Raw genomic sequence first — 144,179 nt, 5'->3', positions numbered from 1 at the left:
CTTTCTCCTCTGCCTGATGAATCCACTCAAACACATTCTGACAAAGACAGGGAAGCTTCTAAAGAGGACAAAACGGTTGATTATGAGACAGCCACCTACGTGCATAGTGGCACTGTCCTCCGCATTGCTCACTTTCGCATGCAGAAGTTCAGCACCCAAGGAGTAGCACAGCACAGAAAGCTGGATGGACAAATGACTACAGAGAGCATGGAGCTGAGGCAGGTGGCAGTGACTGGGTATACTTGGATAGAATCTCATTTGCTTTATTTCTACTCTCATTCAATCTTGTTCTTCCCCCGTGTATTCAAAACCAACGGTGAAAAATTTCATGACAAAGTATCATGCCTTCGTGAGGGCTTATTTAACTCTCGCCTCTCCTCAGGACCAAACTACCACAGGTTTTGCTAACTACTCTTTTTTAGATAATCATCTCTCTGAGGAGGTTCTGGCTCTCCCTGTGAAAGAAAATGTCTCATTTGCATTTCAATGAGAGGCATTCAGCTTCACACCCCTGCCTCCCCAGACCGCTTCCTGTTGCAAGCCCTCCGGCTTTCACTTTCCTCTAGAAGCAGTCCCATTGCATTGCATTGAGCCCTCAGGCACCTTCTTACTCAGAGGACGGGGCAGGGACTTCTAGAAGTACACTTGGAAAAAAAATAGTTTCTGCTCTTAAATATAGTGAGTGGAAGTTGCGCCCATGGCTGCTCGTGGCTCTGAGAAATGGTCAAGTGTCACAGGGGGGAAGGACCAAGTGACAAAACACTGTTATCTCTGATCACTTCCATAGTTGGGATGTGCCCAAGCATGCTTCACAGCAGGTTAAAGACGTTTCAAGAGGTCTAATAGCAGCTGAATGGTAGTGGATTCAGACACCTGATTTGTACATGCTGTGTCTTGTGCCTGCTGAGCACATGCATCCAGGACCTATACCAGTGCTGTGGGAGGACTTGTTCCCATCTCATTCTCCTGTAGGCGGGACGCAGGGGACTCAGGACAGCACGGGTTCAGTGGCACTAGTATACAAGCCACCAACATTACACAACTTTGCTGCTGCCAGTGCTAAGTAGTACACTCGTCATCCTACAACATCCTGCCCGCTGTAGTGTCCTCAGCAAGTGAGATTCCATTGGAGGCCATCTCCAAGCCCCACCCACCATGGATGGGGAAAAGGGCTTTGTAACTGTTGGGCTTGTGGGATGAGGTTTGGAGAAACTGGGACGAGTCATGCTCACTTGTGCACCAGCAGATGCAAAGCATGAGATATGAAAGCTGCAGAAAGTGTTCAGGAAAATGCATGCTTCCGAAACAAAACATCTAGTGCCAAGTTTTCCACAGAATACATCTGGAAAAATAAAGGATTCAGTCTGATATCTAAGGAACCAATGTAAGGGGCAAGACTTCTGATGCTCATGGAGGGATTCATAAGGTGCTGAGAACCAGCAGGTAGCCAGCAAACAAAATAATACTTTAGTAGAAGTTCTGCTACTAATTTTAGTTCTACTCGCAAGTGGCTAAATACAGTTATTTACTGTCCTAAAACTATGGCTGACCTTCTCAATGTGAGTAGGTGGTCCCTGCCCATGTCACACCCTGGGGTTCAGTGTTAACTGCCAGGGGCTTCTCCAGCTTTGTGCATATATGAGAAAACAAAGCATGAAAGTAGAATGAAATTGAAAAAGCAAGAGACAGAATTAATTCTACCACTCATTAACATCATATCACATGTTTCACTTGTGTAGTGGTGAAGACCTAGAAATATATCTTTTAAGTGATTTCTCAAATCATCTGTAGGGGTGGACTACTGCACAGTGAAATGGCAATAGTGTACAAGGAAGCACTGCCAGTTGAGAGCCCTAGTTAAATATCTTACTTAAGATGTTTGTCAAGATCCTGGTGGCAGGCAGTGTGCTTCAAGAAAATGCAAGTTGTTCCAGGAAGACGGGAAATCATGAGTTTCACTTCTAATGCCTCTGTCATCTATAGATTCTCTGAGGTCTAGCACATGGTGGGCTAACCAGGCTTTTAGACACTGGGAACGTTATGTAGTCTCTCCCCAATACCTGTCTCATGACACTTCTGGGAACCTCAGCAGTCTTGTTGTTTTAAAACTGAAGAAACCTGAGTTTTTTATAATACGTCTGGCTGTCATGTGTAGGCATTGCTGGGTAAACCCAGTAATTTATATTTGCCTCTCAATGGTTTTATCTTTACTCCCTGTGATTTTAATGTTACTGTGCCAATTCCAGGTAGGTGGTTGAACTTAACAAGTGTAAAAAAATAATTGGGAAGATCAAAATCATAGGAACCCAACCCACTTAGCATCCATGGGAATGTCAGACTCACCTTCCATTACGGGAGCCTGTGGTAAATGCCAGCCCAGAACAACACTGGTTGCACTGTGACTGGAGGGATATGTGATAACCTATTCCTATTTTCTTTGGCACTGGCACAGGCTGCCCAGAAAAGCTGTGGATGCCCCGTCCCTGGAGGTGTTCAGGGCTGGGTAGGATGGAGACCTAGGCAGCCCGATCTGGCAAGCGGCAACCCTGCATATGGCAGGGGGTTGGAACTGGATGATCTTGAAAGTCCCTTCCAACCCAAACCATTTTGCAGTTCTACGACTTCCAGGCAGTTGTGGTATGTGGTGAATGGCAGTGTTGTGAGTTCAGGTACAGGTACTGCTGAGGAAACTGTGGATCTAGGCATGAGGCAGATTGGCTGTGGTCTGTGGGATGAGGCCACATTTGATGTCTGGATGGTGCTGATACCCTCCCCAAAATTCCTTCTCCACAGCATCTGAGCAAGAGCTGACAGGGCCTGTGAACAGTGAAGCAGGAAACTGATGCTCTGTTGGAATATGGAATAAAGGGGGACTAAAAGAGGGAAACTTAAAGCTAGTTTATAGAAACAAGTAAAGGATAGTTAAATTTTACAAGTAAAAGAAACAAGGGGCATAGGAGAGCAAAGAGGATGCAGCTAAGGAGTGAGACCTCACGGACGACCAGAAGAGGAGTTGCATTCCCCCTGATAAGAACAAGAGGGGGTCTGCATGCTAAAGACAAGAGGGGGTCTGTATGCTAAAGAGCTATTGAATATGTATCAGAATTCCTAGAACTATTGACTATGTATTAAATGTACCTATATCTGTGTCACGATTTTACAAGTCGGTGTGCAAGTTTGGTGGAGCTATCCCCCTGGCACCCAGCGCTGCGCAACGCTGGAATAAACATACCTGCTTTTATAACCCATCTCTGGATTATAGAGTTTGATTCCGCAATACCTGGAGTTGCCAAACGTGAGCTCAGCAGGGCCCTGTGCCTGGCTCCACAAACAAACCATCAGGGCTGCCATGGGGGACTGTCATCACCCACAACCACACAGAACAGTTTGTGAGATAGGACCAGGAAACCTCACAGCATGAATTGGTCACGCTGTCAAACATGGGATACCCACCTTTCACAAAAGGGAAAGAGTATGGGCAGGAATTAAAAAAGAGAGAGTGAGTGGAAAGAATGACTAGTTCTGTTAGTAGGTAAAACATTTTCCATGCCCATAGGTAGGGCAGGCTTTGCACCACTCAGCTCAGCCCAGCTGGATTTCAGGATGCTGTGCTGAAGGGCTGCAGGGCATACAGCACAGAATGCACAGCTCTGCCTTGAAGACAAGTCTTGTTTCCCTGGCTGCCCTGCTAGATTACAGATGCTAATAGCAGCTTCTCCTCTTACAGAGGTCCCCTCCCAGGAGGGAATTAGTTTCCACAGCCTGAGAAACAAAGCCAAACGGCTCAGGCTCAATGCTTTCATTGTCTGGCTTAGACTCAGAATAAGAGCATCCCAGGGCTGAGGAGAGGTGCGGTAGAAATCCCATAGCAAAGATTTACCTCCAGCAGTTTCCACTCTGGCTTTATGCATGTGTGAGCTCTGGTTGTTGCAGATCATGAGGCAGATGAATCTTGGGGTGCTCATTTCCCTACAGGTTTTTGTGATCTGATGCTCTGCTGAATCTAAGTCCATCAGAGGCTTCCATGAGATGCCTGGGGAGTTCTTGTCTCACTTTCCAATATTGAGGATCTGCGCTAAAAAAAGGCAGCACTGTTATCCGGTAGCAAAAGTAGGCTATTCTAAGAGGCAAAAGCAGGGCTTGCATTTTGCAAACTTGTACAAGAAATGGAACATTTCTATGATGAGATGCTCACAGTCGACAGGCAAAATGGAAACACACATTTATGTGTTTGTAATGGACACTTGTAACTCTAACAGAGGTGTATGCAGTTTAGAAGATGGTTAGGGAAAAAGCCCACTTGATTTCACTACGAAATGTTTTTATCCCTTTCATGTCAATACATTGAACTGTAATTGCACATGTAATTAACTGAATGAAAGTTTAGTCTTACAGATAATTGGGATGTACTGTTAAATAGGAAAAAAAAGCCTTGTTCAGGCCAACACACTTCTTTATTTTTTAATCAGTGAAGAATTAGTTTAGCACCTCAATGTGCTTCACATTCATGCATTATAAAGGCTGTAAGCACAGCTAGCATGAAAATGGAACTGTAGGAGATCATGAATGGTTCTTAGCCTTTACTGAAAACCCCAATTTACTTTGTTATTTCAGGAAAAACCTGCGTGTTAAAGCATGGTATAAAGTGGTAGCATCTGTTTTCAGTCTTTTGGAAGTCTTCTTAAACCTGCACTTTTCAAAAGAAAAGATCCTCTCATTTTTTCTTCTTTAGCTTTAAGAATATCTTGCATTTCTATGGTCTTCATTTAAGTCTTTACTCTGTCATCCTTTCTTACATCATACAGTCCCTTACCACAGGACCTTGCTAAATCCTGTGTTTCCTTTTCACTCAGATTTGGGTTATACTTCTGAAACATCTCCATAATGGGCAGGCAGTGCAGAATTAGGTTTCTATCAAAGGAACAGATTAGCATACAATTTCCATTTTCCAAATGGGAAGAGTATTTATACAAAACGCTGTGAGCGATGTGCTGTGATGTAATTGTTTAAGAACCTGAGTGGGAAGTAAATAGTAAAGACAGCTCTTTCATACAGCACTAATATTTCTAGACCTCCTCCTACTTGTTTCATAGAAAGCATTGCAATTGTTATGCTATTTTTATTCCTATTGCCGTAACTTTCTAATTGTGCTTTCATAAATTAGTAGTTTATTTGTATAGTGGCTGTCAATTTGTTCTTAAAAAATATATTTTTAGCAAATCTTCTTGAAAATTCTGTTTGTGACCTTTGATAGAAGATTAAACTTACTTTGGTTATAGGGTACAAAGAATCCTTACTTAAAGTGCAGGCAATGAAATGAAGATTGTTACTGTTCTGGTAGCTTTAATAGCCCATGTTTTTTGGGTGGATCTAAGAGAAGCTCTTTGTCAGCCTGGGGCCCACTCATTGCAAGTTCAGTTGGTGGGAGGGTGGGATAGCCCTGCTCAGAAATGCCTTCAGCCCCCAGCCCTGTGCTGGAATCTCACTCTGCTTCCAGGGGTCAGTGTCTCCAGGCAGGAATCTGCCTTATCACTCGCCTTAGCAACCCATCTTCTATCGATCATCAATTAGCAGGAGTGTGACACTCTCTGGGCCAGCATCCTTAACTCTTTCCTTTGCTGTGATAGAGGGAAGCAGAGAGGATGGCAAAGAAGAAAAGAAATGAAATCACATGGCTGCCTGTTTCTCAGCCACCACGTGTGAACATGTTTACTTAAACAGGAAGGAGAAGCAACAGAAAATAAGGAGATAGGTAAGAACTGTGTAGGAGGAGAACTCCAGGTGTCCTTTACTCTGCTGGACAACATTTCCCATTAAAGTGTGTAAGACATTTTATGTTTTGTTTGTAATTTAGGATGGGTTTTGTGTGCTATTCATAAACTGGAATTTAAATAATTCTGTGTGCACATGTGGCACAATGTGGATTTTAAAGAACATAAAGAGAATTCTATCTCACATAAGCTGTCCGATGCTATACAAAGGCAATTCAACAGTTGGTTGTGACCTTTGTTAATGCCAGTTAACCCCAGCTCTTTTGTACAACACTGGTGGTGAAGCTGCCTTCCCTGCTTTTTCAAGCAAAAAGGGTATTAGCAGAGCGATAGGGAGCACAACAGAGAATGAAGCCTTTAGAAAAACACACTGTGTTTTTCTATCAGTGCACCGAACAGGAATCTAGCATCTGCTTGTATGTCCTCCTGCAAGAGTTAGAAGGAAGAGAAACAGGCTGTTTATTAAATTCTCATGCATCTGCTGGTGGTAGATTGTTTTGTCCTTCAGAAGAAGATAATTAAGCACTGCTAACCCAGGGCCTACTTAGTATATGTGACCACCCATGAAGTGTGAGAGATATTTTCTCCACCAAGATACACAAACACACCCTTCACATAACTTCAAAGTGGCTTTGTAGATAGTAGAGGCCTTGAAAAGGCATAAACTTGCTAATGATTTCCTCCTCAAATAAATATCCATGCCAGTCACATGGCATTGTTTATTCAATGGTTGAATATTAGCTCAACTTAAGATGGAAAGAAGTAACTGTCTGGACCATCAATCCTCAATCCAAACTCTTGTTCCCTTTAAATCTTCTATGTTTCTTCAGGCTGCCAAAGAAAATCATGACAACTTTTCTACCATGGCAGCTCTTTGGTTAGCCTCAAGAAAAGAAACCATGGGAAGGCTGCTGCTTCCTAAGTGGAAAAAGCCCTGAGTGCATGTTGGCAGAAAGAGATCTGGTACACTGAGAGTGTTCTTCCAACAGAAAAAAGAGTACATTAAATTTGATAGTATATGCTATGAGACTTCAAATACTATGGTTCATAATGTGGCATGGAATGAAGAGCAGATATCTAGTGTTCAGTTGGGCTTATTTTCCACCAATATAAAGGGCTATGCCTTTTCCTTCCTCTTCCCTTGCACCTAATATCCTAGTAAAGAAAAGAGGAGCCAAACAGCTTAGCATAAAATGCATAAAGGATAGATGAGAGAGCTGAATAATCCAGAAAAGATTTTTTTTTTCCTTTTATTTATTATTTGTTGCAATTACCAACTCTTTGAACCTAAGGGCTTCCCAGTCACATGGACGCTTTGCATTCATTAAAACAGTGCTTTCTGCTGCCACTAGCATTTTCATTCTCCTTGGGTGGCTGCCTTTATACTTTCTTCTGCATATATTTCAGCAGCCAATGAAGAATCAGTGATAGCCTCAAAAATAATATTAACAACAACAACAACAAAGATTTAAAAAAAACTAACACTTGAGAGGTCCTCCTTTGGCTTCCTTAAGTGCTTTCTGTTCTTTCTTAAATTGCATAGGTAGTATTTTATTAAGATCTGAGTCAGAAACAAAAAGAGCTGGAGCTCACTAACAGCACACAGCTGTCTGCTTACTTCAAAGCGGCTTGGGCAGGCCTTTGGCCTCCTCCTGGGGGAAGGGGAGGAGAGGGGCACTCTGTCTTCCTGTCCCTTGAGCCCGTTGCTTTCATGTACTGCAGATTTACTGCTGCTGGCTGCCTTATTTCAGTTGTGCATACTAACGGCTCTTGTTTTTGCCTTTTACTTTGCAGTACTGTGAAGCTGCCACACGGCCTGGGCCCTCCTACTGAACTGAACTGGTGTTCTTGTTTCAGGCTGCCACCAAGCTGAAGTGACTGAGCAGTGCTCCCTGAAGACCGTAATTTCCCTGCCTGAAATATGTACCAAATGAGTCATTCATTTAACACTTCCCCTCTTGCAGATTTTACTTTCGTATTGATGCCAGTCTCAGAAGTGTGATCAGATCCTGTCCTGGCTTCTGTTCTGTTAAATCACGTTGAAACTTCAGTGTCATTCTCTGTGACCTTTGGTCTACGATTTCTCCACTTTATATTCTCTCTTTGCTACTTTTAATTTTCAGCATTTTCACCGAGTACTGTCTTAATGATACTTGTAATTTAAAGTTTTTCAAAACAATTGTGGTGTTGGGAGGGAGTGTTGCTTCCATTTTTGCAAGTGCCATGATCTTTCCATGAGAGAGACTCGTCCTTGTGTTTCCTTCTCCACAATGAGTTGCTTTTGATGGTAAAAGTCACAAGGATATCACTCTGTGGTGCTTGTCAAAGTTTACTCAGATTTGTTTTTTTGCCAGGCTGCTGTGAGTTTCCTTATCCCCACTTTGCAAGCAGGCTCAGCATTGCCAACTGTGTGCCTGCTGCTGCTGGGATGCCTTCCTTCATCTCCTACCACAAGCTGGGGAGCAGGGCAGGTGCAAGCTTGGGCTTTCTGACTCAGTAAAATCTGTTCAGGATGTGAGCAGCTTCCCTCCTGCAGGAGTTGTAGATGTACTCAGCAAAGCATTTTTCCCTCTATAAACTACTTTAGCTCTTGCCATGAACTATGAAGTCAGCTCCATGAAAGACCTACTCGAAGAGTTGTTGTCAAGACATCAGCTCAGCATTACTCATACTAGTAAAATACAGTGAGGCACATAGCAAGAATTTAGAAGACTGAAAAGAGGAACGCTTTTATTTTGACCAGTTTAGACAGGTTGCATCAACATCTAATACATGCCCTACATTGCTATTGCACTATGTCCATACAGAGGCCCATAATTCCGCCATTACTACTCATAAGGGGTGAGCAGATGTTGTAGTATAAATCTGTCGTCTGTTAGCCAAATTGGGCAGATATAAGGAAGACTGAAGCATACTCTGGTAAGCACCACTTTACAGGTGTGACTACAATAACCAATTGAGTATTTCTAACAAAAACAAATTAACCAGAGATGTGCATGAAGTCCACACACTGAGCTGGAGGACACAGGCTTGTGAGGATGTTGGTCCCAGCTTGCCTATCTATACTATAATTTGTTCCTTGGATGAGATTTTTCTCTTCATTTCCTGTATTCTTAATTGGACATCTCAAGTTTGTTATGAAAGGCATGATTCTGATGCTCTTAATGGTGTTTGTGATGGAAAATACTTTCTTAGCCTTCCAGTTATGTTGGTATTCCAAGGTTATTTGAACTCTGACAGCGGATGTCCAGGTAATCACCAAAGTAAAGTCTCCAATACTGTCTAGTATTTTCTTCACAGCGCAGCCTATGTTAATAGGACAAGCTTTTGGTGAACTGACTTCAGGAGTAAAGATCTATTTTGTAAACTGACTACGCTCCATTCAATGAAAATAAAAACATGCTGAACTCTATAGAGAAATGATTATTCACTCCAATAACTAACAGAGGACTAATTGTGTTGGGAGTGAAATCAAAGGCAATGTGTATGCTGCTATTTCCTTACACAAGTTATAGTCCAAGTACACCAAGATATAATTGTGCCAACTCTTGTAATTTTACCACAAGTTTCAGGATATAAATAACAATACATTTTTCTTACAGTTCATGGTCCTTAGGATTGTCTGCCTGTAAGAGAAATTCCTCTCTCCCATTTACTCCCTGTGCCCTCAGCCTGGCACAGGCATATTGCACTGTGCACCTTGTAGTTTTAATATTTTCTTGATTACCAAACTGGAAACCAGGTCTTTCTCAAGTGCAGGCACAATATAACAAAAGAGAAATGCTATGAAAGTATATTCTTAGTCCTCAATGGGCTTTTGCGTATGTGGGAGGGGATTTTCATGTGGGAGGGTATTTTCAGCAATAACTCTTGGGACTTGCTGCAGTGACTTCTGTTTTCATCCAGTGCTCTCAGCCAAGAAGTAGATTTTGGTCTTCCAAAAGCCAGTACAAGAGTTAAAATCTCTCAGTAAGTTGTGGAATATGAAGACACAGAGCATTTTTTCCAGTGAGTATTTTAGATACAGTACTACCTTGTTTGTTGGTCCAGGCACAGGACTCACTTCTTCCTTCATATATCCAGAAAGTGACCAAATCAGCAGCCTAAGAAACCATCTGTGTCAATCTCCCCTCTCTCGCTCTCTTTTAAATACCAGATTTTTTAGTCACTCCCCATTACAGAAGTGCTCAGGCTTTCCAAATTGCAAAGTTTTCATGGTAATTAGCCAATTTATGAAGCAGAATTATGGTTTTTTTGTCTTCTTATTTGGCACGCTTTCACCCACTACAGCAGAAATGGCCTACTAAATAGTGAATGGCTTTGCATAATTACACCAAAAAAGTGTTTTGTGAAATGTGAAAAGTTTACTTCCCTCACCCACCATTATGTTGATGCATATATAAATATTTCCTTTTACATTACTAAACATTCATACATGTATAACAATTAAAGAGCACAGAGAACTGTGTATGCTCAAGGAATGTGGCACGTCAATTAATTGTTGCATTTCAGTCTAACACAGAATTTCAGCCCATGTGAATTTTGTAATCATTTTATCATACAAAGAAAGGCTAATTGTGACCTACAGCCCTGAACTGTGCCATCAGTCCCACACTGAGCAGGGCTGCACTAATCAGCTGGCACTCATGGAAAGGCCAATAGTGGCAAGCTTGCTTGCTTGGAGACACTGGATGTGGATTTGGGAGGTCTTTGAGCCTGCTCTAAGGTTTCATTTGTGAGAGTGAAATAAAAAAGGAGATACTCAGAGCTGGGATAGACTGAAAAGCTCTTTTTGGTGAGTTGTTACACAATGTGTGGTAATTTTTAACAGCATGCAGATGTTCTTAGTGGACTCCTCAATGTGGAGTCCTCAATTATTTCATCAATTATTCTCATTCAAATCATTCTCCTCAATTATTCTCATTCAAAACTTAAGCAAGCTTAATTTTGTATCTGCTTCCAAAAAAAAATCCCAAACTCAGAACAGGAGTTAGAAAGCAGTTTTTCTTCCCCCTGTGTTTTTTACCTTAGGTTAGAAGTCTTTCATAGACTTTGCTGTTTTCTGTGGCATTTCTGTTGCTTCCCCCACATTGGAAAATATCATCCAGCTGCCTGTAGGTGAGCAGCTGCTTTTGGTAGCTCAGCATGTAACGTTAGTTGCTCATTTGGGCTCCTGATGCTACTTGTGGCCCATTATTTCTGATAAGGCCTGAGTGCTCAAATGTGGCATATGCCACTCCAGGGGGAAATGTCCTTTATAAATCTGTCTGCTCTATAAGCAATGATTGGTGTTTCATCAGGAAGAAATTGCTGCTTACAGAGCCCAGCTGTTGTGTGGATCCATGCTCATGGCCCCGAGTTACACTTTCAGTTGATTACCTTGGAGTGCTTTGCAAACAGAGATTACTCATGCCTCACAAACCTCTGTATTACCTGTTGCCAGATAAGCAGTGACACAAATAGGGGGAAAATCCCAATCTGCTGCCGCTCTTAACTGTAGATGCACAACCCCAAGTAAGGAAAGCCTGGATTTACCTGCTGAGCTAAATTTTTTGGATTGGAGATGCTCAACATACCCACAGCATCCTGATCTCTTTTGGCAGGAGCTAAGGATCTTGCCTTGTTCTACGCAAAGCCAATGAAAAAAAGAGGCCAGAGCTGCTGATTCCGGATGAGTTACTTAGAACCAAGAACAAGAAAATGCCCTCTGGAGACTTCAGGTGATCAGTAAACTTAGCGAAGGGGAAGAACTGCAGTAATTCAACCCTGTATTTTAAAAGAGCAAATATTAAACAATCATTTTGCCTAAAAACTGAAAAAACAACACCTGCTAAGCTAAAATATGCCACCAACATGAAAGTCAGGCTACTATCTTGAAGTTATAAAATGACAGAGAAGGAAGGGGGGAATCCACATAGTATGAAGCCATTGCCAATCAACACAAGGGAGTTAAGATCATTGTAGGATCTTTTTTTCCCCCCTTTCTTTTAGAGTTATTTAAATATACACCAGCTCTCATGTTGAAGAGGCAGTTTATAGGCCCTGACCCCCCTCTCACTTCAGAGGAAACAAACCTAACAAACACCCAGATAAATGTTATCACAGTCAAATCGAGGAAGACAACAGTAAACCAACAACCTTAACAAACGTGCACTTTGATTTCAGAGTGCTTTGACTTCAAACACCAGGAGCTGATAACACAACCATGAAGATTAAAAACGAAATGCCCTATGGGGTTGTTATACCTCAGCTTTGAGCATTTTCCACTGCTCATATATCAATTTTTTTCCCCACAACTTTACTAAAAATAATCCCTAACCATATGTTCCTTAAAAACAAAAGCTGAGTTCTACTGTTCCTCCTTCCTACCCTCCTCTTTTATATCTTCCAGTCTGACTCAGATGTCTGCAGCCATGCAAGGCTGCTGCTTGAATTTGGGTGCCATCTCTTTAACAAGGAAACATTTCCACAAAGTGTATTGTTACAAAACAAGGCAAGGGTATAGAAGTCTGACTCATGTGCTACACCTTATTGGTTTGTGCTATAGTTAGAAAGGAAGACAGAGAGTTCTGAAGTGTTTGGCTCTTAAAATAGCATGAGGAGTAGGCTTGGACACGGTTTAATAGCACAGCTCTGCTGAGAGCTTTTAGTGTGTGCGTGGCAACGATAGCCTAAATACAACCTCTAAATGTTCATTTTCTGATCAGATTTATTCTCCATCTGTGTATAATCCCTTCGCTGTTTAAAAGGTTTGTTTTCTTTCTTCTAAAAGAAGCATTTCCACATGAAGAACATGCAGATGAAGATGCAGTAGAAGAGAAGCTCAGAGAAAGGGATGCCCCCCCCCCCCGTGCTGTGAGTGGCTGGCCTCTGGGATGCTGCTTCTTGGAACTGGGCACTCAAATAAGGTCCGGGTGACAAAGGGAGCTGATAAGTACTTACTATAGTAGACTGATAATATCTAACTTACCCTATGTGGGATAAAGGTTGTGAGAAATACATACTATTACTCATAAGAATGAGTCATTTTCTGACTGCCTCAGATTAGTAAGAAACTTGACTGACATTTCTCTTCAAATTAGGTTATTTTATTTTATTTTATTATTTATTTTTATCTTGGCAACAATTGCTATCACAGCAAACCTTCATGAAAATTAGCTTTCAGTCTGCAATCTGTGTATGAGAATCAGGATGTGCACTTACGTACATGCAAGTGTCAACAACGAAGCAAGCAAAGGAAGGCTGTTTTGTTGGCTTATTCACGTAAAAAGAGGCAATTCTTCCAATGACTTTTTACTGGCCTCCATACTGAAAAAGTCTAGAAGTTGCAGGTGCCCTAAGACAATCTAATCTTCCTTAGTGTTCTCAGTAAACTAGCATTAAAAAAAAAAACAACACAAAAACAGTAAGACAATTCATTTATAGGAAATGCCCCCTAGGAATTGGGTTGGTGACCCTGCCTACAGCAGGGGGTTGAAACTAGATGATCTTTGAGGTCATGTTAGGTTAATGTTGACATCAAGAGTATTCTGTGGAGCACTAGTTTCTATACCAAGCCTGCAGTGAGTATTACTTTCTAATTTTAAATTATCTGAGGAAAAAAAATGCTGTAGTTTTCAGGTACAAGTTCTTCAGCAATTTTGGGGCTAAGTGCATTTTAAGAATTATCTCTTTGCAGTTTGCATGCTTTATATAGTTAGAAACGTTACTTGAATACATGTGGCCAACCTTGTCATTTGAACATGCTGAGAGAAAAGATGGGAAGTAATTCCTAAAAGCAAATATCAATTTACAGCGATTAATAATAAAATATTTACTTCCACTGCTTGCTAGTCATGGCAGATGAGTGATAGTGGGTGTTAAAAGGAACATTTCTTCTCTTTGGCTTATTCCCTTTGCCCAATGAGTACTAATACTAATTTTCCCTGCATTATCCAGACAGAGTTGAGTGTGAATACCAGTATTTTAAGACAGAACAGCAGTTCCCCAAAGTTTTCTGTGAAATACAAACTAAAAGTGTAACTTGTATTGGAAGGGTCTCTAGAGTTCCTCTTGGCCAACCTCCTGCCAAGCACAGAGTGACTGGAAGTTAGAGTGAGTTTCCTGTCACATTTGCTCACATGGTGGCTTGACCAACCTCATGGTGGAGAACTTCTTTCTAAATCTAATTAACATTTATATTTCTACATGTTTTGGCTGTTGTCTCCTGTGCTTTTACTGTGTAACACTGAGAGTTGAAACTTGCCTCTTCACCCATGGAGTGAGGAGGAAGAAAACACTAGTCCCTGGAAGCTGAACAAACCCAGCTAACTCAGCTTCTTTTCCCAAGGCCAAAAGTGGTTTAGATGTTGTCTCAGAAACTTCCAATGCACTGACTTAATTAAAAAACCTCACAATTCCCTCCTTGGGCTACGCTTTTATACATACTGCTTATATACCCTTATCTTCATTTATTACAAAACCTCACCCAAGAGTTTCTAATCTTGAACATGTGTGTCTCCCAGCTCAAAATGCTTCCACTGGCATTTCTTGGAAGCTCAGAAGAGTGTTTGTGTGCAGGGAGACCTCCAGAGATGTTGGACTTACAGCCATTGTCAGAAGGAAGGTGGGTAATTGTTCTCAGCAATTTGTGAAGACGTTTCATTTTAGCATCTGTCACATTCGGTGGTATCTGGGGCTTTGCTTTGCACAATAAATCAGTGATTCATCTAGGACCTTCTGGACACTTGCCTGCTGATTTTTGGCAAGTTCTGCAGCACTGATTAGCAATTCAGCAAACTTTGAAGCTATGAAGGTTCTGGAGGATTAAACAGATATAGCGTATTAATTCCTGAATAAGATGTTCAGTTTTGCCTGCCTGTTTTTATGGGCTAACAAAACAAAACAAAACAAACCACAAACAAAACCAAACCAAACAACAACAACAACAAAACCCCACCCTGCTAATAAACTCTAATATAAACTAGTCTGAAATGTAATGAATTTATACTTTTAAATAGCTTTCCTCAGATAAAATTTTAGAATTAGCTTAACAACTTAAACACTGAACTGCTAAAGCAGCCTGTGAAACGCCAGTCTGAAAGCAGGCACTGATAATGCATGCTTTTATGTAAAATGAATAAATGATTTCCAGAATTTGGACTGGAATGGTGCACGAAGATTGACACTGCTCAGCTGTATTGTTTCATCATATTTGCAACAGGAATATGGAAATATCTAATGTGTCTTGTGAACATTTTCCCTCTGAAATACATTCATCTCTCCCCTTTTCCAGCCGCTACAAACTGACACCAGTGAGTTAAAACGATGCTTTTTTTTTTTTTATTTTTTTATTATTATTTTTTTTTTTTTGTGAGACCTTCTTTCAGCTGTTTCCCGTGCATGAGTAGGTGTCAGTGACATCTACTGACCAAGTTAAAAATCACAGCCTTGACAAATGCCGACTGCATTTACTTGTGCGTTTGAATGCTAATGCATCAGATGATAGAAAAATTAGAAACACTGTCTGTCACTGATTTGGTGACTCCAAATCCAAACCCATAGTGTGGTACTATTACAATTTAAAGGGTGGTGATGCACTGGAATGCACAGAGAGGTTGTGGATGCCCCATCCCTGGAGGCATTCAAGGCCAGGCTGGATGTGGCTCTGGGCAGCCTGGTCTGGTGGTTGGTGATCCTGCACATAGCAGGGGGGTTGGAACTGGATGATCATTGTCGCCCTTTTCAACCCAGGCCATTCTATGATTCTACAATTCTATGATTTATTTCAAGAAAGTCAAGCAGAAATCCCACTGCAAGCATCATCACTGCCTGTTTGACAGCCTTCATCCTAGTATATCACTACTTTAATTTTCCAGCCTTTCAGGCTAGAGGTCCCTGGGGTAAGTAATGGGTTTCATTGCAGGTGCCTGCCCACAGGACCAAGGACTGCATGAAAACTTGCCATGTGCTTGTGGAGATGTACCTGACCAGGCAGGACCTGGGAGGAAACTCAGTCTGAAGGCCATACTGGCAAACCTTAAAATCATATAATCATAGAAAATCCTGAGTTGGAAGGGACTCACAGGGATCATCAGCTCCAACTCCTGGCTGCATGCAGCCCAAAATTCAAACCTTATGTCTGAGAGCAGCTAAGCAATCCTCATACTGTGGCAACTTGGTGCCATGCCCACCACCCTGTGGTGCAGACCCTGTCCCTGACCCCCACTCACCCCTCCCCTGGCACAGCTCCATGCCGTTCCCTCGGGCCTTGTCGCTGTCACACAGAGCAGAGCTCAGCGCTGCCCTTCTGCTCCCTGTGAGGAGCTGCAGCTGCCATCAGGCCTCCCCTCAGCTCCTCTGCTCTCAGCACATCACACCAGGAGGCCTCAGACTCTCCTTATGTATCTTGCTCTTGCTCGCATGAGCAAAACTTGCATGAGCAGATACCAGCAGTTTAGGCAGCTGACGCAGTTTTAGACAGAAACACACACTTCTCTCAATCTTGTGTGTTAGTTAAATACATAGGTTGTGAAGGAGATGGGATTTGCCAGGTTACCTGGTTAATGACTTGTTAATATCCATAATAACCCATTGTTCATCAAAGCCCATTAACCCTTCTCTTACTTTAGAGTTTAACAAACATTTCAGCAGAAAAGTTAGGAAATCCTGCAGCAAACTGGTGCACCTATAACTTCTCTCTGTGTACTTCAGCTAAGGATTCTCACCTGTTTCAAAGCGCAGATGCGTATATACGTGCTTTTAAATCCCAACTTCTGCCCCTCTGTGGTTGTTCCCATGTACATCTAATACCTTGTTTAATTATCTGGTGACTGAGCAGCCTTTTCTATTTTTGAAGCCTGCTGACCCATCTAACTGAACTCTACGAAAAGAAAACGTACCAACCCACCTCTGTTGTGTCACTGTTGATTCTGAATGGCATGGATACTCTGATACATCACTTTGCCAAGTTGGCTAAGCCTTTCTCAATTCACAACACCCATTTTTTATTTATTGCTTCTGTTTCCTTCAAAGTAAGTGGGTCCTGGAATCTAAACCAACATAAACAAACGAACAAACAGTAGCTACTACAACAACCACAGCAAACAAAATAAACAAAAACAAACCCCCAAGCCAACCAACTAATCAACCAACTAACCCCCCAAAAATCTTAGTTCTTTTTAAAACAAGTCATTTGAGATGTTTTGCTAAATGCATTCAAAGCACCTCCCACACCTCAAAGGTTGCAATCAGTAAAGTCCCATCCCAAGGTGCACAGTGCAGAAGGGATTGCTGTACTACAGAGATTTGTGTTTGCCCTGTAGCTTGTGCTGGCCCTTGAGGCAGAAGTCCTGGGCAAGCATGGCAAAAGTCAGCCACACACATAAAAAAAAAGCTCTTAGGATTTGAACTTGGAATTATTTAAGAGAAGCATTTTGCAGTGTAGAATAAAAAAACTTTTATAGACCTATTTTGAAATCAGAAATTATTGTGAAAAAAGAAATAATTAGAACTACTCTGTTATATTACCTCAGCAGAAGACCAACTCTTATCGCACTCTCTGACTCCCTTTAATATTTAATATAATATGACTAGACTGCAGACATCTAGAAATATATTGTTTCTACCATTATGAGGCAACATTTTGAAAACTATTTCTAGACGCAATCTTTATGTGATACCATTTGGACTGCATGTTACAAATAAATGAACAGTGACTGGAAGCTGAGTTTGGGGTCTTCTTGTGAAAGAGAGGGAAAGGATTGCAGGGCAGATGCTCACATTTTGAACATGGTTTTCAGAATGGCAAGACAAAAGCACCACTTTTATGAATGTCTCCGGTCAGGGATGAGAAATCCTCTTGTTCCAGTGAAGCCCTAATCAATGGTCTTGTGCTTCCTTAGATGACAAAGAATGATATTGAAGTGTTTGTCATTTAATTTGCACACTAAATTGAAAATTTACATTGCCTGTGTCATTCGAATAGTGGGAAAATTAGTGTTTCTTACCCTACAAAGAGTAATTCCAACCACAACGTCCTCATGTTGCACAGAAATTCTTGCCTTCACATTTAAGGGATTTTAGCTCTGTCTGTGCTCACAAGGATTGATTTGCTTGCTTCCTTGAAGGGCAGCTATCTGGGAGTCTGTGAAAGATCAGGGTCTGATTTAGGTTTTAATCACTAGAAATAGCTACTGTTTAATGAGGTGCATGCTGACCTCTGGTGGCAAAGAAACAACAACCCCCTCAAAACCACAGTAGTTTTAATTGCTACAAAATGGCCAATTCAATTCCGGAATGATTCTGAATAACTTTTAATGATGTGAGTCACATCCTTATGCGGTACAGTGTGACTTAGCTACAGCCCATCCATTCTACAGATCTATCAAATCATACAACTTTCTTGCTAATGTCACACTGCTTGTCAGATGTTCTCATGGCCGCAGGGTTTTCCTGCTTCCAGACAGTATTGTACCCTCATCATTTCCTAGATGCAAAGTGCTAGGAAGATGTTTTCAGTACACTGGCACTTCCTAAATCCAGTCTCCAATGACACCGTTATTCCTCTAATGGTTTCTCCAAGGAGATTGCGCCTATTGGCTTCAGTGATTCTGGTAAAATATGCCAGAACCTAAGAAGAGTAGCAGTTTCTATGCCACTGACAGCTGATCGTCAGATTCTGACCACTGATACACACACACACGCACACACACATATATATTTAATGAGATTTATTATTTGTTACACCTTTTTCTCAAAATTTCCATTAATCCTCAGTGATGCTTTGCAGGTTTTACCTGCTGTATTCATTGCCCTGTGTTAGAAGCAATACAAACCTCTCTACTAAGTAAAGCACAGACTTGCCATCTGTCTGGAGGGGATTTGAAGAGTGTGCTGGAAACAAAAAGATCATGTAAAAAAAAACACATAGCCTTGTTATGAAGGAACTGGAGAAGTGAAAAATAATGGCTGTCAGGTAAAATCCCCAGTGACTGAAAAAAGGGAAACGTTAGTCCCATTTTTAAGAAAGAAAGAAAAGAAGACCCAGGGAACTACAGGCTGGTGAGCCTCACCTCTGTGTCTGGGAGGGTTATGGAGCAGGTCCTCCTGATTACCACATTAAAGCACATACTAGACAAAAATGTGATTTGAGATAGCCAGCATAGCTTCACCAAGAGCAGATCTTAGCTGAACAATCTTGTGGCATTCTATGATGGAGTGACAGCAAAGGAGGACATGGAAAGGGCGATGGATGTCATCTACCCAGACATCTTCAAAGCCTTTGACATGGTCCCTCAATACAACATTCTCTCTGCACTGAAGAGGTATGAATTTGAATGATGGACTGTCAGGTGGATTAAGAATCGATTGGCTGGTCTCAGCCAAAGGGCTGTGATCAATGAGATCAATGGTTCTGTGTCTGGGTAGAGGCCGGTCACAAGCATTGTCCCATAGGGATTGGTCTTGAGACTGATGCTCTTCAACATCTTCATAAATGATACGGATAATGGCATTGAGAGCTCCAGCTGTGACCTCCTCAGGGCTGAGCAGAGGGCGGGATAACCGCCCTTCACCCACGGGTGGCACCTGGCCTCACGCAGCCCAGGACAGCGTTCGGCAAGGCAGCCCGGGTGGGTTCCTTGCAGGTTCAGCCTGGTGTCCAGCAGGACTGGTGGTTCTGCTCCAGCTGGCTGACCCCAGCTGTCGTGCGCTCTGGAGAGATTTGCCATTGCCCTCTCTGAAGCCCGTGGGGTTCGTGTCTGGAATGCAACAGTGGCAGCAGTTGCACGGCAGTAGGAAAAAGGGGAGAGAGCGTCAAGGATGGGGAAGCGTCAACAGCTGTGCTGTTATCAATACCAAGACATATTTTTGCAGTCTTTCTTTCTAGTTTATTTGAATGTTGGAAGTGGACCCTGATGGCAAGGGTCCACTGGGGCCGGTGTGTGTCCCAGCTGCTGCCCGGCCCCAGTCTCATCAGCTCTGCAGTTGTTCTAATCCTGCTGGTGGGGTGGAGTCTTCCTTGGTGATGGCAGATCCTAGTAGTTACTGGCCTTCCTGTGGGAGGCTCACTGGGTCCCCCCCAGATGGGCTGATGCCACAGGGCCCTGCCGTAGGCTCTCCTGGCTCCTCCTGAGGCGCTGCCTGCTCTGTGGTGACAGTTGCAGGGTTGCCGTGTGGGCGGCTGGGATGCCCACGAACCTCTTGTGTTGCCCTGCCCAGCATTTCGTCCCTGTTGGAGCTGGCAGGGCTGCTGGAGGGTGCTGAGCCAGGGACAGGTGGCTCCTCTGGTGTGGCAGCTCTGGGCTCTGCTGCTGTGGCCTCCTGTGCCCCAGGAGCAGGGGGGATGTTGAGGCCCAGGAAGTGCAGAACATCCCTGCTGCACCTCTGCACAGTGAAGGCGATGAACTGCCTTACAAAGTTCCTGGTGTGGCCACGCAGGTTGGTGTCCAGCCTCTGTATGAGGATCTCCTGGTCCAAGCCTACGAGGAGCAGGGCCCAGATGACACTGTCAACCAGGATATTTGCCTGTGGCCCCTCGGTGCCCAGGATGCGGTGCAGGTTCTGGCGCAGCCAGGACCGCAGGGGCCGCAGCAGGGCCGGGTGCTCCCTGAAGAGGGAAGCCCAGGTGGCAGGGGAGAGGCCACGTGCAGAATGCCTGGACACTGCAGGCCATGGCCGGGCTGCCTGGGGGCCTGCGGGGCTCCTCGTGGCAACGGATGCCACTGCAGCTGGAGCTGGTCTGAGGACCAGCTCCTCGTAGTCACTGTCCGCTTGCACGGAGTGAATGATGGTCTTCACATCCCGTTTGCACAGCGGACACTGGGGCCTGGTGCTTGTCCACCGCTGGATGCAGCGGAAGCAGAACTGGTGGCAGCAAGGCATGGCGTATGCTGCGCTGTCCCAGTTCTCCAGGCACACGGGGCAGCGGGTCTCAAACTCTGCCTCCATCCTTCCACCAGTTGCGGTGGGCCAGTGGGAGCGGGAGATGGTAACGTGCTCCCCAGCACTAACGCTGCAGCAGCAGCAGGTGTCACGCTGGAAGAGGACAAGAGGACAAGAGACATTAGTCAGACTCCGGCCTGGGAAGGGTCCCTCAAGTTGTGCCCCCCCGCTGCCAGTCTCTGTGCCGCCTACCTGTGCTGCTGCACACGCTTTTTTCTCTAGGATGTCCCGTCTGCCTGCTCCCGGCAGGCTCGGGGAAAGAACAAATGGCTCTGAGAAGGCCGCTGGGAGCTGTGCTAACAGCACCCAGAGCACTTTCCAGCACCAAAGCTCGCCCTGTCCACACTCCAGTCCTCGCACACACGCTCGGTCGGAGGCCAGGCACGAACTGCTGGGCTGAGCTGCTGCGCCCGCGTCAAAGCCGGCGTGGCCTATGGGGTCACAATCCGTTGTTGCCTGGTGATGTCTCCAACCATGGCTTGGCCAAGCTGCTGGGCGTCACCTTCGCTTGACCTTCGCTTGGGTACATCACTGCCCGTCTCACAGCGATGCCGCAGTCCACTGCTGGCTCATCACAGTGAGCCGTCCTCACCCGCACCATGTGCTCCAGCACAAGTGCCACAAGTTTCTGGGCTTTTCCCGGTGCCGCTGCCCACTCCCTTCCCCACATCTCATGTGCTTGGCATGGGTGTTTCCTACCAGTCACTGGGGCCTTGGACCCATCTTCCCATGGGCCCCATCGGGCTGCTCTGGCCGTGGCTCGCAGCCCCAGGCGTGTACTGCAAGAAGGTTTATTCAATAAAAGTTCATGTTTGTCTCTGATAGATGGACGTGATGATCTTAGTGGTCTTTTCCAACCTTAAGGATTCTATCATTCTATCATTCTGAGGCTGCAGGACAAAGTTCTACTGGCTCTCCCCACACTCCAGCACTGCTGGCCAGCCCTCTGGGACATCCATGTTCCTCCCAAGGGATATCAAAACCCAATGCTCTCTCTGGGGGATTTTCTGCCCTTTACAGAGCAATCAAACCATAGGTAGGGCTGCTTTCAGCTGCAAGCCTTGGCCTTCCATTCTTACAAGGCCTTGCAATAGTTTGGCCCCCCGGTGGCTTGTTTTTATCAAGAGCTATTTGATATTGGGAATCCAGGAGGTTCCTGGAGTCTGTCAAGGACTATTTCCTAGTCCAGGTTCTAGGCAGCCCAATCCGAGGCAAAACCTTTCTGGGCCTGGTGATCATCAATGAAGAGGACAGTATTATAGAGGTTAAGACTGGAGGCAGCTCCATCTTCACTGATCACGGCCTGGTGGACTTTGTGTTCTGGAGGAATGCAGGCCTGGCAAAAAGCAGAATCAGGACCCTGAACTTCAGGAGAGCAAAATTCCAGCTGCTCAAGGAACTGCTGAATGGGATCCCCTGGGAAACTGTCCTTAAGTACACAGGAACAGAACAGAGATGGCAGCTCTGTAAGGACACCCTTCTGTGAGCGCAAGAGCTCTCCATCCCCCAGCAGAAGAAATCAAGCAGAGACTGGAGACCGGCATGGCTGAGCAAGGAGCTGCAGCTTAAACTGACAGAAAAGAGGGAAATGTACAGGAAGTGGAAGCAGGGTTGTGTAGCCTGGGAATAATACAGGGACGTTGTCCGCATGTGTGGAGATGAGGAAAGCCAAGGCACAGGTGGAGCTGAGCTTGGCAAGGGATGTGAAAATGACTAGAAGGAGTTCTACAGGTACATAGGCAGGATTAGACAGACGAAGGAGGGTGTTCCCCCTCTGATAAATGAGCATGGAGAGCTGGCTTCCTCAGACACAGAAAAAGCTGAGGTGCTCAATAAGTGCTTTGCTTCAGTCTTCACTGGTGGTCAGGCTCCCTGTGTCTGCCAGGACCCTGAACCTCTGGGTGTTGACAGACTTGAAAGGTGGGCCTGGGTGAATCTAATGAAGTTCAACACGGCAAAGTGCAAGGTTTTGCACTTGGGCCGGAAGAACCCCAGGCACCTGTACAGGCTGGGAGGAGCGGTCCTTGAGAGTAGCATGGCAGAGAAGGACCTGGAGGTCCTGGTGGACGAGAAATTTAGCATGAGCCAGCAGTGCGCTCTGGCAGCTTGAAAAGCAAATGGGATCCTGGGCTCCAATAAGAGAGGGGTGGCCAGTAGGGATAGGGAGGTGATTGTCCCTCTCTACTCTGCTCTTGTGAGGCCCCATCTGGAGTACTGTGTCCAGGTGTGGAGCCCTCAGTACAAAAAAGACATGGAGCTGTTGGAGAGGGTCCAGAGGAGGGCCACGAAGATGATCAGGGGGCTGGAGCACCTCCCCTATGAGGACAGGCTGAGGGAGCTGGGCTTGTTCAGCCTGGAGAAAAGAAGGCTGTGGGGTGACCTCATTGCAGCCTTTCAGTACCTGAAGGGAACTTACTCCCAGGAGGGGAGTAATTCTTTGAAAGGGCCGATAATAGTAAGACAACGAGAAATGGTTTGAAGTTGAAAGAGGGTAGATTTAGGTTGGATGTTAGGGGGAAGTTCTTCACTAGGAGAGTGGTAACGTCCTGGAACAGGCTGCCCAGGGACGCTGTGGATGCCCCGTCCCTGGAGGTGTTCAAGGCCAGGTTGGATGGGCCCTGGGCAACCTGATCTAGTAAACATGCAGGGGTTGAAACTACCCCATCATTGTGGTCCTTTTCAACTCAGGCCGTTTTATGATTCTATGATGATGATTATTTTATCGAGTGCTTGTTGCAACTCTCTCACAACCACCACTAGGTGGTAGTAACAATGCAATTTCTTGACGAGGATTTTTATTTATTTATTTATTTAAAGTTAAGTTTGACTTGAAAGCTTGTATGATGATGAAGAAAAATCTGGCAGACATCAGATGTCAGATAGAAACCACAGGCTCGCAGTCCAGTGATGGGAAAGAATGGGGGCTCCCCTTGAGACAGAGCAACAGACAGCATGACTACAAATACTGGGGATAAAGTAGATTGTGCTCAATGTAAAGCAGCTGAGTGCAAGTGGAAGGGGTTGTTTTCCTTACTCTCTCTAAAATGCTTGCTGTATTTAAATACTGAAATATTTGGATTCATGGTTGAACTTCCAGTTCTGCACCAGTACTCACTGGGCTGTTTTGTTCTAAGATCTGTGGCACAGCAACTTTGTCTGGTGTATAATTTATTGGGAAAACAAGCAATATTATTCTTGATGAAGGGATATTTATAAATATTATGAGGGGTAAGGTAAGGCTATCTCTTACTATTTGCTTGTGTATTTCTTTGTACCTTGTGGCTATTAGACTGCTGCTAGTCACTGGTTTAATTCCAATGGAATGAAATATAAGGTAATCCCAGAATCACACAGTGGCTTGGGTTGGAAGGGACTTTTCCATGGCCCCTTCCAATCCAGTCTTGAATGCTTCCAGGGATGGGGCATTCACAGCTTTTCTGAGCAGACTGTGCCACTGTTTTACCATCCTCCAAGTCAAGATTTCCTCCTAACATCGAATCTAAATCTCCCCTCTTATATTTTAAAATAATTCTTTCCAGTCATATCACTATCAAACTGCCTGAAAAGCTGTTTCCTCTTCTGCTTCAAGTATTTAGAAGATTGGCATGAGATCTCCCTGCAGCCTTCCCTTCTTCAGACTGAACAAGGCCAGCTCTTTCAGCCTTTTCTCATAGGAGAGGTGCTCCAGCCCTCTGAGCATCTTCATGGCCCTTCTCTGGACCCTCTTCAGCAGCTCTACATCTTTCTTGTGTTGACACCCAGTCCTGAACACAGTACTGGAATGTTCAAATGTGTTTTGACCAATCCCATGTTCTCGCATTCCATAATAGTTCAAGTTGTTCAAATGGAAATTTCATAAAGTCAAGAAGATGATTCTGCGTTCATCAGACTTATGTCCAAATATTGCACTATACACGTATTTTCTTCACCATTGCAGCCAAGTCCTTGCACAGGCAGCATGCCTGCAATCTCAGTGCAACTGAAGTTATCACAAAAAACCCCCATAATACTGCAATGTAAAATTCCATTCTTTCTGTGTCTGGTATCACATAAAATATCTGACAAAAGAAATAACCTTATACATCAAATTCAATTTTGAAAAGGAGGTGAAGTTTAAAAAAAAAAAAAAAAAGGTGCTTGAGGAAAACTTCAAAAACATTGAGGTACAGTATTTCATGCTCTAGGCATTTCACTTTTTGTTTTACAATCATAGGACATATTGCATTAACATTCAGATGTCTCAGTTACATGAATCTCCTGTTACTGTGTGTGCAATGATTACATAGTGTTGTGATTTGTTTGGCCCAGGTGTCTTACAGCCTCAGCTTATCACCACCTGGTGGGAATACAAGAAAGACTATTCAGAGCAGCAGCTGTGGAGCAAGAGAAACAGCACCACCTGGACAAAGATAATGGTAGGGAAATAGCAGTCTTCCTAAGTGTCCCCTTCCTCCATTAATTTTTTTTAGTCAGTCTGGTTCCACTGAAACCAAACATCAAAAACACAGGCATAAGACTCAAGGTTGAATCTGAGACCTGACAAATTGAAGCAGAGATGAGCCAAAGCAGCAATGAGTCAAGCCCCGACTTCATGTGCTTGATAGTACAGCCTGAGTAGAAGCGCTGTTGGAGACATGACTGAGAACAGCTGTGTGAGCTGGTCACTGCAATGCACTGAAACACCAGGATATTGCATCTAATCCTTCCATTAGTAAAAAATCCACTCATAGGAGGTCAAGAAGCTGTAAAAGACGCAAAGACTCTCCTTTCAGATGCATACTTCATGGTCTATTTTTACAGAAATGTCTGAAGCAGGCCTTGTAGTTCAAGCTGTCTTGAGATTAATGGTTCAGGGAGATCTAGCCAGCCTTCATAGCCATGGAAAAGTCATGAGGCTTCTCAGTTAGCACAACAAATTGATAAGGTGCTGTGCAAAGTGCTCTTTCATCTTCTGGCAGCCTGTGCCCCAGCCCTGTGTCAAATGCATTTGGAGGATGCCACAGGAATTCAGCCAAGTGTAAATATCTGCCACAAAAGTTCTCCCAATAACGTCAAAGCACAGTTACTCAAAGGAAGTGAGCCCTTCTCGTAAATACAGCTGAAAAAAAAACCCTTTTTATTAGCTAATGGCAGCATTGAACATTGCTTTCCTAGAACATTTACACCACAGCTAGTAGAAAATAAGCCAGAGGACACTGAAACATTATCACTTGTCAGTGTGTTTGCCAAGTTAATTAGGGTTTTGTTCCACAATAGCAGTTCCACGACCAGTCTAACTCTCTCTGACAGAATTGTTGCAGGTTCAGTAACTGTTGAGGGACAACCCCGCATCAAGATTATAGGAGACAGGAGTTTATGGGGATCCAGCACCTGGATATGTTTGGACATCTGCTAGGGGCCCAGTGCCTACCAGGGGCCCAATGAAGCTGGGCTGTGCAGCAGGACTAGTCCTGGCTTACTTGTGCCTATCCTGCTCTACTGCACCTTTTGTGGAGCTGATCAGGCTTTGCCAGTCAATAAACCAGCCAGAAAAGTACCCCCTTCTAGTGTTATGTTAGATGGTCAACTCCAACTCATCATGCTGCTGAACAAACTCCTGCAGAAGGGGGTTCCTTCAGCTGAAACCACTAAGTGTAACTGCCTCCAGCTAGCCAAAAACCCATGGTTTTAATCACCTCATCTCTATATATCTTACTCAAAACCCTCAGATCCAGGCTTTAGCTCCTGGAGCATGTAGTGATGTTAGTAGGCAAGCAGCAAGGGTTTGAAAAAGCCAGACTTGCAAGGGAATCTGAGTGTGATATCAAGTTTTCAAAGAAAGTATGTGAGAGTTTGAATTTGTTGTTAACCAACTCAGATAGCCACCACTCAAGTCATCAATGGAAAGGTATATACGTAACTTGAAAAATCCTCACCCTTTTTTTCCTAGCATTTCAGGAATAAGTTGCAGCATCCTTCCTGGGGACTTCTGCTCCCAATACTCCCTGGTACTTTTGTGCTGGAAATTACTGGGAGAAGAAAACCAAAGAAAACAGAGAGCATCATGATGTCCCCATATTGTTCATGTCACAGAATTATAGAATGGCTTGGTTTGGAAGGGACCTTTAAGAATATCTAGTTCCAACCCCCCTGCCATGCATAGAGTTCCACCCACTAGATCAGGCACCAGCTCAGGCCGCCCAGGGCTCCATACAACCTGTCTTTGAATGACTCCAGTGATGGGGCATCTGCGACCTCTCTGAGCATCATATTCAGTGCCTCACTGCCCTCTGGGTGAAAAATTTCCCCTTAATATCCAACCTAAAAATCCTGTTTTAGTTTAAAACTCTTCCCCTGTGTCGTATCACTATCTACCAATATGAAAAGTCAGAGTCTTTTAGTTTATAAGCTCCCTGCAAGTGCTGGAAGAACAGAATGAGATCTCACTGTGTTCTTCCTAGAGAACTAGGTTGAACAAACCCAGCTCCTTTAGCCTTTCTTCATAGGAGAGGTTCGCCAGCCCTCTGATCACTTTCATGCCCCTTCTCTGGACCCACTCCAGCAGCTCTACATCTTGTGTTGCAACCCCCAGAGCTAGACACAGTACTCAAGATGAGATTCCACAAGGTTAGAATAGAGAGGGACAATCACTACCTTTGTCTTGCTAGCCACCTCTGTTTTGATGCAATCCAGGATGCAGTTGGCTTTCTAGATTGCATGTACACACTGCTGGATCATGTACAGCTTTTTTTTTATCACTAGGGCCCCCTCAGCCTTCTCCACAGGGCTACTCTCAAATTATTATTCTCCCATTCTGTACACATATCTGAGATTGCCCCAACCCAACAGCAGTGCTTGCACTTGGCCATATTGAACCTCATTATGGGCTAGATTTTTAAGCTTAATCCCTTTGGATTGCATTTCTTCCTTCTGTTGTTTCAACTGCACCACTCAGCTTGGTGTCTTCTGCAAACTTGCTAATGGTGCGCTCAATCCCACTGTCTATGTCGCTGACAAAGAAGTTAAAGACCATCTGCTCCATGGTGCACCTTGAGGGTAGTGCACAATTCTGATTTTGTCCCTTCAGAAAAGATAGTAGAAAAGATTCAGGAACATAACATTATGAATAAAGCTGAATACTAAATTAAGTAGGAGTCCATGAGAGAGAGCTTGTGACAGACATTTATAAGACATATGCTGCCTGGGGAAGAAGTATAAGAAAATGCTTCCCGCTGTCTGTAATGCAAGCTAATGGATATCAATTCGAACTGTCAGAGAAGGTTCACAACATAGAAAATAACCGATCCATCACCAAAATATATTTATGCTGTCATCCCTTGATTCAGCAGCTGCTGGATGCTAGTGAAGATCACATTTTCAAAAAGTGATTTGACAGCTTCAGGGAACAAAAATTCACAATGAATGTTGGTTGTGAGACCACAGCTCTGCCTCAGATTGCCCTTGGACAGCAAAATGTAAATACTGGGGATAGTACGGTTACTGCTCTTGGAACACTCCGTATATACTCTTTAATAAGGGTTAATAAATATGCAGAGATCCATTTGTGAGCTCAAAGAAGCCATTTATGGAAAGTCCTCATAGGAAGCACCTGTCATAGTAGGCTATTGAAAGCAACTACCACATTTAGTTGTAATTAAGCCTCAAGAGCCAATACCAAGTTAGAAGAACATTTGTTCTTTCCAACTATGCCTGCCCTCACGTTCTTGTACAATGTCTTTATGTTTTGTTATTCAAAGCTCATGGCTGATTGAGCTACATCAAAACTTCAAAGAATAAACGGAAAAGTAGACTGAGGATATACTGCAAACTCCTACCAAATGCTGAGGACTGTGGGGGCAAAGGCTGAATGCCATCTGGCACTATAGTAAAGGAGAAACATGACCCATAGATGTGTAAGTAAATGTGCAGTAGGTAGCAGCAAGGAGAAACAGTTTTGTTGGTTTGTGGCAGCTATGAACCTAATGTGGGGACAAGTCAGAGATTTGTAGTGTTTGCCTTTTAAAAAGAATGTTATAAAGCTCAGGTAATTGAACAACTATCACAAAAGCTGAGGCAGAACTCAGGAAAATGGGAAGCCCGAGGAAAACTTATACTGTTCCGTTTGTTGAGGTACGACTTTACAACACATACAAGTTATTTCCTTGAGTGAAATAGCCAAGCATTACATTAAAGTGTTTCCTAATCTAACAGAAGAAGTTAGAACGGCGCCTAATGTTAAAGAAACATACACACTCAAGTGAAAAATAAAACCAGGGTGCCTGAATATGATTATTTACATAAGCAAACTACCCCAACAGCCACAGTATTCATACTTTCAGTTTGGAGATCCAGGCGGAGGGATTAGGCTCAAATGTTCCTCCACCTTGGTACTGCAAGAGGCTCCGCACTCCTTCCTGCTAGGAATGGGTAAGCAGTCTATAGAATGTGGTCTGATGCATTCAGCTCTTCCCAAGAATGTTGCTTCAAGAACCTATATGATAGAGTGCCTTTACAAATAAATGCACGCTTATGCCCAGTGTCAAATGGGAATTCTACATGCTTGGACACCAAATTTAGACAACTGAAAACAGAAAATCCCAATGAAAAGGGGTGTCATTAGTTCAGCAGAAGGCATGGATAGCAGACTAACATTATGTATGGGTTGCCAGTTGAACTAGCTCAGCACATGGTGTCTGTGACAAGGCCAGCTGTTGTGCCCTTGCATAGCTTAGGCTTTTCTTCTTCATAAGGACATCTGCATTTACAAGGCCAAAGAACAGACAAGGCTATGCAGTCTTAATCCTTTTTATGGGATCTGAATGGGAGACAGTTAAAATATGCCACAAAAAACTCTATCTGCCCGTGAAATGCCACTGGTTTTGATCAAGTGTTCTTTCCCCTACGGCTCCTTTTTTTTTTTTTTTTTTTTTCCCCAGGGATAACAGGGCAAACAAGAGCTGGACCCTCTGAACTGGGTAGGACTCGTCCATCACGTATTTGGCAGATCCCATTTTTGAAGAGACTCCTCTAACTTGGTGTCTCCTAGAATACAAAATTTGTATGTGTATACAAATTAATGTTGGCACATGAATTGTTTCTGGAATATTACCTTGTGACTAAACTGTTTTCTAAATTATTGAAATAGTCCTTCCCTTCCCTTCCCTTCCCTTCCCTTCCCTTCCCTTCCCTTCCTTCCTCTCAGTCTCTCTCTCTATTTTTTAACCTGGACATATTTAACAAGCATATCAGCTTTTGAAACTGCGCTTAGAAACGTTATCTTTTTTTGCTGTTTGGAAAAAACTGTCCTTCCATCCTGAATAGATGTAAAGCTGTGTTTTCTTTTATGTTCTCCCTGTCTCCACTGCTCTTTAAACAAACTGTGGCCAAATGATTGTGCTAGTGCAGTGTTTCATAACAAAGCAGAGCCTTTCACATGGTGTTGGCTGTTTCTAGGGCAATGCATGTGCGAAATCAGTCCTCTTGCTTTATTTCAGTTGGAATCAGATTAAGCTCCTATTACCAAGGGACTTTGTACCTCCAATACCAGGAATGTGAGTAGTCATAAAAAATACCCTGGACTTGGGCTGATAAAGCTCAGGACAGATACTAAAGAGTTGCTTAATTCTCAGCCTGATCCTTTCCTCTTTTCACCCATTTTTAAAGATTCTCTATTTTCCATCTAAAACAAAATATCTGGAGGGTCTGATATGGAAAGACAAGTGATCCAAACAACAAAATACAGACACATTGCATTTGAACTGTCCTTGTTAGGGTGAAGTTCTGCATTATTTCCATGAGGATCATAAAAAGAAACAGAAAGTTTATTTAATTTCATATTTTGATGACATATTGAACTAAGCCAAATTTATAGCTTGATCACTTCAGCCAGTGACTCTGTTGTGCAAAGAATTAGTGTTCTTCATAGACACTGTACACAGCAAAGCCCATAAAAGACTTGAAGCTTTAATGAGCAACTTGAAAGAGAAAGGGAGCAAGAAACTGAGTTTGTAGAGTACAAGTCTAAATAACTTTAAATCCAGAGAGGCTGTAATACTGTATTGTTTCTGTACCTGGATTTAGGAGCCTCAGTCTATCTATCTGTAGGACATGAACTCTGGAGTGCAGACCCAGTATTATAACTGGTTTGTTTATGCTGAATGCATTTCCTGAAAAAAGGACATGGGCTGGGGCCTCTGTTTTTCTTTTTCTCCTTTTTCTTTTTCCCCTTTTTTGATTTCTTCCCTTTTCTTTCTTTTTTTTTTCTTTCTTTTTCTTTTTTTTCTTTTTTTCTTTTTCCATTTTCCTTTCCTTTTTTTCTTTTTTTCCCTTTCCCTTTCCCTTTCCCTTTCCCTTTCCCTTTCCCTTTCCCTTTCCCTTTCCCTTTCTCTTCCGTTTTCTCTTTCTCTTTCTCCTTTCTCTTTCTCTTTCTCTTTCTCTTTCTCTTCTCTTTCTCGTTTCTCTTTCTCTTCCTCTTTCTCATTTCTCTTCTTTCTCTTTCTCTTTTTCCTCCCTTTCTCTTGTCTTTCTTTCTCTTAATCTCTTTCTCTTCTCTCTTTCCATGCCAGTTTTCTCTTTCTCTCTTCTTCTTTCCTCTTCTTGTCCTTTTTCCTTCTTTTTCCTTCTTTCCCTTTTCTTCTTTCACCTTCTGTTTTCTTTTCCCCTTTCTCCCTCTCGTTCCTTTCTTTCTTTTTCTTTTTCTTTATTTTCCCCTTTTCCTTTTCCCCTTTTCCTCTTACTTTTCCTCTCCCTTTTCCTTTTCCTTTTCCTTTTCCTTTTCCTTTTCCTTTTCCTTTTCCTTCTCCTTTTCCTTTTTTTCTTCTGTCTCTTTTTTTTGTCTTATTTTCTTTCTTTCAGCTCAGTTGTTAGAAATTTTTAACTAGATCATGCACACATTGTGTGTGCTTTGAAAACTCTTCCCACATACATTTACCTCACTGTTTTCTTGACTGTATGAAGTCATGAGGAGAAAAGCAAGCTCAGCATCTCCCAGACTACAATTTTTGTTTCCCCCAATTATTGTTATTTATTTATTTACTTTATTATATATATTGTTGATGCTTCAGCCTACTCCTTGCTATGTTTTAGAACTCTCAAGGATACAGCTGTTGCAATGCATGTTAGCTTAATAAAAACCAAACAAACAAAGAAACACAAACACGTGTGGGAAAGGAACCAACTGTATTCACTGTGAACACAGTGGTGTGCAGAATGGACATATTTTTCCTCTTGTTCCTCTTGCAATTCAATGTTTTTTTTACACATGAACCGGAGAGTAACATTTGATCTCAGTTTGACTTCTGAAATAGGTCACTGTCTGGTTGGGGAGCAGAGATACGCAGAGATGATGTGTCTGTTTGGAGATCAGCATCTTGTGGCTAAGGGGGAGCAGATAGGAAGCCATAAATCAAAATAAATGTCTTTGTTCCTACTGTGTCTGAAATAGACTCTCATGGTATCCAGGGACAGCAGAGGATTTTGAATGAAAGGTTGTATTGTGATGGTGTTTTTCCCATTGTGGATAACTCAGAATGTTCCATGGGAAGATAAGAAATGGCTCTAACATAGACTAATCAGAATGAATCAGCCTCTCATTCCACAGAATATCCTCTGTGAGAACGAGAGGGGTTCAGGTCAAAACAAGGATTGTTTGTTATAGAAATAGAGCCGGTTGTTTCAAGGGGAGCAGGAGTAAATAGCGCAGATATAGACAGGCTCAGGTCTCTTTTGACAAATAAAAATCTAAAGAACATTTTAGTCTCTTTTTCTCTGTGCTTTAGAAACTAGAGTACTTTGAGGGATGAAACAGTGAGTGATGACTGCAGAGAAGAAGCAAAGTCTTGAACTTCTGTCTCTATTAATGGGATGATAGCTGGACTAGAAAAATTGAGAACTGACAAGTTCAGCAACAGTGTTTATAGAAGTAAACCAGGGATACAAAAGCAAACAAACAACAAAAAACATCTAACAACAGTGAAACCATATGAGTAGTTGTCAGTATTTTCCTTCCCTGAGGAGAAATACTTGCATTTAAACAAACGGAACATACACAAGTCTGTGGGACTGATGGGCTGTTCCCATGAGAGCTGAGGGAGCTAGCCAACGTCATTATGAGGCCCCTCTTGATTATCTATGAAATGTCATGGCAATCATGAGGAATTCCTGAGAACTGGAAGAAAGCAAACATTTCCATTATCTTCAGGAAAGGCAAGAGGAGTAACTACAGGGCTATCAGCCTCACCTTTATCCCTGGACAGATGATGAAGCAATTAATCTTGGAAAACAGTTCCAAACATAGTAGGATCAAGGAGGTGATTAGGAAAAATTTATGAAGGGGAAGTAATGACTGGCCAACCTGATCACTTTTTATGATGAAATGTCCATCCTGATAGTTGAGTGAAGATGAATAGATAACGCTTATCTTGACAGTAGCAAAGAATTTGATACTGTATCCCATAACATTCTCCTAAATAAGCTGAGGAGGCACAACTTAGGTAAGTAAGAGCATATTTTGTATGAAGAAGTTGGGACTGTTCAGCCTGGAACAAGGAAGGCTTAGGGGTTTATTTCTCCGCATGTAGAAATACATGATGAAGGGAGTAAGGAAGATGGAACCAGGCCTTTCTCAGTGACATCCACTGGCAGGATAAGACATAATAAGCACAAACTGAAATACAATAAGTTGCACTTAAATATGAGGATAAACTTTTAAACCAAAATGTTAACTAAACCCTGAGAAAGAGTAGAACTTGCATCCTTGAAAATATACAAAAACTAGCTGGACATGTAACCTGCTGTAGCTGGCCTTGCTTTAAACAAGGAGTTTGGTTTGGACCATAAGGTGTTTTCTGTGATTCTGTAATCATATACTGTAGGATTTTGAGAGGGCCAAGATATACTTCAAGTGTTCTGTACTATAAAAGTGCTGATCATTTGATTTCTTTCTTAAGTTCTTATTGCAAATAATAAATGATCATAGATTCTGTTTCACTTTCATTTGAAAAAGCTCCATGAATATTCAAAGGATCAGAGATCTGATCAAACGTGTTATCCAACAAAGACCATATTGCAAATACTAATGCACTCCAGATGAAGTTTTTCCCCTCAGTGTTGAAGAGCAGTGGGAACTGCTTGCATTCTTATAAGCTGGAGTTAAAATGTTAATGACTCTAAAATTATATGTATAAAAAAACCATAAATTGAAAAGTCTAAACAGCAGAAATGTAAGGAAAATGATTGCAAGATAGGACTGTGAGATTTTTTTCCTCTCAGAGATATATATCAGTCTCAGAGGAAAATACTCTTAAATAATTAACCTTGCTGGACACCAAGCTTGAGTTGCTGTAATCAGATTAATATTTTATATCTTTCCCATCATAGGAGACAATGCTAAAAAAACACTGAACATCAGTGTAATTTGTTTTTAGTGTGATGATTGTATATGTTTGTAAAGTGTCCAGCTGCCCTGTTTCTGGCTGCTCACAGTACTCTCCTCCCCCATCACCTCAACAGCTGTTACTGTCCATTGGGAAAAGCAACATGGTCCAAATCTGGTTACTATATGTTGTGGTGAGGATCTGCGCCCATGGGTCTCAGAAGGGGAGATTGTTAGGTTGTGTCCACAGCTCTCTGGACAGCAGGTGGAGGAGGTACTGCCTTTTTTGGGCCTGGCAGAAAGCTGCATAGCTCCAGATTGTGGTGAATAGGGTGGGTATATCTGCAAGACCAGGTACTTCTGGGAATACACAAAGTGAGATAAACTGACAGCAAAGATGTGGCCATACTTCTGTAGTTGTATGAATGCTTATCTGCAGTCAGGAAAAACTGGATACCTCCTGCAGCATTAAGATGGTTTAGAAAATGTTAGACTTCAGTTACCTGATGGAAATCAGTCAGTCCCTCATCTCTGGTGCTCTCAGCCATATGAAAGCGACAACATTTTTGTTGTAAAACTGTGGTAGGGAGGATGTCTCATCATCCCAAGAATCCTGTGGCCTCACTTCTCACCCTGTCTGTTACTGGGTCTTCTTTCAGGCTTAGACAGAAAAAAAAGAGTTTTTTTTCTAGTTTTTGTCACATCAGGCTTGGTGCATCTGGACACAGAATGGCTGTTTTACTAGCTAGAGAAGCTGGTTGTCCATACTGACTGTCTCTCTGGCTCTGCCTGGTTCTACCTGAAGGCAGCTAGCCAGCATTATCTGGCAGAGGGAGGACTGAGTACTAAGGATCTGACGGATGACAGAAAGGTTCCTTGCCACATGAATATGCGAGGATATGCTGGTCTGATTGTTCCATGTTGTGTGGAGGAAGAAGCAGCTGGGAAACAGAGGGAGGCTGTGAGCCAGACCAAAGGTGTACAGTGACTTCGCAGCTGTGCAAACATCAGCTTCTGTTCATCAACTTTCATGAGCATAGACTGAGGTCATAGATACACAAAACCTTTGATTCTGGGCTTCACACAAAATCTTTGATTTTGGGCTTCAGTCCCAGCAGGACTTAATAGTTTGCATTTATTTAAGGTGAAATTCAGAGATGGTATAAGGAGGCAATCCTTTGGTTTAGACAGGTCAGCTTCTACAATCTGAAGTAGCAGGTCCTGCTACATAGAAATTGAATCAGATCTTGTGACGTTTTTGTGCAGCTTTTTTCAGGCTTTCAGTCTTAAAAGTAGGCTATGAATTTTGTGGTAAGAAGCTCCTTGATTTAAACTATGCAGTGAAAGCTGAGTCCATATGGACACCATTTTTCTCTGTACTTGTGTATGGAAGTTGGTATGGATTGTTTTTCAAAGTATTGCTCTTCCTGGCACTGTCCTGTCATTACTTGTGTGGATCCCAATGCAACGGCAAATGTGTGTGTGTGTTCACCTACATGATAGACATGGCCACCACAGAGGCTCTCTGATAATTCACTGAAATTCAGCAATCTGAAATCTTCACCAGAGCTCCTAGGGAGAGACACATGTAGCCAAGGCCAGGATCTGTTCCACCTAAATAAATAAATAAAGGTTACATATCCCGGAAGATCCATTTTCCAGGGTCCTTAACCTTGTCTTTGCTGGTGACCTCCTTATTTATTTATTTACTTACTTTCAAACTGAGCTTTTCATGGCCATTGACATAAATTTTCCAGCATTTCTAATACGGAACATCTGTGGTCCCTATGCAGTGTCCTCTATAGGTCATGGGAAAGCTTTATCTTACTAATAAGCTCCATTCCTCTATATATTCAAGCCCAATTGATGGGGCCAAGTGTGTTTATAAATAAATATTGTCTTGTAATGACCATTTCAATATGTCCCAGAGGAACAGTTTTAGTCCTTTTGAGCTGGCCAGCTGCCTTCTTTGTGACAGTGAGAACAGTTTTACTCTGTCTGAATAATATTTGATTTATGTGGAAACAAACTCCATGAAGCAACAGAGCAATGATACTAAATAATTAAGTGCTCACATCCATCCACTGTTTTCATCAAACAGAATGATGAGTATGTTTATTGAACATCTCTATTTGCCCCTGACTAACTCTATCTGCCACAGCCCAATAAGAGACAAAAGCAGGAAGAAGGTAATTGGGTTGTGTTTTAATGCTATCCACTTACCTTTTAGTATGAGAAATGACTGCAGGTATGGAATAATATGCTTACTGGGAAGTTCAGAGAATGAATTGCAAGAATATTAGACAAATGATTGGCCCTTCTTATTGAGTGCAACAGTATTCTGTAACGTGCCTTCTTTTCTGAAATTAAGCATGAACTGAGTTCTTTATTACTGAAGGATGACATACTGCCTCAGTGGTTTATTTCTTAATGCTGTCCTATAGGAGAGAGAATATAGCATACATCTGACATTAGTCTTGATCTGTTCTGTGCTCTTCCATCCAAGCAACAATGCATCAGAATTCAGTATCCACCTTTTAAAACCCATTGAATGTTTTCAGAGAAAAAAATTTGTAGGTTTTGGAAGATCAATATTCAGGACTAATGTAGTGTATCTGTTAACCTGCACTGCTGAAACTGTTGCTTAGATACATATAAGCGTGTATTTGAATAGATATATATACACTGGGCAAAGAAAGTTTATTCCACTTCTCCCAGTTTTGTATTTTATGGACAGAAATTAACATCTGTGGATCTATATGATTTTCATCTTGCATAGCCAGTCTGATGAGCAGCCTCCAGTAAGAAGAACTGATCAGTACTTAGAATTGATTTCTCTGCCTAAAATTTTGCCCTTTTCCATATTCTATCAGTATCAGTTTGACTCTTTCAGGTGCTGAGATAAGCACCTGCAACGCTTGGTATAAATCCAATTAAAGATGCCATTAAGAAAAAGACAAATAAAAAATACGTCTCAGCCTGTTATTCCTTGATGTCATACAGAAGTATGACAGATTAAATCACAGCAGTGCCTTATGTTGACTTTAAAGTCTGCACTAAACCCTCAGATTTAAAACAATAAGTCTACCATCTTCCATCATACGTTAGGCCACAGAGGTTTAAGAACGTGTAGGGTTGAACATGGCTAGGCATTTTTCTTATCCCAGAGAGATATAAAATCAAACCCCCTTGACCCTGGAGACCTGAAGAGTGGAAGAGTTTAGGCACAGTATTTAAACTTTACCTTCCTTATCTCCTCAAAGTCTATGGTTTTTCAATATTTTTCTTAAAAAACATTTCTTGGAATAGTAGAACATCACTGTATTTCTTAGGTGATGACTGAGGAGATAATCAGTGCTGATGGTCACCTTGTACTTGGGTACAAAAAGTAGCAGAGGACAGAGCTGACTATAGACAGAGGAAAAGCACAGATGTGCCTGTGAATCTGGGGCAACCAAACTGAAGACTGTACTAAGGAAAGAAAGGGGGCTTACTTAAGAGTGCAGTCATTTTCCAGAACTTAATTTTATCATACAGGGAAAGCAGAGTTACTATTTTCCTTCATATGTGAGAGAATCATCACAGGGTAAGGAAACATTATGTCAAAATAGTGCACTCATTTTGAGTGTTTATGTGCCTCATGACAATCCAACTTTGGCTGATGCACAGAGAATAATGCAGATCCTCCCTTTCCTGTCCTCTGGGACATATTCCATAGGAACAGCAGTAAAGCACCTCCTGTGATTTCAGTTATTAAAATCCTGCAGTGTTTTCAGTTCCTTTCTCATAATAGAACAGCGCATGTCAGAAAGCGATGTGTGGATTGTTATCTCGTTTTGATACCTCGTAGATTTTGCATTGCAGTCCTCAGGCAGGGCTCTTCTGTTTCAAACATCAAAAGGGAAGTCATAACACTGGGAAAATATTACAAAAAACTGTATGTAGGTAATTGTTAAACTTACATCAAAAAGCCCTTAACTAATCTGTTGTACTGTGATCTGTTCATTTTTGTTGTGTAAACCATGTGACGGCTTTTCTTTCTGCTGGTGGGAAACTCTCCCAAGGAGAAATGTGTCTCTTACTTCCTCTGGGAATGCTCAGTACTCTGGAGATGCTTCTTGCTTGACATTTTGTTTCTCAAGTGATTACTGGGCTTTTGCTCAGATGAAATAAGTCATTTTTCTTTCCCTGATGTCAAGTAGTACATTGCAGTTATGTAACAACAAGGCTCTTTCCTTTATGCTTCAGGCTACACTGGCTTATGATAATAAATAAATGGGTTCATCCTCCCAGTGCCTGTTTGAATGACTGGGCTGAGCTGCTTTGTTTGCATTCTGGTAGTGGGCATTGCATGGGCCTCTGGAATACTCAGTTTGGTAATAGGCTGTCCATCCCTGCTCCCGTGTGTTTTCTCATTGACAATTTTTGGGCAGGAGCCAGCAGACCTGAGTGAAAACAAGAGTAGTATCCATGGCATAAGGTGTTAGTAATGACTGGTGCCAACTGCAGCTCCAGTGTGCACAGTATTGAACTGCATGGCACTTTCACTGCACCAGAGACATTCTCTGCTTTGTTTACAAAATAAAAACACATATTTGTTCCATATTGTTTCCATTTTCTGCTGGAAATATGGCAAAGTTAATGTGAATAACACTTGTAAAATAGACTGGAATTGCATCTGGAAAAACTGAAGTCTTCCACAGAAGACCAGATAGGATTAAAAAAAAAAGTTCAGATCATGTCAGAACTAATTGAAGATTTCAGCTAGAGTGGGGCATCTATTTTCTGTCTGACAGTGTTTTCTGGCACAAACTGCCTGATGTCACAGCATTTAGAAAGCACTTTAGACTTTAGCACTGTGGCTTCAGAAAGTCACAGGAGGGACAGAGGTAATAAATGCACACAGGTGATCCAAGCAGGGTACCGAAGTTCCTTGTCAGTGTACTTCTTTATAGTAGCCTTTCACATTCATGTGCACACTCAAAGATGTTTCACTGATGTGAAGCCAGAATGTGTGCAGTATCTTCCTTGATGCTGTCTCAAGTGGCAGTGAAGCAAAGTATACATCATGTAGGTGAATACCAGTTTCAAGATGTGGTTGATCAATACTAATGGTAAATTTATGTCATAGTTGAATTACTTCAGATAAGTCAAGTGTCAAACAGTCAAAGACTTTGCATTAAAAGAAAAAGATTAATTGAATATTAATACTAATAATAAAAATGTAAGCAAAGACTATGTGAAAAATCTCCAAGCTGTATAATTTCAGAGAAATGGCATCACTTAAATATTTTAATAGCAGTAATATATGAAAATTTTCCTTCCTTCTGACATGAATATTTCAAATATTATTAAATGGAATTATGAATTTATATTCTAAGTTAGTTGGATTTCATTCAGTCATTAATGATGCCCGCCCCTTCCTTCCTTCCTTCCTTCCTTCCTTCCTTCCTTCCTTCCTTCCTTCCTTCCTTCCTTCCTTCCTTCCGCCCTCCCGCCCTCCTTCCTTCCAGTCAAGAGTCAAGGGTTAAATAACTCTGGGGTTGGAAGGTGTACATACATGCTGCCTGGAAAGGGATGAATAAGGATTGGGAAAAGTCTAGGCTGAGTTATGATCTGGAAGTTTCGCGACTATTCACATAGATGTTCTTCCTGTTTGGACTTTAAGCTCTTAAGCATATATTCAGCTTCAGAGTCTTCCTCAAGTTGTCTTCTTCTCTCATGGATGATGTCTTCCCTCAAGATTGCTGCAGTAGTTTGATCTCTGTTTCTCTCAGAACCCATCTTGCCCTGTTGTATCTTTAAAGTAGAACACGTGCTGTAGGATGGCTTTTCCTACCATTCCTGATTTTTCTGCTTCTTTTGCTCACCAGATCCTTGTTAAGCTGATTCACCATAGCTGCACCCTAGGAACAGGTTCAGCATTCACTCTGCACTGTTTACTACAGAGAATCAAGTTCATCCACAGGGCAGAAGAGGACATTCTGGTTCAGAGTGTGTGCAAGACTCTCCTGCACAATAAGCAATTGTTTAGCAAGAGAAAAAGCAAAAGCCATGGAAGGGAACAAAGAAAAACCAGGACCCTGGTTTGTCTTTCACAGTCCTTTGAGCCATGCTTCTGGCAGCTCAGAGAGAGTATTCCCCAGGAGATATCAGGCACATGTGCAAGAAGATCTGGGCCTGATCCTTTCCGTTACTGTGTTGTTCGCATGGTCACGGCACGCAACCCAGTTGGAAGTGAGTCCCTGCCTGATGTGAGCGGGCAGGCACGTAGCTGTGTGGTCATTACTGCTTTTCATGACGGGAAGAACTTGTTCTGCATGGTACATGCTGCTTCCCATACAACACTATCTACGCTAGTGTAGCTCCCTGGGGCCATGGGTGCATGGAGTATTAACCTTTAAAATCCGGGTCTTTGAATTGAATCTTTTGATTAATCTACCATGTCTTTAGTAATAAATGTCACTCCTTGGAAAGTACACTTGTACCTGTATTTGTATGTTTACATCATGACTGAGCTGTTGGGCGGATGGGTCTGTATGTATGGTGGTTACATTGAGTTGAACTGCCATGGCATCTTTATGATTTCACAGAATCATATAATCATGGACTATCCTGAGTTGGAAGAGACCCAGATGACGGTCATAGAGTCCAGTCCCTGGTTCCACACAGGACTGTCCAAAATTAAAACCTTGTCCAGATGCTCCTTGAACTCAGGTACTTGTGGCTGTGCCCACTGCCCTGAGCAGCCCATTCCATGCCCACCGCCCTGTGGTGCAGCCCCTGTCCCTGTCCCCCACCCACCCCTCCCCTGGCACAGCTCCATGCCGTTCCCTCGGGCCCTGTCGCTGTCACACAGAGCAGAGCTCAGCGCTGCCCTTCTGCTCCCTGTGAGGAGCTGCAGCCGCCATCAGGCCTCCCCTCAGCTCCTCTGCTCTGCATTGGGCACACAAAGGTGCCTCAGCCACTCCTCACACATCCTGCCAGACCTTTCCCCATGTTTGGAAGTTTTACAAAGGGAGTTTGAAATCTTTTACTACTAAGGAAACCTTTAAGTTTTTCACAAAAATAAGTTCAGGAACAAAACATAAACAGTCTTTGCATGTGTGTGTTTCCACAGTTGCATGTGCGTACTTTAAACTACTGTTTACATCCTCTTTTTAGTGCTCAAAATGACATCTGTAAAGTGCCAATATGAATTGCCTTTGAAATTCTAATAGAGGAATAAAAAGAAGCTTCACTTTAACTATCCTGCCCTCTTTCTTTCCAGATGGCACATGGGCAGTACCATCTCTGACTCTGCATCTGTGTGCAGGCCAATTTGGAAACTTTAAGGAGAAAAGTGGTCAAGTAAAGCTCTCTGAAACACTTGACAGAAATCTAAACCAACACATTACAACGAGCTACAAACAACAATCAGTCTCAAAACCAGTGCTTCTCTTGTGACATCATGTCACATTAATCACTGCTACGCTGCCCTAATAAGGATGAAAATTTCCCCTTCACAGCCTGTTCTCCCAAACTAAAAAATGCATCTTCCGCTGTGTTGAACCTTCCTTAACATTTGCCAGAACAGATGGAGCTGGTAGCTTTGCTCAAATGTCAATGAGTTTATTTGAGGCTCTGGGTGGGAGAGAGGTCCAAATGGATAACTGGCACAGTGATGGTTTTTCCTCACTAAAGCATATGAGACATTGCTCTTAGACATGAGGATTCCTGGTCTTGGTCACCAAGCTTTAAGGGGAAACTGTTGGCTGGAGTGTCATATTAACTGCAACCTGGAGTATTCCTACTGTCAAATCTGGCAGTACAAACACATCTTCAATTTCTATAAATAACAAGTTAAACAAGCTTCTATCCTTTGATTTGCTAATGTATACAAGGAGAATTTAAGTTTAAGGAATTTACTGAGGAGTTAATAGTCCTCTGCTCGAAGTGGAATAGGAAAGAATGCAATAATATACACAGATGTATTATGTTGGGAAGGTCCTGAGGAGTCATTACTAGCAGCTAGCTGTGTGATATGCAGTCAGTTGTATGCCCTGTGCAAGGTGCAGTCATTCAATTGCGATGGTCTTTTTATCTTGTGGATATCACTAACATCCTTTTAGTGAATTAATGTTCAGACATTGAACTTTGACATGAGAAAGATACAGTTGACTTGGTCTACGTGTTTCCCTGATGATTTATTACAGCTTGTACGTGTCTGTGTATGGTCTCATTTATTGTTGCCATTGGTGAAGTTTCTGCCAATTCTACTTTGAAGACTGTTCCACTTATTACTAAGAGCACAGTTGGGAAATCTTGATTTTATTCACCTGGACAGGGAAGTGCTTGTCCTTCAGCTACTTCGCTGCAAGATCACCTACTTTAACAGAAAATGCTTTAAATGGGCCCAAGTTGTTCTGCCTAGAGGAAATAAAGGGTGCTTACACCACACCTACAGCAGGCTGAGCCACAATGGGTACATCTGATGTGCAAACAGAAGGGGTCCATTGCCCAAAAAGAAGGATGGCAGCTTATTACATCTCTTAAGGAACAGTAATGCTTTCGCAGGGATTTGACTAAGTAACTTCCTTATGCAAGCAAAGTTGTCCCAGTTTTAGTGCTGAACAAATCTTTACTCTTTCCGTGATGAAACTGTGCTTCAAAACTAAGCTCACATTTAAGTACCGATATAGACCTTATTGATAAATATAGTCATGCCTACCAATATGTTTTCTAGGGTTCATTCCACAAGATGGACAACAATAAATTAGATTGTGGAAAGGTTTTATGCTTCTTTTTTTAATCTCTGAAAAATAACATACTGAAAAACATTGCCTCAGCTACAGAATTTACTACAAACTTTCAAGTAAATAGAATCATAGAATCATAGAATGGTTTGGGTTGGAAAGGACCTTTAAAATCACTTAATTCCAACCTCCTTGCCACGGGCAGGGACATCTCTCTCTAGATCAGGTTGCTCAAAGCTTCATTCAGCCTGGCCTTGAACGCTTCCAGGGAGGGGGCATTCACAACCTCACCGGGCAACCTGTTCCACTGTTCCACCTTCACAGTGAAGAATTTCTTCCTCACATCTAGTCTAAATCTACCCTCTTCCAGTTTAGAACCATTTTCCTTCATCCTGTCACTACACACCCTTGTAATAAGTCCCTCTCCAGCTTTCCTGTAGGACCCCTTCAGGTACCAGAAGGCTGCTTTTAGATCTCCTTGGATGCTTTCCTTCTCCAGGCTGAAGAGCCCCAGCTGTCTCAGTCAGTCCTTGTAGGGGAGGTACTCCAGCTGTCTGATCATGTTTGTGGCCTTCCTCCAGACCTCCTCCATGTCCTTCTTGTGCTGGGGGCTCCAGAACTGGACACAATACTATATGATACTATATGATAAACAATTTTGTTGTATTTGAGGAAAATGAGAACATACACTATACTCATTGCCTGCCACTCTTTAAGAATATCTGAACTGATATTAGAACAGATTCTTGTCCCCAAAAGGGAACAGAAAATATGATTGATAAGGGCATAGTTAGTACCCATATAAACTGAAGGATCCTTGTGTATTTAAAATTAGTTTATATTAAATATTTCAAAAGTCCCATTCAGATTTGTATCCCATCATTTTCATGTTGGTGTATAGCCAATACAAACAGACTGACTTTTAGTTCAGAAACTATATTATTCTCTCAAGTTAATACTAAAGATTCAGAGAATATGTTGAGATACCATATACGGAAAAATTAGCTCATCACAAACAGCTTAATCTGATCTGCCAGGAATAGTATCTGTTTATAACTTACTTTAGAAACTCTGGCTGAGATTGAACATAGAACATTTTTATTATTTGATATATATTTTAAATGCTGTGAGGCACAAAACAGACTACCCAAGAGGCTAACAACTATAATTTGCTCTCCCTGAAACTCAGCAGTGTTTTATTGATTCAGTTCTGGCTTTGACTGAATGTAAAAATGATGACAGTCAGCAGAAGTAGCCACGTTTTGACAGGCTAACCCAGATCACCCAGATTCAAAGACCTAACATCAAAAAACATGCCCTGAAGAATAAAGAGGCTGGGCCATGGAAGGATGCAATTAATTTTGTTGCTATTGTGGTTATAGAAATAGCACTTGTGGAGAGCAGTGATGTTCCCTGAGTGAGGAAGACTCAGAGCCCCAAACCACAACAGCTCTTTGCAGTCATTCCAGTGCCACTCCTCAATTTCATGGCCTTTGCAGCAGGCCTCAGACCATAAAACCAAGACATACAGTTTTGCCTTGGCCCACACAGACGTTTTCTTTCTTGCCCTTGCTAATAAGCTAAAATTTAACACCAGTAGGAGAAAATGTAAACTCCTGTGATGATAAGATACCCCGACTTTTACAGATTATCCTCAGGGACATACGTCAATGACATATGACGTATTCATAATTAGCTCTGAAATAAATTTGTCTAAATAAATCAACAACTTGGTGTTGCTTAACATTGTTTTTTATTTTGTATGTTTGCTTCCTCAGTGGGAGATTTAGAACCTCTGAATCAGAAGAAGCCTTTCCCTTGACCCAAACTTACTAACTCTCACTATTCATAAATTTGGAACCCAGAAGAGACCATTAGGTCTTCCCTTCTGACCTCCTGAGCAGCACAGGCCCTGGCATCACGCACAGCTACTGCAGTGAGTCCAGAAAAGGGTGTTGAGGCTAATGTGCATCTTCCAGATAAACAGACCAGATTTGTGGGTGAAAGAAATGTCTTCATTTCGGACAACTCCTTATTTAGAACAGAGGCAAACAAAATTTGTTAAACCTCTGTTAGATGTGAACAGAGAATCTATCACTTGTTAGTCTTCCTCTTCCTCCTTGAGTTTTTAACAGCACAAATGATAAAAACATTGGTAGCATTAGCTAAAGTTCAGACAATAATTTCCTTAAATGCATTTTTTTTGTCTTTATGTTGTAGTATAGCTTGATGTTTCCAGCATATTCTCTCTCCACTGTCAACTAGTAATTTGTCAGTGGTCTGAGAGTACTGCATATACTTGCAATTTTCAAAGATTTCTCCTAATCCAAGCCCCTTGGTGACATGTCCAAACTGTGAGTGCCTCAGTCTCAGAGGCTGTTTCTCTTGGACAGCACTGATTTTGTCTCACGAGGTAAATCTCTCTACACTGTCCAATGAAAGAATGTGGGAACGTGTTTTATCTTTACTGTCCAGTTATCACATGAGAAATTTTTTTTTTTTTTTTCAAGTTCACAGAATTATTAAGGGGAAGTAGGAAATATAATTCAGAGAGATAGGGAGAAGCAGCATTATTAATATGCTGTGGGTATTAGGAATTCTTGCCTATCATCTTAGATTATAGTGGATGTGATGTAAACACACATATACAGAAAATGTATTTTGACATAAGTGTCTGTTGGAGGAAAATGTTAACTCTCACCTGGCTTTGCAAGCAATTCAGAGAGGAAATGTAGAAAAATGGGAATTTATCTTCTTGTATTTCACTGCCTTCTGTTAAAGACAGACAGAGTTTCCCCCATTACCTTGTGTCATATCCTGCCTATTGGTCCTTTACAGCTTGCTATGGAGGACACTGAAGGACGAAGTGTCTTGGAGGGCACAACACATACCAGTCCACTCTTGGGGACGTGTCACCACCCCAGGGCTCTGTCAGGGTTTCTGGGGCGTGGGGCAGTCCAGCAGAGGCCATCCACCTCCTGTCCATGGGTCTGGATGTCATGAGGACACCGGGTCCTTGATGCTTTCAGCCCCCATCCTATGATCACTAACTCCAGCACTGTTGCCCATTGAGACTGGTGACCACAGCTCCTGGAGCCAGGCAGCACCCAGCTCTCCATGAATCCCTAGTGTAACTTGTTATGCGACTGCAGGCGTCTGCAGACAGGGCTGACGCACAGTTGTAGGACGCTGTGCCATGGCTACATGGTTACAAAACCCGTTGCTAATGGCAGTGGAGCACAAAATCGGAGTCTAGAGGGATGTGGTTTATTGTTTGACAGTGCCTTCCAAACCCTCACCAGTGTTTTGAAAATATCGTGCTCCGTGGAGAGTATCATTTGTCAAAAATAATGAAAGCCTTATTCCTTTCATCATATAATATCTCATGCTTTTGTCCAGACAAAGTTCCTTTCTGGTCTTGCACAAACTACTTATTCAACTTGCATCAGCAAGCATTTGCTAATAATAATCACCGAAAAGCCAGAAAACTGATTTCACAAAATGTCCTTAATCTTAATTTGTGAAGGGAAAAAAGTGTTTCTTCTGTCAGCAAGTGTGGAGTGCAGATAACTGCTTCCCAGATGGAAAAGCAAAAGCACAATGCCTTGCCTCAATTTTATGCAGAGGAGGAGGTGTGTGTCTTTGTGAAATGCATTCAAGATGGCAGTGAGGCATGCTGAGCTTCTAAAGTGACCCAGTGCCTTACAAGAAGATGTGGCTTTATGGTTGAAGCCTATTGTACATATGAGATATTAGCTAAGTCTGAATCCTTTGCAAGATGTTACCTTGAAGTGTCCCAGAAAGGCTGAGATAACTCTTCTGAGGATGGAGCTACATGGCTCGTTTGAAAGGGCAAACTATTAAGATGCAGCATGTACCTGTGATGCTGTACTCAGGAATGGGATCATTTCTGGAGGAACTAAAAGCATGACATAGGGAAGCCTCCAGGCAAGTTTGGTGGCAGAGCAGGTTGCAGATGAGTGCACTGGGACTGCCCAGGAAGGGTGACTGGGATGTCTGCAGTCTGCTGTACCTCCTCTAGGCCCCTATTCACCCTTCTGGTTCAGGGTGTGCCCACCCCAGGTCCTGCCCTGACCCTGGCTTACTCCAGGTAAGGTGTGTTGGAAGAGGGCACAAGAAAACTTGAAAGTGACAGCTGTGGGGTGACCTGCCGCTGGGGGAAGCTCCCTCCAAATACCATTACTGAGAGGTTGGCTTCAGCCCTGGAGCGCTATGCTTTGTATCACCTCTGAGTGCTCTCTGTTTGCTTTCCATGTTCCCATCACAGTAACTCTGATTCTTCTGTCTATTCGCAGAGGGTACAAAGGCTCTCCCTGACATTTTCTTATTTAAAATAGAGAAGCTCTTGTATTTAAAAAGTATTAAATTAATACTCAAAGAGTCTGTGGAAAAGGAGGAGGGACAAGTGGGACTATTCATCCAGAAAAAATTAATGGGGAATAGAAAGTAAAATAGAAAAGACATGAGCAGAAAATTAGAGACAGAATAAATCATTATTGTCACTTTTTTATTTTGTAGAAAATTTGCTTTTGTGCAGCATTTGACTTATTTGTATTGCAAGCAGGATGCTTCACAGAAATTCACAGCCCTGCAAATGCAGGCCAGAGACAAATTGTATATGTTCGTTCTGACTCTTCTTGGAAGCTACAGATGTTCGTTGTTTGGACACATAACAGGCAGATTAATATCTCCAGATGTTCACCAGACATCCTCCCAAAACATTAATGGGCAGGCCAGGAATAAACACTTCTAGCAGAAACTTCAGTTTCTGTTAGTGCTTCAGATGAAGCATTTTGTTGGTGCTTATTTCGTGGACAGCACCTGCTCCACATATAAGGAGGCTACACTTACACAGCCAGGCCCTTCCATGCCACCACCCAACTCTAAATGAAGCTGTAAAGTGACTGTACAAGTGCTGATGAAATGGCTTCCAAAGAGAATAAGAATTCAGCATTGCTCTTGACTGCACAACCTGGAAGGAGTAAGCAGATACTTACAATTGCAGGAGTATTTAAGTGATTGGGTGCCTTACTGAGTCAGCACAGAAATAGTACCTTTCCTAAGAAAGAGACATCAAGGCAACTTCTGTGAACAAGAATTATACTTGGTATTCACATTGGAAAGAAGCATCCATCCATGTAGCATTACCAAATGTGACACAATTAGTTGTTTTACCTCTACTTAGTCTTCTAGAAAATCTTGTGGGGACATTTTGGCAAAGGTTCTAGATAAGAAATGCCCCGTGATTTGAAGAGAACAGGTGCTCACCACCAGCTTTCAATGTCATTTTGTATAAAAACACATGTGCGACGTTGCTAAAAGGTAGCAGTGTTCCATCAGCATCACCTGGAAACTACTCTGATGGCTTTGGCTTTGAAAATACTATTACTTGTAATACTACTGCCATGATCCTCTCTTTCCGGTTCATGAATCCACAGAGGGGAAAAACAAAAACAACTGTTTGCTGAAGCAAACAGACTTCATCCTACATAAAGTACTGTAAGTGAAGGAAATACATTTCTTGTTCTTCAGTATGTTAATCTGCAAGACTAATAAAAACAACAGGATTTGGTCTTCAACCAGTACAAGGAGAATGTTGAAAAGGTGCATGCTTTTTTTTTCAGCTTTAGCACCTCAGATGCTCAAGGGGAGGCTGGGAACACTTGAATCTCTCAGTATGGGTTACAAATACATAACAAACACACATTGTCCTGCTGCGCTGTATCCCACCTGCAGAACAAGAGCAGCACTTTGCAAGAGGCTGTACCATTTTGTGGGGCTGCTGAAATGCTGCTCAGAGCTAGCTGCAGAAGCTCTATTCTGGCATGGTCAGGTCACTTCACCTACTGGGACTGCTTTCAAAATATATATGTTATAAAACAATGGAAAGAAAGGATCTAGAAAACTGATGGGAAAATCCTTCCTCTTCACCTGTTAAATCACTGAGGAATTTAGCTATTCCTTTCAAAAGAACAAAGGATTCACCCTTATAAAACTGATACCAAAACATCTCACACAAAATATGTGCAAGCTATCGATATGTAGCCATTTTGAACTTCTGCCTGTGGGTGAGTAACCCACTAATACAGGATAAAAACATACTTTGTGACAGACAGTGGAAGAAAATGGGAAAGAGACCTCTGGCAGAAAAACTATGATAAAAAAAAAAGTTAGCATGCCATTAGGAGAAGTATAAATACACATTATATTACATAAGTGAACTGTGTTTCTTTTAGTGTACGTGCCACTTTTATTAATTCATACACTAAGTGCTAATGTGTTTCCTAATGCCATTAGGTAGTGCTTTCAGTAAGTAATGGAACAAATAGTCCTTGCCCAGTCCTTTTCTGCATTCTCAATTTTCTTCAGTAGAATGAAATTTATTTTTGGACCCTCCCCCTGACCCCACACAAGGCTGTGTATCACGTTTCGGAGGCGCTCTGGCTCCCCTCGGGTGTGATGAACTGCACTTTGGGCACCATGAGGGAGGGGTTGGTTCTGCGCATGGAGTTGCTCCTCCGAATGGAGTTGTTTCTCCTCATGGAGTTGCGTTTACGCAGGGAGTTCTGGTGGGACAGCTCGCTTTTCTGCAGGGTCTGGATGAGAATTGAGGGCTTTTCGTCAAGCTCTCGTGCGCTGCAACGCGGTGCTGCCACTTTGACTGTGTTGCCAAATTTGGAGTAGTCAACGGCGTAAACGCCTTCCTCTTCAGTGACGATGGGCACAAAGCGGTGGCCCCACAGAATCTCCTCTGCTATGTAGGAGGTTCTCGCCTGTGTTGTGATGCCAGTCGTCTCCACGACTCCTTCAAGTATCACTATAAGCTCCAGATCCTGGAGCGCCAAGTCAGCAGCGGAGATATCGTAAAGAGGACTGCGCTTGTCTATGACGTGACAAATGATTAAGGGAGCCACCAGGAAAATATTGTTACTTTCAATGGGGTTATCTACGGGGATATCTACTTGGTGAATGGGTATGACTTCTCCCTCAGGGGTTGTAGTCTTCCTCACAACCTGGATTCTCACGGAGGCACTTATGATCATGCTCTTCCTCAGGTCTCCCACTCGAAACATGAAGCAAAGTTTGCCATTTCGAACGGCTATGACTGCCTGCCGGCTGAAAATCAAGGTTTCTGCTCGCCTATGAGCTTGAGCAGTTTTCATGAAGATGCAGCCCAACATGACAGCATTGATAATTAGACCTACAATGTTCTGCAGGATCAACACCGTGATGGCCAAGGGACACTCCTCTGTCATCATCCTGCCCCCAAAACCAATGGTCACCTGAACTTCAATGGAGAAGAGGAAAGCAGAGGTGAAAGACCTGGGGAGGAAGATTGTACAAAGTTACTTCAAAGCCCATCAGACATAAATTGATAAGCTATTAGCACATGCTTAGTAGAAACAAACTGAAGTGTCTATTTTTGCAGTTCTTGTAAATTTAAGCCTTCTGCTAACATTGCACATTCGATGATTCAGTGTTTGTATGATAAGTGGTACATATAATGTTGAGGGAAGACATAAAAGCCTGAGCTCCCAAAAAAGCAATTCTAATTCTTGATGACCCTGAGAAGCTCACTAGATTCTCTATTCAGAAAAACGTTGCACACTTCATTAGCTGACACTGCTTTAACTCCCAGCAAGACTTTCCACTTTCTACATTCCGTGAAGCTCTTGGCAGGGTGCGGTGCTTTTGGAGATAGATAGGTGAGCAACAGGCTGGCATGCTGAAGTTCTCCCACCAGCCTGCACAGGGAAAGGAAACTGGGAAAGCTTCAGGACTACATTTTCAAAACCTGACACTCTTTGTCATGAGCTCCTTTAGCAAGTTTTCCTGGAGGGAAAGGGGATACTCCCAGCTTTATCACTCCTCCCAGACCCTTGCACGCCTTGCACCTGACCTACACCCTTGCACGCCTTGCACCTATGGAATCAGGTTGCAGAGGGAGGACGCACCTCAGCTGAAGGACAGTGCTGTGCCCAGGGTTTGGGTTTAGCTCACTGCTGTGGCAAAGCTAGTTGGAAAACTTCAACACAGCAGTGGGTTGTAGAAGTGTATCTCTAAAATGCTTTACTATTGGACATCAGAGGATGCTGTCTGCAAAACATGTTATTTACAATAGTGCACAATATCACTTCTCAGATAAACACCAGGCTATTTCATTCACTTTTGTAAAATGGCACTCCCTTCACCAAAGTCTCTCATACCCTAAACTTGTACCTTGGTGTTTACACAGTAGATATTTTGCACACAGGGTCTCATGAACTAACATAGTGACCCTTTTGACATAGTGCAGTCTACCAACATTTGAACCATCCCCATGCTCAGTGTGGCTTTACCTACGGAAAATATATATCTTGTCCATGAAGACAGTTCTAAGGCCTGGGATCAAAAAGAGACATTAAAACAGAACAGGCAATTCCAGGGAGAATATTCTGTAGAATGAGAATGGTCATCTTTTGGAAAAGCAGCCAGCCTCTGCACAGACATCCTTGAAAGAACTTAGGCTCTTTTTTTTTTCTCCTGCTTTGTTAGTCTGTGGCAGATTCCCTCACACCGAGGAGTTTATTCTTGTAATTTATACTGAAGAAATCAGGGATGAAGGAGCTCATTCATTCATGGAATGGTTTCTGTGTTAATGAGTAGTCATGTACATGCAGAATAAAGCTTCCAGCTAAAACTTAATTTAATTTAATTCAACTTAAAGCTCTGTGCAATTAAATATTCTGATTCCCTTTGATAGTCATCATTAAAAAAAAAAAAAGAAAAAAGAAAAAAACAAACAAACACCTTTTTAGAGTGGCAGTATCAGAAGCAAAAAGTTTGTACAGCATGGTGAACAAGTGAGGAGGGAGCCATGAATGTCACAGAATCACAGAACTGTAGGGGTTGGAAGGGACCTCCAGAGATCATTGAGTCCTACACCCCTGCCAAAGCAGGTTCGCTACAGCAGGTCGCACAGGTAGGTGCCAAGCAGGTCTTGAATATCTCTAGAGAAGGAGACTCCACAACCCCCATGGGCAGCCTGTTCCAGTGCTCCATCACCCTCACTGTAAAGTTGTTCTTGCATATATTTGTGCGGAACTTCCTATGTTCCAGTTTCTGTCCATTTCCCCTTCTTCTGTCTCAACCACACTATTCCAGGTCCCTCACTTTTAAGCTCTGCAACAGTTTTTCTCTTTGGACGGCATTTCCTTGTGTGGCAAAAGTGCTACTAGCCTTAGAAATCCTGAAGTACTTTGAAAAACTGAAGTGCTGTGCAAGTTCCCTGCAGCAGTGGTTAGAATCTCCTAAAGCCAGATTTCCCTGTAAATTTGTAATGGCACCCACCCAATAAAGCTCTCCAGAAATACCTGCAGGCCTAAATCTCAGGAAAGTGAATTAAAAAAATATTTGCCACTGTTTTGACAGATATTAATATTATATGTTGATTTATATATACACAATATTAGGTACGCTTTAAATCCACTACTCTTAAAAATATCAGCAATCTTAATGTTAGTTAATCTTGCACTACTTCATATTGTGCCCAAGGGGGTGGCCAGATTTAAAAAGATATAGGGAAAAGATTTTCCATGGATACGTAGGCAGCTGTTGGCTGAAACACCTCAGGTACTCACAGGAGAGTGTGACAGGTGTTGTTTGCCAAGGGCTAAAGCTCAAAGGCACACTGGTTCATTGGCTCTGCTCATTACCAGCCCTCAGACAGTCTCTATGGCAGGGAGAACTGCTGGCACGGGGATGCTGCATTTGGGGCTACAGCGAGACAGCAAGAGGCCATGGCTCTGCTTTGTCCTGGTGGCATGATGCCCTCAGCAGTCAGACCAGGCTCTGTGGCGTGGCCCAGGAGCACCATGGAGATACACATTGAGGGGGCCTCCACCAAATAGGGTTACATCCTCACAGAGGACCCCAGAAAGTTGGTGGGGTTGGACAAATCTCACACATGCTTTCCTCTGGGAGCAGTACAACAGAAAGGCAGGGGGTCACACCCCAGAGGACATCCCCAGTGTGCGCCAGCTGGATCATGATGTCTCATGTCAGAGGTAACTGTTTCTGACCACTTAATGGAAAGGAAATAAGACAGCCACCTCCCACTGCTCCTGATCTCCAACTTGATGGAGGTCAGCTTGGAAAATCTCTGTTTTCTCTTCCCCTTTAGCAAAACAGCATAATAAATAAATAAACAAATAAAAGGGAGGGTGGGGGGGCAGGGGGGTGGGCAGGGCATGGGGAGAATGAAAACTGCCTCATAAGCCAGACCTGAGGTGCCTTCAAGCTTGCTGAGCTGCCACAAAAACTGTACGGAACAGAAATTTAAAAGATAAGCAGATACTCTCATACAGTCACTGCAATGTGTCAAGGCTGCTGCTATTGGGCAGCCTGGCCATCCTGAACCCAGACTGTCCCGCTTAAAAGCACCTGCTGCTATAAAAAGACATGTTACTGATGAGATGACAGGGTGATCTTATTGCTTACCCTCACCTCCCATTAACATGCTCCCCCTTTCCTGTGTACTTATGATCAGTTTGCCACAGCCTTGAAAACTGCCATTTGAGGGCAGAGAGGAAAATGCGTTTCTTAACAGACGACATTTAACCCAGAAGTCCCTTAAGCTTTCACTGTCCGATAAATCATGCACATTGTGGGAACAGTTCATCTGTCAAACTGCTGGCCTTACCAAAGGCCAGGCATTTTGGAGCTGTCTCATAAGTGTCATCCTGAAACACATCTCGTTCTGCCCTAAGCAGCACTTTTCTTGCCAGCTGACACCTCTGGCGGGTGCCTACCTCCCAGGCAGTGCTTTTGGAGCAGGCCACCTTCCACCAGTGCGGCTCACAGCTCGCACCACACTTGGGATGCTCCTGCTGCCACAGACAACATTACGATACGTGTAACACATACCCACTCTTGTAGCAGGCTCTTATCTTGACAGGCAAGGTATGTCACCCACAGAGTGTGGAGACACATGAAAAGCAGCAGGTCTCCCTCTCTTTCAGATCCTGTAAGGAATCAAAGAAATCTACAGTACAGCATTTTCCAAGCCCAGAAGGCTTGCTGAATTTACGTAATCTAGAGGAAAACACCGCACTTTTCAATTGTCTCAACCAAACACAATGGTTCATGTAAACCAAAAACTGCATTTCAGTCATCGATGGGGCAGCAGGCAGCCATGTCCCTCCCCTTTCTCTGTCCCCCCCGACTGTGCTGTACCTGACACATGTCACACACGGCGTCCACTTGGTGTTGTTTGCAGTGTTCTCTGTGCTCGGATCCATGTCACCGTGGGCAAAAGCCACCAGCCACCACATCATGGCAAAGAGCAGCCAGCTGCACAGGAAGGACATGGTGAAGATGACCAGCGTGTGACGCCATTTCAGGTCCACCAAGGTGGTGAAGATGTCTTGCAGGAATCGCCCCTGCTCGCGGATGTTCTTGTGGGCCAGGTTGCAGGCTCCATTCTTGGCGATGAAGCGGGCTTTGCGTGGCCGGTCCCGGATGCGCGGCTTGCGCAGGTTCTCGGCAGCAATCCGTGCCAGCACATACTCCTCAGGGATGATACTCTTCCGAGCCAACATCTTCCTGCCACCATAGTCCACCTAGCGAGATGCGAAACGGGGGATGCTCCCTGCGGTGCGTCTCCGTGGGGCTCACTGCTTCCCCTGAGAAAATAGAAAATCGATCAGATGCGGCAGCGAGGTGCTACAAAGAGAAGCCCTGCTTGGCTATGCCCACATCAGCAGCCCTCACATCTAATGTCACCGAGTAGCTTTACTCTACAGCACCCTCCCCACGCCAGCCCATCCTCTTTGTGTGAGCCACAGGCGCCCGCTTCCAAAGGACACCGGGGATGCTATGTGCGCTCCCAGCAGAAGGCAGGCAGCAGGGCCCTCCCGCAAACTCGCCCTAAAGTAACGCGACGTACTACAGGTCGGGTCCTCGGCTCTCCAGGAGATGCCCAGGTATGTCCGCAGCACGGACACGCGGTCACTCGCATCCTTCGGGGCGTGAAGGATCAGACTGCTCCGCTCTGAACCGAGGCCGGCCAGCAGAGAGCCTTCCCGGCCGCACAGCCCCCGCCTCGTCCCACGGCAGCATCGCAGGGAGCCGAGCCGCGAGCTGGAGGCAGGACCGTGCCGAGCGGGCGTTCCCGTTCCCTCCTCAGCCCTCCTTCCTTTCCGGGATGAGGAGGGGCGGCCCCGCTTTTATCCCCAGCCATGTCCCCAGACGGCTGGCAGAGCGTGGCGGCGGTACACGGGGTAGCGGCTGTCCTTCGGGTACGGGCAGGGGCTGCAGAGTGGGGCCGGGCCGGTGGGACGGGGGTGTCCCGGCTGCCTCTGGGCAGAGCTCGTCTCTGTCTGTGCTTTAGTGAGCCCGGAGCTTCGCCTTCCCAGCTTTATCGCAGCTCAGGTCTCAGCTCGCAGGCTGGGGAAGCATAAGCGGTTGGAGGAGCGGGGCTGGAGCCTGACGGCTTTCCTCAGTTAAACGCAGTTACCTGTTGCGGCAGGAGGAAAAGAGACTTTCCTTTTTGTACGGCGCGCAGCTCGCATTGACTCGGATGAGCAATGCTTAGGGCTGCTCTAATCCTCAGCTGCTGTAAGGGAAGTTGATGGATGGGTATTTATATAAGCAAAATTAGTGCAGCGTCAAAAATGACTCGCAGAGGTTCACTCGTGTTCCTGCAGTTCGAGGTTTATGGTTTTGGCACTGGTGTTAAATGGAAACTTGCGTTCTTGGAAATTGTAGCTTTTCTTTTTCTTTCTTTTGCTTTTTAATTTTGCTTTTTCACCCCTGAGGTCTTAAGATTTGTAGCAGGAAGAATAAACACAGCTTCGGCTTTGCGAAAAGATCTATATTTAGATGCCAGTATAGCAAAGTGCAGAGATATGGTGTTGGCTTAACTCCTCTGTGCCCAAGGAACACCCATCTGTGTGTGTGTGTGTGCAGTGAGAAGTTTTCTGCATATCACACAAGCGGATGACCTGCACACTATAGCATTTATACAGTATACAACACATTACTGCCCTCTGTAAACCAGAGGCAGAAAGCAGTGTTCTGCAGGCCTGCTGCCATCAGGAAGTTTGGAAGTGTGTTCAGGCTTGGAAAAAATTGAGAAGGCAAATCTGACAGCTAATGCAAACCTCAGCTTGAAGGTATCCACTCTGTCACACACGTATGAGCTCCACTTCAAACAGACAAGCAACTCCTGGGTACTTCTCTAGCGCTATCCTTTCCCAACACCAGCTATACAGAACTAAGGTAACACAGTCCCAGTTCTGTTAGGCAATTAGCTTTACATCCAGGTTTGGACATCAGCTTCAGGCAGATGACAGCTCCCACATGAAAAGTCAGACCTAGAGCAATTGCTTAGGGTGGTCACCAGGCTCATGTGCCAGCACACGGAGCTGGGTGAATTTCAGCACACCGAGACTTGGGTGGGTGTCTGCAGATTGGCACTGGTGGTGGCTGTGGCACATGGTGGTCCACGCTGGGCAAGCTGGGACTGTACATGTGCAGAGCATGTAGAGGAGCAGAGGTTGGACATAAAGGCTGACTTGCTTGTTAGGTGCAGCCTCTAGAAGCTCGTCTTGCTTGGTGGAACTGTTGGAAATGGCTGTTTCAATACACCTGCACTGAAAGGGACGCAGCCTCTGCTTTTTTACCCCAGGCACCTGTACAGACTGGGAGGAGTAGTCCTTGAGAGTAGCTCGGCAGTGAGTGGGAGAGTAGCTCTTGTGAGGCCCCATCTGGAGTACTGTGTCCAGGTATGGAGCCCTCAGTACAAGAAAGACATGGAACTGTTGGAGAGGGTCCAGAGGAGGGCCATGAGGATGGTTAGGGGGCTTGAGCACCTGCCTTATGAGGACAGGCTGAGGGAGCTGGGCTTGTTCAGCCTGGAGAAAAGAAGGCTGTGGGGTGACCTCATTGGAGCCTTTCAATACCTGAAGGGTACCTATAATCAGGAGGGGTGTAAACTCTTTGAAAGTGCCGATAATAGTAGGACAAGGGGAAATGGTTTGAAGTTGAAAGAGGGTAGATTTAGGTTGGATGTTAGGGGGAAGTTCTTCACTAGGAGAGTGGTTAGGCCCTGGAACAGGCTGCCCAGGGAGGTTGTGGATGCCCCGTCCTTGGAGGTGTTCAAGACCAGGTTGGACGGGGCCCTGGGCAACCTGATCTAGTAAAGGTGTATGTCTGGTGGCCCTGCCAGGCAGGGGGGTTGGAGCTTCATGATCCTTGAGGTCCCTTCCAACCCGGGTCATTCTGTGATTCTGTGATACCTACAACCAGCTTCAAGGAAGCCTGTTGGGCAGTGGCCACTGGGACATGAGAGCAAGGAACACTGTCAGCAAGAACCTTTCCCTCTTCCTAGTTTAATAATATATGACATGATTTTGAGCACAGCGCATGCCTCCCCAAGCTACAGTGCATGAATATGCTTCAGAGAGTGACAGCTACCAAAAATGTTCCCCTTTGCCCTTTCAAATATTTGCTTGGTTGCCACATGCACATGGAAGTCTGGGAGTTCAGTAATAGCTGGGAAAATCTTCTGAAACCTCTTTGGGCCCTTCTGATTAGGAACACAGTGTCTGAGTGCTGTGAACACAGCCTGCTCAGGGAACAAATGGTTGGAATTGCTTGCAGGTTTGGGTTCAGATGTTCTAGGATCCATCATGCTTCTCCCTTCCTGCTGTTTCATTTGTCCTCCACCCTCATGAGTTACTGGTATGATAGCAAATATCACTTTAGAATTATACTTATCAAAAAGGGATTAAGTAAAGTGCTCAGACATGAATCTGAAATTTCCACATTATAGCTGTGTCCAGCCCTTTGACAAAATCCTGCTTTGTAATAAGTTCTGTTTGAAATTCTAGTTTTAGCTTAGAGATAGGATGGCTTTGCAGGCGTCCAAAGATGTCAAGCACTTAGCATGAGGCTTCCGCAAAGACACAAAGCTGATAAGCCATATTCGGACAGTGTGGATGAACTCTTCCCCAGCTGAACTGGCAGTAGATCCATCAAACATGAAAGAGCAGAAACTGCAAACTAAGGATGCCTGTTACTCCAAAACAGCTTTTTTCTTTTTTCTTTCTTTCTTCTTGTTTCATGCAAGAGCTACAGGACAAGTCTTTATCATCCAAATGCATGGAACTCATGCCCCTTGTCCAATATTGCTAAGTTACGTAGTAGAGTCTGGAGATGTCCTGGGGGTTTGCTGGCAGTCTTTGTTTTGCATGAAAGCTGTCTGGTTTGGAAATGATACATGTTGATGAGATCTCAGCCACTTCTTGGAGAAATAGTCATTCCTTTTGGCTTCCTCTGTCTCTGTAGTGGACCTCCTCCAGGGAGATTTGGGACAAGACGTTATGGAACATGTGACAACACATGCATCCTCGTGCACTAAGCAAACTAGGGCCAAGCCTGCTCACATAGGAACACATTTGGGGGGAGTGGGCAGCAGTTCTCCAGCCAAACCTGCTCACAGCCAGTCTCTTCTGTCTTCTCCTGCTTGCAACACAAGTCCCTGCAACCTTGCTCCCTGACCACTCCAAGAAGTGCTGCCATCCTTCCTGAGCTCTCCTCGAGCTACAGGGGATCAGCATTTCAGCTGCCAGCATGTATCCATGAGGGAGGACATGACCTTAGGGCAATTCTTTCTAACTCCATGGTTTGGGAGAGCAGCCCATGAAGCCTTTGGGCTGGGGCTCCTCGGTCGGCACAGAGAAGGGAGGAGGGAGAGGAGAGAAAAGGTTATCACATCCAACTGCATCATCCCTACAGTGATCTGATTTATGAAATCCAGCGTCGTTTAGTCTCTGTTTCCCTTACTCCACCTCTGCTCGGGGGACGTGGCCGAGCCAAGGAAGGGGTAGTTAAAAGAAATGCCTAATGCTCCAGGATATGCTGCCCAAAGTCCTAGCTTCATTCCCTTTGGAGATGACCACATCACATTATATCCATGTGGAAAACACACCAAGACTTCTCTCAACCCCATGTTACTTACCTAACTCCCTATCTTTGTAATTTTAGCTGTGTGTTTGTTTCTTTCCAAATTTCTAGTTTACAGAGAAACCCAAAGGATGCAATTTGTTGAGTCTCAGTTTTGTAGAGACTCAGCCTGTTACAGCGTTAGCTTTTCAGGGAAAGTAGTGCCTGTTTTACCCAAGCCAGACCTTAGGTCATGGCATGCTTGGTTGGCAGAGCTAAGAAATCATCTCATTTTTCAACTCACAGCAGGTACTGGCTCCTACTCAGTTCAAGCCGATGTATCCTGGCACTGAAATACTGTACTGTCACATCTGGGACTAATACGTCAGTCTCTTACTACATGGTCAATTGGCAATAGCCACTCTGGGACAGGTTGTATGTATGACCATAGAACCATAGAATCACGGAATGGTTTGTGTGGAAGGGACCTTTAAGCCTCCCCCAGTTCTGTGGGCAGGGCTGCCACCCATTAGATCAGGTTGCCCAAGGGCATCATCCAACCTGGCCCTAAATGCCTCCATGGATGGGGCACCCACAGCTTTTCTGGGCAGCCTGTGTCACTGCCTCACTGACCTCTGAGTAAAGAATTTCCTCCCAGCATCTAATCTAAATCTCCCCTCTTTTAGTTTAAAACCTTGTCCTGTCATCATCTACCTATGTAAAAAGTTGTTCTCCGGAATGCCCCAGGCATGGTTCAGAGGCTGTTTTAAGTCTGTGGGATGGATAAGGTGTTCTTCTTTCGGGGTAGCTGAGGTTTCAGCTATGTGGTTGCTCTCATGGGTGGACTGTGCCAGGTTTCCTCATGGCAAAGAGCTGCCTCTGGCCTATTCTACTTCATAGTGTAGGAGCCCAAGAGTTGGCTCTAGGGACTGGCAAAGCTGCTTAAGATGGAAGAGTGCTGGATATAACAGAACAGCCACCACGTCGTTTCCCTGTGCCAGAATTTTGGAAAACCAGAAACCAGGAGAATATATGTGCTCATATTGCTTGGGCTGTGACAAATGGTTAACTACTGTTTCTTTTCTCCTTTTCCTCTGGTGGTATCTGGAGTAACAGAGGAAGGTTTCAAAGGGTCTCCATTTCAGCTCCTTGTTCACATTCTGCCCATTCCTCTTGTGTAACAAGAGCGAGCAAACTTGGGGTTCTCTTTGGCATAATCTGATTTTGTCTCCATAAAGTTCCACAGAGCTGTGGAATGTTTTGCATCTCCATCTCTGTGCCCCGTCCCCTTTGCCTACAAGCGATTGATCCAGCAGCTGTCTGATGGCTGCAGTAAGGGTTAAATGGAGACATGCCATTGACAGAATGCCATCTCTTGTCTTCAGATCATATTACACTGCAACTGGCATCTCTGGGCCCTCTGAGCTCATGCTGTGGTGGAACCTGGAACAGGCCCCAGACCCAAATGATTTGCTCTTAGAAACCTCCAGGACAAAGCTCCTCTCAGAACTTCAGGTTCTTGATTCTGACAGAGGGCTCTAACAGCCATAGCTGGCATTGCTGAAAGGGCAAGGGCCTAATCCAGCCAGTGCGATAAAGGTACTGATAGCTGTCAGCCATGAATCTGTAACCTTTTGCATGTCAAAGCATATGCAGCTTTGGGGCATCTGAAACTGTGATGCTGAAGGATGGTGGTTCTGGACCATGTCATTTTCACTGAGCCGCATTAGTTCCTTAGTTACATGGTTAAATATTTTACTGGATGTTTAAGTGGTATTTATGGATATAAGCTGGTACAGCCGGCAAAGCCTGAAGTAAAATAAGGGGAGAGGTAAGAAATGTCATGGGAATTGCTGAGAGACAGTCTTATGGGTAGTATTTGCTGGTACTGTTTGTTACATATTTATAACTCTTCTTCCATGGATGTACAACTATGTATTTTTGTACAAAAATGACTAAGATGCATACAGGGGAATGAATGCACCAGGCAGTGAAATGTGCCTACAAGATATGCCTGTTATGGTAACATCTGAGCTGGGTGCTGCATTGTTATAGGTAATTTGTAGGATGGAAATCTCTATGTGCAGTGAAAATCAAAGCAGATATCTTGCATGGGGTGAATGCCAGTACAGCCAATAGAAACAAATTTTTGTTAATAAACCAGGTCTTTTTTACTGCTTCTTTATGGTCTGATCAGAATATGGCTTATTGTACTAGAGGTGTGAAAATCATTAGCCAGGGATGTTTTCTTTCTGTGGGTAGCATTTAACACCAGACAGATACAATCAACAGTGAGTAATTAGTAGTAACCATGTAGGAAATTGATGAAGACCTTTCTAAGAATCTCTTCTCTTGAAGGATGACATTTGGAAGCTTCTATGAACTCCACAGCTTCACAGAAGCCAATAGTCAAAGCTGTCTTGCCAGAACAGCGTCAGCACATCGCTAATTTGTAGGAGCTGGAGAACTCCTGCCTCACAACAATTCCTTGATAATCTGAAAACCTGATAATCTTTTCCCCACAGTTTTACACAGAGGTCGGTTCTGGCGGAGAAAAAGCAGAGCAGTGAAAAAAAACAGTGTGGAAATGATTGGGATGTTTGCATGGCAATGAAGAATTTGATTTACTGTTTTGTTTTCAGCCTTCTTTTTCTTTTGCCTCTGAATGATTTATTTCCAAAGAAGCTGAAGAGCTCCTCACATGCCACCACTGAGTTCATATCAGGGAGTTTATAAAACTTATTGGGCCTTTAAATAAGGCTTTAAAAAGACACTGCTTGATGATATTATTAAGTTAATCTGGTGAATTCATTTTTGCTTTTTAACACATTTTATAGGAGAATCACTGCTCCAGAGGAGGTTTAACAAGTAGCCGTGTGGTTTCACTATATATTTTAGAACTAATTTCTACTGGCGCTATTACACTGTGGAAGTCAGGCTGCAGTGTTCACAAGTACAACGTGCCCCACCTTTTGCTGCTTGATAGTCACATTGAAACATTTCATTTCCTGATAATAAAAATGGTTTTATCCACTGTTTTTAAAATAAAAGAAGCTTTTGCGTCAAATAAATTATATTCCACTTTGTGATAAAGTGCCTGTAGCTTGTATAAAATGTATGTGTGATGCCACCTTCATCTTCTCATGAAATGTGAGCATCATTGTATGTGAGTGGATCAGCATCTTTTTACAGTAAAGCCCTTTGCTTTGGGAAGCAAAAAGAAAACAATTAAATCAGAGATTTTATTGTATAAGGAGCCTGAAGAGACTTGCTTGACTGTATTCAAAAATGATGCCATCTCTTGTTTAAGAAAACATATTTCATTACTATTATTTTTGCTGGCATTGTTTGCACGTGTAATGAGATGCCAGATCAGCTACATTGTATTTGCTGTTTGTACAGATTGAGTTTTGTGGAGGTGTATTAAATTATAGCAGAGGTGTTCTGGCAGTTTACAGGAAAATAGACATGACTATTCCAAGTGCCTGAGGAGCCTCTGATAGTATATTCTTTCACCTATCTGATCTTTAATGATAGCTGGAAAAAGGAGTCAAGCTCTTGCAAATGAAGGTCTACAATGAATTTGCAGCTTGAGGTGCCTTTTCTGCCTACTGCTTTTCCTAATGAAGTGATGGTTTCTCTCCTTAAACTTTGCCTTGATTACATTCTGGGGTTATCAGAGCTGTCCCAAACTTTCCTTACAGGAAATGCCATGGATCAGTGCTTCCTCTGCGATCAGTACATGGCGAGAAACACAACAGTTATCCTATTTGGTAACTGCATTGTTTAAAATGTCAAGTCCAAATAATTGTAATGCTCCCCAGATTCTTGAATCTTAAATAGCAATTAGCAGATCACAAGTGGCTTAGACTTACAGACGTTCTCAGGCTGCAAACACCTGAAATGCCAGCAGCCACTGTGCAGGATATTGAGCAGACAAAAGCTTCCCCTTCCTACCTGTCAGCAGTGTTGACGGCAGAGTCTTACAGTCCTGCCTCAAACACAGCTTAAAACCCCTATGATTGGATTCACAGCATATTAGCATTTTGGCTCAGTAATAGGCATAGTGGTTGTATGGGGCATATCTGGTGTATGAGAAGCAGCAATAAGCAGCTAGCTCTTACTGCTGTGATGAAAGGCCGCATACAAGAAGAGCACAGAACCATTCATAACACTTTTTTTCTGGTGATGGGAAACGCAGAGAAGTGGAAGTTCAGCCTATAGCCTTTGTGAGTATATGACATGCACATAGCGGCTATAATGCAAGGAGATCTCTTAGGCCAATGACACTTTGTTCTTTGCTGTGTCTCTTGGAACCTGTGTATGCTAAGCATAATTGCTTGAGGATCTAAGCTGTGCCTTTAAACCTGCTAGGGATATTCTCTAGTAATTGGCAAAATCTTTGACCACAAACATGTAACATTACAGTCAGTACTCCTGCATTCCTCCAGCAAAATGACTGAGGCCTGTAATTCGTTTTCTTTTCTACATATTTAAATAGCAGTGTTTGATTTGCTCCATACCTCAGGAGGGATAAATGAGCAAAGAAGGGGATTCTTACCTCTCTGCCGCCTTTGGGACAAATGTAAGAGGAAAAAAGAACTAATTTTGGGGTCCTCTTAAGTAATTCAGGATGCCTGACACGATCCCAGCCCCTCAAAGCCACATAATATAATGTAAAACAGCATTTCATTGAACTGATTAGCACCACTTAAAATAAATCGGGACTGCATCATCATCAAAGTTATGCAGATAAACAAAGTTATTTCTACTTCACAGTGACCGGAACTGACAACAATGAATCCAATTAATTTTTTCCCCGAAGACAATGAAATTAAATCAAGATTGATGCTGGCTGCTTTGCTCCGAAATCTGCGTAACAGCGTTGCTTTTCCACTGTAAACATCTGCTTTATTTTTTGTTTTTCTTTGTAAGACAGAGTTCAACACAGAGTATTAATGGAAAAAAGAGCAATAACTTTTCACAGCAGTTCATAGGGAAATCACAGAAGTATTTTCCCTAGTAATATGTTCCAAGCTGAATTTTGTGTTTAGTTGTATCACAGAGATTTTATTTTTAATAAGATGAAAAAAAGAGAGAAACCATTGTATCATCAAACTAAGTGTAATCTGAATTTTGAGTCTTACTTTTCTTTTGCCAGGAATTGTTTCATGTTTTAATTATATTAACAATAAGCTTAAGTGCACTTCATGTTCATTCTAAACCTTATAAAAACAGACAAATAAGATCACATTGAATATTATGAATGAAGCAGACATTTCAGACTCTGCCTTTGAAAGAATGTCTGTGAAACTCCTAGAGATTTATTGTCCACTGGGCAATTATCATGATTCAGAATCTAGCCCTATGCATTAGCCAAGTGTGGGCAATCTTTTGAAAGCCTTATGAGGTAAATACGAACATAAGTGACCTAAAATCTTGAAGATGCAGAAACCATTTGATGATTGTTCCAACATAAAAAAACAATCTGAAGGGCTTAAGACATATGAAACAAATAGTGACCGGCTGATTACATGCCATTTTAAGTAGAATATTTTAGTGGAAATTTTTAAAAGATTGATTAATATCAACTTTATACATTCAGATTAATTTCAGTACAAAGTCTTAAGATACTGTACAAAATGTATTCCTCTATAAGTCTATTAAAGCATGCAGAATTCCAAGATGATTTGTGTCCTTGGTTCAAAGAATTCTGTAGAACAAATATGGATGTAGGAACTGACTGTAGGGGTAAGTTATCCTTGCATAGAAAAAGTAATACTGTGCCTACTACAGCGTGTGAACTAGTGTGAAGGGGAGAGTTTCCTTATTTCTGATGAATTTCCTTTCCCTCATTCACTGCTCATCCCCTATAACTTGAAGAGCAAAGTTTATGCCTTTGGAATGCAGCAGATTGCCCCAAGAGTTATGGGTTTAGATTTGTTGTCTTTTAACTTTTCCCCTTCGGGGACAGCATTCTTCTGGGGGTCTCTTGCTTCCTTGACAAACGGCACGATTTTATTCTTGGTTCCAGAATAACATATGCAGCTTGTAAGAGCACTGCATTTTTTGTGCTCTCTACAAAAGAAAATAAAGTCACTGTGTCTAAGAAAAATGCCAGATTTCCAGGAAATCAAAACTTCTGCCTCTGTGTGTGTGTGTGTGTGTGTGCATGTGAGCATGAAGTTTAATGGCTTTTGGATTAAGTGACATTTCTATTGCTTTCAGAAATACATGCATTGCAACGGGATTTGTTATTTTGGGAGATGGAAGTGTGAATAAAGAAGCTCTGAAAAAAAAAAGCTGAAAGTGATGTTACACTGAATTAAAAAAATATGCATTTCATTTGTTTAAAAATAAGCTTTTAAAATACGTCGTGTGATCCTTCACATGTCAGCCCGGACAAATGAAGCAAAGATGCCGTCCTCTTGAGAAAGCAGGTTCTCAGGTGTATCATATTCTAAAATGTTCCCTCTCTTCATGACAATGACCAGGTCTGCCGTTAGGATAGTGTGGACCCGATGCTGCCATAAAGAAAAGCATACAGAAGTTTTAATTACGATAATTCTCATTGCAGTTCATTAATGGGCCTAATCAAATGTGTATGAAGTTGATAAAAGACTTGATTTCCTTACAACAATATTTGGAGTAGGTCTTACTTCACAGCCTCTGGCACCTGGCCTGAAAACACTTACGCATGCACATGCCTCATTTTTGGTCAGCTAATTGCTATTATAGACAAGACAGCTGTTGGAAGAGGTCCTCTAGCATCAATGAAAGATATCTTCCCCTTAAGGAAATACAGGTGAGAAACATCCTTGCACTGTCAGGTGGCATGGCATCCTGCTCCACTCCTTGGTTGTACACCCTGCTTGCCCATGCTGAATCCCTATTAGGACACCCCTAGGTTGTTTCCTTTTGCAGATCAGTTAGCTCCCTCCAAGATTAAATTGGTGCTTGCTGCAGGGAATAGGTTAGTCCTACATGTAACTGGAGGTAGAGTTTTTTTCCAGTGCCATGCAAATATCACAGAATCACGTAATCGTAGAATATCCTGAGTTGGGAGGTACTCACAAGGGTCAAGTCCAACACCTGGCTCCACTAAAGACCACCCAAAATTCAACTCTCCTAGCACAGACTTAGAAGACTGATGATAGCAAGTTAGGGCACAAGCAAGCCAGAAATCAAAGAAGAGTTTACTAAAATGCACATTAAGAAATGGCAATTGGGGATCATATGAAGGCTTACTCATGGCCATAAATCTTAAAGGAGAACTGGTTGTAAGATGCAGTGATTTGGCACAGGAATGTATTACTAAGAAGTGTCCAGACAGGTGCAGATGGGACTAGTTCTAGAAGTGTGACATTTCACTACAGAGGCAGAAATTTAGGGATTAATTTAAGGAATGTACTTGTTTAGCATCATAGATTCAATGTTAGTTGCATGTCCAGGCTTTTATTAAATGTAATTCACGTAAATAGTGAAGAAATTAAACAAATCCAGAAGCTGCATAATAAAAACGTTCTTACACTGTCATCTCAGAAGCTGTGCAGTAGAAAGGAAGAAGAATGAAAGGAAACTAGAGAGGTAAAAATAACTACCAAATAGTCAGAAGTCTTGTGAACAGTGTGGACTGAGAGAGTCTACTTGTGAGTCTTCACCAAAGTGGTGAACAAGCCGTCCTCCTTGAGGAGTAAGTTTGAGGCAGTGTCACATTCAACTAGAAAACCATCAGAAAGGACTAGGACAATATTGGACTCCAAGATGTGAGATACACGATGCTGGAAAAAAAGAAAAGAAAAACAGGTGGGTGAAGGAAGGAGCAGCCATGAGTGAAGAGCAGAAGGAAATGAAGTCAGCTGTGTGAGGAAAGCTAAATATTAATATGTGCCATTTTGCTTGAGACAGCATGTTTGGAAAGGCAAAGGTAAGGGAAAGTGAAATTTGAGTGAAAGTGACAATACTGAATGTTTGAATGGCATTTAACTGGAAAGGAATAAGCTTACCGTTAGCATGTTCAGCATTTATGTATCTAAGAGTCTTATAGCCTGTTGTAAATGAGTCTGGGTTAAGTCATTCATCTACACAAACTAGTCACTGACAGCCTTGAAACCAGACTCCAGGAGACATAACTCTAATCTCTAACCACAGGACTGGATTCCAGACAAAGCAAATGAAACAGCTGTTGAAACACATATTTATCTCTCTTTTGTAGCAGCTTTCAATAATTGTTTAGCCCATGGCTTTGGTTTCAATTTGTTATTGAGAAAAACTTTACAGTTTTTTTGGAGGTAATGCAGATGCTGAAGTTCCCCATAAAGTCCTTTAGATCTCAATGCTTTGGTCTGGCCCACCTGCAAGATATCACTTAGTACAAAAATTCAGGTTGGCAGTATGTGTCCTATCCTGTTGCAACATCTGGGAATATTCTGACTTTGGGTTTTAGTTTTACTTTGCTTTCATAGTGATGTTTAACTGGTGAAAGTCAAGAATAACTGCTTGAGAAATAAGAACAGAGCATCTGCCAGCATTTAGTACTTACAGCTATCGTTACAACTGTGCGGTCTGCAAAGGCAGTCATCACAACCTTCTGCAAAATATTTTCCTACAAAGCAAAAGGCTCACCTCAGTTATTTCATCCTTCTATATTTTAGTTCGTTGTGCATCTTCAAATATCAAAAAGACAGACTTATATTCCACACCACCCTTCATCTGTGAACCAGACTCCCAGACTCCAATGAAATGCTGCACAGGTAAAAGCAGACTCTCTAAAATATTACTTTTATTCTTTTCCTTTCACACTAATAATCAAACCCCAAACACCAACAGAAACAACTGAAACTAAACACATGCCAAAGGCAGAAAACTTGACAGTTTTCTCTGCTAAATAGACCTCATGTCTGACTTCTGGGTAAGATGATGCCTCTTCTCCCAGCAAATCCACATGGCAATGGAGAAAATTGCTATACTCACTGTGGCCATGTCTATAGATGCTGTGGCTTCATCCATGATAAGAATGCTGCTCTTGCGAACAAAGGCTCGGGCTAGGCAGAACAGCTGTCTTTGCCCTACACTGAAGTTCTCTCCTCCTTCTGTTACCATTGCATCTATAATAGAAACCAATTAGTAAAATTAGAACACAGTGATTTTGAGAGGACACCATGAAAGCTTTGCTTGTATGCTATTCCAGCATGAAGCAAAATCCCTACAAAAGTTATAGTTAATTCATAGCATATAGTTGAGTTATAGTTTAGCAAGTGAACCAAATAGTTAAATCTGGTAGGATACAAGATAAAATCTTAGTAATATGATACAGACATTATGGAAGGAAATAAATAGATAAGCTTTCTTCATGAAGCAGATCACAAATGAAAAGGAAAATGCTTTGTCTGTGTTCAAGATAAGAGCTACAACTCTTCTGGCCAAGCAAAATTCTGCTGAAGGAGCAGAAGTAGAAACTTTTTTAACAAACTCTTCTGACTAGTCACTCATTTATAATGTTGAGGTGCCACAGGATTTTTCTGCAGTGAATGGAAAACCAGACATTTCTTCAGATTTTTAGTAAGGTTATTTGCTCTGGCATGGAGAAAGAGTATTCATGAGGTACCTGTCAGACTCCTACATGATGCTTCAGAGTGTAAGATCCCACGTAGCTATTTATGTGCATACACATTTATGCATGCGTAATGCCGTTATGGACTTATATTCCTAGTAACTTGGACATACCAAGGCCTCCTGGCAATGATTTGACCATGTTCTTCAGCTGAGCAATCTCTAGAGCTTCCCAGAGTCTATCATCGGTGCACTTGCATTCTGGATCCAAATTGAAGCTGCAAAGAAAAACAAAATAGGAGTCTTGTCACTAAGGTTACAATTCATAAAGACCTTCTGCAAAAAAATAAAGTGGAACTCTGTACCTCACTTAATTCCTCATGGACAGTCTGTGGCTAGATTGTGGTGATGTAGGAAGGTTTCTTCCCTTTTCCATCCCTTCCTGCCCACATCACCCATCACAAACACACTGCTTCTCTTTTTGCATACACCTACCGGATGGAACCACTGAACAGTATTGGATCCTGGAGGATAATAGAGAGTCGGGAACGCAGAGTGTGAAGAGGCAATTTGCTGATGTCTATGCCATCAATCACTATCCTTCCTGTTTAAAACAATAAGCAAAGGACACATGACGGAACTGCACAATCGGATAGCAGGCAGAAAGATAAAGCAGATACTTTGGGCTGGGCTCCAGCTGATGATACAGCATGCCTCTGAATTCTCTCAGTGTCGTTACACAAACATGGAGGAGGTGAATGCATGTAGAAACACAGCCCAGAGGGAATCCAGCCTTTTGGTGCTGCCTTTCCATATTTCTTTTTTTTTTTCCCCTCAAATTCCTTTAAAGGAAATTAGTGGATTAATAGTAGCATTGGAAGTATAATTTATTATGAGGCAACCTAATATTTACAGACAGAGTGAGAACAAGAGCACGAGTAATTAGCCACATTCTGTATCTTCCTCTGTTCTTGACTTTAACAGTAGCAGGAGGTCTGTAATCTCTGTGCTTATTTCTTTTGCATAATACTGTATTTATCTACAGTCAATACATCAGGAGCCAAAAATCTCTGGAACTCAAGGCTGAATAGGGCAACATAACTTTTTAACATGAGGCAGATCAGGAAAAGAAAGCACCAAAAAACCCAATACCGTACTCCAAAGCATTTTTATGCCATTCATGGTGGTTCTTACATATCAGTTTTACTTAAATATTTGGTTATGAACTAGCTACATACTGTTCTTCTAGCAGATTACTGGAAGCAGTCACATTAATCACTCCTTAAACCAGTAGTTCATTCCCATACAAGAAGTTGTAACAGCTGAGAGACTTCGTAAAGTAAGATTTTTCCACTTCTAGTCACTACTTCAGGTCAAAGAGCATATGGATCTCGTCTGAAAATCTGACTTACAGTGTTCTAGCTGTGGTAACTGCAGATATTCAGAGTGGAGAGACTGGAGAAACATATCAGAGAAACTGGAGATGGGTATTTCATAAGTAGAAAAAAGTGGGAAGGGTAGAAGGAAGCTTTTTCCTTGGATCCTCAAAGAAAAATCAGGAACTAACTAAGTCAGTAACTTCCCCTGGACATAGAAACGTCCCTTTGTATATGGGGAATCAATGGACCAGAGGAAATTGAATAAGGGTACCATAAGGGCTATTTCTCATCAGGCTCAACTCTTCATTTTCCCTGTGGGTTACTCCATGGAGTGGCTGCATGCAGCCCTGGGAGGTGCCTACAATATGTTCATTTGTTAGGGAGAACCTAACCACAAACGGACAAATATATGGATTTTCAAAGCTGCACGTATGGCGCTCTGTAATTCCAAGTTTTCATAATATTGCACTTTGTAGGTTACTCCATGGTAAATATTACTGTGGTATGCTGTGGGAAGAAAGTAATGCATTTGTGTTAGAAGCCAGAGAGAGGGGACCTTTAGGAAATAGTAGAGAGGAGCTGGGAAACCAGGAAAGTAGAAAGAAGTACTCAAGCAAAACAGATAGGTGGTTCAAAGAGAGGACAAGAAAGGGAAAGCACTAAATAAAGAAGTGAAAATAGGGGAATAACGTGGAACATACAAAAAATTTACGAAATAACAAAGACATATGGAACCAAAGAGGATACCATGAATTAAATTTGGACTTTAGTAGATGTACTCAAAATCTTGTTATGCATTTTTTTAAGAACCAGGGCTCCATTCAGAATTGAGCCAGCTTAGAAACTAAATATGGATTGAGCTGAGACATCGAGAGGATTGTGCACAAAGGACAGAGGTCAACTAGAAAATACTTAGGCATTCCCATTGGGAAAAATCAGTTACACAGAAGGAACAAAGAAAAGATATAGAAGGAAGATTAAAGTAGAAAGAAACTGAAAGTTGGGCACAGATATAACTGTTTGCACTATTTATGTATCCAGGATCCCCAGTCATGAATCAGAAATGTATTGCCATAGATACATACAGGCACAGAACCACAACAAAAGCAAGTATTAGCATTACTTATCCTCCCACATCTTACTGGGATTTCCCTAGCAAACATTTGATGCACAATGACCAAATTAGAAACATGGAAATCTTTGTAAAAAAAAAAAAAGGCAAATTTCCAGTAGTTTTCCATACACACGCAACAGTTCACATGTATCTCTGTTATAAAGGCAGGGTGCATATTGCTGCATACTAGTTCATTTCAATTAGCTAGGAGAATGAAATGCTGCAAGAGTGGAAATATAGCAGAAAGTTTCCAAAACGTTTATTCAGTTTCTGATGTAGCTGTGGGAAAATGCTATAAAATAAAAAGTAATTATCATGGGAATGGATTTGTTGAGTTCATTTCTACTCCACTAATGTTATCATAGTTATAACAAGTTAATGCAGTTATTCTTTAGGGAGAAATTTAGAGCTCTAGAGAGTTGCATATTTTCCCTCTTATCTCAAAAATGGCATAGTGTTTTCTTAGAGCAATTGCCAAAACTAAAATTTTTATTATTATTTATTATATTTTTTTTTTAGAGTGGAAGTATAATCTGTACATAATGTTTCCTGGAAGAACCAAGTGTTGCTCACAATAGGACACTTCGTACTTTTAGTGATCAGGCACAACAAGCCCCATTCTAACTGAGCATCTTCTGAGAGAGAGAGATAGGATGTAAACGATCAAAAAGAGTCCCTGCTTTCTCTAAAGAAATAAGAAGGGAGTGGGTCTGGAGTGACAACGTACTCCAGTGAAAACTAACCATCAAATATGTCCACCATTCTGAAGAATGCTAAAGACAGGGATGACTTGCCACTGCCAGTACGACCACAGATCCCAACCTGCAAAAGAAAACAAGATATTCCATATAAAAGGCAGCTCTAAGTCAGACTTGCAGTCCTAGGGAAGCTGGACTGGACTGCTGTCTTAGTGAGAAGAAAGGTGCTTCCCAATGGCCAGCGGCAGACATTAGAATAAAAACAGAAGACTGTGTCAAGTAAACTCTCTGTTCTATTTTTGCATTGTTTGGACTTGTAAAACAAAGGTAAAAGATGGGGTTGGGCTGTCACTGACGCTGGGGAGGGTGAGGCAGAGATTATTACACTGCTCCACACTCTAGGCAGAAGGCAGTAACAGAAAAAAAACCCACATAATTTAACAAATCTTAATTAAAAGTGATGCTTCAGCTGCTATGGACTATGCCTTATCTTCAGAAATAAATAATAAAAAACAAAGCCTGCATAACTTCTTATGGTTTGTGCAGTGCTGAAATCCACAGAGACCTTTAACTGAATGGTGAAGCAGTTTCATCTGTGCACTGAAGAACTCATGTAACGTGATAGAAATTCCCACTTGTCCTAATAAACAATCCTATCAATCACATAGTAAAAGCTAGGTGTATTCAAGTTGATAAAAAAAGAGTACTTTTTGTTTCACAGTGGGACATCACGATGTCTCTAATTTGCATGCAGTGGAATTTCCCTTTTGTATGCAATGGGTTTGCATGTATGCATCATGGATGATGTCCTAATTGGACAAGGAACTTAAACAGATATGCTTGGCTGAGCAACTGTGTTTTAAATTTTATTTTACAGTGTAAAATCCCATTTCTGCAATGTTAGTATTGTCTTCAGAATAAATGCTATTTTAAACACTGGGGGAAAACATTTTTTGTTTGGTTCACATAGAACTTCATTATTTCTGCTTGTTGAATCAATCCATGGGGCAACATAAAATTTGTGCCGAGGAACATGGTTTAGTGGGAGCTGTTGGTAATAGATGAACGGTTGGACTGGATGATCTTGTAGGTCTTTTCCAACCCTGGTAATTCTATGATTCTGTAATTCTATGACTTAATATTACTTTGATTTGAATATTCTATAGCAGTTCAGTAGCTGAAATTTAACATAATAACAGATTTTCAGGTATATTGGGATATTTAGTCTAAAATGCTTACACAAAATAGTTCCCTTCGGCAAAATAATCATTGGAAACATTTATCCCAGGAAGATTTTATTGTTTAGTGGCTTGTGGTAGCAATGGTTATGGGAGGACGGTTGGACTAGATGATACTGTAGGTCCTTTCCAACCCTGGGATTCTATGATTCTATGATTTCTGAAATGCCAGAATTTTTATCTGTACTACAATGACATTATATGCTGAATGCATTATATGCTGAAATTTAAGATGTTCTTGTGTGCTTTCTCAGCTCTTGTTTAGTGATCATCTAATCTCATCTCACCAACTACACACGCACTGTGCAGTGGGGGTGGACATGGAAAGAGATGGGTATCTAAGAAGAAACATGGATCTTGGCCAATAAATGATGCCCTCAGTGTATGTCTTGACCCATGCCCGTGTAACTGTCACTGCAAATGGTCATTAGTCTTGCTCTTCTGCTATGTTAGAAAACAAACTAAAGATGGACCTGCTCCAGAAGTACAGTACCTTTTGTCCTGGTTTAATGTAAGCTTTAACATGTTTGAGGACAGGCTTCAGGTTGTTTTCATATCGCACACACAAATTTTCTATCTTGATTTCCCCCTCTTGAGGCCAGTCTTTTGGGACTTGAGAAGCATCTGGAATGGTTACAGCAGAAAAAAACAAAACAGAACAAAACAAATGTTATCAGAAATTCACTTTTTATGACATTTCCTTTTTCCCTCTCTCTTTCTGGGCACGTTCATGAAACCACTTGAAAAACCCAGCCTTCAGTTCCATGCCAAATACACACTGGGTAAAGGAGAGCCTTCTAGTACGGTGGCATGCTTGGGCTGTTTCCCAAGGGATTTCAGGACTTCCTGATGGTCATGTTAGCACATAGCTTCCTGATCACGACACCTAAGATGAGAGGGTGAATGCCTAAGGAGCTCTTGGCAATGAAATGGGGAGAAGCAAAGCAAACAGAAAAGATCAGTGCAGTGTAAACGTGCTCTGAGGTCAGTAACCGGCAGAGGAAAGAGAGTGCAAGGAAAGATGTTGTTACTGCGTGACAACTTGAGCTGCTGACATTATCACAGCTCGTATGTCATCCTGATTTGCAAATACGTAGATAGGTTTTGTCTTGACTAAGGAGTCTGGTTGTCAAGGAAGTTTGCTGACCTTCAAGTTTTTCATCTCTGCACTTCTAAAACACCAAAACCAATCTGAAATATGTGGAGAACAAATAGTAACAAAAGAGTTGCTGAGGTCTGACTACCGCCGTGCCTTTGTCTTGTAGCCCCCATTTGCTGCAAAGATCACTCATTTGGAAGTAAGGAATTTTAATGCATTTCTGGTTTTCATCTTTCTTTTCATTTACAGATTAGCTACATAGGTGTTTTGCCCTGGAACATCTTGATTGTACTCCAGTGTCATGCACTGTATCCCTGCATTTTGATTTCTACTGACAGTCACTGGTCTATATATCTTCTGGCTGCTTTTGTCTGCCTTTGTCATTCAAATCATTGGGAGCTCCTACATGCAAATACGAAGAGATTTTGGCCAAGGAGACCAATGTATTTTGCATGACCCAATATATCTTGCTTTAACAATCCTGGAGAAAAAAGAAGCCACACACAAAAAAATACCAAAACAAACCACAAAAATTTAGAGTGCGATACCCAAGTAGCCATCATAGTTCTCCGACTCCATGTTCAGGAAGCTGTGTACTTTTTTTACAGCACCCATCTGCACCTCCAGATCAGCCAGATTCCTCACCACCCAGTTCAAATAGTTGGTTATCTACATCACAAAAAGAGAAAAAGGGTAGGGTTCCGATTTCTGTCTGTGCATCTGTATGTTTGTGAGTAAAAGTCAGATGAATCTGTGAATGTCTTTAGCCTAAACCAGCACAGTGGGTCAGTTGCTGACATTACAGCAGTCCTAGACTCAGTGCAACAGCATCACATACATAACAGACTAGTCATACTCCAACACAAACAACAACCCCGACATGTTAATTTACTGCTTGGTATTTTCATCTTTCTTTTTTGGAGGAGAAGGATGGAAACATCATACCCTCCGTGTGAAGCTGTGACTGACTAGAAGTCACTTGTTCCCTAGTTCTGGAAGGTACTTTCTTTAAACACACAGACACAGAATAAATAGAAATTGGCAGCACTCTTTGTAAATGCTTCAGTTTCTAATCTTTCAAAGACTGAATAAAGATTAAGAAAGTTGACTGTTTGCAAGTACATTGCAAAGAATTTGATGGTCACTTAAATTCTGTTTCCTTCTGTGTATGTTTAGATGATTCATTTATCTCTGTGAAAAATGTGTGGGTTTTTTGTTGTTTTTTTTTTTTATAGAAATAGCAAAATATATTACCTATTCACTGGCATTTCATTCTTAGTTTTTATTACCATTTGTAATCAAACAGAATCTGATTAATTGTAAATGTACTGCTTGTAGCAAGCAACTGTTAATAAATAATTGTAGAACAATACCCGGCTTAGAGAAGCTGACTTCTAGCAAGGACTGAGTATTCGAGGCAGATAATTTTAAAGCAGTTTCCTAAGCATATGTTCCTTAGTCTGTTTGTAGAAGCCCGTTACCAACTGTTGATAGTCAAGCACCTTTAAAAACTGAGCCACTTAGGTACCCAAATAAGGGCTTAGAAAGTTCTTTTTATGAGAACACCCTACAAACAAATGCACTTGGAGAAAGGTTTTGTCATTTATTCGCTTGTTAAATCTGACAAATCAGATGTTTGTTATGAATAAATCACACCGCTTCACTTCTTTTCCACTCACCTTATACAGATGCAATATGCATACAGTAAATATTTTTCACTAAGAGTCAACAATAAAATTTGTTGTGAATTTAGAGGATTTAGTTGATTGTCTTGCTGATGAGTGATGAGTTATTTGCTGTTCAGAAACACACATCTCTGTCCAGCTTATGATTCAGAAATGTATCTACAATCATAGTTCTGTCAGATCTGATAAAAGAGTCTGGCATCTCAAAGGCCCTGCCCATAGCTTCAGCCTTCATCACTGCTCTGAAATAGTTGGCAGTGTTTAAACAAGGGAAGAGAATAAGCTTCTGAACGCCAACTATAAACACCATGTTGCTGCAAAGCTTGACCTTATCCAGGTCCAAACATCATCCCTCTCTTAGCTCCAAAGTTTCATTAGTGCTATTGTGAGGAAGGAGAGACAGGTTCCCACTTTTTGACCAGAGCATTGTCTGCTCCAGACTTCAGCCAACGGCTAATTTGTGCTAATGATCTGTTTGCAAATACAGATTTAGTATAAAGTAGCCAAGGCAATGCAGACATCTTGGCGCTTCAGATCTCTGCTAATGAAGCAGGATTACCAGGAATGTTTTCAGAATGAAGCTGGAAGTCTGGGACAGATTCTCAGTTGCTGGCAGATGCTCACAGTGATGTAACAGTGGCTCAAAGGGGATCTAAGGCCGTCCTAAGGCAGCTGCCAGGAATCATCTGCTGCAACCATGGGCTTACCAGCATTTAAAAGTAAAGCCAAATCTTGGTGCTAGACTCATACCCATACCCTCTATATGACAACACTTTCCACCCACTAGTGCATAAAGCAGCCAGCTTTTTGCCACAACCAGTTTCAAAAATTACTCCTGCCACTACCCTCATCCTGATTTTATCCCCACTCTTTTGGTGAATTCAATTATATTTTTGCTCTCTGTGATGACAATAGTCATGCCATGCTCATGATGCTTTGTCTCTTTCACTGCCTACTATGCTGAAGGACTCTTCTGTGACTCACCTTAAATTGTTCACAATACAGTTAAAATGAATTGGTTACTGTGCCACCAAAATCTTGTCTTTCCTAACCCCACCTCCTGTTTCCTACTGCTGCTTGTCATGATGGAACATGCCTTCTAGCCTTAAAGATCCCCAGCTCCATATTCATTCAGAACTGGATGAATAATATTAGGCATCTGAGTAGATTCTATCCAAAGACAGAATTAGCATTTCAGTTTCTTCAGCAATGATTACATTGGTCTTTGGTTAAACATTACTAAGGTTATTTCAGCCTGTGAGGGAGCAGCATCTGGCAGGTTCTGCTATGTACAAGTGCAACCAACACTGTCTTGTGCAAAACAGAGTGCACAGCAGGTCCTCTTACGCACTTTAAATTCTTCTGCTCTGCTTGGGAGCACGCAGGGCCTGGGAATGGTTGTGTTTTTTTAATTGGCTCATAAAATCTGAAGCAAGTCCAAGTTGCTCTGAACTCTGTCAACTTTGGCTTGAATCCATTATTTGCAAGAATTTATTTATTTATTTATTTGTTTGTTTTCACAATTAAGAAAGCTGGAAGATAATCATATATATGTTTTTCTTTTTTTTTTAAATTGCCATAGAATGAATACACGAATCTCAAAGTTAATGTGCTTTGGTACCTACCGTCAGAGCGTATAGGAGACCTAGCCCCACAAACCCCGAGTTTGGCCCTTCGGTGATGGAAGTGATAGCTGCAGTAAGAACTATGCAAGCACCAAGATAATCCTAAAATGAGACAGAGGGAGTGAGAAAGATTCTAGACAACATTAAAACGCACTGATAATAACATTTCTTCTGTTGCACAGCACATTCAATTTATTGAGAATTATTTCTGTAATGACATCTAGTCCTTACAGCTGGGTTGCTTTTCCTGGAAAAGACCAGGATTTTTGGTGTCCAAAACAGCCTAAAGGATCTTGCTGGACACAAATGAAACAGGCCAGTACTTTCTGCAAATCTGTTTGGGCTGGGGTGTCTCCATGTAGCTTCTTCCAGAAGAGGAGGCATAAAAGAATGTAATGAGAGTGTGAAAAGAAGTCATAAGAATGACATAACATCCTTAATCACAACCTTTAAGCAAATCAATTCCACTCCTCTCTACTCTCTCTCACATCTTCTCAAATTTGAATTCGCTTTCCAAAATAAAAGTATCAGACCATGAAGGGTTTTGGAAGGATTTATACAAGTAATGCACATGTTTTTTGGGCAGACTACATTCTGTAGTGGGACATCGTGCACGGGGAAGACATCCCTAAGCCTGCTATGTGCTCATAGCCAGCAGCAAAACACCATTTGCTTGTTGGTAGCAGTAACTCAAAGCACTAAAACAGCGTAATTGTGGGGCTACATCTGGTCTATTAAGTCTTGCTCTTGCAGAAATTGCTGTGGAGGTAATTGCTGTGGAGGTTGAACTGGACTTCTCATAGGCTTTTCACAAGCGTCAGCCAGTTGTCTTGATGTGTATCTATCTCCATTTTGAAGTGAATGACAGATACACAGTGGTCTCATGCAGTCATCAAGGTGCCTGATTCATGGGACTGCTGGTGTTCCCACTGTCCCACTGTTCCCTGCATGATATTTACTTTGGATTATAAAGTTAGCATTTTCCATCCTTTTTTTTTTTCTTTTTCTTTTTTTTTTTAATGTCCTATTTGATAATGTCCTTCCTGGAGTCTTTCCCTAAGAGATTTGAAATGAGGGCTTTGTTGTTCATGTATCTGTAGGAAGTGTCGATGGTCAGATCCCAGACTCTAACTTAACTGCAAGGAAATAGAAGTAGAGTGCTTTTGAGTCTTCATGAGCAGATGGGACCAGTTGCTACTGATCCCTTCTGAAGTTCTGGGTGATATTTGTACTACTGCACCATTAGGCAGAGACAAATGAACTATTCCTTGGTAAGACCACATTATTTTTGATGCTATGTTGAAGTTCAGCATGATCTCTTATACTGATAGCTTTATGCACAAAGGGAAGCTCTGACACTTAAGAAATGGAGCACAACTTTGTTGCTCTGTCAGTGAAGGGGAGGATAACACCCTTGATGAATGAATCATGCCTTTTACTGCTTGTGACTGTCAAAATCAAATCACAACTCTGTTCATTCACTGCTGTTTTAGAGCCAATACGTGATGAAAACACAATGATTTTGCTTGCCCTCATGCTAATCACTGAAGTTCCTCACACGCTGTCATGGGAGGACCCCTATAAAAAACAGAAGCCTGTCTCACTGCCTCTGGCTGTGCTATGGATAGGAGTCATTCATTTTTAAGTTGAAGCCAAGCTCTACTTTTGTGACATTGAACAGTTCTGTACCTTACACACAGTATAGACTCACAGCAGAAGCAAGGGCACAACAAACAGAGCCTCTAAATCACAGTTGTGGGATTAAACCTGTTGCTGGGGAGACACCGTGGTGCCTGTAACAGCTCTGGCTGACTGATTGCACAGCTCAGAAAATTACTTAAAAGCCACCCTCTGCTTTGAAAGTAGCTGTTACAGGGGCAGGTCTGCAGATGCTGCACAGTAGTAGAGAAAGCCTTATTTCAAATTATGTAAATGTTTGCTCTTGCACTCTCTTCAGACAGCAGACCTTGCAACAGCAAAAGATGAGGGAGGCTCATATTTTCTTACTTCTGGCCAAGAAAGCTGAAAAAAACCTTATGTGTTTAACATAAACAATCCCAAGCTATTTTAAGTATCAGTGTGTATAATCTCAACGCGAGATTAATTCCCGTTACTATCTTCTCCTCTACATCAGGCTAAGTCTCTGTTTGCTTCCAAGGTTTCAAAACCATGGCTGGGACTAAACTGAACGTACCGTCCTGACCTCCAGCCATCTGTTGGCAGCCGATAGAAATAAGTAGGCAATGTTGTTCGTATCTGTTAGTTCCAGCATACGTTGTTTAAACCTGGATTCATGCCTGCCAAGAGCAAAGTTGTTATATTACAACACATTACACACATACACAAAACGATGAAACACTGAACTTCTCTTTCCCGCCCCTTCCCTCAACCATAGGCTGTTTGTCCTTATGTCTTTGCCAAGCTTCGTGTTACAAGCACTTCCCGAAGGACCCATGCCTTTTGCCAGGGCTCTTTCAGGTCAAGCAGAAGTTACCTGGACAACTTCGAGAGCATTTAACATGGGTAAGGTTTCAGTGTTTATTAGGAGGCTATAGATTGATTTGTGGACCAGTGTTTCTCAGCTACTCTGCTCAGCTGTTTTCTCAGCCTAAGCTGAACTGCCTAAGCATTTTAGCCAAATGCAATGATGGAATAGATCCCATTTAGTCAACAATCCCTATAGACTGTTTCTGAATTGCAAAAATGAATGGTGTCACCTCCACTGTCACTTGTTTCTCCCATGTAATGCCTGTCATGTTTAAAAACAGGTGCAAAAATGTCAGAGCACCAGAAAGTGAAGGTAAATGATGGCAGTAGAGGGGTATAAGCAAAGTCTCTGTTGACATAAATGTATCACATTCATGATGCCTTACAGTACTTTTGAATCTGGCTCGCAGTCATGTGGACAACATTTACTTGTTTCACATCCTACAGTCAGTTCAATACAATCACTTGAAAGAAATTGCCAGACTTGATTCAGCAGCTTGTCTCCTGTTTTGTCATGGAAAGTTCCTATATTTCAAAGTTTCAGGGCTCTGCCACAAAGCACCTGTCATCCTTGTTCTGCCAGAAACATCTTTTATCTATTTATTTATTTATTTATTGCCTTTTCACGGTGGTATTTCATTTCTCTACGCACAGCTTATAAACATAGCAAGCAACCTCCCCAAGGCAACAAGCGGTAACAGCAGTGACGTGGGGAGGAGCAGAGATACACTGAATATTCTGCTTGTCTGCCTTTCTGGCAGCAGAACTTCTGTTTTCCTAATGGAAAATCTGACATGCTTAATCTGTATCTTTTCATCCATCTCCAGCTCATCTTCTGGGCTGTTTTAGACTTTTATCCTATCAGATGACAAACAGCAAAGGTCACTGAAATTGCTTACTGATCCAACTGTGCTACTTTGCGAGAAGTTATGTGGATAGCTGCTCTATTTTATCCTGGAACATACTGAACTCAAACTACAGAGAATGACTAATGGGATTATTAGTAAATATGACCTTGCTGACAAAAACCACTGGATAATTCAGGATTGGTTGACAGAGGAGCACAGAGGGGGAAATGAAATGGCAGTGGTTTGCACCAGAGATTCACAGAAAAACTCAGGTGATGGTTATGATGCCTACTCATTTTCTAAAACTGTGTTTTACTCTCTGCCATCCAGGCCAACAGAGCTGTTTTGCAAAGCAAAGAGGTGTTGATTAACTCCCAAGAAACTGTAAGCTCCTCATCTTTCTCAATAGATATTGTGATGAAAGGCCACTCTAAATGTCTTGAGAAGCACTCAGCACACATCAACATCAGGCTTTAATTATGAATTACTGGTTTAATATTTCATTCTGATTGATACATCTTGTGAAACCATTTTTTGTTGACAATTGGCTCATATCTCTTCAACACAGGGCAAATATTTTAGTTTGTCTTACAATAGTCCTTTCTGCAGCACTCTGAACTTATAGTCCTAAAGCCAGCTTGAAGTGATGAAACAGACTCAGGAACTGTGTAATTTATTGAGAAGATGAGACTGATCATCTAGACTGTTGAGAGGCTGAAATCCTATTGTGTGCAGAATGAGTGCAAATTCTGCTTATGAAGGGACAACATCAAGTACTGTAATCATGCTAGCTGTAACGTAGTTGATATACAAAGAGAATTTAGTCTATAATTCCTACAATAAGTAGAAAAAATATACTCATGGTCAAATAGAAATGTTCTCAGAATATTCTGGGATTAAATATTTGAATTTGGTTGAAAAGGCTTGGTCTTAGAATATCAAGATTGCTTTTGACATAATTTACCTGGAAAGCCTTCTAGTTGCAAATTTTCTCTCCTAGTTAGCAAGTACTGAAGTAGTGCATCCCTGCCTGAGGTACGGGGTAAATACAGAAAGGTTTAGAGGCATTTGGATAATACAGCTCGTAAGATATAGCACAAATATAGGAGGTGTGATGCCTGCTCTTGCCCTGCAAAGGAGAGTTTCCTATTGTCCAAGTAAGGCATGATTAAACTAAATATCTTAAAAAATTTAAATAATATATCCAAAAATGTTATCAACTTTAATTATTATTATTAAATTATTGAATTACAATTAATTCAGTGAAAACCAATACAGATACTTATGTTGCTGAACACATGTGCAAGTGTTCAGAGGTGTAGCAAAACAATAAAACAAACCCTGCTACTCTTTTATATGATTGCTTAAAGTCTACTAAACCAAATAAGTTACCCTCTGACATGCTCCGAGCAAGCTACATGAGTCAGAGTGGAACCCAAGCTTCTCTCTGATCATTTTCACCTGAATGCTCTGATGGTGGTAAGGCCTTCTGCTGTTTCAGAGAAATGACAGAGTAATGGTAGCTGGGTGCTGTCATCGAGCTCCTGGAGGTCCCTGGGGCAGGAAAACAAAACAACAGCTATTACATCTCTATCCATAGAAAAAGTACCTCATAATGGACAACAATCAACACCTTATGTATTGTACATATTCTTTTCAGAACTGCACAAGTTACAGTTTCTATAGTGAATTCCTATATCCTGGCACAGAAATGTCACATTTCTCTATTGCTACAGAAGACTTTTGCAGATGACACCAAGTTGGCAGGAAGTGTTGATCTGCCTGGGGGTAACAAGGCCCTACAGTGGGAGCTGGAGAGGTTGGATTGCTGGGCTGAAGCCAATGGGATGAGGTTCAACAAGGCCAAGTGCCAGGTACTGCACTTAGGCCACGGCAACCCCAGGCAATATTACAGTATTGGGGCAGAGTTGCTGGAAGACTGTGTAGAGGAAATGGACCTGGGGGTATTGATTGATGTTTGGCTGAACATGAGCCAGTAGTGTGCCCAGGTGGCCCAGAAGGCCAATGGCATCCTGGCTTGCGTAAAAAGTAGTGCTGCCAGCAGAAGCAGAGAGGTAATCATCCCCCTGTACTCAGCACTGGTGAGGCCGCATCTCGAGTACTGTGTTCAGTTTTGGGCCCCTCAGTACAGGAAAGACATTGAGTACCTGGAACATGTTCAAAGAAGGGCAGCGAAGCTGGTGAGGGGTCTGGAGCACAGATCTTAAGAGGAGTGGCTGAGGAAGCTGGGATTGTTCAGTCTGGAGAAGAGGAGGCTCAAGGGAGACCCTGTTGCTCTCTTTAACTACCTGAAGGGAGGTTTAGGTGAGCTACGCATTAGCCTCTTCTCTCGTGTAACTGGTGATAGAACTAGAGAGAATGACCTCAAGTTGTGCCAGGGGAGATTCAGGCTGTATGTAAGGAAATACTGCTTTTCCAAAAGTATAGCCAGGAGCTGGAATGCACTGCCCAGGCAGGTGATGGAGTCACCAACCCTGGTGTTCAAGGAATAGTTAGATGTTGTGCTGAGGGACATGTTTTAGAGGGAAATATTGGTGATAGGTGGGCATTTGGACTGGATGATCTTGTAGGTCTTTTCCAACCTTGGTGATTCTATGATTCTATGAATCACCTCCCAGCCATCTCCATGGCTCCAGTCTTTGGCCACAGCTGAGCTTCTTTTGTCAGTAACGTCAGCAGCTGTCTCCTGGCTAAAACCCTGCTGTCAATTATAGCCAGCAACTAGCAACTCAGACTCACAGACACTCCAGTTTATTAGTATAATTAACATAACTAGCTCAGAACAGTTTGAAACTTCATAGCATATTATCTGTGGCTCTTACATCGTGTACAAAACAGAGCTTGTATGTCTGCAAGCTCATCCATTTCATCGTAGGCATATTGTTGGCCTGACAAAGATAATGCTTTTCCAAGTAAACCTTTCCTCATTTTCAGTATCTCTAAGTACAAAAACATGCTAAACATGAAATATGGCAGAGTATAACTGATCTAACTGTAGTGTTAATATTGCCCCATTGGTTGAAATAGAGATGGCACCAATAAAGAAGAGATATGAATGAGAAACTAACTTCCTTATTTTCAAAACCTGAACACAGCAATGGTGTTTAAGTATAAAAGTTCCAGTCTCCTGGATCAAGAATGTTTTCCAAGGCACAGATACAAATACATCTTTCTTTAACACACTACTGTTGGCATACCAGTCAGCTGTTGAAGTATAAACAGAACAGAGGCCAGAGCATTAGATATTTAAACTCCTTATTAAAATACTACTATGTTTGCATGCTGTATTAGGTAGGCCAGCAGAAATAACTGCTCCATGATGCTGAATGTTACAATATACAGAACTGAATTTGTTGCTAATGTTTTGATGATAAATATGCTCTATTTTGGATTGATAATGGAAAATACACAGAGGGTTTTGAGAGATGTAATGGAAAAATACAAGAAAGAGTCTAAGTGCTGTAAGAAATACTGTAAATATTTGCATTTCTAAAAATTAGTGAAGCTTATATGTCTGGCAAGTACTGCATGCAAGTATGTTATAAATACTGGACTAAGCTATTCATTCATCCTCTGTTTCCCAGGAATATATTTTCTACAAATAACCATTGCATTTATTTATTTCTATCATGAAGTGAAAGAACACAACAAAAACTTATATACCTTACAGGTGATTTAAAATACTATCATTTAAAAGCACTTCTAAAAAAGCACTTGCTGATGCATGTTTTCCCAGAAAACTGTAAGGAGATAAAATGAATGAAGTTGTTATACACTTGCAGCTGCAGAGCCAATGGATGCATGTGTGTGTGCACTGACCTACAGGGGTAATTCGTGCTGGCTATGTATGCTGTGGCCATCAATATAGCTTGTGGAAAAAACAGTTCTGGAGATGGATAGAAAGTTTACTCACAGAGAGAAAACATAGTACATTCCAGGGCCCAAGACATCAGGCTTTGCTTCCTCTTGTGTATTTTAAGTAAGAAATTTAAACAATGTACACTGCTGTGTGTAGAAGGACAAAGTGACACTCAGAAGATCATAATGGATTTATGAATGAAATCCAGGTTTCCTGGTTCCTTAGCTACCTTGAGACCTTGGTCTGCCCTGCACAGCATTAATTTGGAAAAGCAGGGAGGAAAGAACAAGGTTTCCACAAAATCTTAAACAAATTAAGCAAACTATTTCAGATATGAACAGTTTGTATTTTATCAATTCTGATATTATGGAGTTTTCTTATGGAAAAACATCCTTGGAAATTCTGAGAAAAGCTGGAGACAGTGAAGCTAAATTACTGCTATGTTGCTTTATGCCCCAGCTGATGCACTGATTTAAATATCAGAAATAACAGGCACAATTCTTTCTTGGGCTGCCTAAACAAGAAATCAGCTGTACTGTTACATTCAGTTGAAAATCACTGTCTCTCTTAGACGGATGCTACAGAACAAGTTAATGCTTTACCATGTACCTCTTGTGGATACAGGGTCTGCAGTGACAGATGCTGTCTGGTAGGTCATTTTGGCTTCCATGCATTTTATGTCAGCAGGCACCTTGATGTGTATTTTTAAGTATCAGAATGTGGAGTAAAGCCAGCCAGACATCTGGCTTATTAAAAAAAGAAAATGAAAATAAGAAACATGACTGAGTTTAAGAAAAACGTTTGAATGACTTGCTTAAGATGTGTTAATAAACTATATATTGGCACTAAAAACAGAACTCTGAGACTCTTCTTGCTGAAACTTATGGCTTGAAAACCAGCCAAACCATTCTGAATATGAGATGTTGCTGTATGGTAGAAATGATGTTATGCAGATTTTTCTTTTTCCAAAGAAAAAGCAATGACTAGCATTAATCCAGGAAGTTATTTTCCATTTGCTACTGACTCTAAAAAGATCAAAGCAAAACCTGTAAGCTGTCTCAGTTGACTAACAAATTTCAAGCTCATTGATCTCCATAGTGAATAGTGTACACAATTGAAGCAACTAGTTAGTTCCCAAAATACTCTATTTTTCATCAACTCACCTGGAAATATTTTCTAGCTTATGGCTCAAACTCACACCTCAGAATCAGATACAAGACACCATGGTCACTATGACAACTTACCCCTTATAGTAGTTTCAACAACCTCACATTCCTACACAATTCTTATGTATCAACTTTATAAAAGAAATTTTTGGGGCACTTTTTTTAGTACATACTTGGAAGCAACTCTGAAGTATTTCTGGATGAAGTAAAATGCTATCCCAAGGGGCACCAGGGCAACAAGGAACCATGGAGTGGCATATGAGATCATTCCAATGGCTGACAGGCAGAGTAAAGTGGACCGGGTAAGAGACTCCAGGGTAGGAGGAATGTGCTAGAGCAAAAAGAAAAATATGTATAAGACAAAACAAACAAACAAACAAACAACAAAAAAGACAATAGTAGCACTACTTGCTTTTTCCTAGTCAGTGCCAAAGGGAAAGTGGAATTATATTTCTATAGGTTCCTTGATTCTTGCTTCCTACCAAGAGCCTGAATGTGCAGAAGTTAAAAAAAAAACTTAGTACTTCTTTTTCTAGAGGTCAGTATTCCAAAGACCATTTCCACCTTAATCACATAATAGGGAAGAAAGTGAATACTGACGTATCAAATATTTAGAGAAACAGCATACACTTTCACAGAACCTCTCAATTTTACTTTCATGTTCCCATCACTCGTACATTCCGGATTGTTGCTCATCCAGATGTTTTGATAAATAGACACAGTGAAAGTATCCATCCCTTAACCTGAGTGCTCCAAATTCGTATATACTGCTGACAAAATGGACCATCTACTTATCTCACAGATACTCCTCATAGTAAAAGTAATATTCTATTCTCCGTTTTCCCGATTTGAACCCCAAATCTGGTGTTTTGCTAATCCAGTTCTCTTAACAGAAGCAACTAATCTGTTTTTGAAGTAATTAAGAACTGAGATCTGCTAACACTTTTAATTAGTTGCATGCCCTCATATTTTGAATTTGTCTATTATCATTTCCAGAGCTTCTATTTGCTACGTTTTTCTCTAATTAATACTTTAATAATCTTATTCACTTACAAAGCCAAGATATAATAAATAGAATATATTGATACATCTACCTGATCAATTATATTTGTATCAGCAGAAAAGCGATTCAGAATTAGCCCCAGTGGAGTCATATCAAAGAACCTGTGGAACAAATTAAAAGCAAAAAGTTATCTGGTTTGGAATTCCAATTTTGGATAAAAGTCTTAGTCAGCCAAATGCAAGGCTGTGTACAGACATTTTCTAAAGCTAAGCAATAAAAACAAATGTGCAGGGATAACATTATTTTCGTTGTACCTGATTGGTCCAAGGATGATTTTATTGAGGAGATTATGATGTAGATTTTTGGCTGCTGTGAGGCCCATCCACTCCACAGTCAGGGAAGTGATGAGACATAGGACAATTCCTGCTCCAGAGAGGATGCTGAAGACAGCTACATGGTAAGTCTAATAAAATGACAAAGATGTCAGACATAGATGTAAATACAAATAGCTTTTTGCTGTAAATTTCCCAAGGTACTGCTCTTTGGAACTACTACCTCATACCAAATAGCTGTTATGTCATATTGCAAATGCTTTGTTATTATATTAATATCATTATTGGGGAAATAAAAAAGTTATCTTGGAACTGAGATACATCAAGTTCACATAATTAGAATATCTGTCAGTTTCAAGATCTCTCAAACTACTGGTAAGTATCCTTCAAGACCCTGAAGTAATAAAACTAGGAAGGTAGACTAGCTGGGTAAATACAAAATAAATACAGAAGTATGTGAATGATTAGTCAAGGAGCTCGGACAACCAGGGTAGAACCTCTCAAGAGCTTGAGGCACTTTGGAGACTTTGGAAACTTCCACATTATTAAATTCAAACACTACTAAAATTCTCAGAGCAAATCAAATTTCCAATCAATCTGCCAGGCTATAAAACACTTAAGACTTCCAAAAAAATCACCAGATGGATTTTGATATTTGCAGACTAGTCAAATTTACAGCAATAAACATACCCTATTTCTGTAGTATACCTGAAGACTTCTTTTTTTATTATTTTTGACAGGCCATAAGTGGATAGTTAGTACTTACTTAGAAAAATGGAGTAATTGACATAGGTATTAAAAAATCCAGATGAAAAAGTTTGGTATGTGAGTCCTCATTCTTCAACTATTTTTCTAACCTCTGCTTTTGGTTCTGTTTACTCATTTTGAAAAGACTGATAAAGTTTGAATTGCCTTATATTTTTGCATTAATTACTCAGTGCATCTAATGATTGATTTTATGATCTCTATCTGTCTTTCCAGTCCAAATGGTTTTGACATAACAGCAAACAATTACTTTAGAACATTTTCTCTCTCTCTTAAAGATTATGCTTTTCTGTCAAGCTCCAAAGTATGACCTACCTTTTCTGCGCTCTGAACATCATCAGCATTCCTGAATTCATTTACATTGTCCATGGATGTCCATGTAGCAAGCCAATAATCTATAGCCACTATAACTGAGTGTTTCAACAACTTTGAGAAAATCATCAGAAAGAGCAAGAAAAATCCTCCAGATGTTAGATATCTCCAGCAGGTTTTCCATGGCATCTTTGTTCTGAGCCTCAAGACAGTTGACATGTTGTCATCTTCATCTTCTTCCTCTTCTTCCTCTGTGACACGGATATTTTATCAAGTTAGCTTGGATTCAGTACAATTATATATGGTTTTACTGTATGTGGTTAACATTTTTTCTTTGAATTTTACTCCTTAATGGCAAAATTAAACTTATCATTTGAAAAGAGAAAATGCTCTAGACATATCTTCTTAAGGCCTCACCTACGGTCTTTAAGTAACCTATAGACTGTCTTTGACAAGATACAGTTTTGCTAATCAAATGTTTTTATAACTCAAGTCTTTAGTACTGACTGTATTAATAGTAGAGACTAGGTCTTTTCCAACCAGTTCTGCCTTTGTTGTACTGTCAGTAGAATTCTTTGGGTTACATGAAAGACTACAGAAAGCTCACTCAAGTTTTCCAATGAAGACTCTCTGTCATCTATTGCATTAAGAATTTCTAGTCTTGCTTTATTTAGAGGTACTTCAATTTTGTCTATTTACAAGACCTACCATTGACTGTATAATAGTTTTCACATCATATGAAATACAATTGATGGCAGTCTTCTGCTATGGGAAATATATATTTCATATATGCGTAAATATTACCATTCATATTTTCTCAAAATAAAAAGAAAATGCATCTGACAGTTATGCAGGCCACACTTAGAGAAGAGAAATGATTACCTTCTCTTGCTTGATAGCTGTAAACTATTGTTGTAGTTGTAAATGCAACTCTTGGCAGCCCTAAGCTGACATACAATTTACATCTGACTTTGAACATTAAAAATGAATCAGCAAGTATTTTCTTCAAGTTGTTATCATTATTATACACTTTTGAAACGTGTATACTTCTTGGGACACAGAGACTTTATGTACTTTCCATAGGTCTCATAATAAGTACTGGATGATCTAGAATGTATTGTCAGATTATGTTTTAGCCCTGAAGTTACTGATGTGCGTTTTATAATCTTAATGATGTCTAATTTTGGAGGCATTCTATGGACTGTAAGGACACATCCTTCTTCCCTGCGTTTTCTATCTCATTCCAAAAAGAGATAATGCCTTCCAGTTTCTGAGATTAGGTTGTTGGCAAGGCTTTCCTGCATAGAGGAGCTTGAAAGTGACCTCAATTTAAACTCCGCCAAGCATTCAGCTGATAAAGTGTACTGATGATTGCACACAGTAAGAGGTGTTCTGCTCAGATCTGCCAAAGAACTAAGACACTGTAACATTTCCATCTCAAGGACTTTGGTATCCAGCTCTGCCTATTTCACAGTGATCGGGAATCTCTTCAAAATGCAGCTGTCCAAGCCCCAGGGACCTATGACATAAATGGCAATCTGTCGTGAATTTTGCCAGATTAAACACAAGGAACAATAAGGAGCCTGCAAATAGCCAATCTGCATTCCACAGTCATTCCAGCCAACACTGACATGAGACTGCCTGTGATTAATGCTCCCATTAAGAGGAAGCCTGTAGTTCACCTTTTCCCTGGCACTATCCAATTGTTTCTTAGAACTAATTTCTCCATTTACACCTGGTGTGGCATTCCAAGGATGTTCTTGATGGGTTGTGTTGCTAGCTGCAGATATCCAGCCTCTCACCAACATCTTCCTATTTTATTGCTATGAACTGCCAGGATTGGATATTCAAGTGGAATAGCAATGATATACATGACAATAGAATAAATAAATGAAATGATAGAACATACCTTCATCTTCATCTTCCAGTTGTGCTTTGGATTCCCTGGGGTACATGGCCCTTCTAAGAGTTTTTCTCTCCAGAGTAGTCTGGTCAGCTTCCATATCCTGTAATAAGAAAGCTTAAAGATGTAAATAAGAAATAAATAAAATAAATAAGAGTGCTGTCTGCCACTGTGTTAGCACTAACATTAACCTCAAATAGACTTTATTTGGACCAGTTAGGCCACAGAATACAAAATCACAGTATTTAAGGATATATCTTTTAGAAAATCCCTCTTCGTCCACTTTATTCCTTCTGTTTTACTTGCTCATTCTGGCATGATAAAACCTTTTAAAATAGTTATTAGGGAATCCTAAATGATTATGGCAATAATAGAACGTAAGGCTAAGAAAGAATTTAGGAATCCCTTAACCTGCCCCTTGCTGAAATAGATCAATTGGGTACAACATTCCAAAAAGATGTTTAGCTAATGTGTTCTTAAAAACCGCTCATGATGGATGTACCACACACATCCCAGACAATCTATTCCAGTCCTTTAAGCTCTTCACAGATCGTGTATTTTTATTTAGTGCCTAGTTCAAAAATTGCTTCCTGAGATGTTTTGTTTTGTTTTTATTTAGCTGAAAAATATTTCCTTGCCATCCCTGCCTGTTTACCTTTTCCAATTCTTGATCTTGGCGATTCATCAAAGTTTTCCAGTGTTCATAGAGCTCAACGTCATTGTTTTGGATATCCTTGAGAGTCCCTTCCCGAAGCACCATTCCATCCTTCATTGCTATGATCTAGGGGAAAAAGCATCCAGTAGGTCCAGTCAGCAACATATATAGCATAGTCACAGATGTGGATTTCACAAAACATGTCTTAGAATTGGTGATATTACCATTATGCATATTTCAGTGTTTGGTGTATTCAGTGTTTAATAATACTTTCTAAAGTTTATTGGCACAGCTCATAAACTGAAACTTCTATAAGCCAAGCTTATCTGTACTTGTAAAAAAACCCAAGGATAAGTCATAATAAGTTATAGTCATGATTGCAATTGAGTCACAATTCTCTGGTGGTTTTAATAAAAAAAAAAAAAAAAAAAAAAAAGAAAAAGAAAAAGAAAAAATAGTAAAAAATAAAATGCTTTTCCTATTGTAAGATCCCTATTTTGTAATGTTGCAATTAGACACATGATATATAGATATATATAAAATTAAGGGGAGACTCTATTATCAAAAGTAGTAGTAGATTTGTTAAGCACTTACAGTACTAACTTCAAATATCTGTTGTTCATTACCAAATCTGCACCATGACATCTCTTCCCTTACCCAGTCAGCATGTGGTAGATACTGTAACTTATGCGTCACCAGAACAAGAGTCCTCTTGTCTTCTTGAAGAAACTTCAGAATCCCTTCCTGCATTAAATGATCACTTAAGTGAATGTCCAGAGCAGAGAATGGGTCATCCTGCAATCAAATAATAAAAAAAAAGAATAGGATTTTGCAAAATGTATATTTTTAATTTCAATAATTCTTTCAAAATGTAAGGCATTTGTCATTACTAATGTTTCAACTTTTTCTAATAATTAAGACCTAGTCAAAGGGCTACAGGATGAAACAGTGAGCTAGAATCCATTATTCATGATCCATATGAAAAAGAAAAATCTTACCAAGAAGACAATGTTCGTGTTCTGATAGAGTGCTCGAGCCACACAGATTCTCTGTCGTTGACCACCACTTAAATTAATCCCCTAATGAATGTAATAGATCAGATATACACAACTGTGAATAAACATTATGACAGGAATTGGAAAATATGAGTTTTTTACAATTATACAGTTCCAATAAAAATCAGTGGTTAGTTAAATTGCTAATCCTGTTGGCAAACAAACACAATCCTCTCATAATAGTCAAAGTGACTGTTCATCAACTAATCTTGGATAAGTATGAATTATGAAGAGCTTCTCTAAGCATACTGTGCTTCTTAGATTGCAAAATCCAACTAATACTAGCATCAAATTCTGCAAGCAAAACTTGGGAGATTATGATCAAAATGTCACCTTGGAGATACCAGTGAAAAAGGAAAAAAGGTTTTCAAAATGTTGCTTAAAATGTCAATAAAATGAAAATCAAGGTGCAGCTGTTTAAAAGGAGCACATTAATGTTGTTTGTTTGTTTCTCTGCTTTTCAAGAGTTTCTCAACCATTAAAATGGCACTTTTGCTTCAGGCATGTCTACTGTATAGTTCAAGGATGAAGTGCCTGCCACTCATGCATGACCCTGAGCTGTTAGTAAACTTGTTAGTTTTTGTACTGAGACCTCTGCTGTAGCTGCACAGGGCTCGGAGCACTGGAACAGGCTGCCCAGGGAGGTGGTGGAGTCTCCTTCTTTGGAGATATTCAAGACCCGCCTGGACGCCTACCTGTGCAATGTGGTGTAGGGAGCCTGCTTTGGCAGGGGGGTTGGACTCGATGATCTCTAGAGGTCCCTTCCAACTCCCACAATTCTGAGATTCTGTGATTCAGTCTTGTCTAGATGCTCAAATATTTGATAAAGGACATTCGATCAAGCTTTTTATGGCCATGTATGCCTTGTTGGGATACCAGAATTTGCTTTTTAAAATAAAGTCGTTCAACACACATTCAGAGTACAGTTGAGATGGGCTTGACAAGATTTTGAAAATAAAGCTCTTCTGGCTTAAGATCAGCACCAAGTAACCCTGTCTTCCTGTAGGACCCTGCACACAATATGAGCCTTCTTCATGCTATCTTACAACAGCAGCACTCTGCTATACAAACACGCTATAAAAGGGCCATTTCCCCCCTCACTTTAAAGCCTATTTATTCTGCTACTAATGGCTACCACTGTGGGTTTCTTACACAGTGAACAACAAACTCACTGAAATAAGTCCAGTATAAATCTTTCCCAGTTTTCTTATGAAATTTGCACAAGCCTCTTCCCTTGAGGATCTCTGCTTTCCACAATGTATCAAAAAATGCAGTGTAGTCATTCCGTGGCACAACAAAAAGCAACATATGCTAAATACGGGGGCAAAATGTAATCTCTTAAATGAAAGACATTGTTTAAATTAACACTGTCCTCTCCAGATAAGAGATCACAAAACAATATTGTCTAGTGTCATAACACCTTTCTCAGTGTCACGATTCCTAGAACACTGTAGTAGCTCATACAGAACAGATGAGTAGCATCAGGGAGACTCTTCTTAACACACAGATTAAGCAAATATGAAAGCCTTCAGGTCATTTACCCTTTCTCCAATTTCGGTCTGATCACCAAATGGTAGTAAGTCAATATCAGGTTGCAGAGAACACGCATCTGTAACAGCTTTGTACCTATAAAACCAATACGATCATTACAATTATTTAACCAGCCACATACTTCATTAACACAAAAACACTCTACGTCAAATTTCCTGCTAAGTTACTATGGCTCTGTAATCTTTGGATAATTGCAAAAATAAGTAAGTCAAAAACACTGTAAAATTCACATACGTATTTATTGGAGATCTTCACTGGCAAGTTTACTTTAAAAAAATTCAGTTACCTCAATTACTGAGTATGTTCTTCCTCACCACTGAGCAGTTTTGTTGGACTCTGGAGTATTTGAAGGCATTTTTCAATAAGTTATTTTTCTTCCCCTTTTAGGTGCCTCTTTGCTTCAGTGTGATATTAAAGGGCAAAGGATCCTTACCGTGCTTCTGATCTTTCCAGAATCAGAAAACCACTCAGAAATATTTGAAATTTGTTGTGAATTTACTAGGCTTATGGGGTGTCTCAGGTCATCTGAGGTCAGAATATTCGAGTGGTGTAATTCAGCTTTGCCCCTTTGATATGAATGAAGTTAGGCTGATGAACCGAAGAATCTAGTCCCTGACATTCTGGAAGCTTATCTGGATTTTGAGACATTTCTTTACTTTTATTAAATGGGAACGCAACCAAGCAGCTTATCAAAGAAAACACTGAGAGGAATGAAATGTATTTTTAAGAATTTAAAACAAAGTTAGTATTGCTTTGTTTTACTGAAGTCATTTTTTCCACTACATTTGTTATCTGGCCTTTTTGGAAGGATATATGACACAAGTACTGGATAGGCAGAACAAAAACCACATCTCAGCTTTTACATTCCTTTCTCCTGTACTTCTACATGAAGAATTAAGGTTATTTCTTGGAGGCACCCATATATACATAGGTGCACTGTTTTTGTGAAGTGAGTGCTCCAGCAAGCTGATCACAGCAGGATAAGGACATAAATTCTGTGGAAACATGCCTTGTATTTCTGTTTCCAGCATCCTCTGACAAACTCAAGTTCCATTAAAAGAAAAAGCAAGGCTGGATAAGGCCCTGGGCAACTTGATTTACCTTTGATGTCCCCATTCATTGCAGTGGAGTTGGACTACATGGCCTTCAGAGGTCTCTTCCAACTCAAATGATTCTATGATTCTAAAAATATGTCACCAGCATCCAAAGATGGGTTTCATCTCACATAAGTTTAGCTGCTTGAAAAATGTTTGTATGGCTTCTGTTGTACCCACAACTGCCACTTCTGCCATGTGATTCCTCACACACATCCACATCTTAGATACTCACTACCAGAAGAAGTCAAAGCACCTTAAAGGAAGCAGTCAGGGTTTCCTGTTTGCTTGTTTGTTCATTTCTGTGACTGGATTGATATTTACCTCTGTTTATTAAATGGACTCCCAAAGATAATGTTTTCCTCCACTGTTGCGTTCAACAGCCATGGCTTCTGAGCTGCATAAGCCACTGAGTATCTGTTTTTACTGTAGATAAAAAAAGAGCATTAGCAAAAAGCAAAGCACCCGCATTATGAAGTGTCTGAGAATCAGGAAATTATATGTGTTCATAAAAAAATACAGAGAAACACATAGACAAAGCAGTTGTTACAGAAGTGAAGGGAAGAACTGCAAATGAGCTGCTTTTGTTAGGGCGGCACCCACTCTCTCTGCTGGTGGCACAGTCTATATCCTATGTTATCACTTGTACTCTATTCTGCTGTAAATGGCTGATACCTACCTCAACTGAGTAAATGCAATTTCAAACCAAAAGAGAATTACAAATACTCAGAATAATTATTGCAAAGAAAAACAAAAAACAAAAAACAGATTATTTCTTTCTTTTTTCTCCAACTTTAGAATAGGTAATGAAAAAGCATTGTTCAAATGTAATCAGTATCCCTGACTCAGTGTTTTCTGAAATTTTAGATTATTGTACAAGGCTGCACATACGAAATACGTTTTCTTTTGGTTTTTTTTTTTTCCAGGTAATATTTTTTTCCTCTAAGCCTATTAGTTGCTCAGTGACTGACTTGGTAGTGGCAGAGAAGACAGCTCCATACATTCTTGGAAGGAATCATTAGGCATGGTAGTGATGGGCTGATGATTAGACTTGATTATCTAAGTGGTCTTTTCTAACCTTAATGATTCTGTGTTTCTACGATTACAGTATCCCAAGTACTTTTCAGACTTACTTTTAAATGTGTTTAAAATTCTAAACACCTGTCTTTCTTTTCTTTGACTGTATTGCTTCAAAACAAATATTTGATGCAATTTTTAAGGTAAGTATCCAGGATTTGCTATTGAGAGAGAGGGTGCTAGGGTATGAGTAATAGCTGGTTAGAAACAGTCAGTAGTATCCCAAAATTTTAGCAGTTCATAGGCATTTCAATAAGGACTAGCATGAAATATGTCAGATATCAAATAATGGTGTGAGTCCCAACCACAGCTATCTGTGCCACTACTTGTTTGCCATTGATGGCACATCTTTTTGATTTAGCTCGCCCTTCTTTTAAACCTACAGGCCATCTCACAGAAAGCAGGGCTGGAATCACAGGCTAACTTCAGCCAGACCACATCCAGCTCCCTTTGCACACTGTGTGCCTTGCTCCATCACACAGCTGCCAAGCTGGGTCTGCAGCAGCACAAAACCCAGTGCTGGACAGAAGATATGCACATGGGCGGGTATATGTAATGATGATTGGCATCTTGAGGCCCTGCCTTGTGAGACATGGAGCACAATGAATTCCCAGTGATGTCAAATATGACCTGGATGTGCTCAATATCTTTCAAGCAAGACTTTGGCCTTTCTGAGGTGCTGGACTTGAGACTGAGGTAGTGGTACAGTGGCTGGGAAAGATCGGGATCCACTGGATTTAGCACAATCTGCCAGTTATTTCTATAGGAAATGATTATCAACAGGAAGGAAACAGAGATGGCTGAAGGGTATATAGATGAAAGCTTGAGGAAATTCTGAAAAATGAGTGCATTATGATACACTAAAAACAGAGATAATACCTTCTGGATGCTTCAAAAGAAGGCTCAGTTTCATTTACACTGCAAGTTACGGTAAATGACATTTAGTAAGCAGAAAACACAGAGAATAGCTTATTGTGTAAATTTTACATACAGGGAACTGTAGCTAAGTACATATTTAAGAATGCAACTTCAGTTTTTGTGTGTGTTGTTATCTTTCAAAGAGAAAATAAACATGGTTCAATCAAAAGCATAGAACTTTTGTAAACACTACATCTTTATATCTGTTGTGCATGGTAGTTAAAACTGTGTTGTTAGAAAACTCATTAACAATGAAAAATGTGTCTTATAATCTGTTCAGCCTGACATTGTTAATGTTGCATAGGCATATGAAAGACTGACAGGCAATAATTCAGCTTCTTCATACTGTTCCACCAATGACCCGTGGAAACTGGCAACAACTCTAATGACAGATTTCTCCTGCACCAAAGAGAAGCTCTGCAGATATAATTCTGCATGGTGCAGGTGACACATTTTTGCTTTAGAACCAAAACAAATTCTGAACTGCTTTGTAGCAGAGAGATGTCATCAAGCTATGCATAGCACTGCAGCGCCTAGACTTTTATGAGGTCAGACTCTACTTCTTAAGGATTTTCAAGAACATGCACATTCACTGGCATGAATGATTCGTAGTGTCCTGTGCCCAGTAATTGACTTATTAACAGTGTCAAGGGCTTGGGATACTAGCTGAAAGAGTTCTAGACCAGCAATGATGATTGCTGCCAGGAATGATAGCACATCACTGCAACTGCAAAACCTTAAAGAGAAACTATATACCAGGTGAATGGAAATTGGCTAGAGAAAGAAAGGACTAAGAAAATGATATTATTGTGTTATTTGTCTCACTTAAAACAAACAACCAAATGAGCAAAACAAAGAAATCCTCTTTCCAAATCTACAAACCCTCCAGATTAAATACTTCACTACTGCAATGGAAATGTCTGCTAGCCTGTTGGAATATCATAACTACATCTGCGCTCATAAACAGAGGATCCAAGTCTTGTAGAGGGCATAAAAATTCTAATAGCAGAGCACTTACTGTGCCAGACTAACACAGTAAGCATCTTCTCAAAGTGCCAGAATTGGGACATGTTGCTTTCTGTGCTGTACATCAGCTCTCTAAGAACTCTGATGATTCAGGCTTCTTTAAGTGCACCAATTTCTTCATGCACCAATTGCCACAAAATATGTTAGATCAGCCCTGCTGATTATCTCAGAAGAGTCAGGGAGGCACAGAAGGAAGCACAAAACAGATATTGCTTCATAAAAGTTGATCCTTCATCAGAAAAGCTTCCCACCTTCTCTACAGTGGAAAAAAGTTCAAGGGAAGCAGAAAATGAAGACAAATGAGAGAATAAAGAGAAATCAGAATTTAGGTCAAGCCAAACAAAAAAGAAAACCTAAACTTCCTCTATTAAAAGAGCACAGACTTTTACACTTACAGCAGTGCATTAAAATAGTGGAGAAAGAAAGTGATAATGTTTTCATGAATGCTTCTGGGGATGACTTCAGAAGTAAAATTTAGGAAAAAGCAAGAACAAGCCCTACAAAACATCTTACGATTCCTTACGAGGATTATGTTTGCCATTATGATCTTACAGATAGCTTATCTGAATGAGCAAGAACAATTTTTAGAATCTCGATTCCTTAAACTCTTCTTCCTTGGATAGACATTTTTCATTGCATGCTTGATGATTACACTTCAGTTTTCTTGAATTCTGAGTTCTCTGAGAACCCACATTTTCTAATAATCCCACTAATAAACATATGCAAGGGGATTAAGTATTTGGTTTTGTGCTTTCAGTAGAATTCAGAAGGGTGATGCAATAGCAGGGCATGGGAGAGGAATGAATCTGAACCTTCTGAGATTTCTAGAGATTTTCTTTGCTTGCTAGCATTAGTAACCTTGGTTCAAATTTCTTTATTTATTAAGTATGGCTATCTATACTGATTTTTATTCTGTACTATAAAATATACCACAAAATGAAGTATGATGATTTTCAGTCTGAAGTGTTAAGAAAAACCTGTATATGTGGACTGATTATATTTTCAGCATATAAGCTGATCTATTAGAAATGTACTTAAGTCAAAGCTTTGAGGAAAAGTAAAATGAAAAAAAAAAAAAAAAGAAAAAAAAGAAAAAGAAAGAAAAGAAAAAAAAGAAAAAGAAAAAAAGAATTTGGTTGGAATTTTGGCAATGTGTGATAGCTCCATGTATTTTAAAATAGAGTAATGCTCGTCAGACCAGGCCCAGAATCCCTCAGCCTGCACAGTGAGTATGGAGGAAAAAAAGAGGAATATAAAGTCACTAGGATACCATTGTAATGGTGGAAGATATGATAGATACAATGTCCTTTACTAATAAGGGCAAGAGACCTGAGGCGAGACAAGGACTGAGCTCTACAGAGATTCTATCCAGCAGATTGGAATAGCTTTATCTAACTTCTAGTTTTTGAACCAAGCCAAAGCAGTAAGACCAGCAGTAGTAGATATACTGACTTCAGCTACTGCTGTCTATATGGCTAACAATGTATCTGTCCATGATGATTGCATTCCAGTGTTTTCTATGAGTTATAGTGTTTGCAGTCTTTAGGTAGGCAGACGTACTTGGTGATCCTTCTAGGAAAGTGATGACTTTTCTTAATTTTCTTGAAGTATTCCATAGCTAGCATGCAGAACAAGCCATTTGAGAGGATTTATTTTCTTCAGTAACTTTAGTTTTCCGTGGTTTTCATACACAGCAACGTGTTTGCACAGGAACCAGTTCAATGGGTGGAAGGTGTAACCCAAGTAAAAGGCCTTCCATTTTGCTACTCTTCTCCCTTTAACTGTCTGAGAATAGGGTCCTGACTATGGCTTGGGCTGCAAGAGAAGAATACGGCTCTCTCATAATCCCCATATCCATCCCTTAGATCTGAAATGGGCATGGCTGAACCACTGAATCCAGATAACCACATTCTTCAGTGTTGAAGAACTCTCTCTAGCTGATTGTTCACCAGGAAAGGAAAAAGCCACTTCCTTGTCTAACATTTGTAATGTCTCATGTAACTGGCAAGAACTGAGGTCTGGCCTGTAAGGTTGGTTCTGTTCATGATTTCACATACACTTTCTTTCTCCAAGACAGCAGAATGATGACAACTCATGGAATAGCATGTACAGTTCTTACTGCAGCTAATCACAAGAGCAACAGGGCATTCAAGCCTCATGATGAACTTTCACAATAATAAATTATAGGATCGCTTCAGTATTAACAGCGGCTGAAGTCTGATACATCATTACTATACTGTATTGTTACACTTGAATTCAGCTAGACTGCACTTTATACCTGGATCAATAGCTACATTATTCATGCGTGTTGAATCTCATGGAGAGGGATCTAATGGAGTAAACAGGACCTTTACCATGTAAAGGATAGGGTCCACTTACTTAGGTGAATAACTAATAACTAAAATTAAGCTCCCTGCCAGCAGTCTGAAATTATCAGCAAAAGCCATACTTGCATCAGCTATAACATGGTACCAAATTACAGATTACAATGAAAAAGATACTCAGGAAGCCTGAGACACTAGCAAAAACTTGAGTTTCTTGTTTGGTTATGTGCAGACTGCTTGCTAGCTGACATTGTGATCCTACCCTCTTGAACACTGTGAAGTTTCAACATTATTTCATATTCTTTATGTAGTGTCTTTCAATGATTGCTCTGTTTCTCTAATCTAAGATTTCATCCTTCCATAGGAATTAATCTGAGTCTCTCAAACACATATTAAAAACCAGTTGTGAGAATAATTTACATCCACGCTCTTCTGATTTCTTTTTTTTTTTTCTTAATCTACTCAGGAAAAAATCCACTTCATTATGAGGTCAATGTTTCCATGATATATCTCAAAGAAATTAACCGTGGCAAGTCACATATTCTTTTTTCCATCAATGCTGAAGTTTACATGTGACTGCACTGAAGTTAGTCTTGCCTTGGCTCCAACTATACCTACTACTCCAGTGAGATCATATGTTTAGAATAGCCAACAGTGAAATATGGCTAGAGAACAAGAAAACGGCATGCATACTAACACAGGAAAGCAAAAATATCCAGCTTTCAACATTGCTGTAAGAAAAAAGATGATGATACAGGTTACTTACTTTAATAAGGGGCTGGGGCAAAAATAATATTGGCCTCTGTGACAAAATTCATCCTTTCAACCAAAAGAGCTATTTAGGAAGAGTTTGGCTTGGTAGATTCAAGGAAACAAAAATGATCTTTAAAACCAGAGAAAAAGTCTTCGGGTTACAGCACATCTCTCCAATAACCTCTATGTAGCCTAAGCTGGAAAGGAGGTTGCTGTCTCACTTAGCTTCCATAGTTCTCATGCGCTGACTCTGAATTTATGTAGAACTGGAGAACTGACTGCATCCACAATTGCCTCCTCAACAACATCTTTTTCAGAACCTTTGCTTTTTAGTATTCAGCACCCTCTGCTTTCTGTGTGCATACTGTGAAGAGTAGCACTGAATCAAACAAGTGAGGCTTGGGCAGATATCAGGAGACATCATTGCACACATTTTATTACTTAATCCCTTTATTTCTTTCTGCTAGCAGAGTGGTAAAATAAGTCTTTCCCATATTTCAGTACACCAATAACACCTCTCAACTGAAGAAGCTCCACCCTGTAATTTCCTCACCTATGTACAGTTGCAGCACAACAAAGCCGATTTAACAATCTAGGTGTGAATCCAAATCGCAGCATCAGTTTTCCTTTCACACTGGTTTATTCTATCATCCCTCCAGTGCTTCTTGAAGAATCTCATTATTGGCACGACATGAGGTGAAAATATTATGTAAAGTGTTACTAGACAACAAACCCTTCTGATGGAACACAGCAGATTTATTGTTCGTACTGCATGGCTGTTTTTTTGTTTTTGCAGCAAGACTTTCTTCACATATAATGACTACTGCAAATTAGAGCTGACTCAAATCACAGAAGGTCATTGGATAACATTCTGTTCTTTCTATGTAAAATATTCTTTCTATTCAGATCATCTGGTAGGGCCAGTATATTAGATATTACCAGACTAGATTTTTTCCCTTCCTAAGGCACTCTACTTTACCTACTCTGACTCTGCTCTACCTGCTCTGAGCCATGAACAAAACAGCAATGAAAAGCGTAAGTTAGCTGATGATGCTTTTCAGAGAAGATCTAGGTAATGCAGACAGGTAATTCTTTAACAAGCAGTTCTGAGGCATGAAGTTTACATTTCTCACAGCAAAATCCAACTTCTCCTTCTTTACTGAAAACAACAGTTAGTTGCTATGTGATACATACTTGCTCCAGTGCACTTTTCCCTCCAGTGTCTGCATCTCTCCTAATATAGCGAGGAGAAGTGAGGACTTGCCGCAGCCAACTTGACCCACAATCATTGTCATCTGACCTATGACAGTGATAAAAACATATTATAAAAACACCCCAAAACATAAATAAAACAGGAAAAAACAAAAAAAACAAAAAAGCACATTCTTCTCAATTTTACAAGACATAGCTATATTCCATTCCACAGGACATGAGATTGTTTACACCCACTGTGTAACCAAACAACACTGCATCTATTCATTCATGATATATACTTTAATGGAAAGTACAATTACATGCTAAGCTCCAAAAGGATGAAAATATTGTTTTGACATGTATTATCTGCAACTGAAAGATCCACTATTTTTTCTCCTTTGCTGTACTATTCCTTCTTCCTGGCACTGTTTTCCTAACTGCAGTTCCTTCTTACAGTGGCAATAGGAATTTTACATTCACCATCACCACCATCATCAAAATAAAAAATAATAGTTTTCAAACTTGTTATGTAGGTCTTCCAAAACAAAAGCATAAATATGTGGAACTCCTAGCCAAAAAATGTCGTGGAGGCAATAAGCTTACAACGGGCAAAATTAACAACTTGAAAGATAAATTCATTAAAGATTCTTTGACAGATCACGGAAGGAAGGTCAAGGAATGCACTGAGATGAAAATAGTTCTATACTGGGAAACTGTAATATTGAAGAAAGGCAGGAAAAGTCTCCTATAGGACTGCTGTGTCCTTGTGTGCTAATTTTTGCCTGCTGCTTGGAGCAAAATCCTGGACTAGATGGACTTGTGTTCTGAATGAATCTAGAATTCTCTCTCTCTCTTTTTTCTTTTATTTTAACTCTTTTCTTCAAAATAATAACGCAATTTTCTGCAACTATCCTTTTAGTATTTATTCTTAATGTTTATGTTCTTTCTGTCTTAATATAATATGAAGAATGCAAGTATATGAAAAATATGTAATTTTTTAATTATTATTTAAAGCATTCTAAGTTAACAATGAAGTTACACACCCAATATAGTTCATAACCTTGTTTAACTTTTGATTTTCTTTCTTTCTTTTTTTTTTTTTTAAAGTCTTTTTGTGCTTTTAGTAATGTTAAGAAATTGAATTAGTAGCAATCTGGTATAATGTATTTCATATTTAAGACGCGCTTTTATCCTACCTGTTGGGATTCTGATATTTATATTGGACAAAGTAGCTAAACCACTTCCCCATGAAAAGTATCCATTGGTCACCTGCAAAGAAATTATCACATATCATATTGCTGGGGGTTTTTTTTGTTTGTTTGTTTTTGTTTTTTTGCATACCTTGTTGGAGTTAACAAGAAGCATTATTTGCATAAATGGAAATGTATGGGGAAAAAAAAGTCCAAAATGACTTAAAATAATGTAATCATAAATTATGGTTCATAATAAATGACAGAAAATGACATAAAAGTTTTGATCCTGATTCTAAGAGTGAGAGAGAAGTATAAGAAGGGAAACTCTAAACAATCTCTTCATTTCTGCATATGGGATTCTCTAGTTTTTGTTCCTTTATGCTCATGAAGCCTCTTATTCCCGAGAAGATAAGGAAGCACTATAAAGAATTGGTCTGAAGAGAAGCCTTCTCATTCAGACTTTATTTTTGTGTTAAGTGCTAATTTATTTAGGCATTTTTGGCTTGTTCTTGAATTGGACAATTTTCCTTTGGAAAAGCAGCAGTAATTGCACTCTCTCTGGTACTGTTGTAGGACCGAGCAGAAGAACCTGCTTGGAAAGTATGTATTGATGTTTTCAGACCACCTTGATTGCAATATCATCTGTCTCCACAGGACGTGTTTGCCTTCTTGATGACTGTTCATAGTTTTCAAGCTGATACCTCAATGGCTGCCTCCTGTTGATGGCCTTTGTGTGCTACATCATGAGGAGAAAGAAAAGAGAAAAGTTGGAACTTGCAAGAGAGAACAGCATTTGGTTTCTTAGCAAAAAGAGAATCTGTTTCCATTTCTTTTACCATTCTTGATCACAAGAAGAAAATGCTTTTCACTATCTGTCTCGTACATTCTGTAAAATTTTAAATATTCTTAATTGAAGCACGGGGATTGATCTTTTAATGTTTTCCCATGCATAACCAACTCAAATTTCAGCTTCCTCAGCCTCTTCAAAGCACTAGGTAGGTCTGCCTTACCTGAGGTAGCTTCAAACAGAGCTGTGTCAGTAAAAGTGTAATGACATATAGAGCTACCATCCTAGTTCTTTCTTGCTTTTGTCAAATTCTAGTCACATTTGAAATTATATCATCAGTTTTAAGCAGCTGAGTCAGCTAGATTTAGAAAAATTTTGAAGGGTTTTCCCAAATTGTGTGGGTTTTTTTTGTTTTTTTATGTCTGTTTTATTTATGTATTTAGGTTGGCTGGTTGGTTTCTGGCTAAAATGACTCCTCAAATTTTACTCAAATTCACTTGTGTTTAGCACACCTAGAAATTCATTATGGAATGAATTTCTATTCCACAAACTTTACTGTTGTTTTTCCAATCTCCAGTTCTGAATTTCCTAGGGCAGGAAGTGTTCCTGCTTAAAAATGTCTGACATACCATGATACTGACAATATACACTACAATCCACATAACCACATTTGAATTTGAATCCCCACAAGTAAGTGTGTTCTGGCATTTTTATTACTACTAGCAGTTCTGTAGAGCTTCAATGTGTTTGAGGACTCTTCATGCCATAGAAACACAAGTCCCTCAACAGAAGAGGCAAAACTGGTCAAGAACAGAGTCAAGCAAGAACCCCAAACTCCTCAGCACCATCAATCGGGCATTTGCCTCATACTGGTCTGTATGACCTCTCTGCTTTGAAATTCATTGTCATAAAACAGAACTTACAAGTCCTGTGTGCTTCTTACAGGATTCATAAGCTACAGAATTGTCCCCACCTCTCCAGCTGTCATCTCCAATCTCATCACTGAGGAGAAACTCATTCAGCTTCTGTACACTTTAAAAAAAGCAAACATGGGATGGTTAAATAAACCCAAGTTACTAAGGGTACATTTCCAGTTATCTGCAGCCAAGACAACAGGATACACCCAAAAGTTTTCCAAGAAAAGTTGCAAGATACATTCCTCTGCCTATTGGACCATCGTGTTACCCAAGTACAAAATTATATACGTGGTAAAGGACATACAAAAATAATTAAACACTGTACAGGGAACTGGAAATGAAGAGGAGAGCTAAAGTCATGTGATTTCTGCTAGAGCTCTGTGGGAATTATTTCCATCTCAGCAGATTTCTCTCTGCTGTTCTTCTCCCATGTCTACACAAGGGACTTACATAAAGTCATTTACTTGCCTACATCCCCTGAAAATGCAAACGCAATAGGTGCATCTTGAATACAACTTTGGCATAAACAGCATACTAACAGGACTGAATAATGCACAAAACTGCATAGTCATAACCAACTTCAGAGCAACACAGCAACAGTTCTCTCTATCTACTTTCATGGGAAATACAGCACACAGGTTCAATGCATTCTTCATCACAGAAGGACTTGATTCTCCTTCTGTCCCACTTCCTTTAAGTGTGCCCTAAGTATAGGGCTCTATCATCCTAGGAAAGGGATCAATACAAGAAATGACCTGCCATGGTGAAATTATGACACTCTGCAAAAACTAAAATCAAGGTGCAGGAGAAAGTAGGAGAACATATGACTTTGGATCAACAATTTGAATATTAATCTGAAAATGGGAAAGTAGACCTGTTTCAAGGCCTGTATGTGTATTTTGTGTGAAATTATCAATAGCTGTTCAAGCTATGGAGGCATATAATTATTTTGTCTTTCCATTATAGCTGTTCCTATCTCCTGTTTTGAAAAAGGAAACTTAGATTGTCTAACAACAGTATTTCAGTCTTTCATAAGAATATCTGTGTCAAGAAAGGATTTCTCTTCTAAAGGAAAAGAAACCTCACACTGATCATCACCCTAACAATACATAAACCATTACTTTCTGTTTGAATGAGGACAGATATCCACAAAGGCTTTCATGTTATTGGAACTACTCTTTAAATTGAAACAGAGATTTGGACCAAAATTTTAGGGCTTAATCACAACACAAATGACCGCATATTTGATTGATGATGGATATTCTTCATTCTTCACTTGAGGATGTGATGTTCATGGGAGAAAGATTACAGGAAAGAAGTTTGTCAAAAACTGAAGTTTATTTAGGCAAATATGGTATTAAGTAATGTTCTGAGGGATAGCCAGCTGTGATAAGGAAAACGTCAGCACAATTTTGACATCAAGGCTGTGCTAAATGTAGTGCAAAGATTTAGAGGCTAGAATGATTTATAAGGGAGAGTTGGTATTTTCCACTAGTCAGAACTCATTTTCAGAGTAGGGAAAATCTCTCAGTTCTCCTGCTGCTTTGATAAATAACGCTTGTTTATTTTTTTATTTAGTGAGTGAATGTGGTGCTGGTAAATTACAGCTATGAAACTTGAAGTCCCCCTAATTACTATCCCAAGGAAATATTGGTAAGACTAGTATGATCTTCATGTCATACTAGTGCTTGGCATCTGACATGTTACTGCCAGTCAGGTGTCAGACTCTGCCTCTGCTTGGCAGTGTCTACTTCTACATAAATGCCCCATTACCACGACTATTTCCATACAGACCTCTGATGCAATAAGTGAAGGTCTAAAATTTGTCTTACTGCCAATATGGTCCCTTGAGACTAAGTGGTCCACAACCAGGAAGATGTTTTGTTAAGTTATTTGCAGAAGCAAATGCCTGGCACATACACGCTTCTGATGAAGCAATGCACTTTATGAGTTCCTTTTTCTTTTTCTTTTTTAAAATCTTTTCCACTTTGTGCCAGCTTCTTTGCTGTCCTGCCATGCAGATCTCCTGCACTCAGAGATTAAACTCCCAAATGTCTGCCTTGCCAACTCTTCTCTCCTGCACCACTCTACTGCCATTCAGGAAAAAAAGAATTTCCTTCATAAGAAAAGTCCTGTAGTGCTGTTTCTCTTGTGTACATAGTCCTTCAGTGCCCAATGTTCCTCCAACCATGCTTCTATCAAAAAGAGTCCATGCTACTGTTAGAAAACGAGAGGCATGGCAATACTGAATTCTCAATGAAAGCACCATGTGTTTAAATCCCCTTCCAGGTGAGCAAGTAGAAAAAACCTTTTCTCTAGCACCTTCCTTGTTGTGCTACTGCATGTAGATATTCAAGAGCTGGAGAAACAATCATAGAGTAAGTTGGGACCACTTACCTTATGATAGCCTTGACTGCAAAACGAACCACAGTGGAAAGCAGAAATAATGGTGTGACCAGGATGTGGAACAACGACAGTGATGCAAAGGCCTGGGCAGGCTGCAGGGGCTTATCATTGGTGTATGCATAAGTCACGAAGGTCTGTCACGTTAGAAGAAAAAGCATGTTATATAAAAACTCTATTGAATAAGATGGGTAAAGAAAGCAAGAAGTTTTGTTTAAATAAGGTCAGTAACTGTGTACCCCTAATGCAATTCCAGAAAATTGAAGGGAAAAGTAACTCCTGTTACAACACAAAAGATTCAAAATTTTGCCAGTGATTTCAAGCGACTCAGCATTTAAGAATGAAAAAAAAAAAAATCTCTTAATAAAACTGAAGCATTTAGCTTAGTCAAACCGTTAAGTACTATGAAGTTTTGTGACTGATTTCAGTGCTCTGAGGAAGAAGACAATACGGACAAATCAGTAGAAATGTGTTGTGCTTTTTTTCCCCACAGATACAGCACCATAGACACATTTCACTCAATCCGGGTAAATATCACCAGCACAATCTGAGGAACGCCCTCAGAATTCGGTTTATGAAGAATTCTTACTGACCAGCAGGTGGTACTTTTCTAATGTATTAGACTGAGATTTAAACCTGGCCAGAGCACCATCAAAAATTTATTTCACCTTAAACTCCATCGTATGATTTTTTGAATACTGAAATGGTGGCTTGCAGTACATTTTGTTTCAGGAATGATTTTCACTGTTAGCAGGAGAGCAAAGCCAACTTAAAACTCTCAGAAATAGGAGCTTCTAAAAACAGGTCTTCATCCAAATTGATACAATTATGTTGAATTGGTCGTTTCTTTTTTCTTTTCTTTTTTCTTTTTTTTTTCCTGGCAATAAAAGCCTGTATTTCCATTAGTCTTCAGTTTATTTGTTTTATGAACCCAAATCCCAACTGATGAAATACCAGTACACTGGAATGGGCATTTCTAATATAACACTACCTTCCAGCCAGCGGGTGCACTCATCTGCTGGTTTTATGAACAGTAACAATGGTCCTGCAGTGACAGTAGTTTTTTGTTTGTTTGTTTGTTTCTTCTCCTCTCTTTTTCCCTCCCCTTTTTAAAGAAAAGTGAAAAGAAAAATTCTTACTGCAAGAACAGCTGCTATTGGTATGGCTGCGTTCATAAAAACTAGGAATAGAAAAAAAAATAAGCATCAGATTACATGACATGTAAAATAGACTTACAGTTAGTCCTATGACACAAGAAGAATCTGTCTATTTCCAATTCATATACTTAAAATTCCAAAAAGGAAAATCCTTCTGCAGGAAGAAATTGCCTTCCATGACAGAGAGAGATCATAAACGCACAAATGCGTAAGCCAAATAATTATTTCCTTTGTATACTTCAGTGATTTAGGATAAAACATTTTATGTGCGTAATTCTTATGCTGCAAAACTAAATCACCTGTCAGCTCTTCCTCTGTATAAGAAATACGATTTCTATCAGTCACTTATTTATCTTTGCTGTAATCTAAGCTTCTGATTTTACCTGGAAACTCCTTACTATAAAACAACTTATAATGCCACAATTAAGGTGACAAACAAATTTCTAAAATAATCAGCAAGATATATTGCCAAGTTTCTATGCTTTGTATTTGCCACATATTTTGTTCGAAGTACATTTCACATATAAAAAAATGCCATAGGCACAGCTGTGTCTTGCTCTAGCTGAAGTCAGAAGAACCCATTTCTGAGACCTAAGAATAGTTACTTACTGGATAGAGATGTATGAAGTGCAAAGGTTTTGAGACTGGTGAGTTCCTTCATTCTTGTTTCCTCTACGCTCTTACAAAATATGTGCTCCCAGGCATACAGCTTTAATAATTTAATGCCTTTTAGTATTTCATTGGTTTTCTTTAATCTCTCTGTAGAATAGTCCTTCATTTCAAATGAAAACAAGGATAAGTAATTGAAAATGGTTTTTAGTTTTAATGAGAATGCTTTTTTCCCCCCCCCCCAATTAATTCTCTCATAAAGTTCATTAAAGAGATAATTTTTTTTTTTTTTTTTGTTGCTTATGAATTTCCACAGGCTTCCAGTTGTCACACTGGGTATAATAACCAGCAATTATTTCAGGCTCTTTGGAGATATTAAAATACCTATAATCAGAGGGGAAATTAAATGACTCTATTTGAAGAAGAGAAATAAAATATCCAACCCCCTCAAACAGAAGTTGAAACTCAGGGAGGCAGTATAATAGGCCGATGATGTTTGTAGGAATAGATAAATGTGTAATTGTTGATAGAATACTCATTTAGGGATTCATACAGAATGGTCATTAAAATAGGTAAGATGTTTATTCATGTATTTATCTAATCTAGCTAATTGCTTCTCACCAGAAAACAGTGCTCATATGTTTTGGTAAATCATAATCCAAATCATTTTGTGAGCCAGAAATCAGAAAAAAGCAAAAAGACTGAGACTATTTCTGAAAGAATATAGAAGATAAATCCTATCTTGGTATAAATTGTCATAGTTCAACAGAACTGAAGTGTACTGAGGAGTAAATCTACTTGCCTATTCATTTGCTTACTGAACATTAAGATAACAAAGATCCTTACATATTTGAAGACTAACATATCAAAGGTTGACCAAAAAAGTTCAAAGACCATGAGAATAAGGTTAAATGTGAGATGAAGTATTAGAAAACATTTGTAATTGGTGTTGTAGACAAGATGATAAAAAGTGTATAATAGATCTTTATCAAGCAATGTCATCTAAGTTTTAGAGGATGCAAAAGCTTGGAGTGAGAGTGTAGAGTCTCTATCCATTTTAGAGGAGGACTGTACACATTCCTTAATAATGTACTTCCATAATTTATCTGTCATTTGTACTATTCGTTAACATCCCATGACATACAACATTTGAATTCAGTAATAATATCCTTTCATGGAATTGAATTCAGACAAAACCATGCTATTTGGGTGAATATAGACTCTGCAGAGAAGGCATGTCAAGGCCCGCATACTTTTTCGGATTCTTATCTGACAAACGCTGAGGTACTTTTCTGAGGCAGGAAGGGCTGCTGAGCCATGCAAGGGGGAAGAGGAAGGGAGAGTTGTTGGAATCTAGACATGTTTTGCCTAAGCTTCTGCAGTGAATAGTTACTAGCAATAAGGACAGAATCCAAAACTCCTGATTCCCCGTTCTCCTTTCCAGATCAGAAGAACCACTACAATAAATTACTTACCAGCGTGCTCTTCTGAGCCTCAGCCAGCTTTGTAGCTATGAAGTACTGTATTGGAGCTAACAGTACAATAACAGCAGCACCAACCAAAGCACTCACTCCAAGCAAATTATAAAGTAGGATTACGCCCATTATTATCTATGAAGAAAAAAAAAAAAGCATAGAATAAAATGTCCACTTTGATAAACCAGCATGATAGCAAATATTATATATGCATATATTTGTTCTTCTAATAAAAAAGCTAAAGATTCACAGGAATCAAGTGAGACTTTATTTCAGGAGTTCACATTTAGAAAGTGAAGTTAACGTTGAATTTTAGAAAGAAAATTAACATAGAAATCTTTATTTTTGAACACGAATTTCATGTTTTGTTTTAGTACCTGTTAGTCCTAATTCTGGACAATATTTCCACAGAACTGAAGCAGCATCAAAAAGATTAGTTCTTGCCCCAAAGCATGTGATAGAACCACTGGCCTCAAGTCTTATTTACACTAGATCTCCTTACATCACTCTGGAAGCATTCAAAGGTCTTGGAACTCTCATGAATCATTTTTGCCTACTGTCCTCTGGGTCCTCTTCAACTGGAGACAGAGGCATTTCTGAGACAGGCACCAAAGCACAAAGCAAATGTGCGGGGAGTGTCACAAACCTGAGCTTATATTTCAATACTACATATCTCTGTAGGAAAGTAGCAAGATGCTGGCTGAGCCCTGAAAAGAGGGTAGGAACACTTCCCACTGTGGTTTATTTGGGAATGATTTTGGTGCAATTGCCATGATTCTAGTGCCAGAGTTAACACAAGTTCTACAGCATTAAGTATTTTTGTATAAAGCTCCGATTCAAGGTACAGATATATCCTCAGTGAAAACAGGACATTCAGAACTAGATTCCTAATTTGAGTCAGATTTCTCTTTAAGTCTTCTTAGACAGTATCAGAAACAATTATCGGCGGAGTTGGACATTTTGAAAGCATTATTTAGCTTTTCAGGCATCTGCAATGTAAGCTAACGGCCCTAGATGCCTTTTTCTTAGCAAAATAGTACAAGGTTAAAGGTAATTACTACTTGGGCTTAACTTTCAAGCTCTTACTGTGGGTTTCATTCTGCAATGTGTTGTTGTCCTTGATAGCAGGCCATACACAGGTAGATGCACAATGTATTTCCCAAGGTTATTCAGTCCTCAGCAGTCTATGGACAGTTACACTATCATTAATCATGCTGTGCAGATGCAAGTTTGGTATTTGCTATAACCTGTTCTTCCTGATGAGGGAACAGGTTTGACTGTTGCTGTTTCTTGGGACACCCATTGGAACTTATTTCCTTTGCATAAGGCAAGACAGGATAGTCCTGTCATTTTTTTTCCCAGAGCAGTATGGTTCTAATCCAGCCCTTATTTAATAAGGGTCATTTCCTTAACTTCTTTTTTTTTCTTTTTCCTTTTCTGTTTTTGTTTGTTTGTTTGTTTTTCACCCCATAGAGCAGAGAGTTGAGCTCATCAGGAGGCAGTAGGACACCTTACCACAAAAACAGTATCACTGACATCAGATTTATAATACTTTCAGGAAAATAGCAAGTTTCCTTCCATTTCTACTGTTGAAGCAGAGCTGTAAAATAATCATTACAATTAATAGAGCTTAAGTGCAGGAGCCCTGTATAGCCCAGGCCACAGATGCTCACTAAGTTACTGATCAGGTGCAAATTCATGGGTGAAGCTATACTCATTCTTGAGCAAAGCTGTGGTCAAGCTGTCTCTGTGCTCACTGTCTTGTAATTCCCTGAGGCTGAACTACAGGAACCACTAAAATCAACAGAAACTTCCTCAAACAAACCTGTTAGGTTACTGGTGAGGAAAGCCATTACATGTCTTCAGCAGCTGAGACAGAAACTGTTTATTAAAGAAATAGTAAATGGTGAATTTAGGCTATGTGTATTTAATTTTTCACTAGCTACAGGAAACAGACCACCTGTTCATTTAGAAACACTCCAGTATTATCAGCATCGCTTCCAAATAAACATGGATGTAAAACAGAGCCCTCTTATTATTGACTTATTATTTGAAATAGAATCCTCTGTATTATTTCTAACTTCTGTTACTATGCAAACTTCTTCTTTCTTTTCCTCCATGAATTATTTTTGTCACCTAAACTTTACCCAATCCTAAGGTATATGTATAAAAGCAATATTTGTTTCCATTTGTGGCAGTCATATTGCTGACTATTACAACAGCTTATTAGCACAGCTCCAGGAGTTTCAGCAAGAAGTGTGGCTTCTATCCCTTTTTTAACTTGTTTGGTGTTGGTGGGGTCGTGTGTAGGTTAGAACCATTCCATTTCTACCTGAAGCTAAACTTCTCGAGATGCTATAGGTTTCTGGCATTGTGGAAAATAAGTATAGCTCAGGTCCTTAAATGATTTAGACACTTCTGAAGGTTTCCTCTAGGTTAATAACTTTTAGCTTTGTTTCACACACATCTGCTTTTCCCTCTTTCCTGCCTTGATAAGGACTAGATGTTTGCAGTAACTAAGGTTGTTTAGATTGGAGCTCCTCTGAGCATTTCATGCAGCCCATCAGTCCTTCCATCAGTCATCAGAGCATAATTCAATTGCTTTTTGTTCCTACTGCTAAGCACAGCTACAAGTAGGTGCTGCAAAAGCAATGCTTGGCACTTCAGAGATGCTGCTTCCATACAGCAGAAGAAAATGAAATGACTTGTGTCAGTAGGGGAAGACAGAGCAGGGAAAAGACAAGAGGTTATCACTCGTAAAGTCACAGATTGTACCCAGGATAGCAAAATCCTAGTCAAAAAATTCTCACTTTACCAGCCCCTAGAAAGATAATCTCCAAGCTCTAGGAGGAGATGATGGGCCACATTTCTGCATGTTAGTCCTCCTCCTGGCAAATGAGTGTGAAGTCCATTGTTAGAGGCTCCCCTTTGGATTAGGTGGTAGTCTCACACATGTATACTCTTTTCTAATGGGCTGGAGGATCCCAACGTTATGTCCTTATTTTGATGCTCTACCTGAACAGGCATAGCCCACAAATTGGGGCACAGGAACAAGAACCACATTAACTGATTTGTTTCTATGGCAACCAAGTTATTGATTTGTCCCAGCGTCATCTCTCCCATGGACAAGTTGGATGTGGAGAGCCGCAGGATCTTATCGTATATCATTGCCTGTGGAGGGAATAAAATGGCATCTATGAAAAGGATGTCATTATAAAACAATAGGAGCAGCAGGATGTTTCAAAATGCAGTGTTGGTTATTACTTAGCACAGCCTTTCTCTCACATGAGACAGACAGAGGCAGAAGAAGAAAAAAAAATGAGAGCAGACTTTTAAAACCTCCTAAAGCATTACTGCTTAATGTAGACCCAAAACAGAACAAAATGACAACAAAACGTGAAAATTCAGGAGGCTGAGCGAAGTATTTTTTTAATAAACACTTGGTGAGCCTGGTTTTCTGTGGCGCTGTCAAAGAAATTATTGTTTCCAGTGCAGTAGCTGAACTCATGCAATGAAGTTTGGTACAGAATGGTTTTATATTCCTTCATGTTTCTTTCCTGCACCTGGTCATCTGTTTCCATAAAATATGTCAGAGCACAACAAGGTTTAAAATTAATTGAGTAGCTCCCAGAATTTTAAAGATAAATACTGTGAGATCAGTTGAAGCTGTAATCAAATTTCACAGGTTGTGGCATCAAGGAAGTTTTAGAAAAAAGTTTTGTTCTTTCAGGATCAAGATCAGATCTACAGGATTTATGGGATCCTGTTAAATTCCCATTTTGGCAACTGGGAATCATAAAAACATAAGGAAATGATGAGGTACTGTTTCTTCACCAAGTGCACCCCCTCTATTGAAACAGCTGCATCAATCACAGAGCAAGCATGAAGAGAAGCCTTCACACTGGTATAATATTCTGTGATTAGCTACACCTGGGAAAACATCAGTACCAGCTTCTATTTTGCACAAATTCCTGCTACTGTCTGTGGAGTTTTTTCTTCAGATGTCCTGGCTACAGCCTAAACTGAGTTGGAACTTCTGTCTCTTGTTTATAAACATGACTTCCACAAGGGGTTAATGGATGCTGGTTTTAGACAGTTTGGGGGAAGAATTACAGGGTAAAAGGGCATAAATATTCTTAATCACCACTAATGTTTCACAGACAGTACCCCAGTAAAACATTGCTAGGGCAACGATATGGCTGTTGACTGTTACAGTCAGCCAAAGTACCTCATAAGTAAATACAGAACCAAAATAACACTGCTTATCTTCAGACTAACTAATACTATTTGCAAAGATGTGTTTGTAGATGCACAGAGTGAGTGTTAAATTTCTGAGTATCAATATAATGGTTCTACTTTTTGGTGAGATGCATTACTGCCATCAGTTTGGCAGTGAAATGGCCATTTCCAGTTTTCTGCATGAAAATATCATAACTATCTTCTCCCAGACTATAGTTGTTAACTGAGTTTTTAGATAAAGGATAAGATAAATGAAAAGATGAAGCAGGAACAGTGGCATATCATGGGAACATCTTTGCTCACCAATAAAGCACCTCGTAGATTGATGCCAGTTTCTGTAGTCACGTAGTAGGAGGCCTGCAGGAATGTCCTCTGCAGGATAAGGGCCAGGAAGAGGAGAACTGCCAAAACGTAAACATTCCTGAGGAATTCCTCTGAGGAGAGATATGAATTTGATGGATCCTTCAAATGAAAAGGAAAAATACTATGACAATGACATAGGATGGATTATCTCTTCTTGAGATGCTAGATACTAGGAAATTCAGTCCTTGCATTAGAATATATAACATTGATGGTATTCTGGGAACGCTGCAGGAATCGTAACTCTCACTGTTCTACATATTGTGTTCTTCGATATAAATTAATCTCTCTGCTCATATTCCAGAGATTTAAGAGTGCAACTGTTAGCAATTCTGAAATAGTTTTTCTTAGCAGGAAAGGGACAGTGAGATTGCCATGTCTGTCTTATTCCTTAGATTTTCATTTGAATTCCGATGATTTGGCAGATAGAAATGCAACTTTGCCTGCATATAAAGAAGCTACAAATAAATTATTTTTATAATGTATGACTGGCTTATTGCATTGATATTGCAACATTGATTATGTTGTATTTGTAAATTGTAGGAACAATTCCTTCCAGAAATAGTCTATGATATCTGTGAATTCTGAATAAGAATAAAAGCGTTTCTTCAAGTATTTCCCATGAAATGAGATGTACATGCCTCAATAGGAGAAAAAAATATTGTTTATATAATATTGTTTTCCTTTTCTAGTTTTTACATTTGCTGTGTTGTTCAGCTTCATTCAGAGAAGGAAATAAATGTATCAAAATACTGCAAGGAAGGCTGTTTCTTTGGCACTTCCTATCCAGCTGGAAGCAGGATATACTGGAATTCTAAAAAGAGGAATTTCTTCTGAAATGCCCAGCCTGATGTTGAGAAGAAAGGTCTAGTAAATCACAGATTCATAGAATCATAGTGTGACCTGCGTTGAAAAGGACCTCAAAGATCATCTAGTTTCAACTGCCCTGCTATGTGCAGTGTTGCCAGCCACCAGACCAGGCTGCCCAGAGCCATATCCAACCTGGCCTTGAACACCACCAGGGATGGGGCATCCACAGCTTCCTTGGGCAGCCTGTTCCAGTGCACCACCACCTAAAAATACTGGGAGGTAATCTGAATGTCTACACAGTCAAAGTCTCATCAAGGTCTCATTCTGGGTTACTCTCACCTGCAAAAGGACTAGAGGCAGGAGAGAGACCCGAGCTTGTAGGCTCACTTTACCACAATAACCTCACCAGGAGAGGGTAAGACTGAGCATTAGGGAAAAATTATCGTGAAGATGGTCAAACAGCAAAACAGGCTTCCTAAGGAGATGTTTAATGTTTGCCTGTGTTCATGTGGCATTTGGAAAATGCCATTATTAACATGCTTTAACTTTCAGTTCCATTCCATTCCATTCCATTCCATTCCATTCCATTCCATTCCATTCCATTCTATTCTATTCTATTTTGTTCTACTCTGTTCTGTTCCATCCTGTCCTATCATATCCTATCCTACCTTACCCTACCCTACCCTACTCTACCCTACCCTGCCCTACCTTACCCTACCCTACCCTACCCTACCCTACCCTACCCTACCCTACCCTACCCTACCCTACCCTACTCTAACCCATCCCATCCCATCCCATCCCATCATCTTAATCTCATCCTACTCTCCTCCATCTATCAAAGGCAACCAGTGGGTGGGTAGTCTGGATTTGGGATGAACCAAGTGACTGGAAGGCAACTGTGTCCCATCCCTAGTCAGGTATGTCCTGTAATAACCAAGCCATAAAACTTCGAAATCAGTATAAGTAGTCAAATATTTATAAACACTTACTGAGCAAAAATAACTTCAAAAGTGCCAAAGTCTCAAACATCTACATCCTGCTGAAATAACAGGACAGGGTTCCTTCATCAGATAAAGACTCTTGGAAATGAGGGTTGCTTCAGTGAATGATTGGTCAGGTACATGCTTTCTCTTAATGTCCTGTGTCATTTAACTTTTCCATGTGAACATAGCAGGGATAACAATAACAAAGTAACTTTTGTGGCCACCTTTGACAATGTAGATAGAATTACAGGGAATTAAGGGGGAATAACCATAAAATTAAATCAATTTGAATTTGTTGAATCTAGAGAGGATTTAAAGAGAGACTCATAATGGCAAGAACAACCAAGGGAAAGTTTATCAAAATATGCAAATTGAAAGCAAATGTATTCTGAAATGTATCCAAGAGAAATAGTGACTATCTGTCACAAAGCCAGAATGTTGAAGTGCTTTCAAGTTTTCCAATTTATTTTAATCTTCCCTTTAGCCAGTGTAGATTAAAACATTTTAAAATAAAACATTTCAATGAAGAGTGCAAAAGGAAAATGTGCAAGTTTCCAAATTTGAGATCCAGAAATGAAAATTTTCAAGCAAAACTATCTTGTTTGCTCAACATGAAAAAAAAAAAGATAAACAACGAATCCCCCCTGTGGCGCAAGTGGTAGAAGTGCCACTCTGTTACACAGAGGCTCGAATCCCGGGGGCTGGACTCGATGATCTCTAAGGTCCCTTCCAACCCGCACGAAACTATGAAACTATGAAACTATGAAACTATGAAACAAAATCCTGTTACAAAACAAACCGAAACCCCAAAACTCTATTTCTAAGGCAGAAGGCATACTTTGCTATTTGACTCTGTGGCTCAAATCCAACATGCTGAGGTTCAATGTGACAGAGCTTTATTTGATAAGCTGTGCAATTAAACTCTATTTTGTCAGCAGAAATGGCTGAAAGTCTAAAGCCCAATTCAGAGTATCAGTCAAGAAAATGAATGTTGGAAATAAGCAGCCAAGGAGAAGATGTTTGGACAATGATGACAGTGACATGCTCTATCTGAAAGGGAAAATTTTATTCCATTACATACCTATCCCCTCATTCAAATACTATTCAAACAAACATTCACTGTATAAAGTGTATGGGTATATTTCCATATCAGAAGAAAGAGAAAAATTTCCTCCCTGTGTCTTGTCTAGTGTCATCTAGTAAAATTATTTTGCCTTTGTCTTTTCACTAGTTTTTAACAAATTCTTGTTCTTAGGATAGAAAATGTTTTGTGTCAGAGGCTTATTCAGTTGTCTTATAGAGACGACTTCTGCAAATACAAGTCTCAGTGAAGAGCGAAACGCGATGTCAACTAGCATCTTCTGTGCAAGTAGTTCATTGAATAATCAACTTCTTTCATGCCCAATGCATTTCAACTCAGCATCAGGCAGTGTAATTGATCACAGAGAGTGACTACTCTCAGATCCCAGTGGAAAACAGGTTACAACAGGCTCAAACTTGTCAATGAATGACAAATGGATAGAGGGACAGAAATCAGGCAGAACCCACAGACTCCTCTTTTCTGGATTCATCACTGGGGAGCTACCAGCAGATGTCCTGAATGAAATGAGGAGGCACAGCTGAATAGCTTCATTAAAGCTGTTACTTCCCCCTAGAAGTTCAGAACTGACTCCATGAAGAGCCAGCTCTTCCAGCTGGGGGGAAGACTGCCTTGTCTCTGTTGCACTACTTGTGTTTCATTTGTGATGAAGACTTAAGTCTGCTACTTAGGTCTTTCACTTGGTGGTCTCTAACAACAACAACAAAAAAATTTACTTGAAAGATATAACGAAACATTACAATGATGATATTTGTGCACACACAGTATTAAACACTTGATATGAATCAAGAACAAATGCTAGAAAAAAATCCTTAAATAATATTATAAAGTTACCTTTTCTGTTGTATTTGTGTTATGGGTTGTATTCTGGAAGCCCTGAACAATGCCAGAAATGCACAAAGGCCCAGCAAAACCCAGCAAGTCAGCCAAGTAACGGAAGGTGCTGCTAAGAAGAATCGGTCGTCCAAAGGCACTGTACATTGCCAACCATATCGAGGGACTTCGATTGGGCTGATCTGCTACTTTTTTCTGGAAAACAGAGAAACAGGTTGATAATGCATCAACAAGAGGCTACCCTGGCAATATGTGACAACTTCCATTTCATTGCTGTCTGAATTCCCAAATGGTTCCTGTAGGTTTGTAAAGGCAGAGAAAGTAGCAAACGTGATACTGGTATCGGCAGATTTCAGACACCCTTCACAGCAAATTCAGATTCTACCTCCTCTTGGTAACTGTGGTTCCTCCCCTCTAAATCCTAACACTTTTCTGAACCCAAGAACATGAATACGGATTAAGGATACTGGCATGTAGATGTTGCTCTTTGTCACATGCGTTCTCCAGAAAGGGGAGACATTTTCTTGACCTTTCGAGACCTTACTCCTATGGATAATCTTTACTTTCACAGCTGGTGTGAAACCACTTGATTCAGTAAAGCTTTCTGATATGAGAAAGGGATTGAAGGAAAAATTATGGAGAGATAGCTACGAGAATATAGTTTAATTTAATTTATCTGGATTTTTCTCTCTGGCATGCCTTCTAGAAAGACACACTTCTGCTTATAGCTAATTATTGGGCACAAGAGCGTAAAAGTAATGAATTATACTGGGAGGTGAGATTAAATCATCTAATGGTCCTTTTGAGCCTTTGGTTCTGTGAATCTGTGCATTATCTTCACTCATGTACTGAAGTACCAACCAGTGGATATCTCTGAGCTCAGTCAGAGGGGTGCTGGTTTTGTCAAGGTCTTTTTAATCTAAAGAAGAAAGAGTTTTACTTAACAGATCCAGTGTCTGCAGAGTGGTTTCCTGTGCCTCAGGCAACAGCTTTTGACACTGTAAAAAATCATCTGTCATTTTTCAAGTAGCGCAGATGCCTGCAAGTTGTAACTGAAGCCAAGCCCTCTTGAGTGTTCACAGAGACATTTTAAGTACAGCTCAGTAATAACAAGCCTCTGGCCCGGCAAGTTATCCAACAAAAGGCAAGCATGTATGTGCCCTGCCTGGCTACTCTCTGTCATGTTTTCTCCTTTCACACTTTTTCCTTTTATGACAGTTAAACAGTGAGGTAGAATATGCACATGGTGCCAAAAAATGTACAGATATGTGTGAAGGCCAGATAACTGCTTCCTGGCTTCTAGAGATTAGATCAGGCTGGTCTTAACCAATGACAAGAAGCACGGTATAGGGAAATAGTCAGCACAGGGACAAATCAAGCTAACAGGTTGCTTTCAAGTTCATCACTTTGAGAGGGTATTAGATGTGTTCTGCCCTATAGCGTGCCAATGTTCCTCCTGCTGCTGGGGCCAACACTGATCACACTGGTAGGTGCTGGTTACCCGTGCATACAGGCACTCCTGAGCATCTCTCCAGCTGGTTGCAGAAGTCTCTAACCAAATGTGGCACAGTGTCACCCCATCTGAATTAATATGTCTAAAACAGTTCAGATGGATCTCTTCCATAAAAGGAGCTGTATCTCTCTACCACTTATAAGAAAGAAGGTTGGCTCAGATGAGGACATCTATGCTGCAATCAGCAAAACTTATGTGAGATAAATCCTACCAAAAATTCTTGGTTCTACATTTGCCTAAATGCATTTAAAACAGCTATGGGCTATAAGACATCCAACAGAATTTCAAAAATTAACATAATCATGAAATTACTTCTGATTTGGAGAAGTAGTAAAAGACTCTTATGTGATTTTCCCAGACAAAACAGTCTGAATTTATTGCCTAATGGGACTGAACTGCTTTAAAGGGTCTATTGTCATCTGCCTCCAATACAAGATCAGCATTTTAACAGTTTGATAGGAGCTGAGCTAAATTACTTGGAAAATACATCTGTTATCTTCTAGAAACAACAGCTTACACTGTCTTGGGTATTTAATCAATGGTAAATTTGGTAAATGATAATGGCAAATTCTTATTTCTTTATTAAGCTTATGCTATTTCAATAGCCATTTTCACCACTGTTATAAATTTCATGTACTTGTCATCACTGCATAAAATGTATTTACTCTTCATTAGAATACTACTAATAAAATTAGCATTCTAAGAGGCAGTGGAATTGTTATACTCCTTCCTGTTCAATCTAGATGTATTAAAGACAAAAAAAAAAATTAAAAAAAATCTTAAACTTATTTTCTTTCCTTGATATGTTGACACATCTGTGAAGACATTCCATATGCCTTCAAATAATTTTCTTTAAAAAAAAGATATTTGTTATTAACAGAAAGATAGAAACATCGTAAGATTTGAATTCTCTGAGTGGGTTTTTGGGCTATTAATTTCTATTGCTTAACACTGTTGTTTCTTCTTTGCTTAATCGGGAATTTAACATAGCTGAAGTACCTAAAGTGAAGAGTGGAGAAAGAAGACTGGATTTTTTTCCCAACAATGATAAATTTTGCAGAATATTCCTCTAGTGGGCTTGCAGTGTACTGTGTTATGTGTTGCAAATCTGGGATATACAACACGTGGGTTAATATGCAGTTTGAAACATCTAGACTGCTTGAAGAGAAACCCAAAAATAACCATGTAGTGACAACAGAAATCAAGTTTTTTTTTCAGGATTAGGACAGGTACTACCCATGTGTAATACTTTGATTCAAAACTGGCTGTAGGAATTTACTTTCATACCACCAAGGACTTCTTTACCGTCTTAATCTTATTAAAAAATTCTTCATCTTGTGCCAAAATGTCCTTTAGTTTATTGGGAACTGTGAACGTGTGTTAAAGAGAATGTATGGATTTAAGGTCGTGGGTGCTACCCCATGTTTATGACATGCACAACAGCTTACTCTGCAAAAGCAACCTCTCTGTCCACAGTTAGCAGAGCACTTAGAAAGATGAGACAAAAAAATGCTGTAAGATGAGGTGTTTCAATTTCTATGGCAGATTATCTAGAAAAGAAAAGAAATGCAGTATGTTCATCTTTTATTGTATTTCTGATGGCAGAATAAATGAGAAGGAAAGCCAACTGCAGTGTGTATTTTTGTCAATAAGTTGTTTATGAAAAACCTCAAACAGCATATTTGAGTAACCTAGATTACCGAGAGAACGTTTTAGCACTCATTTTATAGTACCTTTTAATCTGAAAGGACAAATATGATGCTGTCTTACAATACGTTGTGTACGTTGCCAGGCACAAACTACTCACAAAACCAGTAACAAATGATGTGCCTTACTGTAGAAGCTGGAATGCCTTCTGCTGTAGCAACTATCAGATTAATAGCCAATTAGAATGTTGATCTCCAGTTATTTACCCTTCAATATGCTGCTTTACATTATGTTATATTAAAACAAAATTATTGATTGCTGACTTTAAGATTCTATAAACAATAATTCAGCCTGAAAATGCTTTGAAAAAAGATTTCAAAAAAATCCTACTGCCAGCAAAGGAAAGAAGAAAAGGTTCCTGTTGGTGATCAGTCCCTGTGTTTGGGACACGGGTAAGGACAAACAGTGATTTTGGTAAACAGTCATCAAAATTTAACCTGAATCCTCTGCTCCATTTTATTTTATTTTATTTTTGGTAGAGTACTTGATTTCAATTTTCATTTCAGGCAGAATTAGGAAAAAAACTTAAAAGCCACACACTTTGTGTGAACTGTCTCAACAGCATTTTACAATACAGAACATCCATGTTCATGTTCAGTGTCTTCTATCAAGGTGTGATAAAAGGGGACTGGAAAGGAGCAACAGCCTTCATCCCACATGGCCAAGGAGTGCAGCTGAGATAAGCTCTCTGAAGGCACAGGCAGGAGTAAACCAACTTAAGCCAGCAGATCTGGGGGGCTCCCTGCCCCAGCTGTGGAAGATCAGCATAAAATATACCCTGGCAACAGAAACAGTGACAAAGGATCTCTTCCAGACTGCAGTCACGCTTCAGCCTGAAGAATTTAACTAATTCTGTGGCTGTTTTCTAACCCAGCCATGCACAAAACCAATGCATTAGTTTTAGTCTTTCTGTTTACTTCAACATTATCAGTAAAATATCCATTTATTTTAGGATTATCAGCTGTTTTAGAATATTATCACAAATAGAGGCTATGATAATCTTGAGAGATTATGCAGGTTAACAGGAATAAAAGAAATCTGATCTCAGCCAGTTTTTGCAAATGTAGGTGCATGTTACCATGGGTAAAATACTGCAAGTACTCATATATGCATGACATGCACTGATGGAAGCTAAACAGTGAATGTACATGAACAACAACAGAGTTAACTTGCCTTTTGGCATATGAGATACATATTTTTGCAGGCACATGCTGTATCTGCAGATATAATTGAGATACAGACAAGTGTTTGTACTCAATCACGCACACTTGTCATTAGGAAAGGCACAGAGCCTCTAGTTCTAAGGGGCATGTAGGTACCTAAGCCTCACTGGTCTCTTTAAGTAAGATAAGATCACCAGATGCTTTGAAGATCTGGCCCAAGAGATGTATTTCTCCTTTGGTGTGAAAAGCTCGATTCCAATGACTCGGTAGATTTCTGCTTTAAGGGTCTTGGACTCTCTAATAATGTATACATTGGTTGTGAAAGGCATGCAAAGCAGACTCAGTCTATTTAAAATATAAAGACTTGCATTCATTAGTGCTTCATTTCAGAAGGCATGGAAAAGAGTCTGCACCTCCACCAGCTACCAAGGTAGAAAGAGCTGCTCTTGCCATACTCCCCTTGCGTTGCTATTCTGAACTGTTTACTGCTTGGAAATAAGTTTACCTGGTGTGTACAAGAAAGGGATTTACATGCCTTCATCTTATGTGCTATATTTCCAAAGTGGATTCTGACTGCCCATATCCTTCCTGTTTATGCTCGAGAACTGACAAGTATGCACAAATCAGGGAGACAGGCTCCACAAATGAAATTCCACAGTTTTGCCTGAATACATGCAGAACTTTCTCTGGAAACATCTCCACTGAGTCAGTAGGTAAACAAAAGCCAGCTTTGTTTTTCTTACTGTGTCTGGCTAGGATGGAGTTCATTTCCTCACAGCAGCTTGCATGCTGCTGTCTTTTGGATCTGCAACTAGAGCTGGCTGGTAAGACACCAAGCTGTTGCTGAGCCATGTTTGCATCCCACCAAGGATTCCCCTTTTCCTACTATAACCAGTGAGGAGGCTAGGGGTGCACAAGACCTTGAGAAGGAGACATAGCAAGGACAGATGACCCCAGTTGACCAAAGGGGTATCCCATGCCATTTCATGTTGCGCTTGATAATAAAAGCTCAGGCAAAGCAAGAGAAAGGAGGAATATTTGGCATTATGGTGTTTGTCTTCCCAAGTAACTTTCACACGTGCTGAGGCTGTGCTTATCAGAAAGTAGCTAAACATCTGCCTGCTGGTGGGAAGTAGCAATGAACTCTGTACTATGTTTTTCTTGCACACACAACACTGGTTCAGTTCGTAAGTTGCCTTTAGTTTGACTCACCAGTTTTTAGCTTGTGCTCTTGTACTTCTCTGTCCTGTTCCACTAAGAGAAGAGTGGGCAAGAAGCTGTGTGAGTGCTTGGCTGTTCCCTGGGACTAATCCACCTGCTTCTCTTGGTATGTGTTTTTGAAATGAGGGTAGAATTACTGGAAAGAAAATTACTGTAACACTTGCCTATGCCCAAAGATTTCCCTGTTCAAACACCATTCTGTCTAAAGCAGGAAGGATTTGCTTCCCATCCAACGTGCATCTCAGAGGAAACACAACTGAGCCCTTACCTAATATGGACATGTTTTTTTTTTATGAGTTTGTACACTCCTGCAAATGCAAAGGACAAGAATTACTTTAACGTGTAATATTTATAAGACAGGACTTCTGAAGAAAAAGTGGAGATGTTTCCAGTTGAAACTATGGAAAAGTAGGATGTTTTCTAATTTAAGATGTTGTCATGAATATCTAAGATTTAAACAAAGCTTTCATTTTTATAATGAAATCTAGCAAGCAACCATTCTGTTATGGTTTTGGTTTCCAGTTGCTCTCAATTTGGCAACTCTTCCCTGCTGTAAATTCACTTAAAACCAAACAGTAACTGTTGCATTGGAACTTCCTATGACAAATTTCACCTTGGGACAAACAGTCCTAAGTGAAAAATTCCTAAAACTAGGATTTCATCAAAGCTGAAGAAATTCAAAGTGACACCACAGTTTTTAGGGCCAAAATAGTGGCGCAGACATCTTTGCTTACCTTTTGTTCCTCATATGCTTCTTTGAGACAAACATAATTTGTCAGCGCTCTCATTGCAATTGGAAGCTTCCCAATTGCCTTCAGGTCCACAGGTTTCTTGTGAGCAGATATAATAAGTGTGTTCATCCACCAGTAAGTCGCCTTTGAGAGCAAATTGACAAATGGCTGAAGAAACCTCACCCCAAGATCTTGTAGATCCTCTGGTGGCTTCACCTTCTGAGGGTTCATGAAAAATACGTACCTCTGGAAGGAAGAAAATGGAGAGCACGTTCTCAGAAAATATATTATTACAGGAAATTCTAAGTATGTATAATAATATAATGGAAGCATCAAATTTGTGTTCATAGATAATAATACACTGAATTTAGGTATGAATTTGATTTTAAACACGAGTCTTTCCATTCTGATAATGTAAATGTTAAGAAATTAACAACTGTGGGATGTGGGCACAGCTCTTTAACTTCCCAGTACCACCTATCTCTGAATAACAACAACAAAGAATTGTTGGGATATGTTCTTATTTGCAAGGAGCAAAATATATGCTTGCTTACACCTTCACTACATATATAGTTTATCTGTGTTAACATAGAGTATAGATTACACAGTTTCACACTCATACCTATAGATGCACAAATACACGTGTATATCTGTCTATTCTGTCTGTCACTGTCTGTATGTATACACATGCGTATGCACACATACATACCCTGACAAGGACCTAAACTGAGGATTCATATTTTAAAGAGATGCCACGTCTATAGAATTCATTCTATCATAGAATCATAGAATTGCTCAGATAAAGGTCTTAAAGATCATCAAATACAACCACAACTTAACTATACTACCCTAACTCTGACAATCCACCGCTAAATCATGACCCTGACCACTACATCCATTAACTAGACATTCATAGTGACACCAAACTTGGACCAAAACTAGATGTGAGACGGTTACTGGGGCTAATGGCATTTTCACCTCCCAGAAACTGCAGATATTTATTCAGATATGGATCAAGAAACCACATACCCTAACTCGAATGACATTGATCTCCACAGCCATTAGCAGCCCATAGAGAATCACCATAATTCCAGTGATGCAGAAACGCAGCTGAGAAAAAGGCACACCATCCTGGCAGTATCTGACAAGCTTGATAGTTTTGGTGACAAAGGCCATTATCCAATAAAGAAAGAGAGCTGTAAAACAGATGCAAATGCATATTTCAGCTATGTTAACACTGCAGAAGTTGCAGCTCTCTCAAACAGAAATATTTCATAGCTTAGTTCAATGCAAACATGGCAGTCCTCTATATCACAGACCTGCAGAATGGCCCAGGCTGATGTCAGACAGCCAGGAATACAAAATGGAGAGATTTGCTTTGCACTTTCTTTTTCCAAGTCATTGTTTTCTTTCCTGAGTTACCACCTTTCAAAAAGATCCACGACTGTAGAGCTTCGCACAATTACAAAAGTCCATTGAAGATAACCTGATGGGAAACTTTGCTTCTAAAATGAAGTAAAAGTCACTTCACATGACAAATATCATATTGCCTCTTTGAGAAAGTAGGATTCATCACAGGTGTGCATTTGGAAACATGATTATTTTAAAGAATTTGTGTAGTTTAATTACATCCTGCACTCTGGTTTGTATGACTGGTTCAGGCTGTTGAGTCATAGGTAATTGGTAAAAAATATACATGGCAGTATATTCCCATGAAACATTACTCTGCAGAGCCTGGTCAAATTCTTCTGACCATTTCCTCATCTGAGATGAATACCAGGTAGCTATGTTTCTTGAAGATAAACCTTCCTTATCCTCCACACTCCCACACGTTTGGAAAAAGTAAGTGGTGGTATTAATCATTAGACCAGATGTTGGAATCAACTGCAAAGGACGTTGAGAAAAAAAAAAAAAAAAAAGCAGCAATCTTCACACGATGCCTTCTGAACAGATCCCTGTTTCAAAAGGCCTTACAGAATAGCCATTTTGAATGAATACAAGTCTTGGACATAAAATAATGAGCAGTGATAAAAAACAAACAAACACAAGATGACCACAAAGCTCGTGCTAGAAACACAATAGGCTCACTGTGTTTTCCCTTCTGAGATAATTTTAAAAAGCAGTTTTCAATGTATATCTAATAAAATGCAATATAACTCCTACAAAAATACAAGTTCTATGAGCAGAAAATTACTCCTCTCCCTTTTAATGTTCTCCTGCATTTCATCATCCTTTTCAATCTAAGCAAGGTGACTTTGGAAAAAGTACTGTTTTTTGTAAGAGTACATAATCAGACTTGGACTTACCCAAGAGTAACTTTGGAAAGTTAGATGTTTCAATGTTATGGTAATAGACTATGGATACAGTGGCAGCCACAAATCCCATTATAGCTGGTAGGAAGAGATGGAGATGTCGAGATTTCATTTGTCTGAAATTAAATAAGGCATAAATTAGTGACTTTGGTTACATTGTAACACCACTGTTACATTCATAGGTGTTCTGCTAATGTAACTAAGATGACAAATATGACTTTCCCAATGACACAAAGGTGTTTTTTTTTCTGAGTCTGTGCATTAACTTCTGTCAATATTTACTAGCTGTTGTATATTGACTGGAGAATAACGATGTGCTAAGAACAATCAGTTCTTATTCTTATTATATAAGAATATATTCTTATATATTCTTATATTCTTATATAATATTATTATTATATAAGAACAATCAGTTCTCATTAAATCTAGAGTTCTGAAATGGTGCTCCATCCTTTTTTGGGGGAAAAGGAAAAAAGAAAAAAGAAAGAACAAAAGCTCTCTACATCTTACTAGCAAGCATATCACATGATAACGGAGTACACTGACAAATTAAGTTATCTTGGCTATGCACCTGTTACTGTCACTTACGTATCAGAAACTATGCCCTCTGCTATTTCACACACGTGTACGAACAGGAGAGTGAATGTCAGAATCCACCGCAGATTGTGCCCAGGAAAGTGCAGCCATGTATTGTGGTGAATCTGGACTTTGGAGCTTTGGCTTCCCCAGCCTGGAAAATAATAGTATTAAAGGAGGAAGGTTATCATACAGTCAGCCAGGGATATATTCGTTCCCTGTTCTCAGCCATAGGTTATGCTTCATAGCCTAGAATTAGCACAGAATAGCTACAAGACCATGGAGAGAGGCTGTTGTTACTACCTGGACATGATCCACAATTGTCTGAAAGCCCTTAATAACTTAGATCTAACTTTGTAGACAACAGGACAAAAGAATTCCTAACACAGAAATCAGAGGGAAGAGGTCCCCAGTCAAGAACAAAGATGAGAAAGACAATAAAAACCTCTCAGTCTCACCCCATCTCACACAATAGAGACTGGCATGGAAGTTTCAGGTTGGACATTAGGAAAAATTTCTTCTCAGAAAGAATGGTGAAGCAATGGAACAGGCTGCTCAGGGAGGTGGTGGGGTCACTGTCCCTGGGGATATTCAAGAGGATGTGGCACTAGGGGACACAGCTAATGGGCATGGTTGGAATGGATTTATGGTTGGGCTGGGGAAAGGTTACCCTGTCAAGGGCTGTCCTGCATGTTGCTCTGGAAGGCAACTTGTCTTCTGCCCCTTTCCCATTCTGGTATAGCTCTGTCCTGAACCACTTAGTCTAAATGATTTGGCCCATACGTATCCCTCTTACTGTAAGTCAAATTCTGGAGCTCACTGGTGAACTTACTGAAGCATGGAGATGAACCCAAAAATAGCTAATTTAGGGAATTAAAGAAACAAAACAAAACAAAACAAGTCCAAAAATTTATTCAGGATAGTGAGCATCACTATTTCAGTAACTGCATGATTGAACTTAAAATTCAGCATGTGATTTTGTTACACAAAGATCACAGAATCCTAGGATGATTTGGATTGGAAGAGACCATAAAGATCACCTGGTTCCAAATCCCCTCCGTTAGGAGAAAGACAATGTCTCCTAATGCCTACAGTCTCATCAGGAGAGTCAGAAACATAAACAAGATTTCATGCTTCTTAGTCCATGGAAATAATTAGACTATCACCATAGTATAAGATAAAAAAAAAATAACTGTATACATAAAGACATTCCATATATTTTAAGATACTATGCTTTTTTCCTATAGCTGATAGAAAATAGAGTGCATTCTTAGTGGCCATGACACTACTTCAAACTTAGTTGGGTAATATCTGCAGAAATATTGAAAGAACTTGTTACAAGTTGATAACATGGAATGATGGTCTACCTGCAGACCTTGCATTAACATACTGTAATTTGACTCATAGTTTATCTCAAAGAAAGAAAGACCCAGCACTGCTAAAAGGATTTCTGTTGGAGAGAGCGCGGGTTACTTTTTTTGTTATTTTGTTTTTCCGTCTTCTATTAAGAAATGTTCATTGTTCCGCTGTTTAATTATTTAGTTAGCTTGCAGTCACAGGATCTTATTTTTGATTTCTAGTTACTCAGTGTCTCATTCCCACAGGTTCCTGTCACTTGTTATTAAATCATTTCGGATTCTTTTTGTGCAATGGAACTCCTTAAATCTCTAGTTCAAATACAGTCACAAACTAAAACCTTCCACGTGGAAGATATATATTATTCCGTCAATGCATAACACCATGAAATTAACACGGAAGAAGTAACATGTCATTTCTTATGCTGTTGTCAGGAAAATAATGAATTTTTATTACATTATTGCTCTTTAAACAGATATTCAAATGTCTTTATGTACTATGATAACTTAGAGTGGCATTGTTTGACAGCTCAGGAAAAATATTAAGCTGTATTTATTTCATCACTGCATATATGCAGGATAAAGAGACAACAGTGGAGAAAAAAATTAATTAGAGTCTTAGTTTAAACACGGCTTTTTACAAGAGTATATAAACTTGAGCTCTTACAATGCCTTAAATTATTTGAGAGAGATTTATCTTTTCTTATTTTCATTCCCATGGGAAAAGATCATCTCCTTTGCTCTCCTTTTGTTAGCAAATGTTGGCAAAAGAAAGTATTCCTACTTCTCCTAGCCTTAGATCCAAGACATTCTCTGAAATCTGCATAACTTCAAGGGAATTCCAACTCACTGCAATAAGTCTTCTAGCATGCAATAATAGCAAAGATTGCAAGCTGCTAATTTCAAATTTGAAGAAAGCTTTCCCAGAAAGAAGTTTCAAAGCATTTGGAACTGATTTCTCTAGTTCCCATTGATCTTCCCATGTTGTTTACTTCAGATTTGTATCTAAAATTCCCACTATTTCAAGTGGGTTTATTTCAGGTCCTCTGTGTTAAGCCATTCTTTCTTAAGAGAAGTAAATACAAAGCACCTAATAGTTTACACCACAGCCCAAACACACACATACACGTGGCTGAGTTTAAATACATGCTCAAGTGCACGTAGGATTGCATGGCTCCAATTAATAACTCACCAATGAACAAAATTGGAAAGGTGATAAAAAGCAAGAAGACATGAGGAACCAAGTTGAGGGCATCCACAAAGCAGACATTTCTAAGGACACCAGCAGTGATGTTGTATGCTGAAGCATTGTCATTACCACAAAATGCGAGCCTCATTGCTTCCAGAAGGTCTGCCTATTACAAAAAGGAAAAAAAAAATAGAGAGAATATAAGAGATGTGTTGAAGTACGAGCTGACTACCAAGAGTGCTAGCACTTCTTTTAGCCTGACGTGAAATGAATAAAATAAAGAGATGGATGTGGAGCACACTGAACATCTGACAGAGGATAATGTGGTTGTGTTTTGAAATTGTTTTGTGACCTGATCATGTATAAATGTACAAGAATGAAGGCTGTGCTCTTATGAAATATATTAAATGAATACATATTCATTAATTATATTGTTCAGTGTTTTCTAATGTTATATGAACATGTGTTAGGCTGAAACAACAATGTTTGGAAAAAATTACTTCCACATGTAATCAGAAAACTCAAATTTACATTAGTTGAACCCTGTGTGTTACTGCTACTTTCGTAAGCCTAAGCTCTGCATAATTCTGTTTGTATAATTTGTTGCACTACATATTCGATATAGCTCAAATCTTTGATATTTGTGATTTGATAGCTTTGAATTTACTAGCATTTTACATTTTTGCACTGTCTCATAGAACAACAGTGGTCACATACAGATATACTCATACCAGATGAAGTGCCAAACTCTTAATCAAAGTGAGTCGTACTGAAGATTGCATAGGCAGTAAATCAGCATTTGTGCTTGATCCTGCAAATCCTAATGGACGTGCTTGGCCTCAGCTGAGCCAAGATCTGGCTTCCATAATTTCTTATAAGAGTATCTTTGGACACAAAGATAAACTCACGCATTCATAGTTATGGAGTGTGGGACACAGCTTGATCTAGAGTTACAGCCAGCTTCTGGATTTTATCAGTCGTCTATGCATTATTCTTTTATTCATTCTTTTTCATAGGAAGATTGAATCAAAATATCTTCTTGGTGATTTATTTTCCCCAAACTTATACTCAGCAACATAGTGCTGTAGAACATGCTGTGTAAACTTATTTTCTTACAATATGTTTTCCATATTTACCTACTAAATGGAAAAAATGACTCTAATTCAGCAAAGCATATTGTATAATTTGGTAAAGACATCTTTCTGTAATAACACGGGCACCTGATTTGTGGAATCAGAACATATACATGCAAAAAATACACAAATACAGTTAAAAAAAAAAATTAGTTCAATGGGGAAAAGTGTTTTCTTTATTTCCTCAGATAGCTCGGATTAGTTTTGTGAGTTTACTTGTTTTATAAAGGCAAATATAAACTGCTCAATTACTCTCTCTTTGAGAGCACAAACATAAAGGTCTTCAAAAGAATACAGAGTTCAAAGAGCCAATTTGAACCTCTGCTAAACCCTGTTTTTTATTTTAAATAGCTTTTTGCTGGGTCCAGAAAGCATAATCCATGTTGAAACACATCAGCAAAACATCTAAAGTTAGTCCCGTTGGAAAGAAGGTGCAAATACAGACCCTTTTCCAAATACATCGGTGATCCATGGACTAGCATTTACCAGAAGTTAAGCATAACTTTGGGTTATATGGTAGACCATGGTCTGTAGAAATGGATGCATGTACTCACTGTGTGCAAGAGCTGATGGGCAATTCAATTTCAGGAGAGCAAAATTTGATAGATAATGTGGCCCATTCCCTAGAATGAATAGCATGATACAACCACTATCAATCTGCCATTACATTTTAATATAAAATATATTCAAAATGGCAAAAGATCAATAATGCAAAGTAGGCATTATGTTAACATGAATTCTTTCTGAATGGACTGAGGAGTTATTAAAAGAATACAGAACTTATAAAAGAATATTTCAAGGAGATTGTTTAATATGTAAAAGCTTGACATGTCTCCTTTAAGAGTACCATAATGGCAATGGTAATCTCTTGAAAATCAGATGTGTTGTTTCCTCATTTTTATTGAAGGTCAGAAGTCCAAGGGAGTTCTGCTGGGAATTTTCCTCCCTTTCCCACAAATAGGGCTCTTTTCTGAGACAGCATAGATGCTATTGTGGTCTAGTGGTACTGAAAAGCAGGGGGGATCCTGGGCTCCATCAAGCACTGAATCACTGACTTCCATTGTAGTTTTTGGCTTAGAGTCAAAAATAAATCTAGGAGAAAGGATCAAATCTGTGTCTAAGAGAAACTAAGGGAAACTGTTGGGTTTTTTTCCATTTTTCTGGAAGGGAAATGGACCACTGACCACTTGGAGAGTGCTCTCTCCTAGCTTGGAGAGCACCTAACCACCAGTCTGTAGAAATTTCACCTTACACCTCAAGTTTTAGTCCCTAGAAGTTATCTAGAACAATTCATAGCACCTGTTCTTGGAATGAAGTAAATTTAACAATATGCTGTCTTAAAAGAAACACTGCTCTTTATGCCCTTTAGAGGAGAAAATCTGGCCCGATCAACAATATCAATATATAAAGACAGTGCCCATCATACTGGTGATTATTTTCAAGGGTGTGTATAAGAAGCAGAAATCCAGTGACCACCTTTATTAATACTCTCCCAGCTTAAAATATATTGAAGCACTCCCAACAGTGTCATGATGCAGTGTTGACCCAATACAGCTCGTGATTTTGTCTCATAAAATGCTCATCAGATCCAACTTCCCTTTTCAGCAGGACCCATTTCAGGCCATGCATCTACTGTCATATGGCAGTGTTAGGGAACAGAAGAGATAAGAACTGTGGGAAATATTAGTGTTCCTGTGAGCCTTCCTTCCTTCCTTCCTGGAGATGCATGTTTGAAATCTTTCACTCAAAAACCTGAGCCTGGAAATAAAGACCGTTTGGAAGATCTTGACAGCAGATCAAGAAAAGGCAGAGTGAAAAAACTGTAATCTCTCCTGTTCTGTAATACCATATTTCATATATACCAATTTCATACCAATTTTATATATAACAAGTTTTCACAAAACAAAAATTTGAAATGGAAGAACATCAGATTTAGAAATAATGTGAAAATTTCCAGTTTTGCCAACTGCTGAATCTCAATCATAGAATGATTGCGTTGGAATGGATACCAAATACCACCCAGTTCCAACCTCCTGCTGTGGGCAGGGTTATCATTCACCAGCTCAGGCTGCCCAGGGCCCCATCCAGCCTGCCTTTGAACACCTTCAGGGATGGGGCATCCACAGTTTCTCTGGGCAGCCTGTGCCAGCGCCTCACCACTCTGAACAAAGCATTTCCTCCTAACATCTCAGCTAAACCTCTCCTCTTTTAGTTTAAAGCCATTCCCTCTGTCCTATCATTATTAGACCACGTAAAAGTTGGTCCCACTCCTACTTACAAGATCCCTTCAAGTACTGGAAGGCTGGAATGAGGTCTCCCTGGAGCCTTCTCAAAAACTACAGCTAGATTTAGAATAGAAGATGGAACATGACTGACACCTGACCAAATTTGGATTCTTAATAATTTAGGCTTCTCTTCCATTGGATTTAGTAAGACTATGTCAAAGTTCTGTCATAAAAACACTTACAGAGAGGTGAATAGATGTATATTGCTTATATGAGAAAGTGCTGCTTGTTTTACTTGGTGCAAAGCATCACGCAAGTTCATAATTAAATTCACTGAAGAGTTTTTGCATGTGGAAACAGAGTTTTCACACTACAGAGGGTATGAGGGAGAGATCAAAGGGGGAAAACTAGGATGCAGAAGTAAATGAGTGATTTGAAGAGATTTATGTTGCAAGGAGAAGTACAGCAAAAAGCAGGGGACATTGCAACTCTAGAAGGTTATCACCTTTCCAAGGAGCAGTTACCCTTCTACACCCTCCTGTCAACTCTTCCTTGGTGATGCTGGCAGCAGCACTGAGCTTCTCTTATAGGAACTGTAACCAGGTGAACTGAGTAGCAAAGCCAGGTGTTTATCACCTCAGGAGCAGCTCTAGGCAGCTGCCTGCTACACTGAGCTCCGCACAGTACAATGGGGAGCCACACAAATATTAACTCTCAGAATTAACTGACTTCTATCATCAAGATACTATTTCCTAGATAAGAAGCCTTGCTTGCTGCAAGCCTGAGATGAGATCAGAGCTGAGCTGTGGCAGTAGCCATGCTTCAGTCTCAGTGTTACCTCAGTCAAGACTAACTTGGGGACCTATAAGTCACAGGAAAAGGCCCACTGGCTTCTTAGCATATCTTTTCCTGTGTGTGTCAAAGGAAGGGGCAGCCACTGGAAAGCACACAGCCCTCATTTTCCCATACAGATTACCAAGAACCTTTTTCTGAGCCTCTGCCCAGTTTGTAATGTTTGGAGCTATAGTTTTATTTACAGGCAGATGGCTTTGACTACTGATCAACAATGTTTGCAATAAGTTAATCCTCTCAGCCACTTTAAAACAACTAAGCACATGACCCAAACTTGACTATATAGGAAGGGATGGGTTGTTTTGAAAGTTGTTGGCCACCTGAAGTGATTGACTACTATTTCTCATCAGGTTGCAGTAGCTTTTCAGCATATCTGCTGAGGTCCTTGTACACACATTTCAGAAGAACAAATGCTCATAGCTATTACCAAGAAAAAAGAAAGTAAAAGATTTCCCTGCAATAACTTCTTTTTCTATTAAACACAGTAGGCCATCAAATTACGCTGAGCTGATTGCACCAAAGTGAGTATCTCACTACGTATTTACTTCACTACTAATTACAGCAGGAACATTTTACTTTATAATAATGTTGCCAAGCATGCTAGGTTTAATCTAGAATTTCAATCAGGGGGGATGCATTAGTGTGATAAAGAGCTTTTGATAATAAGGGCATGCCCTCTGAGGGTACCAGCTACATTCAGCACCTCCAGTAAGGCTGCCAAATATCAGGTAATTTATTTATTTTTTAAATAATGTGCACTCTTGTACACTGGAGGACTTTGTTCTCAAAAATTAATGACAAATCACTCACTTTAACCTCAATCTTTACAAACACTAGAACCAGTCATAAATTTTCAGGGGTGTTTTTTCTTTCTCCCCTTAAAAAATGGCCTTTTTTAAGCAGCCAGCTGCAAGCCAAAGCAAAAAGCAGAACTTTGCAGAAGAAGGGAATGGAAAGAACAGTCAGGAGGATGGGTCCTTGATGGTGCCAGTGGACAGAGAGTCTCAGCTCTCCTTGACATCATTTGGGAATCTGATTCCCTTTTGGTTTAATTTAATGAGGATGTGAACTATCTAAACAGCAGCTCACCCTGCAATGAAATGGCTAAAAAAACTTATGCCCTTTAAGCATTTACATTTTCATCCTAAAATCACCACTGGAAACTGAGATTTTCTGGTTCTGGGTTAAGGTGTACAGACATCGTCATAATATACTAAACAGAAATCAGTACCAAAGAGTTTCAGGAACAAAAAGCATTTTGGGGAGAAAAAAAGAAGAAGGACAAAGTATTAAGCATGAATGTGATGTAGCATTTAGCCTAAACACTTACAAATCTAATTTTAACAAACTTAAACATGGAATTCTTAAGGCATAGAGTTAATTCCTGAGATACATTTTACCTAAGCTATAGAAAAGAATACAATGGGAAAGTGGCAGATAATGTAAATTTTCATAAAAACAATAAGAACATCCTCACTGAGTGCAAAACTGCAAGAATTCTAGTTAAATATATTTTAATTATCTTAGGGTCTTTTAAACTGGGCTTAAAGCCTTCATATTCAAGAGTTTTCTCTTACCTGGATTATCACTCTGTTCTGCACGCTCTGCAAGATACAACTGTAAAGGAAAGAGCATAAATACTGTCCTCAGGTGGACCTTACTTGGGGGAAATATGAAACTTATGAGAAGTTTTTGGTTCAGTATTTCTGCTGCCTATACTAAAAAAAAATCAATAGCTGCACTTTCTGATTAAAATATATCAGCTTACAGAGCATACTTGGGTCTCAGTTCATAATATATATACATATATTTTTTGTCTTACTTATAATGTGCATTATATGCCCACATATGCCACATATGCATATATACAAGTATACATATATACATGGGTATGTGTACACATAGAGATGCAGAACGGAGAAAGTACTCGGAGTTTTGCAAAAGCAGTTGGTTCTTAATTTCTGAATAATGGAGTCTTCACCAAAGCAAGCTTTTTTCTTTCCTTCCTGAATTTCATAGAGAAAACTTTCTCGAAGTTCAAGTGAAGAATTTGTAAGTTCAATGAGCCCTATGGAAGGCCTACCTTGCCACAGATTTTAGGTTAGTGCTCTACCTCCCTAAAAGCACCTGACCTAATGGAACCTGTAAATTTGCAAGAGTAGTGCTAAAGCAATGACAAAGAAAAAAAATAAAAATAAAAATAAAAATGCTGTCCATTAAAAATCCCTTTTATCCCAAATGGTCCGGAACAAAATATTGTTTTTCTTTTCATTTCTATTTCAGCTGTGACCAACTCCCCTAGATAGACCCTGCCTCCTCACTATGCACTGTCCCGGTTACTTTGGGCCTTAAGGTGATGAATTACTTCAGATGCTTTTCAGCATTTGCATCGCTCACTGGCATACACCAGCAGCATGATCCAAACCTCACTAAAGCTAATGCAAGGAATCTCATTGACTTCAGCAGGTTTTGGATCAGGCCCCAAACACAGAGAAAATCCCATCAGCAAAACGACTAAACGCGGTACTGACTCTGAAAAACATCGCACACCAATATCAGCAGCGCTCTCACACATCCAAAATATTTATTTTTCTTTTTTGTTAAGCTCCTTAAAGCAATGCAATTTCAAGCATTGACGTGCTATGCTGCCTGCTGCAAAACCTATGACTCCACATGCTAAGACAGAACGGTTTAAAAAAAGAAACAGAACCATGAGCAGAGCGGCAAAGAAAACATCAGCAGTAGGGGACTGGAAAGCCTGAGAATGCCTGAGAATGGAAAAGGAAAAGGAAAACAGATCTGAGTCGTAATCCCAGGAAAGAACGAGGAGCAGCCCTGTCCCACAGATATAAAGGAGGAGGAGGAGGCAGTTAGTGGGGACGACAGGGGGGGGTCACTGCATGCCCCGCTCGCCTGCTGGCTGTTAGAGCAAACTCTGCAGCTTACCTTTGCAAACACAAAACCAAAATACCAACCCCAATTTTCACTCGGTTGTGCTATGTGATCAATATCATCCCGGCGGCAGAATTTTCTTCCACTTAACGAAGCAGCTCCGAGCCCTGGAGTGAATTATTTTTAGGCTGGTGATGGGAAGATCAGCTGCTGCCTCCTATCGAGTTTCCAAAGTGCACAAACTCCACTCGTCTTTCTCACACGCCGAAAAGGGGCAGGAAGCTGGGAACAGACAGGCAAGCAAGAAGCACCAATTTTTCGCCTCCTGCAGCCGCAGTCCCCTGGGATTTCTTCTGCTTGCTTTTATTTTCATTTTTACTCACTGGAGTGGTAAGAATCCAAGAGGCTGCACTGCAGTGCACAAGCTATGGCCAGATGGGTATCCTAACATAATTGACTTGGACAAGGTAGTCTAACTTTTGGCAGGCATGGGAGCTTCAGCTTTTGAGGGTTTTTTTTGAGTTTGGCTTAGTTGATTTGAATTTGACAGCATAATTGTATACATTCTCCATCATGTTGAGTCGAAGTGAAAGCATAAGTCTACTCAGATATTTCACTTCACCCTAGATTCCTCCATACTCGTCACCTTAAAATCTGTTTACTAATCACAGAGAAAAGAGGAACTGAGGCACTGGACAGCTATTCTTTTGAAACAGATTACTTTTTAAGCTTGAAATAAAAGGTAAAGAAAATTTTATGCTCACTCCAGGGATAAATTTTTCCACACAACTGCCCTCATTTACAATTTTGGCAGTACTGAAAGTTGCTACTTTGAATGAGGGATGCTCTGAAAGTTATGCCTCCTATTTTATTATGTTGTTCCATGACATCAGTGCATCTTAGCAGTGGCAGCAGTGACCGTGGGTCACCTCCACTGATGCAGATTTGTATGAGCAAGACATGCAGCTCTTGCTCCTTGCTGGTGAAAATGCACAGCTAATAGTGAAGACTATGTTGCAAAATAGTGTACTGTTGCTGAGAATTCACTATATCAAATAGTGTTATTGTGCCCTTCGTATTTGTTATAGTTCCTATGGAAATAAATAGGAGTTGTTGCTTTCAGTGTAACCAGCATGTATGTTTCTTTATTAAAAGATCCCCAAAGATCCCTTAATATTCCTTTGTTTGGAGATTTCTAAGTTGCCTACATGCAGCAGGCTTGTTTGTTATCTATTTCAGTGCCATTGAACCAAGATACACCAGGGTGGAGGAATTCCATCTTGATCATTTCATGCTACCAAGTCATAAAGCTTGAGGCCAAAAATGGTAAAGGTGTTTGAGTCAGATCTAAGACCTGGTCGCAGCTCAGACCATTTGAGAGCACAGTGGTTCAGAGGCTGAGCGGCAGACCTGGAGGTCTCTGGGTCAGCAGGAACCAAAGGCTGAATCTAGATCACTGGAGAGCAAATGGTTTCCAGTAGATTGTGATCACAACATGCTTTCACACTATGGAAAGTATTTCAGAAAACTCTGAGATGAAAATGTAGGGGATGGATGAATGTGTCCATGTAGGGGAATTCATCCAAATCTTGGCAAATGCAGTTTTTCTTTTTTTCTATGGTTTTTATTATTATTTATTTTCCTTCTGACTGTAGTGACACAAAAGAGGAGAACTCAGATCTGAAGAAAGTCAATGCCTTTTGAAAGTACCCATTGACTTGAAACATCAACACAAAAATTATATTGAGCAACCTAGACAATTTTCAGTCAATTACACAGCAATTGATATGTTTTACTTGCTTTTCGGGTTTTCTGCTAAGTTTCCTTCCCTCTGGTGTGTGTACATTCAGTGCTTTAGGAGGAAGGATCTGAGTTCTCTTATAAATCCATGTTTCGTTAAAAGAGTTTTAAAACAAAATCTTTAACACGTCAGGCGGAATTTCTGAAAACAGCTATAATTTCAGACCCAAGTGAGTGAAATTTATGATCAGACCTTTATTTATCAAAACTCCAAAAGCTTATTCACTCATTTCCATAAAATTATTTTAAAAGGAAGGGAAACAAAACAAAGTAAATGAAAATAAACATAGCAGCTGCCTGCATGAATAATTTTGCTGATTTCTAAATGAAGTTCTTTCATTTTTTCGATGTGACAAGTTAAAAGGCTTTGTAATGCTCATTTAAAAGAATTAAGGAAAGCAGAAAAGGAAAACCCTGAAATGTCAGAAAACTTTCTGCTCTGCTCCAAAGTGTTTGTGGCAATTCTTTTTGTATTTGTCAGAAAGAAAAATATGAGCAAATAAACAAAACAAAACAAATAAACTAAGAAAAAAACAACAAAAAACAACAAAAAACAGAAACTCAGAATGGTTCAGGGCTGCATTTGAATCTGCCATTAAAGGGAAAAATGGTATGATGTCTGGATACACGTGTTTGATCCCCTCTCCCAGTCTCATGTGAACATCCCCAAAGCCCAATAGCCATTGCTCTACATCTCCAGCTCATACTGCCTCCTGCCTAAACCAGACCCCAACCTAACCCTGTTACTGTCCCCATCCCTGACACTGGATCTGCAGAGTTGGCAGCTCAGTACCACAACTACTTTACCTGGTGACTCAGAGGGGAAAATAAGTGGGTCTTACAAAACCAAGGAGTTTGGGCTGCTGGCTCTCATGCAGGCAGCGGTCAAATGCCAGAGCCCATTAAGATGCTGGTGATGCTTTCCATGCTGCTTGCAGGCTTGCATCAGGCTGAATCAGCTGAACCCAAGGGGATCTAAATGATGGATGAATACCAGGAGTGGGAAAAGGTTTTAATAGAGTAATACTAACTTTTGTGAGTCCAATCCGCTGTGACTGTGGATTAATCTGCCACAGCTCCCTTTGGAGCACTTTCCACTCTAATTGTCTTGGATTGTTTAACACACTACACAGCAAAGGGTTCTGTGCTCTGGACACAGTTCACACAACGAGCTGATCAAGAATATGAGAATATGACTACAGCTCTCTCAGCTTTTCCTCATATTGTAGATCAGTCCATAGATTTCCTTTTACATGTATTTCATGGCTCACTGATGCTTAAAAGAATCATGGAATCATTTAATCACACAATGGTTTAGGTTGGAAGAAACAACAGTGAAAATTCTGTTCCAACACCTCTGCCATGAGCAGGGTTTTAGGGCCCCATCCAACCTAACTTTGAATACCTCCAGGGATAACATTTTCCCCACAATTGCCCATATTTATAATTTTGGCAGCACTGAAAGTTGCTACTGTGTATCACAGAATCACAGAATTGTAGGGGTTGGAAGGGACCTCTAGAGATCATCGAGTCCAACCCCCCTGCCAAAGCAGGCTCCCTACACCATGTTGCACTGGTAGGCGTCCAGGTGGGTCTTGAGAGCTGCTCTGAAAGTAATGCCTCCTATTTTATTATGTTGTTAATGATGTCAGTGCATTTCAGCAGTAGCAACAGTGACAGTGTCACATCGGCTAGTGTTGCTTGTTACAAATGCAGTATGGTGCTCTTGTTCATCATTGGTGAAAATGCAAAGCTAATTCTGGTAACTGTTGAAAAATAGTGTATTGTAGCTGAGAATTTGCTCTTTTAAATAGTGTTATTGCGCTCTTCGTATCTGTTGTAATTTCCATGGAAACAATTAAGACAAATTACTTCCAGAGCAACAATTGTAGAAGTGGCCATAGACAATTCCTCTTCATTCATTGTGGCCCAGGCAAGCTGGGAGGTCGGACACCAATGTTTTAAACCTATGTGTATCTTTCATACGAAAGCTTTTTGTTAATAAAACTGTATAGGCAATTCTAGGTGTAAATTATATATGCCGTGGTCTATCAAGTATTTATTCTACTTCTAAATTTGTCATGGTACTGAACACTAGAAGTGCTGTGTCAGAGCTCTTGCCATCATATAAAAAGACCAGACTGACACAGATTCAAGATTAATTTTAGTTATGCTGACAGTCTTATTTAAAAGAAAAAAGGTTTCATATCATTTTATCTCAAAAATAAAAATATTTCAACCAGAAATTGTTAATGAAGTAGCAAAACATCCATCTTCTATTCTAAGTTTTTTTAAAATGTATTGGAAAATGCAGCCTGGTCTTTGAATAACTTCTCCGTCTCTTTTAAATATTTATTGTGATTAAGCTCGGAAAGAGAAAGCATCAGAAGATCGGTATTATTTCAAATATTTTCCACAGCTTTTTAAAAAGTTATTATTCCTTGTTTCTATGGGGAAAAAGTGTTGTGGAAAATATATACAGCAAAAGTTCAACAGTGCAACCTAAGTAGAAAAGAACTCTATATGGAGAACTACAAGAAAATCCCAGACTCCAGACTTCATTGCTATAAAAGGTGTACAGAGACACAGGGCTTGAGCAGGGATTTACCATCCCTCTGATCTCTGATGAGCAGCAATGTAAGTGGTGATACCCAGGCACCAAATGCAATGCTATGTTTATCTTAGTATTTTGAAATGCTGGCTGAATTAGGGTGAAATGTTGCAGTTTATTCAGAAGTTTTCACTGCTGCAAGTATCCGGGTTGCTTCTGCACAAGGCTTGTAAGCACAAGGCTGAAACACAACTTACTGTCATTACCACACACATCCTTCATGATGCTTCCTCACAGCGGTTTTCCAGGGGCTGACACTGGCAATATAGACTATTATTGCATGTTGATCCTAAAATCTCATTTTTACAGCAGCCAAGCTAGTAGTCTGATTTTATTCTCTCAGCAAATGTGGTAAAGCTAGGGAGAGGATAATTTTCTCCCATTGAAGTCAACAAGGTGCCTATCTTGACTAGTCCCCTTTTTCAAATTTTGGCTTCTAGGTACATCATAGCCAGAAATTAAAAGGGTTTTTAGGTGTCTAATTTCAATGCAAATGCCTGAAAGGGCATCACAGAATGCAGAACTCACCTCGGTCAGGATTAGATGGCTGCTAACTGGTTGCTTATGTCTGACAGTAGATTCTCTATACTGAATTTGGAGAGAAAAGATATATTTCTAGACATTAATTCTTTCCATCCTAAAGCAAGGATGCATCCTAAAGCAGATACTGAGAATTCATTCTCCTCTGGATATAACTATTTCAACTCATAGACTAGCAGAGTCTATATGGTTGTTTTAAGTGGTTCTCAGACTAGGGAAGTAATTTCCTGCTGCTATGCTATGTTTAGAAATGAGAATTATGAACCTAAATTACTGAAGCATTTTTGGAAGTTCTATCTTGTATCTATGTCTTCCCTTTCTTTCTTTGAGATATGGAAATGGCATAGCAGCATGAAATATCTTTCCATGTGACCACTTTATGTTCCAATGTATAGCAAGAGAGTCTAAAAGAATGTGATAGAAAGAGCAGTAAATATGACAGGTATCTGGTAGAATCACAGAATCACAGAACTGTAGGGGTTGGAAGGGACATCTAGAGATCATCGAGTCCAACCCCCCTGCCAAAGCAGGCTCCCTACACCATGTCACACAGGTAGGCGTCCAGGCGGGTCTTAAATATCTCCAGAGAAGGAGACTCCACCACCTCCCTGGGCAAGAAGTCATCCCACCACTATTACTAGACAGGTAGAACCCACACAGTCCTCCTGCAACATCTTTTACCAGCTCTGATTGTAATTTTGACACATATCAATCATACTCGACCACTGCTGTGCTCTGTGCTGGCATAATTGCATAAATGTGAGGAAAGATGAACAACCAAAACTAAAAGAAATACAGGAAAAAATGGAATTCATTTGCTTATGCTAACCCAAAATGTTGACATCTGCTGTATCCAAAACACATCATTTGTTTTGTTATTACCACCATATATATAACACATTCTTCAAAAAGCCACTACCATAATAGGATGCATCCAATCCTTACGAAGGTCCATATCATTCTCTTTTCTTTTTTCAGACAAGATATGTAGTGCAGTCTCCTGTGTTTCTAAAACAAATCTTTAACCATAAAGGGTCCTGCATTTGACTTCTATCTTAAACCTTAAAGCTCAGTCTCTGAAGTTACATCTCACAAGCCTGGAAGCTTTATAATAAAGTCTCCGTTAAGGTTTCTGGGAATAAAGAAAGACTTCTATTAAAATTCACTTATATTAAAAAGGCAAAAATTTCAAATATCGGTAAAATTCTGTATATATTTAAAATTACCATGATCACACTTTATGTTATATTTGAATTAATTATGTACTGTCTGGATAGTTTAGCCACTGCAGTATAAGTACAGTATCTGGGGAGGACTGAATATGTTTTTTTGACTTCTCAACTACATCTCTATTTAGTGGGTACTAAATGCTAACTACCTTGTCTTTTTCTTTCCTCACTGATGCCATCTGTGACCTTTGCTGGAAATCAGGAAATGGTAACATAAGTCTAAAGTGTATCTTACAGCACACAGAACTTTATTACACCTCATGGTTATAAGGATTAAAATCTGTGACAGAAGTTAGTCAAATGCATTAAGATTAGTTTAAAATATTTCTACTTCTTTACAGTAGGACATTGTCAGTGATAGGGCAGTGAAAGGCAATCTCTTAATAGAACACACAGAAGAAAATTGATGAAAAACAAATAAAAATATCCTACTCAGTGATCAGCACACTGGAGAAACACCATGTATGAAGGAATGCTGCCCCCACTGTCTCTATGAAAACACCTTCTGAAGCTCCTCAGTAGGGTATACCTAAGGTACTTCTGTAATTCTTCATCATGGTCCTGTGACAGCAGCCTGACTGCATGGTCAAAGGGTTTGTTAAGTTCAGAAAAAGCAAGATAAATTGTTACAGCACAATTTGGTCCAGTTCCAAGACAGCAATAAAGGAGACACTATATGGTATAAAATGGTAGAAAATACAAGTCTTTGGGCTGGAAATAACAGCTCCAGTAGAACAGTAGTAAAAAACTAACATCACAAAGTGCATAATGCTTCCAGGCAGGCTCTTGGCAGGCAATGCAAGA

General features: G+C 40.4%; 2 protein-coding genes across 11 annotated transcripts; both read right to left on the bottom strand.

Moving 5' to 3' along the window:
• Nucleotides 1–47,286: 47,286 nt before the first annotated feature.
• On the bottom strand, nt 47,287–54,879 carry KCNJ8 (potassium inwardly rectifying channel subfamily J member 8). Its single transcript, XM_015869327.1, has 3 exons — nt 54,727–54,879; nt 54,015–54,463; nt 47,287–50,123 (listed from the first exon to the last, which is right to left on the bottom strand). The coding sequence occupies exons 2-3, from the start codon at nt 54,377–54,379 to the stop codon at nt 49,223–49,225; spliced, it is 1,266 nt and encodes a 421-aa protein (XP_015724813.1). The 5' UTR covers nt 54,380–54,463; nt 54,727–54,879; the 3' UTR covers nt 47,287–49,222.
• An 8,733-nt stretch (nt 54,880–63,612) lies between these two features.
• On the bottom strand, nt 63,613–137,467 carry ABCC9 (ATP binding cassette subfamily C member 9). 10 transcript variants are annotated; one of them, XM_015869389.2, is made up of 42 exons: nt 137,250–137,467; nt 135,881–135,920; nt 131,781–131,849; nt 130,097–130,259; nt 127,562–127,703; nt 126,968–127,089; nt 125,691–125,857; nt 124,665–124,907; nt 118,327–118,521; nt 114,544–114,702; nt 113,017–113,172; nt 110,002–110,136; nt 108,527–108,689; nt 107,900–107,940; nt 106,755–106,897; nt 104,364–104,472; nt 103,279–103,389; nt 102,657–102,729; nt 101,461–101,566; nt 96,125–96,163; nt 94,493–94,594; nt 93,065–93,149; nt 91,467–91,547; nt 91,126–91,263; nt 90,469–90,594; nt 89,820–89,916; nt 87,914–88,161; nt 86,816–86,964; nt 86,593–86,662; nt 85,672–85,829; nt 81,914–82,006; nt 79,312–79,414; nt 77,118–77,219; nt 74,356–74,476; nt 73,202–73,332; nt 71,516–71,594; nt 68,775–68,883; nt 68,454–68,557; nt 67,701–67,834; nt 67,270–67,332; nt 66,329–66,508; nt 65,147–65,251 (listed from the first exon to the last, which is right to left on the bottom strand). In XM_015869389.2, the coding sequence occupies exons 4-41, from the start codon at nt 130,239–130,241 to the stop codon at nt 66,371–66,373; spliced, it is 4,680 nt and encodes a 1,559-aa protein (XP_015724875.1). In that variant the 5' UTR covers nt 130,242–130,259; nt 131,781–131,849; nt 135,881–135,920; nt 137,250–137,467; the 3' UTR covers nt 65,147–65,251; nt 66,329–66,370. The 10 variants fall into 10 exon arrangements, with proteins under 10 accessions (XP_015724818.1, XP_015724831.1, XP_015724885.1 ...); XM_015869332.2 differs by lacking the exon at nt 66,329–66,508 and having other exon boundaries at nt 63,613–65,251; nt 137,250–137,466; XM_015869345.2 differs by lacking the exon at nt 66,329–66,508 and having other exon boundaries at nt 63,613–65,251; nt 137,279–137,466.
• Between the last annotated feature and the right edge of the window lie 6,712 nt (nt 137,468–144,179).

Source organism: Coturnix japonica, chromosome 1 (genome assembly GCF_001577835.2).
Source record: "Coturnix japonica isolate 7356 chromosome 1, Coturnix japonica 2.1, whole genome shotgun sequence".
Lineage (NCBI taxonomy): Eukaryota > Metazoa > Chordata > Aves > Galliformes > Phasianidae > Coturnix > Coturnix japonica.
This window is presented reverse-complemented; position numbering and strand designations above follow the sequence as displayed.

Coding starts and splice junctions, on each gene's coding strand:
- KCNJ8 (XM_015869327.1), bottom strand. CDS start 54,379: ATGTTGGCTCGGAAGAGTATCATCCCTGAGGAGTATGTGCTGGCACGG. Junction 50,124..54,014: donor CCGTGTGTGACATGTGTCAG/GTACAGCACAGT, acceptor CTTCCTCCCCAG/GTCTTTCACCTCTGCTTTCC.
- ABCC9 (XM_015869389.2), bottom strand. CDS start 130,241: ATGAGGCTCGCATTTTGTGGTAATGACAATGCTTCAGCATACAACATC. Junction 124,908..125,690: donor TCAATGTCATTCGAGTTAGG/GTATGTGGTTTC, acceptor TCTTCCTTCCAG/AGGTACGTATTTTTCATGAA. Junction 85,830..86,592: donor ATACAAATATAATTGATCAG/GTAGATGTATCA, acceptor TTTTTGCTCTAG/CACATTCCTCCTACCCTGGA.